Source organism: Malania oleifera, chromosome 6 (assembly GCF_029873635.1).
Source record: "Malania oleifera isolate guangnan ecotype guangnan chromosome 6, ASM2987363v1, whole genome shotgun sequence".
Taxonomy (NCBI): domain Eukaryota; kingdom Viridiplantae; phylum Streptophyta; class Magnoliopsida; order Santalales; family Ximeniaceae; genus Malania; species Malania oleifera.
Window position 1 is genome coordinate 85,796,995 of NC_080422.1, and position 144,179 is coordinate 85,941,173.

At 37.7% G+C, this 144,179-nt stretch overlaps 3 protein-coding genes and 1 long non-coding RNA gene across 6 annotated transcripts; all 4 read left to right on the forward strand.

The window, feature by feature from the left end:
* The first annotated feature begins 6,821 nt into the window (after window positions 1-6,821).
* LOC131158070 (protein EFFECTOR OF TRANSCRIPTION 2-like) lies at window positions 6,822-58,418 on the forward strand. 2 transcript variants are annotated; one of them, XM_058112633.1, is made up of 3 exons: window positions 6,822-7,196; window positions 31,358-31,678; window positions 56,510-58,418. In XM_058112633.1, the coding sequence occupies exons 1-3, from the start codon at window positions 7,005-7,007 to the stop codon at window positions 58,157-58,159; spliced, it is 2,163 nt and encodes a 720-aa protein (XP_057968616.1). In that variant the 5' UTR covers window positions 6,822-7,004; the 3' UTR covers window positions 58,160-58,418. The 2 variants fall into 2 exon arrangements, with proteins under 2 accessions (XP_057968616.1, XP_057968617.1); XM_058112634.1 differs by lacking the exon at window positions 31,358-31,678 and having other exon boundaries at window positions 6,905-7,196.
* On the forward strand, window positions 24,810-27,203 carry LOC131158071 (uncharacterized). 2 transcript variants are annotated; one of them, XR_009137402.1, is made up of 4 exons: window positions 24,810-24,913; window positions 25,316-25,504; window positions 26,594-26,665; window positions 26,796-27,203. It is a non-coding gene; the product is annotated as an uncharacterized LOC131158071 (long non-coding RNA). The 2 variants fall into 2 exon arrangements; XR_009137403.1 differs by having other exon boundaries at window positions 24,812-24,913; window positions 25,316-25,466.
* Window positions 58,419-60,899: 2,481 nt separating the features above from the next.
* Window positions 60,900-62,024, forward strand: LOC131158018 (serine acetyltransferase 5-like). The gene has a single exon (XM_058112564.1). The coding sequence runs from the start codon at window positions 61,019-61,021 to the stop codon at window positions 61,895-61,897; it is 879 nt and encodes a 292-aa protein (XP_057968547.1). The 5' UTR covers window positions 60,900-61,018; the 3' UTR covers window positions 61,898-62,024.
* Window positions 62,025-83,271: 21,247 nt separating this feature from the next.
* On the forward strand, window positions 83,272-85,813 carry LOC131158408 (pentatricopeptide repeat-containing protein At4g19191, mitochondrial). The gene has a single exon (XM_058113256.1). It carries the CDS (start codon window positions 83,287-83,289, stop codon window positions 85,267-85,269), a length of 1,983 nt encoding a protein of 660 aa, XP_057969239.1. The 5' UTR covers window positions 83,272-83,286; the 3' UTR covers window positions 85,270-85,813.
* The last annotated feature ends 58,366 nt before the right edge of the window (window positions 85,814-144,179 follow it).

The following is a 144,179-nucleotide window of genomic DNA, read 5'->3' on the forward strand; positions in this document are numbered from 1 at the left end:
GCTGATCATCTTTCTCTGAGTTATAGACTACTGAATCGCTGTGCTAGCTTTACTATGATCTCAAGAGGGGGGGTGAATTGGTATTTTAAAATTTATCCCCGAGTTATTCCTCCTAATAGCAGTATGTTCACAAACCTATGGTCAATCTAGTGCAAGTAATATAAATAGATCAAAAATTAAGTAAAGTAGTTTAATTAATCACACAAGTACTAAAAAGCAGTAAAGAGAGGGTGACACGTAGATATGTTATCGAGGTTCGACCAACTGCCTACGTCCCCACCTTGACTAACTAGCACAAGGATTATCACAATAATTTGCTCACTTAAACGGGTGGAGCGACACCTATACAAACCAGGTCAATTAGCACAGGACTGACCTCAACCTTTACACCAACCCTTACCGGGCTGGATTACCGCCCCCTCAGGCCACGCCTGGAATCACTTAGATATACAATCAAATGGTACAATATAAAAGTGCTTTCACGTAAAGAAAATTTGTACCCAAATGCGCTCAATCACATACACCACAGATGATTTAAAATGTAAGCTTAGTGTGGTCTAAATAGTTTAACTTTCAAATGTATTTTCTATCAGTGTAGTGAGTACGTGAGAGTGTCAACGACAATTTGTGTATCTGAAGATATTCAATCAAATGTGCTCACATAGAGTATCAAGCAAGCCTCAAAAGTATCAATCAGCAGAATATCTCAATCATATAAATATGTATATGCTTGGACTGCAAAATATATATAATCTTTGTTTTCAGCAAATAATATGTGAGTGAATAAATATTGCAACAAAGATGTTTCACCTCAAAAACAAATATCTCCTCAAATGGTTTTCAAGATAAAGAACAATATATATTTGTAAATGATTTTGAAAATATTTCGCAACCAAAAGAAAATACGAGCTTCTCAAGATGTTGCAACGAATATGCAATCTCAAAAGATCTAGTAAAGTTTGCTTAGGATGAACTTATTAGCAAAGTCTCTTAAGAATCCTTTTGGGTTTGGCTCTCAATAAAAATGAATCAATCTCACAGCAAAGAGAGAGAGCAAACCTTCCTATTTACACACTCAAAAACACTTACGAAGGATTTTTGTAACTTTGGAAGGTAATCTAGAGTGTTTGTAGAGAAGATATGAGCAATAGGAAATTTTTGGCTTGAGAGAATTTGATTTGCTAATCTTGTTTTAATTTTCCCAAATGAAGGGGTATATATAGACATCCCATGATTTTTTACCATTGGGAACCTATTAGAAATTGTTGGAAAAGTTTAATGACATTTTAAACATTTTAACCCTGTTTAAAAATATTAACTACGGTAAAAAAATCAGGGCAAGCCGAGAGGTCCGGTCGACCAGAAAGGTTTCAGTCGACCAGATCTCATATGGTTCGGTCGACTAGGGCATTTTTGAAATGAATGGTCAATCGACCGAAAGTGCCTTTCCAAAGGCGATTTCCTACTTTACCGAGGTTTGGTCGACTAGGCCATTTTGAATTGGCTGGTTCGATCGACCAGACCGTTTTGATTTTTCTCGAGGACCCTCGGTCGACTAGGTAGTTAGAGTATAAAATTGGCTCGGTCAACCAGATGGTCAAATTGTTGACCTCTGGGGGTTTTGGTTGACCGGGGGCTTTTGAACCGCATTGGTTCGGTCGACCAGGGCCTTGGTCAACTGTTGACCCAGGCTTGTTTCAGTCGACCAGGGTAAAATGAATTGCCTTGGTCGGTTGACCGAAAGTGCACAATGTGTACATTTTGGTCCTGTTTCAATACACATTCACCCTATTCAAGTGCCTAATGCATGCAAGTGCAAAGGTGAGTGCCCTAGGGTCATTTATGTCCAAAATCAAGACACCGAAAGAATCCGGTGTCGGTCGACCTAAACCCTAAGGTCTTTTTACGGTCACTTTTAGTTCGTTATTGGTTTGAGCTTACATAATAAATCATGCATGTGTTATGTGTGCTTATTACAAACCAAATGTCCTAATTACTATTACAGACCCTTGAATTAATATAAAATACAATACAATTAAAAAAAGGTCTTCAACTTCACTCTCTCTTTGTGCATTGTGATTTCCTAATATAGGTTCCTGCACAAAACCTCAAACACCCATTAGTTGCGATGAGTATTTGTCATAATCAAAACCGAGCGTGACCTATAAGGTCAACACGTTGATTCTCATCTAGAGAAGGAATTTGGTGAAATCACTATTGAGCTTCAATCTTATTTCTTTTGATATTTGATATTGAATTATATGGTGCTTTCAATTGTACTAATCTACTCTTTTGAGAGTGTTATTGTACATAGGAATTGTTTCTTGTCTCTTGTAGTTATTGACGATTCAAGGATTGTTTGGATCGTTTGACCATGTAAGAACCTGGAAAATAGAAAATGGATTCCTGCAGATTTCGTCGACGAAGGCAGTAGACTTTTCATCGACGAAATTCAAAGGTTCGTCGACGAAAAGAAGCCGAGAGGTCTGGAAAAGTTTAAATATCAGACTTCATCGACGAGGCTGCTGACATCCGCGACGAAATCCTTGACTTTTCGTCAATGAAGGTACTTTTCGTCGACGAAAATCGGGTGGGTCAAAGGCTTAAAGAAGGGGATATTTGTTTCTTCTTCACTAAATCACTCTCTCTCTCTCTCTCCCTAAACTCTCTCTACTCTCTCTCTCTCTAGATTTCCTCGCCGGTCGTTGATAGAATCAGAAATCTGAGGTTACCACGAGGATCGTGGAAGGATTCTCTACAACTTTTGTGGATCGGAATCTCGGTTCGAGCATTTTTGGGTTTCAGGCCAAAATCGAGGTAAGACTTGGTTTTCATTTCTGATTCAGTATATGTATAGTAGTATGGATTGTAAGCATGTTTAGTATTGTGGTTTGTAGATTTTAGAGTCTCGGTTCGTAGTTTTGAGGGCCGTAGAGTTCGTAATTTGGTTCGGGTTGAGGTAAGGGGATTCTGTTTATATCAGTTCATTTTCGAAATCAGGATCGGTAAGCCTGTAGGTTACGATCGTATGTATGTTTTGACTACTTATTTGGAAAAATCTATCGGGTAAAAATACGAGATTTTTGGGTTATAGTTTTCGGGAAAATTGGGGATTTTGGGTATCATCTCTAATTTGATTGGAAAACCGTTTATGTTATTTAAACTGTATGACCGTAATCCATATTTGCATAAACTGTATACTTGAAATTGTAAACGATATGATTTGCCGTAAACCAAATAAGTGTGGTACGTGTGTATATATGTAAATGTTCCAGGTATTTGTGAAAAACAGCTATGTGGCGGCTTATTACCGTACGCTGAAATGTATAGGGACGTGAGTTCCAAAGTGATTCCAGGTTTTGTAAAATCGCTAGGGGCGGCTAACTACTGTAAGTCGTAACAGCTAGGGGCGGCTAACTACCGTACGCTGTGCCCTGTAACGGCTAACTACTGTGGGCAAGAGTGGACGGCTCTATATCCGGGGTGCGAAATATCACCAGTATGATTCGGTTGGTCACTGAATGTAGCAACGGACCACAGTGGGCCTAGGTTGACGCAGCGTAGTTTGCACATGGTAACGTAATCAGGGTTAGACCAGGTGACCTTGTGTAGTTGCATATGTAGCAATGGATTCACTATTGGGCCTGAGTCGGAAACCTTCGCAGTTTAATGTGTTGGAACATAACCGCTGTGAGACTAGGTGACTTGTGAAGTTGTGAGTAGTGTGACGACACTGACCATATGTATGTATGTATGTATTTGAGTATCGTATGAACTGGAATGGATTTTGTGGGAATACTGGAACTGTATGGAATTGTATGGGAATGTATGGAACTTGTTTTGAAACTGTACGTATGTGTTTCAAATTGTATTCTATGTATGTGTTATGAAGTATGAAAATGACACTGGTATGCCACACACTGATATAACCTGTTTTCTCCCTTACTGAGAGGTGTCTTACCCCGAATATATACAAATATTTTTCAGGTCCTTCGGGTAGCCGAAACTAGCATCCTAGCATCCGGAAGCGGGGGGTGTGTTTAGCTACTATTAGTACCTGATAGGTACCAATTTTGTAACCGGGTTGTCCTGATGGATTTTGTAGACACCTGTGGTATGAATAGTATTTGTAGGTATGTTTAACCCTGTATGGTATAGACTCTAGTATGGTACAGTTTGATGTAAAGAAAGATCGTATTCCGCTGTGTATATTGATGAGTATGGACATGTATTATATGTATGTATATAGGGCATCCGTTACCCCATGGGGTCGGACCCTCTTGTATATGGTATCATGTATGTTTTATATTGATACAGAGACAGGTTAGGTTACTTAATTCACCCTTGGGTCCCATTTCAAGGTTCGGGGCGTGACAGACCAAACGTGGGGTATTGCTTGGAGAGGGGGTTCTACCTTTAAGGAGGGATTTGTAAAGGTTTGCTCCACCCGAAAAGGAGTGCTATAGTGGAATCCTTAGGTGGTATTGGCCTAAGGCGAGGACGTAGGTTGGGGATAAGCCGAACCTTGCAAAAATTTTGGTCATACTCTTACCCTTCTCTTTACTTTCAATATATATATATATATATATATATATATATACATTGTGTTGTGTGTATGCAAAGTGCAGGTTGCTGAAAATTAATAACCGAGATTAAGAAGACTCTTAACTTAAGAAAGTACGTTTGATTAAACTTTTGCGGAAACCCAAAAGGGAGTATGTTGTTTAATCGTTTGCGAAAATCTTAGTTAAGAGAGTGCAAACAATTTCATTCATTGCAGGGCTTGAAACAAACATTTATTCATAAGGCTACAAATGAACTCCACCTTGTGTTCTTGCTGAAATTGAAAAGTACTACATCTTGTATCTTGATTGAGTATTTTGTAGTTGATTGGTTTAGTTGTTGATTGGTTATTTGATTGATTGTATGTTGGTTTGTGGATTGATTATTCAATTAAGTTTTTGTTTTGTGATTGCTAAATTAACAAGAGGTTAAGAATACATAAAAAGAATTAAAATTTTAATAACCCAATTCATCCCTCCTCTTGGGGCTACACCTTGACTTTCAATTGGTTAGAGCCGTGTTATAACAAATCTTAAAAAGTAATTATATAAAGATCTACATGGCACATGTAGGAGTAGCTCCCTTTGGAGAGGGTCAATCTTCAACTAAGCCACCAATCTTTTGTAGACTCAATTACATATTTTGGAAACAACGAATGAGGATTTATCTTTAAACTATGAATTGGAAAGCTTGGAAGGTTGTCACACATGGTGACTTAATCCCTACAAAACTAGTAGATGGAAAAGAGGTTCCTAAGGAAGAAAAAGAAATGACCGAAATGGATTATGAAATGCTACAAGTCAACTGTAGTGTTATAAACGTCATATATTGTGCACTTGACATTAATGAATTTAATAGAGTTATGGTTTGTAAAACAGTAAAGGACATTTGGGATAAACTTGAAGTAACCTAGGAAGGTACCGTAGATGTTAGAGACAATAGAATCGATATGTTGACTAGTGATTACAAAGCCTTTAGGATGAATCATGATGAAACCATCATAAACATGTATACTAGGTTTACACATATCATAAACTCATTAAATGTTTTGAGGAAAACATATTCCACCTATGAGATGATATGCAAAATCCTTAGAGGACTTCTACACGTTTGGGAACCAAAAGTTACAGCCATAATAGAAAGTAGAAATCTCAAGACCACCTCACTAGATGAACTTATAAGTTTACTTCTCACTTATGAAATGACCATGAAAGAAAGGAACACTGAAAATAAAAATAAGAAATCTATAGCTCTTATTTCTCACGTAACAACTAATTTTTCAATTGAATATATTTTACGAAATAACTAATTTCAAATCAAATTACTGTTATTCCAAATTTCAATAAATATTAATTTATATTCAAAACAAATGCCTCAATAAAAAATTTTCAACAAATATGAACTTCTTTTCAAAACAAACACCTCAATAAAAATGTTTAACAAATATTAACTTCTATTGAAAACAAAAACCTCAATTAAATTTTTCAAAAAATATTAACTTTTGTTCGCTTTAAACCAACCTTCTTCCTAGCAAAATTTCAACAAAAAAAATAATTTTCAAGTCATTTAAAACTATTATTTTCACAATGACATATTATTAGAGTTGAAACAAATAATTTCACATGTAATTAAATAAAAGCAAACAATGCTTATTTTACATACATAAATCATAATAATGCCTCAATAACAAAGCAATAATTATCATTATGATTAAGTCACAATAATAGCAAACAACTCTTATTTCACATACATAAACCCTAATTTCAAAAAATATATCAACACAAATGCATCTTAATAATAAAATGCTTCAATAACAATGAAACATAGGCAAGAAATCAAAACTCAAATTCCAAATGCTTGTTACTAGTACACCACTAAATATAAAATCAGAGATAATTTCAACTTCAAATTGAGAGAGGAGAGGATTTTTTTGAGTAACTAATTTGAAGATAAAACATACTTTTATATTGATGATTTTTCTTCTTATAGTGAAAACATTCACTAACAATGCTCAGTGACGGTCAGAGGATTGTTGTTGGAGGAGAAAGGGAAGAGGCAACATCAAAAGGAGGGAGAGTAGGGGAGGACGAAGGAGGAAGGAGGGAGAGTGGGGAAGAAGAAGAAATCGATTTTCTATAAATCAATTCATTTATTTAAAACTGACTTATGAAAAGTTAATTTTCTCTAAGACAGCTTATTATAAGTGAATTACCAACTTATTTGTTGTATTTAAATATTAATACTTTCCTGAAAAACTCAACTCTTTTGGATGCTTCCATGGGATTGACGACTTTAAAGTTTCAATCCTACAATGAGTTCTGATCCTACCCAATCAGATCACAACATCTGCAGTCGCAGCGAAGCTCTCTACCCATTGGAGCCCCGTGAAGCAATAATATAGCTGCGTTTCCGAGGACCCTTCTGGTGTTTTGTTGTTTCATATGGGCAAGTTTGTCTTTCTAAAACTAAAATGCTCTTCAACCCATGAAAACGGCAAAAGAAGCAAACTTGTCGGGTTGCAGACACGGCAGGGCAATCCAATGAGGGCGAGTGACCTGTCTGTGATCGTCCGGCCGTTAAAGAGGGAAGACCACCTCCGAACCAAGCATGACTCTGTATTCTCCGAATGGAAGGTCTCTCTCTCTCTCTCTCTCCATGTGATTGGATTCCTGAACGGGTTTGTTCTTGACTTGCCCTAGAACTGACGAGAGTGTGTTTTGGTATGTGTATGTGTGCTCATTGTCAGTATAATGCTATAAATTTGACATTTCCACACCATATTTCGAGTACAGGCTTGGTGGGTTTCTGCTCAGTGTTGCAAAATATGACTCTGTCACCCCAGCACTGATGAAAAGCTTATGAATTGCTCCTCCTTCAGTTTTCCCTTTAATTTATGCCAAATTTTAAGTACAGGCTTAGTGGGTTTTTGCTCATTGTTGAAAAAAAGCATTTTGCCATTCTAGCGGTGGTATTAAAAGCTTATAATTTTTCCTCTTGCTCAGTTTTCAATGATTTTATGCTATATTTTACGTACATGCTTAGTGGATTTTAGCTCATTGTTGAAGAAGTAGCATTTTGCCACTCTAGCATTGGTGTAAAGCTTATGAATTTCGTTTTCCCAGTTTTCCCATAATTTTATGGCAAAGTTCAAGTTCAGACTTTATGGGATTTTGCTTATTGTTGAAAAAAAAAAGTCATTTTGTCACTTTAGAATCGGTGAATAGCTTATATATTGCTCCTTTTTCTCTGCTTTCCCCGTCCCTGTAAATTTCACTAGCAGTTCATGTTTGCTTGTGAAAAAACAAGGTTTCATTTCAGTGTTATGTTCAATTACATTGAGCATTAGATTCTAGAGAGTCATGTTGATAAGAGCGGCAATATATCTTGTGGCACTAGAGTATTTTTCAGCATGAGGAAGAAGAAAATTTCTACCATGATTATTGAGGGTGATGGTAATATTATTTCAATAGAATGACCTAGTAGTCTTGTAGATGTTAAAAGAACATCCCACAAAGCTGAAAGTCATATAGGAAGTAATGGCCTATTGTCACGGGCTGAACACTTCACATCGTGTGAAGGGCCATGCAACACTAGTTGTAGCCATGGTCCATGGTAACGATCATTGTGGGCATTACGTAAAGGGTAATGGTTGCCATTTTCCTGAATTCATTTTCTGCATTAGAAAACTTGTAGAAAACATGCATATTCACATGTATTGATCCATCTAAAATGAATTTTAGCAAATTTTAATCAACTTACTTGCAACATATGTTGCAATTTGAATGTCAACTTAGTTTTCAAGTTGCTATCGATGAGAAAATCCCTATATTGGCTAGTCTTACGATTATTTCTGATTATAAGGGTAAGAAATCATAAATATAATAAAAACAAACATCATAACAAGTTTATTGCTCATAATTCATAACTTTATACGACCCATATGAATTATGGTTCCTCTCACTCCTCTCACCATTGGTGCTATGAGAAGATGACTCCCTACTGCCAAAGTGAAGAACTTTGTCTTGACACCATGAGTGTCCTTGTATGCTCTATGTTCATGCATACTAATACTTCTTCTTTGACCACTACCATTTGCCACCGCTTCCACTTCCATTACCCCTACCCCCACAACCACTCCTAGATTGTGAAGAGCGAGGAAAACTTGGAGAAGTGGAGGCAAATCACCAATATCAAAGTCATTGGGTAAAGATGCTAATCCATAATCTCCTCCAAAAGCATGATTTGGCTTTCTTAGCTTCACCAAAACCACCACCACCATTGGCACCACCACTATGACCAGATTCTCCACTACTAGGAGTGTATTCATTACCACTAGGAAGAGTTAAACCACCATCACCACCTTCTCTTTGAGTTGTAGATGAACTAAAACTCTCTCTAAGTTGTGCGGCTTGAGGATAAGGCTGTTGTTAAATTTGAGATTGAGTACCACAAAGAGTAGTATATTTTTTTTTTTTCGGATAGAAAAAGAAATTCATTAACAAGAGATAGAAGAATTTAAAAGGGATGGAGGACAAAAGATCCTCCTAAGAAATCAAAGAAACAAAATAAATTACAAGAATGCTCCTCTCCAATTTCTATAAGGTTTGACAAAAGTAATCTTTAGAAAGAGCCAAAAAGAATAAGCCAAACAAGACTCAAGGAAAACCACTCTGTCCCATAGGATACAAAGTGGGTTGCTTCGCCATAAAAAATCCTTGCATTCCGTTCTGTCCAAACAATTCGAAAAAATAGAAAATATAACACATCTCCTAAGAACCATCCCTTCCTTCTCCCAAAGCCTCTATAATGCACTTTAAAGAAGGCTTCAATTGTTCGTGGAAAGACCACGTCCTCACCGAAGACTGAAAACAACCTAACCCAAATCTCCTTAGCCATCTGGCAATGAAGGAGCAAATGGTCGATAGTTTCATTAGAATCATAGTACATTAAACAAATATTTGGACTTGTAGCTTTGTGAGGCCTCCTTGTTTGCAGAAGATCATTGCTATTAAGCCGGTAAAGGACCAAGGTCCACTTGAAAGCCCTTATTTTTAGAGGAACCTTAGCCTTCCAGATGTGTTAGCTTTACCGTGATCCCAAGAGGGGGGTGAATTGGTATTTTTAAGATTTAAGCCCTAGGTCAATCTCCTAACACCAGTATATTTACAACTCTATGGTCAATCTCGTGCAAGTAATGTAAATATACTAGAAATTAAATAAAGTAATTTAATTAACAACACATGCACTGGAAAGTAGTAAGGTAAGAGTCACACATAAATGTTATAGCGGTTCGGCCAATTGCCTACATCCCCGCCTTGGCTAACAAGCACAAGGATTACTACTATAGTTGCTCACTTAAACGGGTGGAGCGGCACCTATAACAAATCAGGTTAACTAGCATAGGGCTGACCTCAACCTTTACAACCAATCCTTACCGGGCTGGATTACCGCCCCCTCAGGCCACGCTTGGAAATACTCTGATTTTACAATCAGATGGTACGGAAATAGTGCTTTCACGTAAAGCAGAAATGTACCCAAATACGCACATTCACATACACATCAATAGTATGGATATAGTGTAAGCTCAGTGATGCAAGGTTTGTTCAATCAATACTCAACACAGTATAATCAGTATGATGCTTAAGAGTATTCAACACAAGCAATATCTTGGAATCTAAACAAGGTATTTCAATAACAAATCAATATTCCAAGTATACAAGTCAGATAATCAAACTAGCTCAAGAAAGTTTTCTTCAATGTAATGTGCACAATGCTAGTTTGAAAATGTTTGCTTGTTTAAAAAAAATCTTTGCATACCAAAATAAAGCTATTGGACACTTGCAACAAGATGCAAATATCCTAAGCTTCCTTGGTTTAATCCCACACAAGATTTATAATAGAAAAATCCATGAGATAATCCTAAGCTAAGCTCCCAAAGAAATTATCTCAAACACACAAACAAGTGGGAGTATTAGCACAGAATAACAATCACACTAACACAAAAAGAACTCTCACAATCTCAGATTTTATCAAAAGGATGCAAGTTTGAGAGTATTTGGGCAAAGGGTGAATTTTCAAGAGAGAGGAATTTTTGACTAATCACTTTGCTAATCTTACCCTAATCTTGCAAATGAACTCATATTTATAGCCAGGGGTAAAAATATAACCGTTTGGGATATAGTGGGGATAATTAAAAAAGTCCCAAATGCTTAAAATTCAATTAGTCCGAGTTAACCCTGTTTTACCGCGGTTAAAATAATTTTAACTGGCTGAGGTTTGGGTGGCTGAACCTAAGTTCAGTTGGTCGACAAGACACATGCTAAAAAGATCTTTAAGCAAGTTCGGTCACCCGTATAGAGCTTCAGCAGCCTGAATCAAAGTCAGTAGCATTTGTTCGTGACTTCGGGTGCCTGTTCCAATGTTCGGTGGCCCGAACTCATGTGTTCGGTCGCCCGGGGTCCTTTTTGAACTAAAACTATCGGTTGCCCGAGTTAGTTAACTGTCCATTTCGAGGGGTTCGGGTGCTAGAAGAAGATATGTGTATTTAAGGGTTGGTCGCCCGAGAGCCTGGCCAACTGTTGACTCGACAATAGTTCGGGCGCCCGAGCTCTCTCAAGTTGTTTGGAAATGTTCAATTTATGCACAATTTCAACACACCAATATATTATATGCTATGTGTGTGAGTGTTGGGACCTAGGGTCTTACTATGGCCTTATTGAGCTTACCATATATCCAATATGTACGATGTGCAGGTAAGGTAAATTAAGACCACATCCTAAGTTACTATTACAGACTCATATTACATATATTGAATTTATAATTATAAATATGAAAGGTCTTCAGAGTCTTCTAGTTGCTTCAAGTGTCCTTCCTTGGGATGTTCATTTAAACCTGCACAGACATTTGACAATTATCAAATATTTGAGTATTTGTCGTTATCAAAACCGGGTGCGACCTATAAGGTCAACAAGATGAATTTATTCAAAGGGAAAGTGCAAGGACTCAAAGATTTCATAAGTTGGGAGGAAAAAAAATTTAGTGGAAAAAGAACTTAGAGGAATCCCCTACCCAAATCCTTGAGTCATCTCTCACCATGGGAGGAAAAAATTCCAACACTCACAATAAAATGGTTAAATCATCAATCTCGTTCTCATTAAGATTCTTGAAAAAGTAAAAATCCCAATAGAGAGAGCTCCCTTCCAAAGTGTAGAAATCAACAATCGGAGAATTATGTAACCTAGACAATCTAAAATGACAGGGGGACTAAAAACTCCAATGGAACCTCACCCATCCAAGTGTAAAAACGTATGCTATTTCCATTACTAACTTGGAAATGAGTGAGAGGGTAGATTAAATGGGCTATCTGGGAAATGAATTTCCAAGGACTTACATGAGAAGCACAATCACTTCCTCTAGTATCCTACTCATTTTGGTGTAAACATATTTACTTCTAATTACCATGTGCCAAAGGGAGTGAACCTCCTAGGGAAACCTCTAAAGCCATTTTCCGACTGGTGAGATGTTTTTAGACACGTTCGCAAGACCCAAACCCCCTTCAGACTTAGTTCTTCTATTCCTATCCCAACTAACCAGATGATCTCTGTTGCCCTCCTCAACTCCTGACCATAAAAACTCCCTCATAATCCTCTCCAAGGCCTCTGCCACCTGCCACCCCAATAGGAACTTTGAGAAGGGAAAGAAAATATGTAGGTATATTAGAAAGAACGACATTAATAAGAGTAATGCGGCCTCCTAATGTTAAGCAAGCCCTTTTGCACGCAACCTGCTAGGTCAGCCAAGCCATCCAACTTTGTCCAACCTAAGTTGATACTTGCTATCTCCTTCTTAAACATGTTAATTTTGAGGCCTAAAATATTCTTAAAGATGTTTAGAGAAGTAAGAGTCGTGTGAGAATTTAGAGTGCCATCCTCAAGGATAAGAAGGGTATCGTTGGCAAATTTGGAGATGGGACACTATGACCTCCTCCCTACATACTTAAGACCTCGAATGACATTAAGACCTTGGGAATGGTTTATAATCCTACATAGCACATATACAACTAAGGTAAAGAGAAATGGGGAGAGAGGATTCCCTTGCCTCAAGCCCCGTGAGGCTGAAAACCACTTCCTTAGTGGGCCATTCACAATAACTGACATTGTCATTGTAGAAAGGCATCCTTTAATCCACTTCCTCCTGTTAATTCAGGTGTAATCCCAAGAGGGGGGTGAATTGGGTATTTTTTTTAAAAAAACTTTAATATTATTTACTACTTAATCCCTATTTCTATATTTAACAAATTACTTGCAGGGGTTTGAGACCGATTCAAATTATTATATCAATGAATTCTTTTTACCCAATTAATTGTCAAGTGCGTGTGGGGTTATTCAACATACACACATGCAAGATAGATAATGCAATGTGTTGCGGAAATTAAAAGGAGTAAAGGAAGAGAGAAGGCAAACACAGTTTTTACGAGGTTCAGCCAACCCAGCCTACGTCCTCGCCTTGAGCAACCCACTCAAGGATTCCACTAAATTCCTGCTCCTTTAACTGGGACGGAGCTTCTCTTACATCCGCTACTTACAAGAGGCACAGCTTCCTCCTCACCCGGTTCACAACCTGAACCATGATTACAATATAGAATTTCAAATCTGCAAAACAACTCAATATTGCTTCTAACAAAGCTAGTGAGTACAATTGAAAACCTAACACATATCCATATGATGAAACTTGAAGCTCAGTATGTATGTAATGATATAATCATTATATGAATGAATATGCTTCACCAAATTTCCCTTTTATCAAATTTCCCAAAATAATTATATAAGTAAATGCTTTAGAGAACTAAGGGTTCTAGTTCAACTTTCTAGATGCACGAATACCAAATGTGATCTTATTAAAAATTTGTCTTGAATAGTATAAAGTTCTAGATCAATAAGTTTTCTTCCAAATATCCAAAACACAGTATGATCTTTGTAATATGTAAATATATATATATGATATGAGTTCCAAAGATTAAAAACCTAATATAATATTTTTCAGAAAATATCCCTCAATAATATATATAATTATGAACTCTAAGGATATTTAATCAAGGATTTTGTAATATCGAAAATATCGAGTCTTTAAATGAATACACACTTGAATCAAAAATATTTAACCAATGGCAAAACTTTTCTCAAGTAGTGATCTTGTCAAAAACAATCTAATATAAGCACACTTAAGATCAATCTCTCAAATAATATTCAATAATGGATTTTGAGATGAAAAACTCTTTGAGAATAAAGATTAACAAGCAAATCGATTTACCAAACCTCAATACCAAGTTGAATGCACAACAATTGCTAGAATGCCTTTTGAAGATCAAGATAGCCATAGCTCAGATTTGACGTATAAACTTTGAAATCCCAAGCAAAAATTTCAGCAGTGTGTTCAATGCTCTCCCAAGTTGTGCTAAACATTCAATACACTCAATCGTATGTCAAAAGTTGTTTGTCTTGGGGGCACTAGGGTTTAGATGTTGATTATATAGGTAACCTTGCCCTTAGGATGATTTCTAACTGTTGGATCAATTTGATGTAAAAATAACTCGCATGTTCTCTCATTAAAGATTAAATTTTTAATCTTCCTGCAGGTTTAGACGACTGAGGTGTAGGGCTCAGACGACTGAAGTTCCTTAGAGTTTCGAAAAAATTAACCTGGACACAGGGTCAGACGTCTGAAGTTTGGGTTCAGACTTCTGAAGTTACGGGTTCAGATGACTGAAGTCAAGATTCAGTCTTCTGGTGTGCTTCCGCCTGTTTCTGTGTTTCTCCAATAATTCTTCAGACGACTGAACTTAATCTTCGGTCTTCTGAAGAAATTCTTCAGACGACTGAGCTTAAGCTTCGGTCTTCTGAAGTTGAATCTTCAGACAACTAAGCGTATACTTCAGTCTTCTGAAGTTGACACTTTAGACTTCTAGGCAGGGAGTTCGGTTTTCTGAACAGAACATTTTCTGAATTTTTCTTTTTAGATTCAAAAATCTGTTTTGCTCTCTTTTTTCGCTCTTTTATAAAAATATTTTCCGGGGTTTTAAAAAATCTCTAAGTCCATAAATATTCCCTAAAGATGTTCATGAGATGCATGAGTCCTAAGGTTAGTGTAGGGTATATTTTGAGTTTCGAATTAAATCATATGAAATATGTAAATACATTCAGTTCTAAATACCCATTCCCATGACGATCTTGAACTTGCCGTTTGCATCTTCATTCTTCCACTCTTTAAGTTCCATGGATTGTGCTAAGATGTATATACTTTAATTTTCATGGCTTCCATGACTTTCTAGCCTTCCGTGCATGCTAAATATTGTTCCTGTTCACAATTTCAATGCACAGATAAAAAACCAAGTGATTTGTCATTATCAAAACAGGATTGAACTCATAGAGTCAACACCTCCAAACCCCACCGAACCCCTTCAAGGTCAACACCTAATCCAAGAAACTGAGGTTAACCATATCATAGGCTTTTTCAAAATCTAATTTGAGTAAAACACCCCTCCCTCCCCTTTTCCTAACATCCTCCACCACCACATTGGCCACTAAAGCAGCATCTAGAATCTATCTATCCTTAATAAAAGCAGATTGTTCTAGAGTAGCTGTTCTCCCTAATACTCTTGAAGAATTTTAGATAAGACTTTGGCGAGGATGTTCTAGAGTAGCTGTTCTCCCCAATACTCTTGAAGCCTTTTAGATAAAGACTTTGGCAAGGATTCTGTAAAGGCTAGTTATCAAGCTTCTCGGTCGAATGTCTCTCACCCTCTTAGGAAGCTCCTCAGGGACAAGAGCCATAAACTTAGCATTCGCTGTCTTACCCACCACCCCATTTTTTTGAAATTCACAAAAAAAATTCCATAAAAGCTTCTCGAATCACCTCCAAACTATCTTGTAAAAATGCCATGGTAAACCCATTGGGGCCTGGTTACCCCTATCCATCTCAAAAACTGCCCTCTTAATCTCCTCAATGTCAAAAGGCCTTTCGAGCAAAGAAATGGGGTTTCATTGATGGGCTCCAATTTATATCTTCAATCATGAAAGCCATTCTAGCACCCCTAGGTGTACAACCTCTTATAGAAATCTATTATCACTTCACCAATTTTTTAAAATCCCTCACTACGTCTTCCTCATTTGTTTCCTATTCCTTAATCAAATTCTTCCTCCTCCTCCCATTTGCCACTTTTTGGAATAATTTGGTACTAGAACCCCTTCTCTTGCGCACTTCATCCGAAATTTTGGTTTCCAACGTATACCATACCTAAAGAGGATAATCTCCAAATCATTGCCTAGTTGTCCCTTCTAATCCTTGTTCTCTTTCCTAGCCAAGCCACACTCTTCCATCTATTTGAACATTCAATCTCATTTGAAATTAAATTTCCTTTTTCCTTCTCAATTCACTAAAAAACTTCCTTATTCCAGATTTTCAATCTACTTTCACGTCCTTCAACGTTGCTCTCTCTCTCTCTCTCTCTCTCTCCCCTCCAAGATTTAATGCGCTCCCTAAAAGAAGGGTGCTTCAACCACATATGCTCAAAGCGGAAAGGAGTAGGGCCCAACAAATAGGGTTGGTATCCAAGAGGACTGGGCAGTGATGCGACATTGGTCTAACCAGAACCTCTTGGGAAACATTCGGGAAAACATCCTCTCATTCATTGTAAACAAAAAATGATCAATATGAGAGGAAGCAATCCTATCTCTTGAAGCTACCCAGGGAAAGTGTTACCATCACTCAATAGTAAATCTTTAAGCCCACACTCTCGGATAATGGATTCAAAAATTCTCATGCTACTACTCACCTTAGCCCCCCCTCCCCCCTAGCCTCTCCTTTGTAAGCCAGATGGTATTGTAATCCCCACCCACCACCCAATATGGGTTGAAGAGGCCAAATAGACTAGCCATCTCTCCAAAAAAAGAAATCTGCAAATGCGATGGTGTTGGTCCATAAATTAATGAAAACCACCAATCCCTAAAACCCTAAACATCCAATAGCATTGAAAGAGAGAATTCACCAACAAGACAATCCATGAAAGAAGTGATCCTAGTACCTAGACGAGGATTTGCCCCCCTGAAGCACCTGAAGGTGGAAAGAACACCGAATCTCTAAGCCTAGAGTCCCAAATACTTCTCACTATGAAAGCATCTATTGAAATAGGCTTAGAATCTTGGATGAACTAGTTATCTGGAGAAACACTACTGATTAACTCTTTCATTACCCCTCTTCTACTACTCCCTAATCCCCAAACATTCCATGTGAGAATCTTCATTGATAACTTCTATCATCCCATGTACTTGTTCTCTACTCAACTTAGAAGGATACTTTTTTCTCCCTCGTCACCCAATCACCAATCTTAACCACTTCCTTGTCATGATTAACAAGACTAAGATCTACTTCATCAAGTATGTTTTGGGCATCACAATTGCACCTCTCATCTCCTAGAAGGTCCATTATTTGTAAGTCCCCTTTTTGATTAACATCTTTTGGCACAAAAGTGTATTAGATTTACACCCTGATTGTCTTGATTAGGATCCTTTAATTTCAAATTCCGCCTTTATTTTGTTGGAATTTCCGAAGAAGAGATGATGGGGGAGAAAACACTTTGGCTAGGTTCCTCCAAGAACAAAGATTCACCTGGACCTTGAGTACCCTCATCATCTTATACACCCTGATTGCCTCGATAAGTATCCCCTATTTTCAAATTCTCCCCTTCCTTTTGTTGAGAAACAGTAAGAGCAATTTATACGAGGGACCGTTCTAATCATCATTAACTCCTATTTTTCTTAAATGTTCAATCAACAAGGCCTCATTTTTAGGGCTATATGAGGAAAGAGAACCAAATTCATCTTCATTAGGATCTGTGGATGTCAAAGTATTGTGTGAATGGCTGAATTGTCTGGCCTTGAGTTCTGTATATTATATATAGACTTTACAAGAATGCTATACATGGAAATCAAATAAGTTTCCGCATGATTCTAGCCCTATACATGTAAACTATAATCTGTCAAATAATGTATGCTAAGTGCTAATTGTACAGAATAATGAATGGAGAAATAAGGAAATAATTGTGGCCTGAAATAAGGAAAGAAGTGTGGGCAGCAAAGCTTTTTCTATTCATTGACAGCCCCCCTCAAATTGATGCGGGTTGAACAAGCAGCATCAATTTGCTACTTATGAAGCAATGTCGATGACGAGTGAGAGCCTTGGTGAAGATATCAACAATTTTTAATTCAGTGGAAATATGTGGAAGAGTGATAACACGAGCTTCAAATGCTCCACGGATAGAGTGACAATCGACTTTAATATGCTTCGTGCGCTCATGATAGACAGGATTGGCCGTGATCTGAATAGCACTCGTATTATCGACATGTAGAGGTGTAGGATCGATCTCAGAAAAATCTAGCTCAGCAAGCAAACCTTGAAGCCAAATAATTTCAGAACAAGCAAGAGATAAAGTCCAGTATTCAGGTTGCGTAGATGACTTAGAAACTCTGTCTTGCTTCTTACTCTTCCAAGAAATTAATGCATCACCTAAGAAACACACTAACTAGAGATAGAGCGACATGTATCCGCACAATCAGCCCAATTAGCATCGCTATAAGCAGCAAGGCGAGTAGAATTGCTTGCAGGGAAGAATAAACCAAGGGCAAAAGTGTCCTACACATAGCGTATGATCCTGCGGACAGCAGCCAAATGAAGATGATGAGGAGTCTGAAAAAACTGGCAGACTTGCTGTACAACAAAAGAAATGTCCGGTCTAGTAATGGTGAGATAAACAAGGCTACCCACCAAGTTCTGGTATAAGCTGGGATCAACAAGCAAGTTACCTTCCTTTTTGTGAAGCTTGACATTAATTCCATGGGAGGCATCAACAGAAGTAGCCTCCTGAAGGCTAGCTGTAGCCACCAAGTCACTAGCATACTTATGTTGATTGAGTGAAATACCAGAGGAACTATGATGCACCTCAAGACCAAGAAAATATATGAGAGACCCAAGATCTTTCATATGAAAGGACTTTGAGAGATGAGTCTTGAATTGACCAAGCAAAGCAGAATCAGAACCAGTAATCACAATATCATCAACATAAACCAAAAGAACAATAATACCCATGTTTGATTTCCAAAGAAACAATGAAGTGTCATACTTGCTCTGCTTGAATGAAAATTGGTATAAAGTGGTGCAGAATTGATCAAAATAGGCCCTCTGAGCTTGTTTGAGACCATAAGGAGAGCGATGAAGCTTACACACATGTGAAGTCGGAGAGGGAAACAAACCTAGGGGTGGCTTCATATAAATACACTCTTTAAGATCCCTGTGAAGAAAAACATTCTTGGCATCCATCTGATGTAGTGGACAATCACTGGAAGCAGCAAGAGCTAGAATCGTACGAACAGTAGTCATCTTAGCTAGTCTCTTCTGGTGGCTCACCTGATATCTGATCCTACCATGCTCTATATTCAGTCAGTTGTAGCACCTCTAGAGCCTTTGTGTCACGAGCTAAGCTTGTTCAGGGCATTATGCTTGTTTGTGACTGCATATCTTGTGTGCTTGGGACGGGTTTTCATCATGTAAATACTAGTGTAGGGTCATTTTCCGCTAGTAGTGTCTTTGTATGCCAAATAAGGCAGTATGACTCCTCGGTCACTTTGATGTTTCCTAGTGTCAGGATGATAATTACATAAAAACCTCTTTAGGGGAGGGTGAGTGTTCATCAGTCATTGTAAAAGTCACTAGCTATTGTCAACGTGTTTAGCCTACTTGCCTCCCTCGCTAAACATACCATGTCAACGGAGATGTTGTTAATGAATTGCGTTTGCTTTAATGTTTACTACTTGCCACAACTTTCATGAATTGATTACTGTTTCCGCTGCTACTTGAATGAATGCTAATGAAAGTGCTTTGTGGATGGATGTTGGTAAACGATAGGCTAGCTAGTTAAGTAAGATTGCTTTAGCTAGCGCCGCACGACCTATCACAAGAGTGTGAAAATAGTCGGACTGTGACACTTTGGTATGTCGCTCTCCTTGAGTGTCTGTACCCACGGATAGGTATGGGTTTCCCTTTTCTAGTTTTGGCAATTCTATTTCAGCTTTTACTGCTGCATTGTCCAATTTTGATATTCCCATATCCTACTCACACGCTACCAAGGATGGTTGTTGGTGACAAGCTATGCAGGAAGAAAATGCCACTCTAGAGGCCAATCACACTTGGGACATTGAGCCTTGTCCTGCCACCATTGTTCCTCTGGGTTGCAAATGGGTTTACTCAGTCAAGGTTCGATTTGATGGAAGTTTGGATTGTTACAAAGCTCGCCTTGTTGCACTTGGGAATAATTAGTGGTGTCAATTATGAAGAAACCTTTTCTTCTGTGGCTAAGATGACTACTGTTCGTACGATTCTAGCTCTTGCTGCTTCCAGTGATTGGCCACTACATCAGATGGATGTCAAGAATGCTTTTCTTCACGAGGATCTTAAAGAGTGTATTCATATGAAGCCACCCCCGGGTTTGTTTCCCTCTCCGACTTCACATGTGTGTAAGCTTCATCGCTCTCTTATGGTCTCAAACAAGCTCCGAGGGCCTGGTTTGATACATTTTGCACCACTTTATTATAATTTTCATTCAAGCAGAGCAAGTATGTCACTTCATTGTTTCTTTGAAAATCAGACATGGGTATTGTTGTTCTTTTGGTTTATGTTGATGATATTGTGATCACTGGTTCCGATTCTGCTTTACTTGGTCAACTTAAGACTCATCTCTCAGAGTCATGGTTTTAAATAAAGACTATGACTGTTATGTAACGCCGTTACGTAACGGTTTTTTGGGTTACTGATACAGTTACACACCACGAAATCGGTGGGAAGAAAAATCACGGCCGTAGCGGCCGTTACGAACCATGACCGTTGCGTAAAGGCTGCTATAGCTGTTACGTATCCACTACTGGACTGTTACACGAAAAAATTATTTTATTTTTTACTTTTTATTCTCACTTTGTCCCTCTCTTTCATATATCATTCGCAATATACCAAGTGACAAGAGGGGGAAAAGATTATAAAGAGGATGACAATGATACAAAATTTACTATTTCTTTAAATACTCACAATAGATGCATCAATTAACAATTTGAAAATACTAGTTAGGAAAATATTTTATTTTGATAATGTTAGTAATGTGATATTTATGTTTTATATTTTTCAACTTCAACCTTCTTTCTTTTCTAGCTATTTTATATTTGTATTATTCGTATGTCTTATGTGTCTAATAGATTAATGAAGTGTCTAATGTATTTTGTTTTATTAATTAATTTAGCACACATAAGAATTTATCATAGATAAGAACAATGAGAAGTATAAATATGCACACACACGTAATTTTTCTATCAATGGTTGTTTAAAACAAATGTAAACTTGGTGCCCTTACCAAATAACTTAGTTACTTGAACTAAAGGATCCAAAATACACTAAAACTCTTTCTAAGAAGGGCTAAAAGCTTAAAACATGCAAGTAAGCTAATATGCACAAGGTTGTGCATGCTTCAAAAAAATTCAGGGTTGTTACACCCGCTTCCCATTATGTAACATCCGCTACTCCTGCTTCTCGTTACACCCGTTACCGTTATGTTACCCTACCCGCTACTACGATTGAAAACCATGCTCAGAGTCCTTTCATATGAAAGATGTTGGCTCTCTTATATATTTTCTTAGTCTTGAGGTGCATCTTAGTCCCTTTGGTATTTCACTCAATTAACATAAGTATGCTAGTGACTTGGTGGCTACAGCTGGCCTCTAGGAGGCTACTTCTGTTAATGCCTCCCATGGAATTAAATGTCAAGCTTTGCAAAGAGGAAGGTGACTTACTTGCTGATCCTAGTTTATGCTGGAAGTTGGTGGGTAGCCTTGTTTATCTCACTATTACTAGATTGGACATTTCTTTTGGTATACAGCAAATCAGCTAGTTTCTTCAGATTCCTCGTCATCTTTATTTGGCTGCTGTCTGTAGGATCATACGCTATGTGCAGGGCAATTCTGCCCGTGGGTTATTCTTCTCTATAGGCAATTCTACTCGCCTTGCTGCTTATAGGGATGCTGATTGGGCTGGTTGTGCAGATACATGTCGCTCCGTCTCTGGTTGGTGTGTGTTCTTGGGTGATGCATTGATCTCTTGGAAGAGTAAGAAGCAAGACAGAGTTTCTAAGTCATCTACGCAATCTGAATACTGCGCGTTTGTCTCTTGCTTGTTCTGAAATTATTTGGCTTCGAGGTTTGCTTGTTGAGCTAGATTTTTCTGAGACCAATCCTACACCTCCATATGCCGATAATATAAGTGCTATTCAGATCACTGCCAATCCTGTCTATCATGAGCGCACAAAGCATATTGAAGTCAATTGTCACTCTATCTGTGAGGCATTTGAAGCTCGTGTTATAGCTCTTCCACATATTTCCATTGAATTACAAATTGCTGATATCTTCACCAAGGCTCTCCCTCGACATCGACATTGCTTCCTAAGTAGCAAATTGATGCTTGTTGATCAATCCGCATCAATTTGAGGGGGGCTGTCAACGGACAGCAAAAGCTTTGATAGATTATTTTTGTACAGTTATTTCCTTATTTCTCCATTCATTATTTTGTACAGTTAGCATACATTATTTGATAGATTATAGTTTACATGTATAGAGCTAGAATTATGCGGGAACTTATTTGCTTTCCATTGGCAAATTATAGTTTACATGTATAGGGCTAGAATCGTGTGGGAACTTATTTGCTTTCCATGTATAGCATTCTTGTAAAGTCTATATATAATATATAGAACTCAAGGTTAGACAATTCGGCCATTCACACAATATTTTGACATGGTATTAGAGCCAGGTTGCTAATTTTTTCTTTTCCCTCGAATATTTTTGTCTTCCCGATTTCGGAAGTGTCTCTCGTGCCTTTGGGTCAAGTCTGTGTTGACCATTGCTGCACCGAACAATTTTTTTTTGGGTATTTCTGTGGCTGTTGTGCGTATGTTCTCTTCTGGGATTTTTTTGGTTCTTTGGTTTTCAGTATTTTTGAGGCTCGGTGGCTGTCGGTGCAGCCTTAATCTTGATTTCTTGGCAACTCTGTGATTGATTGGCTGTCGAAACAACCTTCTGTTGTTGTTCCGGTGACTCTCCGTCCTTGTGATTCTCGGAATAGTAATCTGAGGGTATTGGAGGTGTTGTGCGACGTTCCTCTGCAGTTTTCTTGGTTCGCGATTTATATTTTTAAGTGCAGGCAGGTCGATCTCGATTTTGTTTGCACTTGTGTTGATTTATTTTTGAGCTTCTCAATTTTCTGGTATCGTTTGTCTTTCGGCACAATTTGTTTTTTAGTTATTTTGTTTTTGTCTTGGCCTTTTTTTTCCCCCTTTATTTAGCATGGACTTCGCACGTGTGTGTGTGCTAAGTTTATGGGCAACAATTATTCTACGTGGGATTTTCAATTTGAACTTTTCCTTAAGGAAAAAGATTTTTGGGGTCATACCGATGGCATGGATTAAGCACCCAATCTTGATAAATCTGAGGATTCAACGTCTTCTCCTTCATGGGTTGTGCTTGATGCTCGGATTATGTCTTGGATTCTTGACCCGGTTGAGCCACATATTGTCCCCAACTTGCGGCCTCATCGCACCGCTCAATCCATGTGGACTTAAAGAAAGTATACCATCAAGATAACAGTGCTCATTGTTTTCAGTTAGAGCATGCGATTGCTATGTTTCAACATGACAATCATTTCATCCCAGACTATTATTCGGCGTTTTTGACTCTTTGGAATGAATATTCTAATCTGGTTACCGCGGATGTTCCTGTTGCCTCTCTTTCCATTATTCAATGTCTTCACAAGACTAGTTGTTGTGATTAGTTTCTTATGAAACTCCGCCCCGAGTATGAATTCGTTCGCTCTTCTCTGTTGAATCGCTCTCTTGTTCCTTCTCTTGATGTTTGTTTTGGTGAGTTACTTCGTGAAGAACAACGACTTATTACTCAAGCTACTCTGGAGCAATCTCATGGTAGTTTAGGGTCCGTCCCTATGGCTTATGTTGCTTAGTGACGAGGACTGCTTGCGCATTCTAGCACCTTGCAATGTTGCAAGGAATTTGGGCATATCGCCTGCTAATTGTTCCAACAAATATTGCTCTTATTACAAGAAGAAGGGTCACATTATTAAAGACTGTCGTATCTGCCTTTAGAATCGTCAGGCCCAGGCATTTCAAGCTTGTATTATTTTACCCCCCACAGTGACTTCTGCGGCCCCTGATTCTTCTTTAGGTGACTCCTCTGTTCCTGCATCTCCTGCAGTGAGTTACTGCACACCTGAAATGGTGCAACAGATGCTAATTACGGCATTATCAGCAATGGGGTTCCAAGGTAACAATTCTAGTAAACTTTGGTATGTGGACTCGGGTGCCTCTAATCATATGACAAATAATCCCACTGCTCTGTGTCATGTTCGGCCCTACGTTGGTCAATCTGCTATTCAGACTGCCAATGACAGTTTTTTGCCAATAATTGCTATAGGAGATGCCTCTTCTAAGTTCACTGATGTGTTTCTTGCTCCTCGGCTTTCCACGAATCTTATTTCTATTGGTCAATTAGTTGATAACAATTGTGCTATTAATTTTTCTGATGATGGTTGTGTTGTGCAGGACTAGGTAATGGGGGAGCCGATTGCGAAGGGACCTAAAGTGGGGCGCTTGTTTCCACTACTTTTTCCTGTTCCAACACTTTCTTCAGTTTCTTCTATTAAGTCTTTTGCTTGTAATAATGTTTCAGATCTTAGTATGGTGTGACATCGTCGTTTAGGCCATCTCAATACTCACATCTTATCTCATGTATTGAATTCTGGTTTACTTGGTAATAAAGAACATTCTTCTTTATCTCTTGAGTGTGCTTCTTGCAAACTTGGTAAAAGCAAAACTCTTCCCTTCCCTTTGCATGCTAGTAGAGCCTCTTAGTGCTTTGATCTTATCCATAGTGATGTTTGGGGACCTTCCCCGGTTAGTTCACATGAAAAATTTAAATACTATGCGACTTTCATTGATGATCATAGCAAATTTACTTGGGTTTACTTTCTTCGCTTTAAATTTGAGGTTTTTTGTACCTTCACTGAGTTTTTAGCATATGTTGACAATCAATTTTCTACTTCTATTAAGACATTATGCGCAGATTCCGGTGGTGAATATTTGTCTATTGAGTTTTAGGCATATTTGGCTTCTAAAGGTATTATTCACCAACGTTCATGTCCCGCTACTCCCCAACAGAATCGAGTAGACGAACGCAAAAATCGTCATCTCCTAGATGTGGTACGCACTCTCTTTGCTAGAATCCTCTGTTCCATCCATGTTTTGGGTTGAGGCTCTGAAAACGGCTACTTGATTAATCGCTTACCTTCTCAAGTCCTACTCATGGACTCTCCCTATTTTCGCTTATTTGCTAAGCAACCTAGGTATGATAACCTCTGTACCTTTGGTTGTGTATGTTTTGTTCATTTACCTCCTTATGAGTGACATAAATTATCTGCTCAATCTGTTCGATGTGCATTCTTGGGATATAATGTGTGTCAAATGGGATTTGTTTGCTATGATCCTACATTACATCGTACACGCATTTCTAGGAGTGCTATTTTTTTTTTTGAAAATCAACATTTCTTTCTTGTGTCCTCTGTGCCCTCCTCTTCTACTGTGGTTCTCCCCTCCTTTGAGCAGCAGTTCTTGGATCTTCATCAATTTAGTTCTTGCTTTAAACCAGGCATTGTGTGTACGAGATGCTCTCGACCAATCATTTCCGGTGGTTCACCTGATTTTTGATCCTACCACGCTCCAGATTCAGTCAATTGCAGCACCTCCAGAGCCTTTGGTACGTCCCTCTCCTTGAGTGTCTGTACCCCCGGATAGGTATGGATTTCCCTCTTCCAGTTCTGGCAATTCTATTTCAGCTTTTACTGCTGCATTGTCCAATTTTGATATTCCCACATCCTACTCACACGCTACCAAGGATGATTGTTGGCAACAAGCTATGCAGGAAGAAATTGCTGCTCTAGAGGCCAATCACACTTGGGACATTGAGCCTTGTCCTCCCACCATTGTTCCTCTGGGTTGCAAATGGGTTTACTCAGTCAAGGTCCGATCTGATTGAAATTTGGATCGTTACAAAGCTCACCTTGTTGCACTTGGGAATAATCAGGAATATGGTGTCAATTATGAAGAGACCTTTGCTCTTGTGGTATTTAAAAAGTTATTGTGTGTATCTCTCCATGTGCTGTCGGGCTGCATGTGGGGGAGTGTTAAAGCTTGATATACATTGTTGGCCCACAACCTAACAGCTTAAACTATTAGGTTGTGGGCCAACAATGTATATCAAGCTTTGGATTCATAATCACAGCCACCAGCTTCAATTATCTGTTTTCCTTTGTTCCCCAAATCAGAATTCTTTTTTCCCATCTTTGTTTTAATCTCCTGGTATGCCTCTGAGAGTTTTTGTGAGTCTGGATGCTGTAATTCTTTCTTATTTTCGGTGCATAACCCCTTCTTCTTGTTTCCTAATATTTTCCTCATTTCCTTTGAAACAACTTGGGCCCAAGAAAGTTCTGCCCTAGCATCAGAAGCCATAAGCTCTGTATTATTCTGCATGGAGTCTTGATATCCCTCGATTTTAGGGTGACTTCCAGTAGGTCCTTTCTGCCCCCCTTTACTTTTGTTGCCAATATTTCCTTAGATTGACAGTGATGAAAAGCCCTCTTTGATCCAGACCAGGATTGGTTCTGAAACTGTTGGCTTTATTATTCTGGTTATGGCCCATTTCCTTAATATGTCCAGTGTCAGCATGGGAATTTAAAATTGGAAATGATTTTGAAAAGTTGGTAGATAGTGATATATCTTTCTACCTTTCTTATCTTTTCCATACCCCAAGTGGTCCTAGAACAAATATGGTATTTTCATGGTCACTTCTTACTTCAATCACCTCAACTCCGCTGTGCTTTGCAGCTTTAATTTCCCTTGGGTCCTCATCTGGCAAACGGCAGTCCCCTCAAAGGTCTCTTCTTTTTAACATGGGAGGTAACTCTTGGCTAGATCTTCACCCTTGATCACCTTCAGAAAAGGGGTCATTGCTTATGAATAAATGCTTTCTATGCATTGAGCAAGCTGAATCAGTTGAACTCATCTTTTTGCATTGTTCTTGGACCAGAAACCTCTGGAGCTTTGCCATTTCCATGGTCAGGAAGAGATGGGTTGCTGCGAATTCAGAGGGTGAATTATGGGCTTCGGCTGGATCCAAGCAAATACTGTCAGAAGGAAATCTCTTTCACTCATTCCCCTAGCTGATTTCTGAACTGTCTGGAGGGAAAGGAACAGAATAGCTTTTGAGGGAACATCTGCCCCTCTGCGTGTTGTTGTTGGTTAGCATAGCTATGATTTCTAATTGGCACAGTAAGATGCTGGGAGGGACATTTATGTATTCTTGATTTTCATTACACCTTACAGTGACGGTTGTTATGTTTTCATTTCTCTGTTGTACTTGGGTGGCATCCCCTTGATGCTTTTCCCCTCATTAATAAATGTCCCTTTGTGATAAAAAAATAAAAAAAATTATAAAGCCCTCATGTCTGTACTGGCAATCTATTTACAATTTAGTGAGGTAAATTGTATGAAATATTTCTTTTTCTAATTCCTGCTTTTATGTACTTAGTTTCCTTTAATTTTTTGGATACAATGTAATCATATGAAGTTGTTGAGCAACACTAGAAATTTAAGAAAAACACACCGATGCAAGAAAAGCTATTGGACCTAAAAAACAAGGAGGATTGAACAATAAATGAAACTTAGATACTATGCCATCTCTTTGGAGATTTATATACTGCAGTTACGAATTACCTTCATCTTAGGAGAGTGACTATTGAAGCAGGATATTTTGATGCTGTTCAGCAGCACTTTCTGTACAAGCTCATATCACTTAAAGAAGTGCTTTTGCAACAAAGTGCAGTTTGGCATGTTCTCAAAAAAGTGCTTTTCAAATGGTGCTGAAAAAGAACCACTTTTTTTAAGTGGATCTTGAGAAGCAGTCAAAAATAGATTTTTTCCATTTATAAGTGGCTAATACTCATGCATGGCAGCATTTGTGTAATAAAATGAAACTGTCCCTTCCTCCTCCCCCCCCCCCCCTGCCGCATTTCTGGCAAAGATGGAGCTCTTCCATTGCTCAGCTCCTTGCCAAAAATCTCCATCGACACCTAATTCTCCTTCCCTCTCCAACAAACTCAGCAAGCCCCTAACCCTTGTCACACCAAGTGCCATCTCTCCTCTCCTTCCTCTACAGCGAGTCTCTTGCTGATGCCGTTGTCCTGTTCCTTACCCTTCGTTGCAGCTCCAATCGCCTCCAGGATAGCTTGTGAAAATTTTTGAACATTTAGGCCTAATTTCTTGTGATTTCGCAAATGAGATAACTGCAAAAGGAAAAATTGATAAATTTTTAAAAATTATTTTTAACATTTTTTTTTTTACTTTTTTCCTTTTATTTTAGTTTATGAAAAAAATATTTCTTTTGATTTTTAAATCCCCAAATGATATATTTACAAAAATATGGTTACATTTATTGCGTGTCCAATTCTTCAAACTTTGTAATACCAATTTATTTAAATTTAATACTTATATGAATGTTGTGACAAATCAAAAACTAATTTTTATTTCATTATTATTTTTTCAATCAGTAACTATTTTCAGGATAACGTTTATAATGATGGTAAGTAGTTCCAAATATTACTCATTTTATAGGTACTTAAAATCATCACTTATTTTCTTGCACAAACAAACAATACTTCTTCTTTCCACACTTATTATCAATTTTTTTAATAAGGTCAGCACCTTTCAGTTGAGCACTTTCCCATAGGTGCTGCCAGATGATGTGCAGACATATGTGCAATCCACTAACAATCAATAATATTGTCTAGGCTCCGTTGTATCCTAAAGATGATTCATTTTACTGGACATCTTGTATATAGGGCTGCGCAAAATTTGGTTCAAACCAACCTAATCAACCAAATTGAACCTTGAACTTGAAATGATTCGTTCAGTTTGAAATTTTGAACTGAATAGTTTTCGTTGGGTTTTGGTTTTGGTTGCCATAAATCTAACTGAACCGAAAAGTCAATCTCTTGCATAAAAACAAGCAAAAAACAACTATGCTGCTATGCAGAATTGCAATTGCAAGCTGCTCCCACACATCCCTTTCAGTTCCAATCTTTCAGACTATAGAGTTAGGGCTTAGGGCTTAGAAGTTAGAAATTCTTCTTCCTTCACGTTGATGGTTTGACCCTTAGCCTTAGACATTAAGACTGTTCAATCCCTTGGCCTCGGTCCTGCTGGTCTCCTCCTCCTTCGATCCAATCCTCCTCACCTTAGACAGTTTCTCCAGTCTCCTTCCTTGGTTCAGTGACTTCAGTCTTTCCTTGGTTTCAGTCTGTCTTAGAATCTCCCTGGACGAATGGAGTCGTGGAGCCCTAGATCTTCAGTCTCTCTTGCTGTCCTACATTGCAGCTTCTCTCAAGTCGCAACTGCTCTGCTACTCCTTATGCTCACTGCTCAGCTGGTAAATAGTTTATACTGCATTACCACTGTCTTGATTTGAGTGTGGAGACTGGAGAGTGATGCTGTCTTACTCTGCCTGTGATAGTCTGATTCTGATAGATAATGAAGTGATGATGTCTTTTGGTTCATTTTGCCGAGGATTTCTGGTGAGGTGAATTTCATTGGGTGGGGGAGATGCCTTTGGCTAGTACTTTCCCTCGTATTTTTTTCGTTTATCAGATCTTCATGACCCCCCAATTTCTTCTTTTCATCTTTTACAAGAATGGGCATTCTTGGAATTTCCATTTTGGGAGAAATCTAAATAAGAGAGATATTAATGAGATGGTTCTTTTGACCAGGTGGCTTGATTCTTTTCATGTTCATTTGGGGAGTGATAAAAAGGTTTGGAGTTTAGATCCTTCTGGGGAGTTCTCTTGTAAATCTTTTTTCACCTACTTGACTTGTTATTCTACTGCGTATCCTTTTGCTTTGTATCCTTTGATTTGGAAAGCTAAAGCTCCCTAAAAAATAAAAGCTTTCATTTGGACTACGATACTTAAATGAATTAATCCCTATGATTTGCTTCAGAAGAGAAGACCTAATGAGGCCCTGTCCCCCGACATTTGTGCCCTTTGCATGAAGAGTGAAGAGACTTGTGGCTTGTGCACGTCTCTTTCTTCTTTGCCTTTTCATGTTGGCTATTTGGAATAAGTTATTTGGTATATTTGGTGAAAATTGGGTCTGCCCATACACTTTGAAGGCCTTTTATACCATAACTTTTAGGGGTTTTGGCAAAGGAAAGGATAGGAAAGGTCTATGCTGTTGCACTGTTATGGCTATTATTTGGTTGGGAAGGAACACTGGAATATTCAAAGGTTGTCTACCACTAACAATTTGCTTTGGAGTAGAAGTGGTAAACCTTGCATCACTGTGGGTGTCAGCAAATGGTGTTTTTTCATTATGTTTCGCTGGAAGACTTGCAGCGGAATTGGTTGGCCCTGTTACATTGAGTTTAGTTCTCTGTTTAGGTTGCATTCTTTGTAACTAGTTTTTATTGATGTAAAGGGAGGTTCTTATTCTCCCTGTTTTTTTTTTTTTCTTTTCTTTTCTTTTCTCTTTCGTATTTTCTGATGTACATTCTTTTCTTTTAATACAATTGTTTGTTTATCAAAAAAATATTTTTAGGAGAACATGATCCGGTGTGCCTTGGAGCATCTGAGCATCTCGTTTATGCATTTCCAGCAAAGAGATTCATCAAAGGAAAATTTGCATGGAAAAACATGTTTATCAAAATATCATTTTTTAAAATGAAAACATTATTTTATCTGAAAGTTAAAACCAATTTCATAAACTCATTCCTAGAAAAGGTAAATATTTTATTAAAATATTAGTTTAAAAAAGCCAATATAGATTTTTCACTACTATTAGCCAACCGTCGGTGAATTAAAATTGCTTGTCTGATTGCGATTCAGCGGCATATGTTATGGTGCATTGAAGTGGAATTAGTTCAATTGTTAAAGGATTTGATAAAACGTTAAAGCAAATCATATTTTAAGGTTTGGAAAGGGGGGTTAATTTTTAATATTTAATGCAAGAGAAAAAGATTTAAAAAAATATCTTGAACCTATTCATTAAGAAACTTCAATTATGCTCTTGCAATATGGTACCTTACAAGATTATTTGTCTCGTAAAACTGACAGAAATGGCCTGAAAGTTTGACCATGAGAGATTTTAAATTCAAAATGTGGGTTGGATTAGGAGGGGCTTGGAAAGGCAGATGTGTTACCTCACTTGTTTAGCATGATCGCAATGTCTAATGGACTTGAAAGGGAAAATATGGAGGGGACAATACAGTAATATTAGTGAGTAAATCTTGATATCGTAATAACATAGCAAGCGACTTTTGGGAGGGTAGAGGGCAGCTGCTCCCCACACCAACCCCTATACATGATCCTTCCGTTGCAGAAGCTAATTGCATCTGTTTAGTATTTGCCACTTTATTTTTGCATGTGAGAGTTTATTGTGAAGCTGTGTTTCTTTATGTATTTGTGTAAGGCATGCATGCAAGTTCACTGATAAATGTCAAATCAAATGAGGTAGTTTTGTTATTTTTTTTTATTTTCTAAAGTGCGTGTTGTTCTGCAATATGGTTTCATTTGGAGCGCTAAGTATATGTCTAATATTTAGATTCTCGTTGGGCCTTATGATTGGCAAGATCATTCACTGGGGAAGGAAGGTACAGAGAGATACAGGGTACACAACCTTCCAAAAGGTTGTTCTTTTCCTGGACTTTATGAGTTTGGAATAGCAGCAATGCCCAGAGGAGTGGGGCATAAGGCACGCAAACTTGATCCAGGCAACATAGTTGTTGTTTATGTTGGACAAGCTGACAATGTTAGGACAAGACTCCAGCAATATGGTCGTTCTGGTGCACATTTAGAGAATGGATCTGGATTGTTCAAGGAAATATTTTCAAAGGGATATACAATTTTGTTTCGATGGGCTCCTGTAAGTATATTTTTCTGAATCTTGAAGAGCATTTGATTATCTTGTTGTATATTGGTTGCTTGTTAATGCAAATTTCTTTCTTTTCATGGGCATAGGTGATGCAAATTCATCTCAAAGGAAATGCTTAAACTAGCGGATATGATTTCATGAAACTAGATAAAAAAACAGGCCTGCATTTTAAACTGAAAACAAAGAAAAGATCATGATTTCCCTAGAAATTTCAGAATGGATGAATGAATCTTTGGGATCAGTGACAAGTAATTAATGAGTACATAAACATGGCTGTCTTATCAATTTTTTTTTTCTTTTTTTTTTTTAAGCTTTTTTGAAGTTTTTTTTTTTTTTTAATAAATAATTTCATGTTCAATATTATGTTCAATATTTTGTGTCGAATGTCATGTCATATTTCTGCTTCTATTCTTGTGGTGCTGCCAATATTACTTGTGGTTTGTTTTATAAATATGAAGTTTGAGAAGATGCTGGCTGTACCATGGCCATGAAGTGCTCACATCTTATGCATAGATGCTGCTTCTATTCTTGTAATTTGCAAATATAAAGTGAGAGATGGCTGTGTGGTTCGGTTTTGGAAGGATCTTTGTTTAGGATATTTATGCTTTTTGATTGCCTTTCCTTCAATAGTCTTACTCTATGTCCTAATGTACATATTTCTTCTTTTTTCATTTTTCATGACACTTGGTTTTCTTGAGATTTTGTTGAAATTGAATGACAGGGAGACTGAGGAACTTCCCTTTCTTATAGGTTTACCGGATTCTTTTGAGAACTCTAGTTTGGTACTTGGATTACTCTGGTATTTTTTTTTTCTTGTAAATTATTTTTCTGTCATCTTTTTCAATCTTTCCATTCTTTTCCCATAGCCAATTGTTTGTTGAGAGCTAAAATTCCTTTCAAGGTAAAGGTTTCTTTATGGATTGCCATTCTGGATACAGTTTGCACCAACAGTCTTTTGCAGCTTCAAAGACCATACATGGCTCCCTTGCTGATGTTTGCGTTATGTGTTATGCTAGTTGTGAGGATTCATCCAAGGAGGACCTTGCACTAGAGAAATAAGGTGTCTTTTAAAAAAAAAGGTGACATTTCCACTAACATATTTTCTGCAAGTGAGTGAATCACAACATCTATAACCTTTCTAAGTTCTTGAGTTCCCAACAAAATACATTTAATAGCACGAGGAGAGAACTTGTCTTGTCTAGTATATGGAACATGAACAAAAAACATGTGCAACCAAAGACATGAGGCATTATAGAGAACATGGATGTTTCTCAATACATGATGAAGAAGGGTATTTGTCCTTTTAGAACATTGAGGACATCCTATTGAGCAAAAAACAAGGTATAAGAAGAGCATCAACCCAAAAAGTTTTTGGAACATGCATATGAAGGAGGAAAGATTGTGTTATGTTGAGTAAATGTCTATTTTTTCCTTCAGCTACTCCATTCTGCTAAGGGTTATGCATACATTATGTTTGATGAATAATCGCTTTGGCCAAGAAAAATGATTGAAGCTTATTTTGAACTAATTCTAGTGCATTATCAGATAAAAAATTTTGAATACCTAAGTCAAATTGAGTTTTTATTTCTTGGTAGAATTAAGTAAATGCATTCAAAAATTCAGACCTATCTTTTAACAAAAAGATCCATGTCAGATGCTAAAAGTCATCCACGAAGGACACAAAATATTGATGACCAATCAAACTCTTGACTCTACATGGGACCTAAATGTCTTAATGAATGAGAGAAAACAAAGATTTACTATGAAACTCAATTCTAGATGAACAGATATCCTAACATTCTTTCTAAACTGACACACAGTATGCTCAAAACAAGAAACAAACTTAAACATGAGAAAAACTTCTTGTAGTTTTTGAAGGGTGGATGACCCAAACAAGTGTGCCACTTATCAAGAGAAGCAACATGAGTAGGCCTGGCAAAACAGGTCATGACCTGTTGGGTCACTCGTAACCTGCCCATTTAAAATGGGTTCGGGTTTATAGAAATCAACCTGTTTATAAACGGGTCAATCCGTAACCTGCCAATTTATAAACGGGTCAAATCGGGTTCGGGTCGACGGGTGACCCGTTTATTTGGCATATATATATGAAAACCACCCACACACTAACTCACTAAGTCTAGCCCTATCCGACTGCTACCCAGATAAAAAATAAAACCTAAAAACCCTAATCCTATTTTTCTTGCAGGCTGCAGCTCTCCTCTAGCTGCCTTCTGCTGGTGCGCTGCTTGCTGAGAATCTACGGACTGCGATCCACTCCTCAAGCAGAGCTTGAGTCCTCGTCTCCTCCACAGACCACAGTCTCCACTCTCCACTTCTCTACTCCAGTTGCTCCACGGTCAGATCAAGCTCCCTCACGGATCAAGCTTCCTCACGATCTAGAGACGTAGATCTACCATTCTACCACACAAGGTTACGAACAAATGATTTAGCAGCATACGACGAGCTCAGCTGCTTGAAAAGCTTCCTCAATGTTCCCTCTATTATCTGGTGTTTCTGGTTCTACATTGGATGTTGTGAAAATGGCGGTCAATGTCTCAAATGAATTCATCCTATTCTTTATGGTTCATCCGAAACTGAAATATGGGGTGGCAGTTTTGGATGCCATTCTTGGGACATGTGACCCTTGGTGGGACTTGAAGGTGCCCAGTTTCCTATATAATAGCATTTGCATTTTTCCTCTCTTTAATGCAATTTTGTTTTATTTTGTTTTTGTTTCTGTGATGGACAGATTGGTTTTGAGTTTGTCATTTGAGTAACCATGTCTTCTAAAACCATGGTCAATCGATCTTCATCCTCTAGTTCTTCCCCACGAGTTTCGTCTTCAACCTTATTCCCTTCTGATCGTTATGATTCTATGTATGAAGTAGATTACCAACTAGAAAATCCAAAAAACCAGCCTTGTTCCCCAATCCAAAGATCCCAAAATCACAAACCCATACTCTCTGTCTATGACAAGACCAAGTATCCTTTGAATCTCCTGAAAAAGTTCACAACAAAGACTATAGTACCAAAGGGAGTGAAGGGGCTTATTGAAGCTTCAAAATTTGATTCTCACTAGTTGATGGCAGCGAAAGCAGAACAGTTTGTGACTCTGGAATTCCCTCATGACTTCCAATGAAAATATCTTAGCCAAGGATGTGCTCATATACACATGGGGGGCGTCTAGCTCTATTTAACCTTTCACGGGAGGAAAGGTCTTCCAATCAGTTCCAGAATTGCTTTACTGGATTCTAGGTTTTGCAAGTATGAGCATGCCTGCATCGCTACCATGGTCTTAAATTTCCACGAAATTGTCGAAATTTCTATCGAAATTTTCGATTTCCATCACCCTCGAAATCGAAATGGCAGTCGATTTTTGTCTAGCATAATTTTTCGTCGAAATCTTAATGAATCATCTGAAATTTTTTTGAAATCTTGAAATTTTAGTGAAACTTGTTGAAATTTTAACTATACGATGAAATTTCGTCAGAATTCAAATGAGAAATTTAGGAGTGAAGTGAAATTTCTATCTTAAATTATTTTATTTATTTTCGAAACAAAAGATTATTACAAGTATTTTTGAAATTATATGTAAAAATAAACTTATAGTAACATTTTATTTGACCATTCATGTCTAAATTATCATTATTTGTATAATAAATGATATTTAAATGATTTATGAATTTCATTTGTATTAACTGAATATGTTTAATGTACATTGTCTTACAAATACGTTTGATACACAGACTATTTTAACTTTTTCACCTTATACAAAACATAGATGTATTTAATTTGTAATATATTAGTCTTAAAACTTATATTATTATGTGTGTTAACCATTTCTAAAGTTTTGCAAAGAATTCCATGCTTTACTACTAATTTTCGTTATTTTTTCAAATCGAAATCGAAATTTTCGTCGAAATTTCTGTACTTTTGGAGCTTCGACATTTGAATTGAAATCGAAATTTAAGACCTTGATCGCTACTATGCAAACAACATTAAATGCAGGAACGGTGAGCTTCACGATCTTTCCAAACTACTGCATACCTCTGACTGATCCAAGTATGAGAACAACTCTCAAGGTCCAAATTCAAATTGTTGGAGCTCCGCAGATCTCTGACTCTTGTGCGGCCACTCTTCATCACTAGATGGTTTACAGACTACAAAACCATTCCTTTGACCTGGTTGCACCAAGAGAAAATTAGGATGCACTCCTGGTTAAATATGATACCAGTCTCGTTCCTAGTCATGTCCATATTCCGAGACAAATATCCAGAGAAGAGCTCATCAAACTCCTTCCAGAAGCCTGGATAACCAAATATGAACAACTCCATCATATCCCCAAACCAATCATCCTTCATGATCCAGTTTACAAAACCATGCCAAATGGAGATGTCCATATATCCTTTCCAAAAACTCATGAATCCACAACTAATTCCCAACTAGTTTTCCCTACCATGACTATTCAGCCATACCACAAACCTCCTATCCATCTAGAAGAGCAAAAGGTAGAAATCAAACCATCATCCCATAGTGTCAACTTGGCAAATCCAAAAGCATTGGGATCTAATATCCCAATTCCTTATTGCCAAAGAAATGGTGCTCCTGTGTATCGGCCATACACAAAGGACGGACATAAATGGTTCGATGTTGATTGCATATGCAATGGCTGCCTGACAAACCCCATTTATGATTCTGAAGATAATCAAAAAAGAAAAAATGGGAAAAGAAAACAAAAGAAAAAAAATTCTCGGCTCAAAGAAAGATATGAAGAAGGAGATCCAACAGTAGGCTTGTTGGGAGAACCATCCAGAAAGTTCGACTACTATGTCAACTACAGAGCTGGATTGCCATATGGATATCCAACAGAACAACAAGGCGATGATAGTAGGTATCCCTACAAAGGTGATGATGTTCCTCAGGTCAATATGATCAGGACCCCAAACTATGAAAATGATTTTCCACCATTGGAGTATGAAGACCCAAGACTCAAAACAAGACATTCGTGGAAGATTAAAGACCCTGGCATCATCAATCCAGACAAATCCTCTAAGCAAATTTCTACAGTTGAAGCCACCCTCAACTGGAAATTTGAAAATGCCCTTGCCCAGAACAAAATGCTCTAGCAGATTGTTGACAATCAAAGGGAATTGGCAAATAAAGTTGACAACAGATTTGACATCACAACCATTCTCATCGATAAGTGCCAAAGCCAGATCCAGAGAGTCCATGAAGAACTCATGCAGATAATTCAGCACACTTCATCCTTCTCACCCACTTTTAAGAAAAAAGAAGCAGAAATGCAACACCTCAAAGCTCAACTGAATTCTCTCAAGCAGAGTCAGCAACAACAACACAGACATACTAGGATTGACCCGTTATTCCCACCAATCAGCTTGGCATTCAGCTCTCCTCAACTAACGTTCCAGCCAATATCAATGCAAGCTTCATTCATAGGAAGTGATTCCTTTTTGCATCTAAAGAAGAGGCAGCATATGCAATAGCAACCAACCCAAACCGAAAGGGTTGAAACAACGCAAGCCTTATCCGCCAAGAAGAAAGACAAACAAAAGATTGGTGAAACCAGTAGTCATGAACCTAATGTGGGAATTCTGGAGAAAGACAACTCCATCTCCAAGCTTCTATCCAAGCTGGCGACACCTTCCCAAGACTGTCCAAAAGAAATCCTGAAAAAGGATGAAACGCTCTTAGCTCTCCAAATAATGGAGGATGATTCGTCCCAATGTTCATTTGAAGAGGAGGATTCATCCCCTAAAGCAGCAATGATGACTCAACCATCCACTTATAGATTTGGATACGAAAATCCCTCTGATGAAGAAAAAATCGAAGACAACATCAATCTCTCTGAAGGAACTTCGTTAGCCAATCCTCCCCAAAGCTCGAATGCATCAAGTGCAAATGGTCCATCTATCTTGCTCGAAGGACTTCCACCTAATCATAGTAGTTAAAAGCGTGCCTCAGGCGCGCCTAGGCGCAAGGCGCAGTGAAGCGAAGAGGCTTGCACCTCAAACCAGGTGAGGCGAGGCGACCTGCAAGAGGTGACGCTAGGCGAGACGAGGCGCACTGGAGCGACAGGCGCAGTGAGTCGCGCCTTGTGAATTTTTAATTATTTAAAGTAGAGAAATAGCCACAGCCAGACCCATAGCCCTCATTCGACTCGAACGAACATAGCCCTAGCCCCTCTTGGCCCTTCAAAGCCCTTCGTGAATTCGTTTTGCACATTCGAACCAGCAGGAGCCTTCGCGATCCTTCGAACTAGCAACGTGAGCTCGTCTGCGAGCCTTCGAACCAGCCGGAAGCCTTCGCTACTTCGTCTTCGAGCTTCGAACTAGGATCGTGAGTTCGTCTTCGACATTTTGAAGAAGTACGACCCTTTGCGACTTCGTTTCCAATCAGCAGGAGCCCTCGCGAGTTCTTCTTCTTCTTCTTCTTCCTGCTGCCTGCTTGCTGCGTGCTGCATGCTGCTGACTGCTGCGTGCTGCGTGCTGCTTCTCTTTTTCTTTTCTTTATATGTAAGCTCAGAAATTAAATATTTTCTTTTATTAATCTAAGCTTATAAATTATAACTAATACATAATATTTATTTTTTTTACTGAAATTTACCTACTGTTTTTAAATTTGTAATATTTAGTTTAATGTAAGTTTATAAATTATAACTAATACATAATATTTATTCTTTTTATTGAAATTTGGCTACTTTTTGTCCTCTTCTTCTTTATATGTAATTACTAATTAAATATTTAGTTTAATTACTGCAAGTTTATAAATTATAACTAATACATAATATTTATTCTTTTTATTGAAATTTAGCTACTATTTTTTAATTTGTAATATTTAGTTTAATTAATGTGAGTTTATAAATTATAATTAATACATAATATTTATTTATTTTATTGAAATTTAGCTACTATTTTTTGATTTGTACTCTTTTCTTTTGATGTTGAACTATGTTGAATTGTTGATCCTTTTGGGCTAAATTTTCAATTTTGTAATTGAATTTTTTGGCATTTTAAATTCTAATATTACTAGATATTCATATGTTCATATATCAATTACCCCAAATACACATTTTATACCATTTTAATAATTGTGCGCCTCACCTTCATGAGGCGCGCGCCTTCGCCTCGCGCCTCGGCTTCAAAGACCGTTTGCGCCTCGGCTCGCCTCGCGCCTCTAACTACTATGCACCTAATCAATGGCAAAATAAGATTCTAGAACTTCATGTCTAGTGTACGGCAGAAATTATGAAAGAAGGAATCACGTTAAGAGAAGTCATCACTCGAGCTGTCTCGAAGTTTGTCGGCAGATTGAGAATTTGGTGGATTAACCTTGGAGGATATAGACAGCTTCAACTTTCACAGGTTTCAAGCCTGGATGTGTTCATTCCTAAATCTTGGAAGAATTTTGTGGAGCATGGGAAGATCACATTACCCAAGCCCGAGAAGAGTACATGAAGATTAAATGCTGCTCCCTTAAAAGAAAAGATCTTGAGAAGTATTATAATCTTATCTCTAAAAGGTATTATACTTTGTGCGGATCTGACGACGTCAATCTGAAGCAAGCTTACCTGAATAGCCTGCCAGATCCACTTGGAGAAGAAGTGCTTTGAGAACTCTAGATGAGTGGAAAATACTAGAGAATACCTTTTTAGGTAAACTCTATCAAAGTGCTCTTATGAATCTGGATGCGCTATGCAGAAAATACGACATGTATAAGAGAGTCTAGAAAGCAGGCATAAAAATTACTAAAGAATGCAAGAGGAAGGATCTTCGTATCAAGTGCAAAGGAGATAAACATTGCTCCTGCTCAACAGGAGAACCCGTAGAAGTAGATTTCCGAACACATAGGAAATCTAGAAAGTCGAGACACAAGAAGAAAAAATGGAAGTATCTGAGAACAAGGAAGCATCGAAGAGACCCAAAAAGACAAAGATGCTACATCTGCAATCAAAAGGGGCATTATGCAAAAGATTGCCCAAAGAAGCAGAAACGAGTAAGACTTGTTCAGATGTTGCACAAAAACACTGACTGAGACTCTGAGGACGGCATTGAATCGGTATTCTCTCTCGATGATGATCAAAATGATGAGTCAATCCTTGCATTCCAGCAGACATATAAGACAGATGGATCAACTGATATTTCAGACGATGAAGATGACAAGCTCGAAAGTTTCCAAATCTATGAATGCTCCAACATTCGACCTATCAAAAATGATGATTGTCCCAACATAACAAAGGAGGATGAAATTCTCAACCTTTGTTCCATTCAAGAGACAATGACAACTGAGTTTAAAATAGAAAATCATATTACTCCAGTAGCTCCAATCTGGGTACTAGCTGAAAAGTACTCAAAGCCTATCAAGGTCATTGCTCTCTTTGATATAGGGTCAGCATGCAGCTTCTTAGATCCCAACTTCCTGCCCAAAGACAAATGGAAACCGTGTTCCCAAGGTTTCAAAACTACCAATGGAGGAAATTTTTGGTGTTCAGAGAAAAAGTGTTCCAATCTACATCAGACTCTATCTTGGTCACTTAATTAAAGCCACATTTTATGGATTCAATTTGCCTGACAAAGAAATGCTTATTGGGTTCGATATTATCCAACACATGGGCAAGATCCAGTGGAAAGAACGAGGACTCAAGTTTCGAAACTATTTGCTCCAGTGGACAAGGACTCCAGTAGTTTTCCATATCACTCAAACAATGGAAGAAATCAAGGCTTAGCTCATCCAATTTAACTGTGCAGATAATCACAGTAAATTCCTGAAGAAATGCCCAAAGCCGTTATGGAAGAACCTAGAATTCTTTGTCAACCTTCCTTTCAAGAAAAATGAAGACATTAACCCAACGAAGGCAAGTCACAAAGGAATGAACCCAGATCATTATGCATTTGCCCAAGTCGAACCGACCCAATACAAGATGAAGGGTTAATTGAGCCCACCAAATCACAATGGGCTTGGGAAGCCTTTTATGTCAATAAACAGGCTGAGCAGACGAGGAAAACTCAGGTTAGTCATCAACTACTAGCCACTCAACCACTTTCTTGCTGATGATAAATTCCCATTGCCAAATCGGGCTAGTCTCTTTTCACAACTTTCGGAGGCCCAAGTCTTCTCAAAGTTTGATCTCAAAGTTGGATTTTGGCAATTAGGCATTAGCCCAGAAGATAAGCCCAAAACAGCGTTCTGCATTCCAAACTACCACTACCAATGGACTGACATGCCATTTGGGCTTAAAGTTGCTCCATCTATCTTTCAGAAGGCAATGATCAGAATATCCCAGCCCATACTCCATCATGCCCTGGTTTACATTAATGATATCCTCTTATTCTCAAAAGATGAGGAGACACATGGCAAACCTTTGAATGATTTTAAGAAACTAATCACACAATATGGGATTATGCTGTCTGAAAAGAAGATGATCATTGAAGTTAATGCTGTGGATTTTCTTGGTATGAAAATTAGCCAAGGAAAGTACGAACTCCAACCACATATTGCAACACAACTCAGCACTTTTCCAGACAATTAGATGACGACAAAGCAACTGTAGCAATTTCTTGGTATTGTGAATTACATGGCAGACTTTGTTGTCCCAAAGCTGGCAACATACACAACACCTCTACACCAGCTTTTGAAAAAGAAGGATGCACCGTCATGGGAATCTAAGCATACCACAGTAGTTCACGCTTTAAAAGCAATGGCTATGAAGTTGCCACCACTCCAGATTCCTGACAAAGGAAAAAGTATCCTTCAGACTGATGCCAGTAACTACTATTGGATGCAGCTTTAATAGAAGAAAAGAAAGATGGGACTAGACATGTCTGTGGTTACAAGAGCAGTGTCTTCAAAAAATCGAAATTACATTATCACTCCACTTTCAAAGAGATTCTAGCAATAAAAAGAGGAATTGAAAAGTTTGAATTCCATCTAATTGACCATACTTTTACAGTCAAAATGGATATGTCATTTTTTCCAAAGATGATCTATTCAAGTAGAAGATCTTACCACAAGGCCAATTACTTAGGTGGGCAAATTGGTTCTCGCAGTATAAATTTGAAGTAAAGCACATCAAAGGAAAGCACAATGTTCTTAGTGACTTCCTCTCCAAACCAGCCAATCCTCAAGTCCTTTTCCTTATGGCATCTTCATCCAACCAATCTCTTTCTAGCCTTGTCTAGACTCTCCCAAAAGAAGTGCAAGATGACCTTCTTCGTCATACAATAGGGAAAAGTAACAAAAAAATGATCCAGAGTCTGCAGTCCATCCTCCTTTCTAAATATGGACTTGTTGATGCTCCAATCAAATGCATAGACTGGCATCCACTCTTCCAATACATCAACGATCTCTGGGTCCCAACGCTGTCCTACATCAATATTCCTAAAGAAGCCTTCCTTCTCCTCTGGTATCTCGCAAGATCTTACCGTGTTGGTATGATCCTCCACAAATCATGGACATTTGCCTTCCTCACCAACCATACACGAAGGCCTCAGCAGTAGAGCTATCTTAAAGACCGGCTTCTCTTTTTCATGACAGAACAACAATGAGTTGAACACCTAGACTTCATGACTGGATTCCTTTATCTTCTTGTCACATTCCACTTATAGGGTGAAATTCAAAATAACAAAGGGGACATGTTTGTTAACATTTTTCTAGTCTGTGAAAGGATCAGAAGTTTCAATGAAAATCCCTTTGCTGACCCACACTTGTCGGCACGTGATTGGATTAATACTAGAAAAAGCCTTTGTTATATTAACCATGTTAGTCTAGACAAGTTACCACAAGACCTGTTCAACCCAGTTCATTTCCAAGATGACGGAAGGGCCAAAAATACTCATTACCCCGCACTGTTCCCTCATTTTTATAGCATATATCTCATGAACAGGCTGACACTTTACTACGTGGAACAGACTAGCATCAATGGAGGCATTGTTGACTTGAAGGTCCTGGCAGTTTATCCTGAAGAAGAGGAAGAAGACTACAGAGCCAAACACAAGCCCTAATCCGACCCCTGACAAGATCACATGACCGTTTATCTTTAGCTTTTGCTTTATGTCCTTGTCAATGTGGAATCTTTTGCTTTATGTCTTTGTCGGTGTGTAAGCGTTTGCTTTATGTCTTTGTTAGTGTGTAAGCTTTTGCTTTATCCGGTTGTAAGCTTTACTTTAGAAAAAGCAAAAGGTATGTTGTATATAGTTTTGGCTTTTGTAAAGGAGATAAAGGAAAAAGAATATGCCAAGATGCCAAGACATATTCCCTCTCTCCTTATCTATATAAGGATATGGTTAGGAAGTTGAGAGGCAGAACCAGTCGGAGCTTCTAAGTTCGTTATAAGAAGTTCTCTAGTCTCCTCCTTTGTAATCTCTCTTTCTGGTAATGGAATATCTCTCAGTGTGTTTGTTCTAAAATACTCTCTCTCTCTTCCGCTCTATCTTGCTCACCATCCTACACTGAGTGCCCAATTGGTATCAGAACCATGGCAGCTTAGAGACTTCTTCGGAGCCTCTATCATTCCTGGAATGATGGATCTCTTTGTTCACCTACAAAGGTTCTAGTTCTACACTAAGTATGCTTTGTGGTTGCCACATTTATGTGGATCCTTCACACCAGAATGGTAATGAACAAAACACTAGACACTTTGCTTCTATCCTAATACCCTTGTCCTATTGATAATATATTAGGTAGAAAGTATTGATTCTGTATAAATGATTTTATTTTGTTGAAATTATTAGGGAGTAAGACCTAAGTTGCCCTTGACCTGTTGAAGGCCGTGAAGAGGCTATGTTTGGTCAGGTCTAATTGGCTTCTCTGGTAGTGAAAACAAAAGAAGAACACTTAGACGGATTCATTGCTTCATTTCTTGATGATAGATGCAAGACATAGTTATTAGGACTGAATATGTCCATCATATCTACACAAAGGTGAGCAGAAGGTCTATTATTCAAAGGTTGTGAGAAGGGGTTCTGAGTTTGTCATTTGAGTAACCATGTCTTCTAAAGTACCCTCTTCCCCCCAGTGTAGGATCGTGAACAAGATAGAGCGGAAGAGAGAGAGAGTATTTTAGAACAAACACACTGAGAGATATTCTATTACTAGAAAGAGAGATTACAAGGGAGGAGACTAGAGAACTACTTATAATAGACTTAGAAGCTCCTACTGGTTCTGCCTCTCAACTTCTTAACCATATCCTTATATAGATGAGGAGAGAGTAAATATGCCTTGGCATCTTGGCATATTCTCTTTTCTTTATCTCCTTTACAAAAGCCAAAACAATATACACCACACCTTTTGCTTTTTCTAAAGTAAAGCTTACAACCGGATAAAGCAAAAGCTTGCACACTGACAAAGACATAAAACAAAAGATTCCACGTTGACAAGGACATAAAGCAAAAGCTAAAGATAAACAGTCATGTGATCTTGTCAGGGGTCGAATTAGGGCTTGTGTTTGGCTCTGTAGTCTTCTTCCTCTTCTTCAGGATAAACTGCCGAGACCTCTAGGTCATCAATGCCTCCATTGGTGCCAGTCTGTTCCATATAGTAAAGTGCCAGGCTGTTCGTGAGATATATGCTATAAAAATGAGGGAACCATACGGGGTAATGAGTATTTTTGGCCCATCCGTCATCTTGGAAATGAACTGGGTTGAACAGATCTTGCGGTAACTTGTTTGGATTAACATGGTTAATATAACAAAGACTTTTCCTAGTATTAATCCAGTTACGTGCCGACAAGTGTGGGTCAGCAAAGGGATTTTCCTCGAAACTTCTGATCCTTTCATAGACTGGAAAAATGTTAACAAACCTGTCCCCTTTGTTATTTTGATTTTCACCTTGTAAGTGGAGTGTGACAAGAAGATAAGGGAATCCAGTCATGAAGTCGAGGTGTTCAACCCATTGCTGTTCTGTCATGAAAAAGAGAAGTTAGTCTTTAAGATAGCTGTACTGTTGAGGCCTTTGTGTATGGTTGGTAAGGAAGGCAAATGTCCATGGTTTGTGGAGGATCATACCAACACGGTAAGATCTTGCGAGATACCAAAGGAGAAGGAAGGCTTCTTTAGGAAAATTGATGTAGGACAACGTTGGGACCCAGAGACCGTTGATGTATGGAAAGAGTGGATGCCAGCCAATGCATTTGATTGGAGCATCAACAAGTCCATATTTAGAAAGGAGGATGGACTGCAGACTCTGGATCATTTTTTTGTTTTCTTTTCCCATTTTTTCTTTTTTGATTATCTTCAGAATCATAAATGGGGTTTGTCAGGCAGTCATTGCATGTGCAATCAACATCGACCCATTTATGTCCGTCCTTTGTGTAGGGCTGATACACAGGAGCGCCATTTCTTTGGAAATAAGGAATTGGGATATTAGATCCCAATGCTTTTGGATCTGCCAAGTTGACAATATGGGACGATGTTTTGATTTCTACCTTTTGCTCTTCTGGATGGATAGGAGGTTTGTGGTATGACTAAATCATCATAGTAGGGAAAACTGGTTGGTAATCAGTTGTGGATTCATGGGTTTTTGGAAAGGACATATGGACATCTCCATTTGGCTTGGTTTTGTAAACGGGATCATGAAGGATGATTGGTTTGGGAATATGATAGAGTTGTTCATATTTGGTTATCCAGGCTTTTGGAAGGAGTTTGATGAGCTCTTCTTTGGATATCTGTCTGGGAATATGGACATGACTAGGAACGAGACCGGTATCATAGTTAACCAGGAGGGCATCCTAATTTTCTCTTGGTGCAACTAGGTCAAAGGGATGGTTTTGTAGTCTGTAAACCATCTGGTGATGAAGAGTGGCAACACAAGAGTCAGAAATCTGCGGAGCTCCAACAATTTGAATTTCGACCTTGAGAGTTATTCTCATACTTGGATCAGTAAGAGGCATGCAGTAGTTTGGAAAGATCGTGAAGCTCACCGTTCCTGCATTTAATGTTGTTTGCATAGTAGCGATGCAGGCATGCTCATACTTGCAGAACTTGGAATCCAGTAAAGCAATTTTGGAACTGACTGGAAGACCTTTCCTCTCGTGAAAGGTTAAATAGAGTTTGACGGCCCCCATGTGTATATGAGTATATCCTTGGTTGAGATATTTTCGTTGGAAGTCATGAGGGAATTCCAGAGTCACAAACTGTTCTGCTTTCGTTGCCATCAGCTGGGGAGAATCAAAGTTTGAAGCTTCAATGAGCTCCTTCACTCCCTTTGGTACTGTAGTCTTTGTTGTGAACTTTTTCAGGAGATTCAAAGGATACTTGGTCTTGTCATAGACAAAGTATGGGTTTGTGATTTTGGGATTTTGGTTTGGGGAACAAGGTTGGTTTTGGATTTTCTGGTTAGTAATGTACTTCATACATAGAATCATAACGATTAGAAGGGAATAAGGTTGAAGACGAAAATCTTGGGGAAGAACTAGAGGATGGAGATCGACTAAGCTAGGACAGAGATCATTTCACACAAACGTCTATAAACTTGTAGCAAATGGGTTGTTTTTATTTAGATATTAATAAATAAAAGTGAGTGTTTTTTTTAAAATTATTTTATATGAAATTTGTTAAAAATTTAAAATAAATAAATTTTAATTTTTAAATGGGTGACCTGCGACCTGCCCATTTAATAAATGGGTGGGTTAGGGTTGGCATGTGTGCGACCCGTTTAACATCAATCTGTTTATGACCCGACTCGTTTATGATCCGATCCGATTATGACCCGCTCGGACCTGGCCCGTGAACTCTTTTTGCCACCCCTAACCATGAGTAGAAATTGAGGAAGCGGTATGACTAGAATTGGATTGATCACCACCACCATCAAAATAGTACAAGCTGTCCTTCTCAAGCCCTCCACCAATCCTCTTCTTTGTTTGGAGATCTTAAATAACATAATAAGAAGGAAAGAAGGTCACAAAATTGTAGTGAGATTTTGTTAGTTGACTAACCAATAATAGGTTCACGGGAAATTTTGACACATATAAGACGGAGGAAAGAGACATTCGAGTTTTTTCCTAATTTAATTTAATTTTAATTAAAAATATATAAGAAAAGTTCGGGTGGAACTTTATTTCCACAATTGATGCGTCTCAAAAAACGCTGGACCATCTAGCGTATTTTAGTTAAAAAACGCTGGATGGTCCAGTATTTTTTAATGTTCTAGGATAGCTCACCTGCTGATACGTGAAGACCAAAAACCGCTACTTGGAGTAGCGTTTTTTGCTCTAATATTTATTTTCTTCCTCCTTCCTCTCCCTATGCAATTCGCAGAGGAGCTTGAGCGCAGAACGAAGAGAGCGGAGAGGAGATCTGTGGACGCGATCTGACATTGCAGGTGAATGTTGGGTTCGGATTGTACAATCTGAACGTTCTGCCCCCAAATACAAAATTGAAATTTGAGAAGGTGGTATATAACGAAAGGAGATGAGGTATGTTTCCTACATTAAACCCTTTTCTTGTTTTGCCAAGATTGTGAAATATGAGTTGAAATTTGTGTTAGTTTGTAGTAAAAATTGGTATTTTATACGTTGAATTTGGTTATATTGAATTAAATTTGGTGATTTGAAGCATCCGTTTGGGAACCCCCAATTTGAGGTTATGGTTTTTTCATGTTTGAATTTTTGCATATTAAATTTATTTGAATAAATGATGAATGCATAGGAAATTTTGTGTTTGATAGCATGGATTGGTTTATGTTTGTGGCTAACTGTTGATGGATTAGATTCTAGCCCATTGTTAATTAGAATTTTTTACTTGGACAAAGAGGTTGGAATAAAACAAATAATCTAGTGTTCGATATTCATTTAAAGATTAATTGATGTGGATACAGTATTTGGTGAGCATGCATTCACATTTGTAAATTTAAAAAATGAATAAGTCAAATTACCAAATCATTCTTGGTGTATTATATATTCCACTTTGCTTAAAAAAATGTTGATTAACCTTTCAAAAAAATTTTGCATTAACTTTTTATGTTGGTTTATATAGCATTAGTAAGACAAAGGCTATCGTAGTCGAAGAGAGGAGCCAAGAGATATGTACCCACTGACAGCGGGGAGGGAATAGGTCATAGAAATGTGTAGGCCTAATTGGTTGTGTAATTTGGTAGCTTCTGTCGATACTTTGGATGGATTTTGTTGCTATGGTTCCAATCTTTTCTTTACACGCAGTTTGTCACGTGATAATATATATGTAATATGTTTCATTATTTTATTTTATTTGTATTTTATTTTCCAAATTTTCGGGAATTTTTTGTCCAATAATTATGTGATATCAATAGTTTGCTAACAAGATCCGTGACTAGATAGCTTAGCTAGCTAGTTAATATGACTTATCTTCCTTTATTTTCTCTTCCATTTGAACTTCCTTGCTTTTCCTTATATATTCTCATGATTTTAATTGTCACTTCTCACTAATAGAAAAATCTAACCTAAAAAGTTAAATTAATAAAGCAGATAAAACTTAGTATTGGAAAAGCGTACGTAGAGTTTGCATTCCAAATTCCTTTATATATCTTAGCTAAGATCCTAAGAATCTTACATAATCATGATGAAATCTAACCTTGTATTCAAGGGATTTCATGTGAAGATTGTAATAATCAGTGGAAGTTAAACAAAAGTGGCCATGTAGATCCCCTTAGCCTAAAATTGCATTAAATTCTCCTTCTTGTCTATGTCGTTCATGCTTAACCTTGTCCTTTTGATGCCCAATGAGGTGATTTGAGTCTAGAGCTTCAGCTTGAAGACAAAGAGGGAAGAGCTTCTTTCTACTAATTTCCTCTGTGTGGAAGTGTCTTTTTGTTGGAGAAAAAACCTTCTAATATAGAAAAATATTTGGAGGATCTCCTAAAATCTTGAAAGGATTTCTATTCTGCTTTGTTTGGCTGACTTCTATTTGGATTGTCGGTATCAGGTTTGAACGGCTTGAGACAGCTGACGTGAAACACAGGATGCACTACGTTGAAGTGTTGCGGTCTTCTCCCCTGATCTGCCCACTTTTTCATATGCTCAGAAGCTTTCTCTAGATAGGCTCGAGCAATCTTTGCATTCTGTTTCCATTCTTTGGTGAAGATGTACGCCCTAGGACTCTTTCCTCTGTATGGCTCACCCACTGTGTGAGGTAAAAGCGGCTGCTGGCCTGTAACAAGCTCAAAAGGGCTCTTGTTGGTTGTTGAGCTCCTTTGGGCCTTGAAACAAAACTGAGCCACATCAAGTGGTTGCACCCAATTCTTTTGGTTGTCGTTGACGAAATGGTGCAAGTACCCTTCTAGTAGCCCATTGAATCTCTCCGTTTGTCCGTTTGTCTGTCGGTGGTAACTCGAAGAGATGTCGAGACGTGAAACGAGGGTTCTGAAAAGCTCTGTTAAGAAGTTGTCGGTGAATATTATGTCTCGGTCACAAACAATGTCTTGGGGAATGCCCCAATATTTCACAACATTCGTAACAAATAATTGTGTCGTATCCTTTGCCAAACAGTACTTTGGGGCGGCTATGAACATACCATACTTCGAAAACCAGTCTATAACTACAAGTATAGACCTTGCATCTAGGTATGTTGGTGATGAAGTCCAGTGAGACACTTTCCCATGGTTTGGATGGTACTAGTAGGGGCTCTCGCAACCTTGCACTCTTCTTCCGCTCCACCTTGTCTTGTTGGCAAGTGAGACAAGTCCAGGTATAATTGACCACATCATCACGCATGTGCGGCCAATAATACCTTTGCTTCAGTAGTTTTGTCATTGGAGTCATTCTCTACGAATATCCCTCTACGAACTTGCTGTAATAGTTGGTAAGACCAAGAAAGGAATGCAACTCCTTCACTGTCGTGGGGATCTTCCATTCTTGAATCGCCTTTACCTTTTCCATATCCCTCCGGATACAACATTGCTCAACCACATGGCCAACGAGTTTGTTGCTCCGTTGAGTGAAAGAGCACTTCTCTTTCTTCACAATACATACTGTTTCTCCTCAGCTTGTCGAACACCTTTCGTAGATGCTCTTCATTTTTCCTCTTAAACAACACCGATGCTCCCAACAGTGCTTTGGAAGGGTGAACATATCCCGCTTCCAACAACTCAAGTTGTTTCCTCCGCTCTGTTAACTCTGGAGGCGCCATCCGATATAATCCTTTAGCAGGTGGTTTCACTCCTGACAACAACTCAATCTCATGTTCCATAGTCTGTCGTGGAGGCAAGTTGTGAGGTTGCTTATTTGGTATCATCTCCTTGTATTCATCCAACACCGCTTGGATGGTCGCAGGCACCGGCTCTTGGCCTACTTCTTCATCTACCACCACCGTGACTAGATATGTCTGTTCACCCTTTCTCAATCCTCTCTTGAGTTGCATGGCTGAAAAGGACTTCCCATCGTCTCTTTTCGTTGCAACGACTTACACCATGCAAGGGTAATCTCCCATTAGACATAGGGAACCAGTAGAAGGCATCAGCACCGCCTTCGTTCCCCTCGGAAATTCTATTCTTAGAATGATTGGAAAGTCATCTAATGACACCGCTGTGAAATTCGCATGACCTTCGTGCTATCCAAGCTTCACAGTCACTTGATTGGCTACTTAGAGTAGGCTGGACTACATAATTAACTCCTTTCATGCGTCCTGTATCCTTCTCCAAGGATAAGTTGAGTCTCCATGCTTCTAACTGTGAAACAAAATTATGAGTAGCCCCGGTATCTACCATAGCGCGGGTACTCTCCCCATTGATCCTCAAGTCCACAAACTTCAGTCCTTTTGCTTGTGTAACTTTCGGTCTTTCGCTTGCTTTTCCAATGCATTCACCTTCCGCATTGCACCCATCCTCGGGGTATCATCCTCTTCCCCATTGCTTTCCACCACTTGTCCCAAAGTGGAAGCTTGTAAGGCATTTAGTAATTCCTTGTGTGGGCACTCAGTAATTTTGTCAGGGTCTCGACACAAGAAACATGAAATTTTAGCCTTTCCATTGGGTGTGTTGAACCCTCGAGGCGATGAAACTTCCTTTGAAGTTGAGGCCTTGTAGTCAGGGCTCCTCCACTTTTGGGGTTGCCTTTCTTGAAAGACTTTCCACTGTTTCCCTCTCTGCCAAACTCTTTGGACGAAGCGGGGTTATCACCAACTTAGTCAGTCAAGCGTTCTGCAGCAACTTGTGCGGTAGACAAGTCTTGAACTCTTTGCCTATGAAGATCAGTTCTTGCCCACGGCTTCAACCCCTCAAGAAAATAGAACATCTTGTCCTTCTCCGACATGTCCTTGATATCCAATATCATAGCAGAAAATTGTTTCACGTATTCCCAGATTGACCCAGTATGCTTGAGGTCTCTCAGCTTTTTCCTAGCATTATACTCGACGTTCTCAAGAAAGAATTGGGCCTTGAGCTTTCTCTTCCAGTCCGCCCAATTATCCACTACACAACTTCCATTTTCAGTTTTATTGTACTTGGTACGCTACCACAGTTTGGCGTCACAACCAAGTACATGGTCGTAGTATCCACTTTTGCCTATTCTGAGGCCGCCCTTATAGCGCAAAGGTACTGCTCCATATCAAACAAGAAGTTCTCCAACTCCTTGGCATCACGGGCACCCCCCCATACGTTTTGGGTTCTGGTACCTTGGTCTTGCTAAATCCCGGAGTGTTAATAGTTTCCCATAGCAAGAACCATCAAATTCATCTTTGCATCTAGATTAGCTATCTGTGATTGCAAAGTTTCCACTGTATGGTAAAAGTCCTCTGACATCTCACCTAACAAACTTGCTTGATGCTTTTGTGATTCCATCACTTCATCAACAAGTTCCCTTAGTTGGGCCACCTCTGCGGCCACATTGTTGGCTGTTATCTTAGCCTGTGCTTCCAGCACGCTGATTCTCTTAGCATTGGTTGGTGCCATGGCGATAAGCATGTTTGTGTTTGAAAGATATTAAAAATAGAGGGAGAGATCTATCATAGTGATTATGTCTTTCATTTCTACTTCATTCTTCTACATGCTATTACAAAAAGATATGACCTAAACCCTACCACCAAACCAAACCCTAAGCACGATCGTCATATGCAAATCTACCATTATAGGAAGGATCTGTCGTACCATTAGCGATTAGAAACAAGTGTAGAGGTTGCCCGAAAGCACAAAAATTGTTGGAAACTACTTGGACAGCGTTGCCTTCTTAAAAAATCTCAAGAACCCTTCCATATTTTGCTAAATCAACACCATGCCTAGTCATAGAACCCTCTTATTTGTAGGTGGGTTAAATTTCATTGTCGGAGGAGCAGTCATGCATCCCCATGTGCTTGCCAATTGTTGGCAGGTCCGTCCCCATGCCCTGGTGCATGACACACTTTTCTGGCTAGTTTTGTCTCTGATTTCATCTAGAATGCTTTAAATTCTTCCATAAACCATAATATCAAGTCATTGGTCATGTATTTTGGGCAAAGATCCAAACTTTTTTAATTGTGTTCATGGCAATTCATCAATTGTTGTTTGGTACTATTACGGTGTTTGGTTAGTCTCTTGTGGCGATGATTGTGTGTAGGCTAATTTTTAGGGGATGTGGCAGTGCTATATCCGTTTATTGGTGACTTGTTTGTGGTTGAGCCAGTGGTTAACCTTATTTTTTGTTATTCTGGATGTTCCATAAGTTGACCTTGTTTGTCTTTGGTTTCATTTGTGAGTGTTGGCATGGATTTGAACCCAAAAGTATGTTCCTTCATCACTGTCACAGATAACAACTGAAAATTTGGACGGAAAGAATCATGTTTAGTGGTCTAAGGTTGTTAAGATCCATTTGACATGCTTAGGCAAACTTGGACACTTGCTCCAATTCAGGCCTTCTGATGATAAAAGAAAGAAGCATGGATTCTGGAAGATGAAGTTATTGTTTCCTTGTTGTGGAACTCAATAGAGCCCTAGATTGCACATATTTGTATGCATCTGGATGGATGCAAGGAATTTTGGGATTATGTGAAGCTCCTATATTTTTAGTAATGCACGTATATAAGATATATCCTTGGAGTATTTTTAGTTACAACATGGAGATAGGAGTGTCACAGAGTACTTTGCGGAGATGAGGTGAATCCATGAGGAGCTTAACATTATGCAACCCTTAATTGCCAATATTCATGAGATCCAAAAGTAGAGGGAGCATATGACAATTCTTCGGGTTCTAGTAAGTTTGAAACCCGAGTTTGAGGCAGTTTGGTCCCAGGTCTTGGTAGTGTAGAGCTGCCATCTTTTGCTGATGTTTACTCTTGTATACTTTGTGCTTACTCTAGCATACATTCCTTAGCCATTGCATTTGGTATTTCAACCCTTAGTTTGAGAGGGATTTCCTTGCAAAGGGTGATTCTTTTTCAACCAAGTAGCTACAAAAGTTCTTGAGGTGGTTCAAGTGGCCGTGGTGGAAGATATGGAAGAGGCAAAGGTCTTGCTCACAAGTGCACTCATTGTGGAAGAGGAGGTCATACTATTGAGCAATGTTGGGATTTCACGAAAAACCTTCTTGTGTCGCCAATGCAACCACCACAGATTTCACTCTTTTGGGCCCAAGTGGGATGTGGCATACTGTATCTATGTTAGAGGAAGAGATTTCCAAATTCCACTTGTATCAAGCATCCTAGCAAGCTTCTGTCCCCATCCCATCTCTTGCTCAGACAAGTAACCCTACAACATGCCTGTCATTTAGTACTTCTCGTTTATCATTGGGTTATAGATTCAGCTGCCAACGATCACATAATGAGTATACCTATTTTTTTCTACACACTCCGGTATCTTGAAAACTTACCTCATGTTATTCTTGCTAATGGGTCCACCACTGGCATTAAGGGAAGAGACTATAAGTCCCATGTCCTTTATTTCTCTTCCTTCAGTTTTGTATATCCCCAAGTTCCATTTCAATTTTATATTAGTTAGCTAGATTACTAAATCCATGAATTCTTCAATAATATTCTTCCCTGATTCTATGGTCATTCGAGATTTGAAGACGAAGTCTACACCTACAAATTAGAATGATCCACAATAGTCCTTCCTGCATGACGATCTTGAGGAAGAGGTCTATATGGAGCAAACATGTGGGCTTGTTGTTGAGGGGGAGTTAGGCATAGTGTGTTGGCTCAAAAATTCATTACATGGTTTAAAACAGGATCTGAGAGCATGGTTTGGTCGATTCAGTGCTTTAGTATTTGAAGTTTTGGATTTTGACAGTGTGCAATAGATCACTATGTATTTTATTGTCATACTTCATTGGGTAGTATTTTGCTTATTATGTATGTGGATAATATTGGGATTATCGGTGATGATGAGCATGTCATTCTCTGTCCAAAACATTTTTTACAAACTAAGTTTCAGACCAAAAATTTGCGATCAATGAAGTACTTCTTGGGTATAGAAGTATCTAGATCTTACATGGAATTTTTTTTTTCATAAAGGAAGCATGTTCATGGTCTTTTGGATGAGATTGAATTGTTGTGATTATCGGTGATGATGATCAAGGCATTCACCATCCAAAACATTTTTACAAACTAAGTTTCAAACCAAAAATTTGCCATCATTGAAGTACTTTTTGGGTCTAAAAGTATCTAGATCTTATATGGAAATTGTTTTTTCATAAAGGAAGCATGTTCATGGTCTTTTGGATGAGATTGAATTGTTGGGATCCAAACTTGTTCAACACCTATGGATTCTAACAGCAAGCTAGTGCCCGATATGAGTGATTTGTTGCTTGATTGAGGATGATACTAGATTCTCAGTCACTCAACCAGGTATATCTTTTGCAACAAGTGTTGCGAGTTAGTTTATGGATTTTCCGAGAACAAGTCAATGGGATGTGGTAATTTGCATCTTGAGATATCTCAAAGGTGTACCTACAAGAGGTCTCTTATATTGAGGTTAGGGTCACACTTACATTTAGAGATATACAGATGTAGATTGGGTTGGTTCAGCATCATATAGAAGATTCACAGCTGGGTATTGTATCTTTGTTGGTGGTAATTTGGTTTTTTGGAAGAGTAAGAAACATACTATAATGGCTAGGTCAAGTGCTGAGTCATAGAATAAGGCCCTGGCTTACACTGCATGTGAACTTGTTTGGCAGAAAAACATGTTGGAAGAATTGGATTAACCACTTTCTCAGTCTATGGAGTTGATGTGTGATAATCAAGCTGCTATTCATATTGCCTCCAACGTAAAGTCTTCTATAAGCATACAAAACAAATTGAAGTTGATTGCCATTTCATTTGAGAGAAACTTGTGCAAAAGCTCATTACAACTAATTATGTGAAGTCTGATCTGCAGCTTGCTGACTTGTTTACTAAAGCTTGTCAAATTCATTTATAACAAACTAGGAGTATATGATATCTATGCTCCAACTTGAGGGGTTGTGTGAATGGTAATTTTAGTCATTTAATATTTATTAAGGTGCTAGTGTCATGTTAAAAATTGTGGCTTAGTAAGGGTATTATGGTAATTGGTATGTACTGGACATATATTATAAATATAGGGAAAGACTTATCATCATGATTAGGTCTTTTGTTTCTACTCAATACTTCTATAGGTAGTATGGCCTTTGATATTCAACATGATTGGTTGGCCCTTTTAGTTTAGTGGCCATTTGGTATCACCGTCAAAATTAGAGAAATGAAAACTAGAAACGAAAACTAAAAGCCAGAAACTGAAACTAAAAAGTAGAAACCATCAACCTGTTTGGTTTACATTTATAAAATTAATACAAATTAAAAACTTAATTAAAAGAATACTCGTTTTCATCTTTAAATCAAAATATTGTAAGATAATAAAATTACAAACAATAGACATTAAAAAAATTACAATAATAAAAATGAAATTTATTATAATTATTTTTACTTAATTGTTCTACTTTCAAAATTTACTTTACAATAAATTTTATTGAACATGACAATTGAAAAATAGTAAAAGTATTTTGTAATTGACTTTATTATTATTTTTTGAAATTTATATATATTTAATTGTATTTAAATTCATATGATTATTTAATTTTGATTTTAATTTAAGTGTATAAAATGAATAATTTAATTAAAAAAAAACTTTTTTTGAATATTAAAATTTCTAACATCAGGTTAACAAAACGACTGGAAATCATAAAATTTGGTTTTCAGCTTTTTGGCAAACATCTGAAAATCAGCAACAAAAATAGAAAACTGATAATAGAAATAAACATGTTTTTATAATATATTTTTTCATTATAGAGAAACAAAAATAGAAAACAGAAAACAACGATACCAAACAAGCCTTAGTTTCTTGGTTTTGTTTTTGTGTTTGCTACCTTGTTCTTTTTTTTTTTTTTTTAAAGTGTTCTTTGAGGATGTCTCATCCTCTTTTGTAATTCTTTCTTTCTTAATGAATTTTTTCTGTCTATCAAAAAAATAAATATAAAATCCTGAAAAATGCTGCCTATACAATAAATTGAAAAATGTTCTTGTCAAATGCATAGTTGCACATAATATGTCCATATATATGTATGTATGTGTATATATGCACACACACACACCCACATATGGTGGATAGAGGTGCATGCCGACAAAAATAGACATGCATGTGCATGCATGCATAAATACATTCATACACCCTTTCCTTAAAAAAACCTTACATGTACACAAGCTTACTGAACACAACTAGGTGGATGATGCATTCATGATTCTGGGTTTCTGTTTTGTGCCTTTCTGGATTGGGTTTATGTCAGATTGAAGGATTCATAATTTGTCATCTTCATCTTTGTTCCTTTTTTCTCTTTATATTTCAGTATCCTATCATTTGTTTCTCTGATGCTTTTTTTTTAGCCTTTTCTCATTTCCTCTCCTGAATATTGAACAGATGAGAAACAAACTGGATGCAGAGAAAACAGAAGCTCAGCTGCTTAGGGAATTTGATTATGCATGGAACAAAGGTTGTAATGGTGTACGGCGCCCTGATGATGTCCTCCAAAAAGTTGAGAGAGTATCTGTAAGTGCTACTCCATTTCGCAATATTGTCAGGAAGCTGCAAACTCTCAATCAAAAAAAAGTTGGTATCAGAATTGAAGCAATTGGGCCATTTTTGCCCGAGTATGAATCTGGTATTTATACTGATAAGAATGGCTATGATTTCCTTGCTCGAGTTTTCAAATTTGGCAGATCATGGCCTAGGCCAGTTTTAGATAGAAATGGCATTAATGCAGAGAATACTAGTATTTGTGGAGTGGCATTGGGAGGTGGATCTATTTGTCAAAGGCCAGCAATTGAAGGTAGAAAGAGATGTGCTGAGCACAAAGGGATGAAAATTAAGGGGTCTATCTCAAAGTTGATTACTGAAGGGAAATCACACACTGGAAATGTGGGCTTAAAATCTGGCGTCATTAGTGAGCAAGAGTTTTGCAGCCATCATGGCAATAATTTCAACCACAACACATCTCAACAAGTAGCGGGTAAGTGTACTGATAGCAAGGACTTAGCTTCTATTTGTGGAGGTGTGTTGGGTAATGGCTCTCCTTGTAAAAGGCAACCAGCTGACAGGAGAGAAAGGTTTGAAGATGACAAAGAAATGGGCATCAATGGATCCTCATCTAATTCAATGACTGAAGGAAATTCTCACCATCTGAATGATGTGATTTCTGAATCCAGATGTAACAACTGGGATCGTGACCATGTTTCCTTTGGATCTATTAAACTTATCAAACAGGAGTTGGGTGTTATTTGTGGGGTGAATTTAGGTGAGGGCTTTGTCTGTGAAAGACAACCTGTTACAGGAAGACAAAGGTGTGAGGAGCATAAAGGGATGAGGGTTAAGGCCTTCCCCGTTGATAGGGACCCAGTATCCATTGCTTCAAATGGTTTGAACAATAATAATTCCACTTTACATGGGACTGCTGTTGGTGATTATTCTCCTTCTATGTGTGGTGCTACCACAAGCAGTGGTTCCTTTTGCAGAAATACCCCAATTGAAGGTAATAAAAGGTGTTGGCTGCACAGAGGCAAGAGGGCGGCCAGTTCCTTCACAACGTTTCATGCAGACAACCCGTTACGGGAAGAAACTTATGAACATGTCAGAAAGGAGCTCAATGTTGTTTGTGGGGTGAATTTGGGCGAGGGCTTTGTTTGTGAAAGACAACCTGATATAGGTAGAAAAAGGTGTGAGGAGCATAAAGGGATGAGGGTTAAGGCCCATGCAATCGATACGAGTTCAATATTCCGTACTTACTTTGAGCCGAAGAATAATAATAGAGCCTTGTATGGAGCTCCTGTGCCCACACAGTTATGTGGGGCAATGACAGTTGATGGTTCCTTTTGCAGAAATAGGCCAGTTGAAGGAAATAAAAGGTGTTGGCAGCACAAAGGCAGGAGGGCGGACAGTTCCTTCCCTGGATTTAATACACGAGGTGACTCGCTTGTTTGTGGTGTTCCCTTGTGGAATGGATCCATCTGTAGTAGAATTCCTGCCCATGGAAGGAAGAGGTGTGAGCAGCACAAGGGGATGAGAGTCACCTAGCAAGTACTATTTAGATATTTGGGAGTAGAACATGGCAAGACCAGAGGCTGTTGTTGCGTTGTGCTACAGTTTCTTCACATGCTCATTGAACAATATCGTGGCTTGTTCTGTATTAGAATTCTGTTGTAGGTTGTCATGCATTAAGGGAATTGATACATATATTTTTAGTTTTCCATGTATGTATATTTTTGTATTTATTCTGTACTGTAAGAACCTAAGAGCAATCTTAAGATACCAAGCAAGAGCAGCAATTTATGCATGTATCTTGATTTTCATTTACTTTACACCCCATTACCCCTGCATCTCCCTTATTGCCAATGAATGCAAGCTTTGACCAGGACAATATAGTTTGCCAACTTTAGCCTGTAGCATTGGTTTGCTTGAAGGTGTTTGCCTCCATTGAAGGAATTTGGGTGTTTTGTGGGCAATGGGTCTTCGATGTCCACTCATTTTTTTTTTCAGTGCTTAGCAAAAAGTAGAACTCCATACCCATCTTTAGGTAAAGGAATGTTGATCCATAGATTCATCTGTTGTGACAGAGAACAGTCTCTTGTTTCAATGCACAAACTAAGCCCCTAAACCAAATTGGAGTATTTCTTTATTTTTAAAACACAATTGAGGATTTTTTTTTTTTAGTGTTGCTCTATATTTTCTTGATGATATATATTTTCCAAATTGGAAATCCAAGGCCCACCTATTTAAATGAGAATGGGATGTCACTTGTCAGTGCATGAATATTGTAATGGGTATATATATATATATATATATATATAATACTACAACAACTAAGTTTCTTCTTTATTTTCATTTCCTTTTTTGTTCTAGAACAAAATTTTTGATTCAAATGGAGTCTAAAAGAGAGTTCATAAATGAACTATGCTAACATAGGGGACTTATTGGTTAATTTGTGTACAACATAGCAGAATTAATGTTATTTGTTAAATATCAAGGGAAATTATTACAATTTATGAGTGCAATTTTGTTGAGCTAAATAAAATAAAACAAAATATGATTTAGTCTAATGGATGCAGAAAAGATGCAACATAGTAGTTTTCTTTGGTCTGATGAAAATATTCTTTAACAAAATTTTAAAATTATTTTTCCAAGAAAAGGTAAATAATAGAAAGTGAACAACTTGAAGGTTTGAAGATGATTTTTAGCTTTTAAATGAAAGATAAAAGTTAAGTAGCCTTTAAAGAATAATTTTTTGTTCAAGTTATTTATTTTTTTTTGTGAAACCAAACAAGGGAAAAGTACCTATCAATTTTCTTTTTAAAAAATATCGTAGAACTTTTAAAAAATTTTATTTAGAAAATGAATTTATAATTTTTCTTGCATGTCTTGAATATGTATTAGGTACCAACAAGGTTCAAGTACAAGTTGATATTTCTTTTGTTATTAATTTACTCTATTTTAAAAAAATATTCAGTCGTAATTATGTTGTTACTATGAACATGATATCTTTCTCTTTATTACTGTAAAGGGGATTTCTCCTTTAGAATTTTCTTTTAAAAATATCAATTATATCCTTATAATTATCCCAAAATACCCATTTAAGTACCTATATCTATCTCAAAATATTCTCATTATTATGTAAAATTTATCCTTATTATTGACTTTTTGGTCAGATCCCTGTTTTGATTATAACAAATCATAGTATCTCATCTGTGTGCTTTGAGTATTTGAGCATGTTTATGTTTTAGTTAACACAAATGATGATACAATGTGGAAGCCGTAAGAACACCTAAACGAGCATATCCCGGTGTATTCCATGGAATTGCAAAGGAGTCGCGCATGAAGATCGATTTATATTTCAAGTTATATTATATGTTTATATTTATCATTTTAGGTCTGTAATCTTATATAATTTGTAATAATTAATGCATTTCATACATGATAGGACTGATAAGTTCAAATGACCATCGGGATCTGAATGATCTGAGGGCATTCAAAATATCACATGAAAAGTCCCCTATAACTTAGAAATGAGAATTATGTGAGAAGGAGCGACTTTATATAGAAATCAGAACTTAAATTTATAATTTTTGTATGTTCAGTCGACCGAACCAAAACACACATAGATCTTCAGTCGACCGAACCTCCTTGGGGTCAACAAGTTGACTCTTTGGTTGACTGTCCAGAAATGAGCTGTAATGCTCTGGTCGATCGAACCACCTCGGGGGAAACCCCAATGTCCTGGTCGACCGAACTTCATAGTTCAAAATGATCTGGTCGACCGAACCGTGCGGATTTAGAAAATCGCCTTTAAAACCCTCAAGATGGTTGACCATACTTTCAGTTCGATTTTTCCACGGTCGACCAAACTGATACTCTTGGTCAACCAAACCTCAAGTACGGTCGACCGACCCTCTCGGGTTGTTGAATTTTTTACCAAGAGTGAATTGGGTTAATATTAATTAAACTTACTTATTCTTTTTAAAAAATACCAGCATGTCCCCAACGACTATAATTTTTTCAAAATCTATATATAGTCATTCATTTGCAAAAAATAAGCATTGATTAGGGTTTTGAGATTAGGCAAAATTCTCTAAAAGTCTTTTTGGACTTGTATTAGTGTATTTACTATGAATAACTTTTAAAATTAAATTAGAATATTTAATTTTAAATATTGTAATTAATTTTCAATTATAAATTATTAAATCTCCAGGATGATAGGGTAGCAATTCCCCACGTGGCAGACAGGCAGTTGCAGTCCCAATTTTACTCATCTGTTGACTCATCTCCTAATTTTGCCCAAAACTAGGCACACTGCCTTCCCCTCCCAATTCCCAATTCCCAAACACCCAAACCCTACCACACTCCAATTTCCCATCCCTCCGGCGAATCCAAACTCACACGATGCCGGCCGGCGAGCTCTGTCCCGCACCCTCGTCGCCTCCGGTGTTGGAATTCTCTGAGGACGACGAGGCCTGGGTCTGGTCCCAGATCAAGGCGGAGGCCCGCCGCGACGCCGAGTCGGAACCCGCCCTCGCTAGCTACCTCTACTCCACAATCCTCTCCCACTCCTCTCTGGAGCGTTCTCTTTCATTCCACCTCGGCAACAAGCTCTGCTCCTCCACGCTTCTCTCCACCCTCCTCTACGACCTCTTCCTCGACGCCTTCTCCTCCTCCGCCGCCCTCCGCTCTGCCGCCGTCGCCGACCTCCGCGCCGCCCGCCTCCGCGACCCCGCCTGCCTCTCCTTCTCCCAGTGCCTCCTCAACTACAAGGGCTTCCTCGCCTGCCAGGCCCACCGCGTCGCCCACCGCCTCTGGGCCCACTCCCGCCGCCCCCTCGCCCTCGCCCTGCAGTCCCGCATCGCCGACGTATTCGCCGTCGACATCCACCCCGCGGCGACCATCGGGAAGGGGATCCTCTTCGACCACGCCACCGGCGTCGTCGTCGGCGAGACGGCCGTCATTGGGAACAACGTGTCAATCCTGCACCACGTGACGCTCGGCGGCACCGGGAAGACCGGCGGCGACCGCCACCCGAAGATCGGCGACGGGGTGCTGATCGGCGCGGGGGCCACAATATTGGGGAATGTGAAGATCGGGGAGGGGGCGAAGATAGGGGCGGGGTCGGTGGTGCTGATAGACGTGCCGCCGAGGACGACGGCAGTGGGGAATCCGGCGAGGCTGGTGGGAGGGAAGGAGCGGCCGGCGAAGCACGAGGACGTGCCCGGGGAGTCGATGGATCACACCTCGTTCATATCGGATTGGTCTGATTATATAATCTGATTTGATTACATATGTGACTGGAATTTGGAATGTATGTATTGTAATTTTATAATGTTGCGTTTGGGTTTTGTAAGAATGCATCAATGTTTAATGGTTTGTGGCTTGCTGGCTTTGGCTTTTCGTCTAACACTTGAGCAGCATGCAGAGGAGACCAATGTGGTTGTGTGCATGCCCGAACCAGAAAATAAAATAAGATATATGAGGTTTTTTTTTTTCCCCATCGACGCAGTGATCTTATGCAACTAGATTGGTCATATCCATCTAGAATGACATTTGCAAAAATGTTTTTAGGGCATGACCCTTAGATCCAAGTAGTTCTTGCGAAAATATTTTTCAAATACTGGGACATTAGTCCTCATATGCAAGTGGTTCTTGCTAAAGATGATTTTGTTTTTTATTTATTATTTTTCGAACACCAGACATTACACCTCCAAAATTCAAATAATCACTTTCAAGTTGTCGTGACTATCTCGTTCATCTGAGAGGTCTCTTTTAAGTTAACCTAACTATCTCGTTCATTCGAGTGGTATTATCCAAGTTGTCTTGACTATCTCGTTCATTTGAGTGGTTACATTCAAGTTGTCCTCATTCATTTGAATAGTTCACTCTAAGTTATTTTAACTACCTTAGAAAATCTGAATAGTCACATCCAAATTGTTTTGATTATCTCGATAATCCAAGTAATCGCATCCAAGTTGCTTTGGCCATCTTAGAGGCATGTGACATTGATAGTCCCCAAACATGAGTGGTCTCCTTCCAAGTTATCTTGACTACCTCAAAGACATATGACATTGATAGTTCTCAAATCCGAGTTGTCATCTTCAAAGTTGTTTTGGCCATCTCAAAGACATGCGACATTGATAGTTCCCAAATCTGAGTGATCCTCTTCCAAGTTATCTTGGCTACCTCAGAGGCATTTGACATTAATAGTTCTCAAATCTGAATAGTCACCTTCAAAGTTATTTTGGTCATCCTAGAGGCATATGACATTGATAATTCCCAAATCTGAGTGGTCTTCTTCCAAGTTATCTTGACTACCTCAGAGGCATGTGGTATTGATAGTTATTAAATCCGATTAGTCGCATTCAAAGTTGCGCTAACCACTAACATGCTAAGTTGTACTAGCCATTAACACTCCAAGTTGCCCTGACTATTTCTCCGAATAGTCACATTGTGGTTCACCCCTTCCTCGAACTCCGCATACGCGGGAGCTTTGTACAATGGGTTGCCTTTTTTTTTTTTAGTTGCATTCAAAGTTGTACTAATCACTAACACTTAAAGTTGTTGCATTCAAGTTGCCTTGACTATTTCATTAATTTGAGTGGTCACGTCCAAGTTGTTCTGATTTTCTCAAAGGCGTATGACTTTGGTCTACAGGCTTGAGCAATCATTGTTTTCACAACACTCAGTAGGTTAATCAAATTAACTTGAAATTCTATGCATTTTTGTAAGTTCAAACATTGGTTTCTCTTGTTATAGTAGGGTCAGTCCAAAATTTGTGTCTTTTGTCTTTATAGATTTGTTACTGAAAGATAACAAGAAGATTGTTTTTCTTGTCATCTTAAGCAACAAACCCATAAAGTGGGGCAACTGTAGACAACCTATTTTGTCCAAGGTCCAATATAAAAAATTTAGGCATTCTCATTATTTATAAAAATACTGAATTTGGGGGGGGGGGGGGGGGTTTAAAAATACTGAATTTTAGGGAAATACATCAAAGAAATACCATGGAATACAAGAAAAATACAAAAGGGAATATGCCGAAATTATCAATTAAATTAAATGCTTTATTTCTCAAAATTGAATGATTTGCAATAAAGAAGGATGATTTGTTTTCTAATTCAATTGACTTGCTTGAGATTTACATGGAAATAAATTAGTAGGAGACATCCATTTGGGCCTATGATGGAAACTCTCTGTGAATGGAAAGCACGCGCATGGAAAGAAAGGAAATTGTCTAAAATGGTTTGATTTACTTTTAATGATGAATGAAACCCTAACACTATAAGAAGGGGCATCTGTAAGGGGAGAGAGAGAGAGAGAGAGAGAGAGAGAGAGAGAGAGAGAGAGAGAGAGAGAGAGAGAGAGAGAGAGAGAGAGAGAGATTGAAAATTCAAGATTGGAGGTGCCTACGTATTCAACCTGATCTTGATTGTGATTTCTCATTTGATTGAGCTAAAATTTTGAAAAGTTGTTCGTGACTCATTCTTCTTCATTCGAATATGTTAGATTGTCATTTGGAGTTTTTAAAATTTTGTTTCATGGCTTGGACATCAATCCCATTGTGGAAGCAACTTTATTATTGGAGGTGCCTGTGCAGTCAGCTTGATATAGACGATCGGATTGTGATTTCCCATCCGATTGAGCTGAAATTTTGACAATTTGTTCGTTCTCATCCTTCTTCATTTTGGTCAGTTGAATTGTCATTTGGATCTTTGTAATGTCGGTTTCGTGACTTGGATAGCAGCCCTATTATAGCAGCAGCCTTGATGGCTAAGGCTTGAGGTATGTGATTGGGCTGAAGTTGTTTAGATTTATTTCTTACATGCTTCTAGATATTTACGTATGCTTAACTCCTATACCATGTATGATCCTTTGTACACCCTTGTGTTTCTATTAAACGCTCATGGAAATACGTTTTGAATGAATGAATCATATTTGTTCTATGCTCTAGTTGTTCTAATATGCTTTATATGCTAGTTATCCTTCCATGACTCCTTGAATGAATGAATGGTCAAGAGTGGTTGCAGCTTTTATAACTAATATGAGAACATACATAAGCGCAATGTGTTGATGTCACGCCCCAAACTGGGAAATGGGCCCCAGGGTGTGATTTAGTAACCTAACCTATCCCTATATCATACAACATCCATGATACTACACAATTTAAGGGTTCGACCCCGTAGGGTTCACGTATACCCTATCCATCATCACATACATAGTATATATACGCAACGAAAAAATTCAACCTAATACATTCATAAAACCATACAAGAGTCTATACAACATTAAGATCTAGTCCCATAATACAAAACATAATCCTCGGGTATCCATAAAACCCAAAATGACACCCCGACCACGGTTTAGTACTTACACAAGTACCTAGACAATGCTAACCAACACCCATGCTCTTGAAACGATAGAACGCTAGGGTCGGCTACTTAAAGGACCTGAAAAACATTTGTATGATAGGGATGAGACACCTCTCAATAAGGGAGAAACATGTTATATCAGTGTGTGGATACATGAGTGTTATTTCAATAGTAAAACATAAACATTTCACAATTCCATTATTTTCACAATACAATTCTAGTATACATCTCAAAAAACACTTCGGTCTAGTGTCGTCACACTCTTCAGCCTAAGCCGGCCGCACGACACGGCGCCCCCGGTAACTTGGAGTATCCTAAACCCTACAACGTTCAACCGGTGCAAACATGGTACAAACTCATACCCTTCGGTGACCAACCAAAATCATAGGTGGTATTTCACACCCTCAGCCTCAAGCCGGATATCTGAGCCTATGGTAGTTAATCGACTCGGCCGCCTACGGTATTATTTCGGCATACCTCATATCTCAGCCTTTGGTTGTTAACCGGCTCGATTCGATTGTCCTAGGCCTTCGGTTTTATCCTGACTTGGCATTTTCACAAAACTTGGAACAGTTTGGAACTCATGTTCCTATATCTCATTTCAATTACTCACAGTCTACGGTAGTTAATTGACATGCTTTTCCATAAAATACATCATTCAAAGCCTATGGTAGTCAATCGATATGCTTTTCCACATAACATATCATTCAATATATAAGCTCTTACACACTTATTTGGGTATACAAATAATCCCATACAAATAATTCGAAAATACAGTTTAACATAATCAAAGGTACGATCATCTCTATATTACCATTTATACCAATATATAATTTTTCAATAAAAACAAAGATGATACCTGAAACCCCAATTTTCCCAAAAACTGTAAACTCAAAAATCCTGTAATTTCACTCGATAGATTTTTCCAAATAAGTAACCAAAACATCCGTATAATTGTAAAACATAGTTTTACCGATTTAGATTACAAAAATAACTGATATAAACAGAAATCCCTTACCTTATCTCGAAAACCAAAACACGAAACTAATCGGTCCAAAACAATGACATGGGATCCTCAAAACCTAAAAATGAAGAACAATATGTCAATATAATCCTACCTACTGCAAATCTACCGAACTGAAAATGAAATCAAACTTTTACCTCGATTTTGGATCAAAACCTGAAAATCCTCGAAACGAAGATCCAATATTCTGTAACTGTAGAGATTCCTCCCCTGATCCACGTAGTAACGTCGGATCGTCGATTTGGGTAATAGGTAACCTGAATCTTAGAGAGAGAGAGAGAGAGAGAGAGAGAGAGAGAGAGAGAGAGAGAGAGATAATTTTGGTTTCTTCTCCATTAAGTATATGATTTAAATATTTATAACTTAGTTGACTCAGCTAGCCTCGTCGATGAGATGGCGTCTTCGTCGACGAGCATAAGAAGGGAGTTTGTCGACGATGGAGTTGACTCGTCAACGAGTCTGAGATTTCAGAATCTCCAAAATCTCTTAGCATTCACTTGTCGACAGACCTCTGAATTTTGTCGCCGAGTTGTAGAAGGGACTTCGTTGACGAGAGGAGGAGCCTCGTCAACGAGCCCTGCTGATTTTCCCTTTTTAATTTACCTTATATTTTCTTATTTATTTAATTCACATTTCTGGGGTCGGGTTCTTACAACCTCCCCTCCTTACAAAAATTTTGTCCTCGAAATTTGCAAACTCTCACTCAATAACTCAACAATATAACCAAAACGCATACTCGACTCTACGAAGAGCCGACGGCCACCCACATAACAGCCCCGTCCCAAATTTATAACATTCCCTCACTTATGGCAGAGGAATACCGTGGTTACATACACAGAGTCTCAGGAGTTTCACATATATCACAAAACCCTCCCAGAGACTAACCACCCATTAACACTCTAAACAACAGATACATCACATTCTTACCTAAACTGTACCTGTAAACATTACTCCTCAGAAAAAATGTGGATATTTCTGGCTTATTTCCATCTCCAATTCCCAAGAAGCCTCCTCAACCGCGTGATTCCGCCATAGTACTTTCACTAACAGTATCTCCTTGGTACGCAACTTTTGAACTTTTTGGTCCAGAATCTGAATGGGTATCTTCTCATACGCCAAAGAATTCCTAATCTCTAAGGATTTGTAACTAATCACATATGATGGATTCAACGTGTACCTTCTCAACATGGATACGTGGAATACATCGTGGATCCGAGAGAGCGCTGGGGGTAGTGCAATCTTGTAAGCTACCAGACCCACTAGCCCAAGTACCTTGAATGGTCCAATATATCTCGGGCTTAGTTTGCCCTTCTTCCCAAATCTCATCACTCCTTTCACCGATGCGATTCTTAGGAATATCTTACCCCCACCTCGAATTCCAACTCACGACGGTGCACATTAGCGTAATTTTCTGCCGACTCTAAGCTGATTTAATTCTATCCTTGATCAACCTGACCTTGTCAGAAGCCTGTTGTATGAGTTCGGGACCCAATATCTGCTGTGATATGAAATGTGCTCAGTAGAGTAAGAGTGTATTTCTCAAAATATTTTTGCAATCTTTGAACATAATATGTATGATGAAGACTTCAAAGATTTAAACCCTAAACCAAATATTTTTTCAAAGAATATTTTTAATAAGACATAGGAGAACCTAGGGTTATAGTTTCAAAAATTTTGCACAAAACAAAATAAATGCATTTGAAGATCTATCTTCAAATCAAAGCAAGTAAAAGCCCAAACAAAATACTCTCTTGTAAAAATGATTTACAATAACAAATGAAAGAGATTTTTAGAGAGTAAAAGATTTGCCCCAAGAAACAGTTTTTGCAATAAAAAATAAGTTCGGGGAACTTTGATTAACAAGAGGTTAAAAAAATTTGAAAGAAAATATTTGCTAATCAAAGTTGCTAATTAAACAAATGAAAGGGGAATTTATAGCTTTTCTAAAAAATATGACCGTTGGGGACCTATTGGGAATTTTAGAAAAGTTTAACTAAATTTTAACCCCAATTATCGCAGTTAATTTTTGGCAACCTGAGAGTTTCGGTTGCCCGGTCCTTAGGGTTGGTCACCCGAACAGACATAAAGAGAAAAGATGAATTTTTGAATTCGGATGCCCGAGGGTGAGTTTGGTTGGCTGGGCCGAGGCAATTTTCCAATCGTTCGAGGTTCGGTCACCCGAAAAATGGTTTAGTTTGCCAATCCTCACAATTCGGTGGCCCAAGGTGATTTTGAACTATAAGTTCGGGTGGCCGGGGAAGGTAAAAAAAGTCATCTTTAAGTTTCGATCGATCGTGGATAATACGTTCAAATACGGTTTGGTCGCCCGATCCTTAGTCAACAGTTCGACTTTAGGCTGGTTTGGTTGACCCAGGCATTTATAACGCCAATATTTAGTCACCCGAGGCTATTAAAAAATGTGCATTTAAGTCTTATTTAGCCCCTGTGCTTTTTCAACCCTGTGTGAATAAGCTTGCGGCAATTTAGTTAAAGGGTATAAAAACCCAAGGTCAGTTGCCCTAAGGTCTGTCTATGGCCTATCTGAGCATTAATTCATATCATGCAGGGTTTATGCATTTATTGCAAACCAAAATATAAAGACCTAAATGCATATACAAATTAAATGAAGTGTCTTCTTTTACTCTTTTGCGTGGAATACGCCTGAAATGCATAAACTTTAAGTCCAATAGGCTTCCATTTTCTCATATCTTATGTCCGTGCTAAAATGCAATAGGCTTCCATTTTCTCATATCTTATGTCTGTGCTAAAATGTAAACCTGTTGACACACTAAGTGCACACATAAGATACAGATGCTTTGTCAACCTCAAAACAGGGATCAGACTAAAAAAACCAACAATCTCCCACTTTTTTATGATGAAAAACGCAACAGAGCAAAATAGGTACAACTTGAAAAGGCTCCCCCTAATATAATAATTTTTATCATTTAAAACATACTTAGCGAAGAGAACTCTCCCTTTTGAAAATTTTTTAAAAATTTTTCTTAGAAAAACTCTCCACTTGTTTGGCACAAGATTTGGGCATTGGAAATTTGAACTTTTTTAAAGATATAGTCATTAAGCACGCAAAACAATTTAACTTGTCATTTAGAAGATTAAAATGACATGTTAACAAGATCAGACCAGAAATATCCACAAACCATGGAAATTTAAACATATCATAAGACTTGTGAAAGATTTGAGTTCAACACACATGACATATGATAACAAATGTGAGTTTGAGCATAAAATCTGTCTAACTAGTTCACATGCATTTCATGTAAGATCCATGAACCAATTATACAATACCTTTAAAAAAATTTATAAACAATATAATTTCATGACATAAAATTTCAATACGATACAAGCACAGTTATGAAAAACATTCAAGCACACAAGCAAGATATAAAAATATTCTATATAAGTTCAATTTTTGCTTTTATAAATGTATATATATCCCCTTATGATTTTCAAAGAACACATGGGGGCATATGCTTGCTGAAAAAGAAACTTTATTTCAAAACGCAAGCAAGCATTATTTTTCTGGTTAAACATTTGAGCATAATACATAATATAACCAAAAAAATGCAACCACATAGATCCAAAGATATTAAATAAATTTAAAATCAGTGAGCATATGGCAAAGAAAGAACTGTGGCAAGCAAAATATTTTCATTTATAATTTTCAATAAAAATAACATGTTTTAAAGTACACAAGCCATATAAAATTTCAAGAACAGATCTAAGCCTACAATGTTGGTGAGCAACATGAGATAGGATTTTATGTTTAGATGCTCCCCCTATCAATTTGAATATGTGCTTAGATACTATGGATAACACATGTACTAGAAAATGCAAACAATAAGTTTTGTGCAGTGTTCGTGCGTACCATGAACAATCCATATAACAGATGATTTAATAAAAACAAGATATGATGTTCAGGGTACCTGAAAAGGTTTCGGACTCAAAAAATAGAAATAATAAGAATGTGAGTCCATGGGTAAGGTGACTTAAATCCTTTTCTCAAGGATGGGGCTTAAATTCCCCGGTATAATCTCAAGCACGCATAAGTGCATTAAAGGGCAAGGATGAATTTTCATTTAAGCACATTTAACATATGGTCATCCTTTATGACAAAACTCAGTATGCAAGAGACTATTGACATTACGTACTTATTTATTTTTATTATGAGTGAGGCTTAAACTCCCCCTATATATTTGTGTGCACACATACTTGCATTATAGTTCAAGGATGATAGTCATTTAAAACCATTCCTTATATATTCATCCTATCAAAGGATTTTATTATGCAGCAAATAATAAGCATTTAGCAAATAACATGACATATTGCACTTTAATTTAAAACATGATATCCAATCAAGGCTATACTTAAAGGTAATGCAATAGGGGTTTAATATAAGAATAACACAACTCAAAGTACACAATGAGTGTGTCCAATATGTAAAACCCCCATAAGTCATGCAATTGTCCTAGTTTATGGACTATCATCAAAACATGTGATATTTGATTATAAGAATGATACTTTACCATTTGGGTCCGGAATGAAAGTACATAAATCAAAGTGTTTGACCAAATGGTGTCCATGAACTAAGTTCATCCTAAGACAAAAAAAAAAAAAAAATTTGTACATGTCTTCAAAATATCTAGCAGTTTGGATTTTACATGTACTAAACTATTTAGTTATTGTGCATCCTAGGAAGGGAAATGTGTTGCTTATATTGATCAAGAGTTAAATTTCATGTAGTACAAGCACTCCTTTTAACGCAACTATACTGGTTATCTATTAAGGCATTTTATCATTTGTTCAGTATAGTCTTCCCTATATGATCATGTGCATGCATCTTTAACTAAGGGTGAAAATTAATATTCTTTAATGATTCACTCATCATTTCAAAAATGTTTTAGCATGCATTAACTTATTATCAACTTAGTGCATGTTTTATAATCTTTAATTGTGTTGGGAAAGTCTACCGAAATTTCGGTAGTATGCTGTCTGTAAATAGGACATTTCCCTAAAATTCATGCACTTGAAACTTGATAAAATTCATACAAACAATTCAAAAATAATCTACATCATGCAGAAACGATTCAGTTCAAGCAAGTGAGAACCTATTTCCATTACCAGCATGCAATTCACATCACTGCATCAGTCAAGCAGGAGACATTTAAGACAGACATGCATTCCAGTAGACAATCAAAATAAACTATCCATAAAATAATATAATCATTTGCAAGCAATGGATAGTGACATTCAACTCAAATAAATTATCTATCAAATATAGTTGAATTTTAAGCGGAGGATGGATAAATGCATTTATTACTCAAGTCATCCAATAAACATGATAAGATAAGTATAATATAATTTATTACTTATTGGATGGATTTTAAAATTGTTGCTCCCCCTCAATTATGCAGCCAAAGAATTATATGTTCAATTAATAGTATTTGGCATCACAAATATTTTTAAATATGGAAATTTTTTTAAAAATTCCTTTAATTTATCATTTGAAAATGATTTATCGCTTAAGATCAATGACGAGTTCGGGAAAATAAAATATATAGAATATTAATTTCCTAAACCCCTAAATCTGTGTGATAGACAAATCATGCTATATTTAAGATATTTATACATTAACATACATATATATATATATATATATATAGCATTATTTCACAATTTAAAAATCATTGCCCATTTGTAGGGGATAGCCAATATGTCCATATATTTACCAATCATGAAAATGTGTATATATATTAAGCTTGGATTGATATTTCACTAAAATTCTCATATTGACATGCACTTCTATAAAACAATAGTGCATACTAAAATTTAAAATTTTAAGCAGAAAACACTATTTATGCATTTGAAGCATAACAACCCCTTTATATATATTTTGTCCTAACATCTTATGAGTATTAATAAAATTCCTTTTCAAGAAGTGCCGCATAAGATATTATGCTACAAAAAAATTATCATGATTCATAGAAAAATTTAAATATAGGATATAACACACAAATCATGACATGAAAGATGCAATAATGTAGAAGGAGGAGGATATACCATAACTTTGCTCCTTTTTAGTCATTTGAGCGCGAGTGGTATCTTTCTCTCTCTCGATTTTTCCATATTTCTTATGGTTCCCAATTTCCCTTAGTACTACTATAAAACATAAACTTTGCAAAAATATTAGTAGTTAAGGCATGATATAAAAGTATGCATAACACACAAATAATATGCATTAAAACCGTGTCATGCTTTTTCAAATCATTTTCACGTTTGGGAAACTTTACATTTTAAAAATATTTTTCTATGAGATATAACAACTTTGACAAATACTTTCTAAATCCTCCAATCAATTGATTTTACAAAAGCATTTTCAATAATCAACCGATAAAATCTATATAACATAAGCAATAGAAGATTTGCAAAGGGTTGACTCTCAAAACAAGAATACACTGAAAGGTTGAGCCGTTGCGATCTTTAACATAAGCGGTTAAGCATTTTGCAACCTGATTCTGATACCAATTATTGGAATTGGTGTGATCCCAAGAGGGGAGGGGGGGGGGGGGTGAATAGGACATTTAAAACTTTTTCGCTAATTTAAACAATTATGCCGATTCACCACATCTCATATCACATTCGAAATAAAACATGTATGTAAAGTAAGTGAGTAATGTGTGCATACATACATATGTGTTGCATATCTCATTTAAATTAATTCTGTATGCATGCAAGATGATTATGAAAAAACATGAACAAACATACACATACTGAAATTAAAGAAGGAAAGTAAATGTGTGTGTGAGAGAGAGAGAGAGAGAGAGAGAGAGATGATATTTGTTATCGAGGTTCAGCCAAACCAGCCTATGTCCTCACCTCGGCAGGCATACCCCCCGAGGATTACACTAAACCTGTTCACTTAAACGGGTGTAGCAGAAGCCGTTACAACCTCTCTTTATAGGGTAAGGTAAACCTTAGCTCAATTACAAGGTTAAGCCCAACTTTTCTCACTTATGGGGCTGAAACTTCCTAGTTTAATTTTCGGGCTGAACCGAACCGGTCTCACTTACGGGATTGAGACTCCCTAGTTCAATTTATGGGCTGAACCCAACCGGTCTAAAAAAAATATTTTTCGTACAAAAATATCCTATTGAATACAAGTAGGGATGTACAACGTTAAAGCTTTAAAACATAGTAAGAGTGTGTTTCTCAAAATATTTTTGCAATTTTTGAACATAATATGTATGATGAAGATCTATGTGCAAATCAAAGCAAGTAAAAGCCCAAATAAAATACTCTCTTGTAAAAATGATTTACAATAATAAATGAAAGAGAGTTTTAAAGAGTAAAAGATTTGCCCCAAGAAATAGTTTTTGCAATAAAAAATAAGTTAGGGGAACTTTAACTAACAAGAGGTTAAAAATATTTGAGAGAAAATATAATCTAATCAAAGTTTCTAATTAAACAAATGAAAGGGGTATTTATAGCTTTTCTAAAAAATATGACTGTTGGGGACCTTTTGGGAATTTTAGAAAAGTTTAACTAAATTTTAACCCCAATTACCGCAGTTAATTTTTGGCAACCTGAGAGTTTCGGTTGTGCAGTCCTTAAGGCCGGTCACCTGAACAGACACAGAGAAAAGATGAATTTTTGAGTTCAGGTGCCCAAGGGTGAGTCCGGTTAGCTGGGCCAAGGCGATTTTCCAATCATTTGAGGTTCGATTGCCCGAAAAGTTGTTGGGTTTGCTGAACCTCACAATTCAGTCGTAGTGATTTTGAACTAAAAGTTTGGGTAGCTGGGGAAGGTAGAAAAAGTCATCTTTAAGTTTTGGTCAATCGTGGATAGTACGTTCAAATACGATTCGGTTGCCCGACCCTTAGTCAACAATTTGACTTTAGGTTGGTTCGGTTGACTAAGGCATTTATAATGCCAAGGTTCGGTCGCCCGAATAATCCAAGGTCCGTTGCCCTAAGGTCTGTCTATGGCCTATCTAAACATTAAGTCATATCATGCAGGGTTTATGCATTTATTACATACCAAAATATAAAGACCTAAATGCATATACAAATTAAATGAAGTGTCTTCTCCTTTTACTCTTTTGCATGGAATACGCCTAAAATGCATAAAATTTAAGTCCAATAGGCTTCCATTTTCTCCTATCTTATGTGAGTGCTAAAATGTAAACCTGTTGACACACTAAGTGCACACATAAGATATAAATGCTTTGTCAACATCAAAATAGGGATTGGACTCAAAAAGCCAACAGGTACCGTGCTCTTAACATAATTGGTCCATCAGGGTTCTTATATCATATAATACCATTTATAACATAAAACAGTAACATGATCTTATTTCACAATTTAGTATAAAACATGCCTTATTCACAAGTTCGTATAAATCCTGTTATAACCGTCATTTCATAACTTAGAATAAAGTTGTCATATCATAATCGGTATAAAACCGTCATATCATAACTGTCATATCGTGTTTCAAAATAAAACTGTCGTATCATAATTATTCCCCATGCCACACAATTTGAGTGATAATTTATAATGTAATTAACTGGTTAAGAAAAATATATTTCGCTAAAAACAAGGGTATGATCACCTCCATAATTTTATATAACTCAAAATACATGTTTAATAAGAAAAGAGAGATGATTCCCTACTCACTTTAGTTTTTCCCAAATACATATATAATAATCCAAATCACCATATTCATATGCTTGAATATTCAGAAAAATCATATATAATGTTCATGTAATCACATACTCATTTTTAATGAGTTAAATTTCTAAAAATAACTGACATAATGTATTCCCTTACTTTATCCTTGGAGTGGTGCCTAGGATACCCAAACAACGAATCCGTTCCCATTAAAATGCTGAGGATCAGAGCTAGGATCCTGAAGTGGTGTTTGTTTTTCAACTTGGCCTAAAAATGGAGAGAAATTGAGGAGAGAGAGTGAGAAACCGAACCTTGGAGAGAGAGGGAGGGAATTTTTCTAAAAAAAAAATGAACCAAAGTCCTATTTATAAGCTGCTGTCCTAGACAAAACCGTCGACAGTTTCCCTGAAACCGTCAACGGTTTGGTCTTTAACCAAACCCTTTTTACCGTATTTTTACTTTAATGGCTCTCGGTAATTTAAAGTCGTCGATGGTTTTTCCTGAGCTTGCCAAACCGTCGATGGTTTGGTCCTACACCAAACCAATTTTCCCTTTTATTATTATTATTATTATTATTATTATTATTTTTCCAGGTCTCCACATCTTGTGTTCGTAGAAAATAACATGACGTGACACTTTGAGACATCTGGAGTGAGGATTCCAACATCTCTAGCCTTTGTGTTCAACACCGTACCCTAAGAAACAACATAAGCGAGATCTAGGTTCAAATTTCTTAGAGTGTTATAGTCAAGAGGGCAACCATAGAGATGCTCAAAGGGGGATTGACTCCCAATGATGGGAGAAGGCACACGGTTCTTGGTGCAAACAACTGTAAGAGCAGCTTCACCCCAAAAACATTCAGGACACGAATCAGATATAAGAAGAGCACATATGGTATTGAGAATGTCTCCAGGTTTGCACTCAGCATGCCCATTTTGTTGAGAGGTGTCAGGACATGAACGCTAAGAAAGGGAACCATGATGGAGAAGAAAATTAAGGAAACAAGAGTCTGTGTATTCAGCCACATTATCTGCATGAAATACTTTAATATTGCAAGAAAATTGTGATTTGACCATTGTAGCAAAATCAAAGTATAACTGGGGTAATTCAGATCGGTTATGCATAAGAAATATCTAGGTGTAATGGGAGTAATCATCAATAAAAATGACAAAAAATCCAGAGCCTCCCATAGTAACAGTGGGAAATGGGCCCCCAACATCCGAGTGAATTAAGTCGAATAGTGCAAAAGAAAAAAGAGTAACTTTTGTAAAATGACAGTGTCGATTGTTTTGCAAGTTGACAAGGAAGACAATCAAATTGTTCTTGATTAACAAGCCCCAAATTTCCACTCGACACTAAAGTTTGGAGGCGACCAACAGACACATGACCAAGGCGAGAATGCTAAAGATTGCTGGATGGTGTGGATGATATTGGAGTTTCCTTCTAAACTGATGAAGAGAAATGAGATGGAACGTGAAGATTAATGAGCTCAAAAAGTCATCCAACCTTACGAAGATTAATGAGCTCAAAGAGTCGTCCAACCTTATGGCCTATCCCAAGAGTTTGTCCCATTTGTGGATCCTGCATGTAAAAACTAGAAGTGGAAAAAATAACAGTTAGATCGAAATCACATAATTAACCAACAAATATAAGATAGAGAGTGAGTTGAGGAATACAATAAGTATCAAGAAGAGAAGTGTTTAATGTTGAAATTTTTCTGATATGACTCGTGTTCATGGGAGAACCATTAGCAGTTTGAATGACCGAAGTACGATTAGCAAGACATTTGGTGGAAAAGAGGGTGGAATCAGGTGTCATGTGATTACAACATGCAGAGTCAAAGAATCAAGATGAATTATCTGATGTGACTGACATAGCTTTGAGAATGGATTATTAGAATGAGTAGGGGCTTGTTGGACAACTTGCTCTATGTTGGAAGCAGAAAGCATTTCAATGGAAGTAGTGGAGGATGAACATTCAGCAGTAGTAGAGGTGGATCTACAAAGAGTACCGTGAGATGGGTATTGCTCGGAATGTTTGTTGGGGTTTTGAAAACAATCACATTAAAGATGACTAGGGGCTTGTTTTTGACAAAAATGGCAAACTTGAACCAGACATTCCAAGAGAATGTGTTTCGATTTTCTACAATAATTGCAGTAGAATTTCTTTGAAGATCTAAATGGAGGCAAGCTAATCCCAAACATAGTGCATCTCAGATAGGAAATTATTGATGGATTGCCCAATTTGTTGTTGCATGCGGTGTAGGGTGCCCAAAAGTTGATATTGACGAGACAAATCCTCAGTGGTGTAATGTTTCTCCAGAAAGTGCCAAAGTGATTTGACAGTTTTGAATCTCCCAAACTAGAGACTAATGGAGTGTATGCATGTGTTGTGAATCCAAGTAATGATCTGGTGGTTTTTGCTATCTCACTCCTCAAGATGGTCTATGAATTTGATATTGGCTTCAGCATCAATTTTCTCCAGTTCGATGATATCGACAGTGATATATCGCCAAAGCTTTCGGCCCTTAAGAAAGCTAGACATAGCCTAAACTCATACAATGTAATTGGGGCCTTCCATAATAATGACAATGAGTTTTGAAACCTCAAGATGCTCCATAGTTTACTATTATTCAGGTGAATAGAGAATGAATTATTGTATTAAATCACACCAAGTAAATTTTCAGGGAAGTGGGGGGTCACAATGGATAGCTTAAGTTCCACTTTCCTAGATAGAATTTTCCTTAGATACGAATTAGCTGTATAACTATAACTATACTTGACAATAGCTAGCTATTAAGAAACGGATGGTTGCAGTCGGAGGTGGTGACCGAAGACGGGTGGTCGGAGGTGGTGACTGGAGATGGGCGGTCAAAGGATAATAGTTACAATCACAAAGCATACTTAACTTTTGATATACCAAGGCTGCATAAGAAATACTTCTAATATGAAATATCCACTTATAGTGACAATCATTGAGCATACTCAACTCTTGATAGGTCAAGGACCACTAAAGAAATAGTAGCTCTCATACCATATTGAGAGAGAGAGAGAGAGAATATTAGAGAAGAAAATTATATTGAATGATGTAATTTGTGTATAAAAGGAGTATCTTATTTATAATCTATTCTTTAAGGGAGATGTTTGTTTATCCACTCAATCTGGGACAAGTGTTATATACATTTAACAGATATAATCATATTGCAGATGGAATCGACTTATTAAGGACCTTTCTGGAAAATCATGGATCTTCGTATCAACTTTAATATATTGTAGTTTCATAATTCTTGTGTAAAGATTCTACGCCTGATCCTTGTAAAATTCCAGCTTCACTCTGTGTTAAAGCTCTGAAATCTACTAGTTGTCTGTGTTTCTGTTAAGAACCAGGGTGCAACGAAGGAAATGGCAAACTGGAAATATACTGAATGTAATTAATGAATGATCTACATTTACATCAGTCTTAATATTTATTTATAATACAACAAAACAACAAAATTAACTAATCAAGACTCTGCTAACTAATTCTTTTCTTCCTTATTTCTTTCTGTTTTAATTCTTTCTTCTTTTCTTTTTAATTCCATACTCTCAATATGAGATGGAATACTCCAACACCCCCCCTCAAGATGGACATGGATGTTAAGAATGTTCATCTTGCGAAGATTATGATGAAAAGATAGAGATCCGAGAGGCTTTGTAAATATGTCTGCTAGCTGTAACCGTGATGGAATATGAAAAAGTTTAATGACATGTTGTTGCAATTTTTCTCTAATGAGATGGCAGTCAATCTGGATATGCTTCGTTCTCTCATGTTGAATAGGATTTGTAGCTATAGACATTGCTGATTTACTGTCAGTATATAATAAAACAGACTGAGAATGATTGATATCCAGATCTTGTAAGGCATACAAAAGCCATTGGACTTCACATGTTGTAGTAGCAAGAGCTCGGTACTCTGCCTCTGCAGACGAACAACTAATAGTAACTTGTTTCTTTGATTTCCATGAAACCAGTGAGTTGCCAAGAAAAATTGCATAACCAGTAACACTCCTTCGAGAATCTACACAGCCTGCCCAATCACTATCCGAAAAACCTTTTAATTGAAAATCTGAAGAAGATGGAAAGAAAAGACCTTGTCCCGGAGTAGCCTTAAGATACCTCAATACCCGAATGGCTGCTTGATAGTGGCTGACAGCAGGTTTAGCTAAAAACTGACTGAGCACTTGCACAGAGAAAGCTAAGTCAGGCCTGGTAAGGGTTAAGTAAAGTAAGCGACCAATAAGTCTTCGATAGCCTGATGGATCTTCATATAAATTGATATCATTTGCAGATAACTTTAGAGTAGACTCCATAGGGAAGGCAGCAGGTTTTGAACCAGATAAACCAGTGTCAACAAGTAAATCAAGTATGTACTTTCGTTGGCATAAAGATATACCAGCTTTAGACCTTGCAACCTCTAAGCCAAGAAAATATTTCAGCTGGCCTAAGTCTTTAATGGTAAATTTTGCATCTAAAAAAGACTTCAACCTTTCAATTTCTTGAATACTATTACTTGCCAAGAGGACATCATCCACATAAACTAATAATGCTATAAAGGAAGTGGTAGATTTCTTAATAAACAGAGAACAATCAGAATTTCCTTGAACAAAACCATAAGAAATGAGAGCATCAGATAGCTTGGCAAACCATTGCCTCGAAGCCTGCTTTAAGCCATAAAGACTCTTTAAAAGACGACAAACTTTTTGTTCTCCATGGACAATCAAACCAGGAGGCAAGTCCATGTATACCTCTTCATGTAAATCACCATGTAAAAATGCATTATTGACATCTAATTGATGGAGATGCCATTGTTTGGCTGCAGCTACAGCAAGGAATAATCGAATGGAAGTAATTTTGGCCACAGGAGAGAAGGTATCAAAAAAATCTAGACCTTCTTGCTGAGTATATCCTTTGGCAACCAATCTAGCTTTATATCTTTCTATAGATCCATCAGCTTTATATTTTACTTTGAATACCCATTTACAACCAATAGGCCTTTTATTGTTAGGAAGAGTAACAAGCTCCCAAGTTTTATTTAACTCCAAAGCATCAAGTTCATTTTTCATGGCAGCTTGCCATTCAGGAAGTTTAGAAGCTTGGTTATAAGTTTTGGGTTCTGGAGAGTTATTGATAGAAGTTAAAAAAGCTTTATATGATGTGGATAATCTGCTAGTAGAAAGAAAAGGATGAAGAGAGTAAAAATTACCAGTGAAATCATTTGAAGTAGATGCCTGAGATGCACTTAGAGACGAAGAAATATTACCACAATAATAATCCTGCAGATAAGAAGGTTTCTGTTTAATTCTAGTTGATTTTCTGGGCTGAAGAACTTCTTGAGTAGGGGAAGCAGATATTGGAGTCATATGAGAAGGAGATGGTAAGGTAGATGAATCTGGAACCATATGTGTATGAGGTGCAGAGGAAAAAGGGGAATTATTATGTGATGATGCAGATTCTATATTCTGATGTGAATGAAAAAAAGAGCTGTCAGAAGAGAAGTCTGAAATAGGTTGTGAAATAGGAAACATAAAAGAATTATGGTCAGGATTTGATGGTAACATTTGAAAAGGAAAAATTGTTTCATGAAATATAACATTTCGAGAAACAATTATTTTATTGGTGCTTAGATCCATGAGTTTATAACCTTTAATATCAGAAGGATAGCCAAGAAATATGCATTTTAGAGCTCTTGAATCAAATTTCTGTCTGTGACTTTGTAAAGTTGATGCAAAACAAAGGCAACCAAAAACTCTTAAATGAGAAAGATTAGGTGTTTTGTTAAAAAGTCTTTCAAAAGGGGATTTATTTTGAAGTAAAGGAGTGGGAATTCTATTAATTATATGTGCTGCAGTAAGGACACAGTCACTCCAAAAAATTAATGGTAGGTTGGCTTGAAACATTAAAGCTCGTGCAGTGTTTAGAAGATGTTGATGTTTTCTTTCCACAATACCATTTTGTTGTGGAGTTTCTACACAGCTTTTCTGATGTAAAATACCATATTTATGATAAAATTTTGTAAGTAAAAATTCTGGACCATTGTCAGACCGTATAACCTTGACAGAAGAAGAAAACTGATTTGCTATCATTTTACAGAAAGCTTTGATTAAAGATGGCACTTCTGATTTGGCTTTAAACATATATACCCAAGTACACCTTGTAAAGTCATCAACTATGGTTAAAAAATATCGAAAACCAGAGTAAGAAGTGGTGCCAAAAGGACCCCATATATCACAATGAATCAAATCGAAACTTTTATTAGAATTACTCTGTGATACAGGAAAAGAAAGCCTTCTTTGCTTTGCTAAAGGGCATATGTCACAAACATTTGTACAACTAAAAGTGATAGAAGAATCAATTTGTTTGAGAGTGTGTAATCTTGAACTAGATACATGTCCTAGTCTACAATGCCATATATCTAATGGCTTGTGAATAGAAGATAAAGCAAAAGGTGTAGAATTAAACTGAAAAGAATTGCAGGATTCAGCTTTTGAAGAAGCTGGAATGAGATGGTAAAGTCCTTCTTTCTCAAGAGCAATCCCAATCATCTTCTTCATTGACTGGTCCTGCAAAAAGCAATGAGAAGCAGTAAAAGTAAGAAAAAGATTGGATTGTTTAGTAAGTTTAGAAACAGAAAGTAGATTGAAAGAAAAATGAGGAACACACAAGACATTATGTAAAAATAAGGAATCTGAGAGACATACAGTACCAATATGTGTAGCTGGAACTGTAGTACCATTAGGAAGATTTATAGATGCATTAATTGGTTTAGGTATGGAATGATATAAAAGTGGTGAGCAGATCATATGATCTGTTGCACCTGTGTCAAGAATCCAAGATAGACTGAAATTTGTATTAGAAGTAACAGAATTACAGGAAAAGAATTTACCAGAAAATTGAGAAGTGGTGACAAGATTAACAGTTGGTTGGGTAGTAATTTGATTGGAAGAATTGAGCTGTGCTGAATTTAGCTGTGCTGAATTTGCAAGTGCCATTAGCTTATTAAATTCCTCTGGAGTGAAGCAAAACTTTTGTGGCTCATTACTATTTTGATTGTAAACTTCTGGAGTCATAATGGCAGCATGAGCAGAAACCTCATTTCTTCTTCCCTTCTGTCTATTCCAGCCAGGAGGATAACCATGAAGCTGAAAACATTTATCCACTGTGTGACCATTATAACCACAATGAGTACAGTGTAGAGTAGAATTCTTTGGTTTGCCTTTGAAAGATTTTGGCTGGTAATTCTGTTGATTAAATTGCTTTGCCATCAAAGCATGAGTCTCATTGTATGTAGAAGAATTTGTAAGCTGCCTCTGACTCTCTTCTTGAAGTAGTAGAGAAAAAACTTTGGACATGCTTGGTAAAGGAACCATGAGCAGCAATTGGCTTCTTACAGCAGCAAAAGAATCATTTAGCCCCACCAAGAATTTAAGTACATAATCAGATTGTTGTCTGATTTGCAGAAAATTAAAAAGTTCGCAAGTACATGTTGCCATTTGTCCACATGTGCAAGTTGGAAATGGCCTATAGTTAATGTATTCATCCCAAAGAGTATTCCATCTCATATTGAGAGTATGGAATTAAAAAGAAAAGAAGAAAGAATTAAAACAGAAAGAAATAAGGAAGAAAAGAATTAGTTAGCAGAGTCTTGAAGGTACTGAAATACTCAGTAACAGAGAGAGTACCCTGATTTATACAACTCAAAGATTTTTCAAGATGAAAAACTCTTGGTCCATCACTTCTGAGATATCTAACTTTGAGTTCATTCCAAAGATCAACAGCAGAAACCACAAATAACAAACTATTTCTTATTTCTTTTGAAATAGAATTCATTAACCAAGAAAGAACCAGATTATTTGCCCTTAACCATGCTGTGTGTTTGACAAATTGATCAGAAGGAGGAGAAACAATCGAACCATCTATGAACTGTACCTTATTCTTGACTGTCAATGCAATGATTATTGAACGACTCCATGCAACATAATTTTCTCCATTGAATATTTCTGATACAAGCAGAGCACCAGGATTGTCACTTGGGTGCAGATAATAAGGGCTTGATGAATCATCTGAAGGATTGACAAGAGAATTTCCAGAACTTATATTTCAAGAATTTAAGAACATGTTACTGCTGCTGTTGTTTCTTGTGTAATTAATTTGATATTCTATTCTACTGCTGCTGCTGCTCAACCAAGATTCAGAGCAATTCAGAGAAATTTCAAAAGCTCTGATACCATGTTAAGAACCAGGGTGCAACGAAGGAAATGGCAAACTGGAAATATACTGAATGTAATTAATGAATGATCTACATTTACATCAGTCTTAATATTTATTTATAATACAACAAAACAACAAAATTAACTAATCAAGACTCTGCTAACTAATTCTTTTCTTCCTTATTTCTTTCTGTTTTAATTCTTTCTTCTTTTCTTTTTAATTCCATACTCTCAATATGAGATGGAATACTCCAACAGTTTCGATGGATTCTCCATTTTGTATCTTATGAAGCCTCAAGAATAGAAGAAAAATAAAATAATACAAACATTTTTTATGGAAATACATGCACAAGCAATGGGACATGCTCACATCTTCCGCTCGTCAAGGTTTCAGCCGTTTTTCAAATTTCTCTGCCGTTGGCCTGTGGAATTTCAACATAAGAGAAGCTGTAAACCAGGGACAGGCCCAAAAAGCCCTTCTTCTGTTCCGCCGAATGAAACAAATGGGGTTAGAACCCAACAATTTGACATTCCCCTTCGTTGCCAAAGCTTGCGGTAAGCTCTCAAGCCTTAAATACTCCCAAATCATTCATACCCATGTCGTGAAATCTCCGTTTTGGTCTGATATGTACGTTCAAACGGCTATAGTTGACATGTACATCAAGTGCAATCATTTGAACTTTGCATGTGTTGCGTTCGAAAAAATGCCTCAACGGGACATTGCTTCTTGGAACGCAATGCTAGTGGGATACGCTCAAATGGGTCTATTTGACAGAGCTTCAATTTTTTTACATGAGATGAGACTTGAGGGTGTACGGCCCGACGCGGTCACGCTTATAGCATTGACCCAGTTGATTACTCACAAAGAGAATTTAGTTTCTGTAAAAGCTGTCCATTGCTTTGGTGTTCATGCTGGGATAGAAACTGATGTTTCTGTTGCTAACACTTGGATTTCTACCTATGCGAAATGCGGCGACTTGTATTCAGCTGAAATGGTATTTGATGGGATTGTTGGGGGTTTGAAGACCGTTGTCTCATGGAATTCTATGATTTTAGGATACGCCTGTTTTCAGAAATTTATTAATGCGGTTAATGCCTACAAAATGATGCTTCATGATGGATTTAGACCTGATGCAAGCACTGCTCTTGGCTTGCTTGGCTCATTTGTGCAGCCAGAGGCACTTTTTCAAGGCAAGCTGATCCATTGTCATGGGATAAAAATGGGATGGGACATGGATATTTCTGTAGTTAATACCCTTATCTCTATGTATTGCAAGTGTGGAGATATCTATTTTGCACGATATTTATTTGATAGCATGTCAGAAAGAACTTGCATCTCATGTACTGCCATGATTGGGGGATACGCTGAGAAAGGGGATATAGATGAGGCATTGGCTTTGTTCCATGCTATGGAATCGGCTGGCAAGAAACCTGATTTGGTTACTGTGGTGTCTCTAATTTCAGGCTGTGGCCAAACGGGGGCGCTAGAGCTTGGAAAATGGATTGAAAATTATGCTGCTTCAAACGGGCTAAAACCTGACGTAATGGTGTGCAATGCATTGATAGATATGTATGCAAAATGCGGCAGTATTAATGATGCTAAAGAGATTTTTGACACCATGCCAGAGAGGACTGTCGTCTCTTGGACAACCGTCATCACTGGATGTGCTTTGAATGGAGAATTCAGAGAAGCCTTGGATCTTTTCTTTTTGATGGTAGAACTAGGATTGAAACCGAACCATATAACATTCCTTTCTGTTCTTCAGGCTTGCGTTCATGCAGGTTTTCTGGAAAAGGGATGGGAATGCTTTGATTTGATGACCAAAGTCTATAAAGTAAATCCTGGATTAGACCATTACTCATGCATGGTTGATCTTCTTGGTCGTAGAGGACAGCTGAAAGAAGCACTTGAATTTATTCAAAAAATGCCTGTCAAACCTGATGCTGCCATATGGGGTGCATTGCTTGGTGCTTGCAAAATTCACCGTGACCTGGAGATGGGTGAATACGTAGCTCGTCATCTTTTGGAATTGGAGCCCCAGACTGCAGTTTCTTATGTGGAAATGGCCAATATATATGCATCCGCAGGAAGGTGGGATGGAGTTTCAAAATTAAGAAAAATGATGAAGTCCAACAGGGTAAGAAAATCTCCTGGGCGAAGCCTGGTGCGGCTGAATGGGAAGTCTCATCCATTTACGGTTGAAGATAGATGTCATCCTGAAGGACTTCTAATTTTGGGTGTCCTAGATTGTTTGGCTCTGCAGCTAAAAGTAGAGGAAGGATTTGCATCATTTTTAGAGGGAATACTGGAGTTTGATTTTGGTTAAAAATTCATTAGCTGGGCCTATTGGTTCGGTGACAGAAGGATACTTCGCAAAAAACTTGACACCTTTAGGGCTCTGCATCTGCACAGGAACTTCAAGCATCTTATATTGGGAAATGTACATCAAACCACAAAATTCTTACGGGAATCCTCCATAAATTTCTGACTATATTTTCAGATTTTTGGGGTGGACCAATATTCAACTTCATAAAGCGGTGAAGAGATAACCTCATGTCTTCAACCACCAAATTATCTCCGACAAAAGGAAAAATCAAGTGTTGGAATTCGATATTAGAATTAAAAAGAGGGGAATGAACTGTATCTGACACTTTAATTTATTCTGCATTAGATGCCTGTAACCTCTAATTATACTGCACTTTGAGCTAAGGCTCTGGGTTTCTTGGAAGCATGAAACCAACAAAACTTTATTTTCTTTCCCACCAGGGAGAGAATTTGGGGAAAGGGGTTTGTTGGGGGCTTAACATGTAAGTTTCATGATGGGAGATGTTTGGAATATGTTGTTGTAATTATTTTTCCTCTTCCATCTATCATTAGTGTTCTTATACAAAAGAGGCAAAACCATTCTACAAATGATAAATGTAATTTGCAATCTCACATCTGTCAATATACAATCTAGCTAGCTTGTATGTTTTTCCGTTGCTCGTTCTTTACTCGTGCTTGGACAGCAGAGACCTAGTTATGAACTACAATAATGAATTCATATTACTATATCAGTCATGCACGACACAAGGGAAATCCAAAACAAGCATAAGAAAAATGATCCACCCTCAAACAATTTCGCCTACATTTTAAATTAGTTTCTTTTCCATAATCAGTGATTTTCGGTACCCCAACTAATTCATGGGTTACTAGAGTCTTTCCTTAAACCCACCTTGCTCCAAGCATTGGTGATTTGAACCTCTAACAACAAACATTGTTCATGCCTTTATCGATGGGGGACTTGTGTGTTTTTTTTTTAGAGAATAAGTGGCAAATGCAATAGGTAATTTTATTTGGCAATATTTCCTTTATTGTGTTTGTGTGGCTCTTATACTTGGTGGGGTTCATAAACAAAAGGAGAAAAACATATGGGTGTGCTATGCAGCAAGCACTCGTTGACGAGTGTGTCTCACTTGTCGACGAGTAGATATCGAGAGGCAGAAAATCTCAGGAGAACAGGGCATTCGTCGTGTGTTTGTGTGACTCTTATACTTGGTGGGGTTCATAAACAAAAGGAGAAAAGCATATGGGTGTGTTGTGCTGCAAGCACTCGTCGACGAGTAGATATCGAGAGCCAAAAAAATCTCAGGAATTCAGGGACTTGTCGATGAGTGGGCCATACTAGTCGACGAGTGGCCTTCTCTGTCTCAACGATGAGTGTCCTATTCTCGTCGACGAGTGCATCTGGGTTGTGAGGAAAAATGTAAATTTTGAATTGCAATGTTGGGGCGGTTAGAGATTCAGAGGGAAGCCTTTAAGGGGTTGTTATATATGTTCTTCTGGGCATATTTTGACATGTAAGAGAAAGAGAGAGTGTGAGAGAAAGAGAGAAGATCATTGTATACCATTGTAGTGTGTATTCTTGATTTTCATAGTGAAACTCTCGTTGATTGCTCCCGTGGATGTAGGCTTTGCCTAATCACGTAATTCCTAGTGTCGTTGCTTTTATTTTTCTTTTCTTTATATTGCTATAGTTGTGGAAGTATTCTATATTTACCATTTAGATTGTTGCAAGTATGTTTGATTCTTTACAACACTATTATTATTCCGCTATGCATTGTTTGAAGAGGCGTTAATTACACAATAAATGGTATCAGAGCGTTGTTGTTATGGCCTCTGCGTTGAAGGATCTCTTGATGCAACAAGGTTTGGTGAAAGTTTTATATAGAATTCAACCGGATAGCATGGATGTAGCGACTTGGAATGAATTGGAAGCAATCATTTGTTTTTGTTTGGCTAATGATGTGTTGTATCATGTCATGGATGAGAATACTACGACATTAGTATGACGAAAATGCAGGGAATTCTATCATGAGTCAACAGTATTACGGTATAAATGGGCATGTGATGCAAGTGGAGCAACAAACTTAGGGCATTGATGACATAGTTCATATTGCAGGGAGTTTCAGTTCGGGAGACCAGTAGAATCACGATGAGCCCATGTGCACTATCAGACCACCACTCAGGTATAAATTTTGGATTCTGGTGTTTCAAGTATCCATTACTACCAGCAGCAAGATTTTTACTATTTTTCAAGTTGCAATGCATGACAAAAGGAAAAATAGGTGGATGAGTGCTATGATGGAGGAAATGGAGGTATTGCATATGTACCAGATGTGTGTGTTGGTGAGACTTCTAGTATGGAAGAGGGTGATAGGATGCAATAGAGTGATGTATTTGTTATGTGTAAATGACATGTTATTGGCTAGAAAGGCTTTGATTGAGACTAATCAGTTGGGAACTTTGTTGAAAGGTTTGACATGAATATGTTGGGTACGATCAAGATGGGTCTTGGTTTGCTGATTCGCATGGACAAAACTGTAGGGATATTGGTATTATCTCAGGGTGGTTTTGTTGACAGGGCTACAGGAAGATTGGTGTTATCTTAGGGTGGCGTCATGGATGGAATCGCAGGGAGACTTTGTTTGACGTCTCGAGAGGGTTCTGTAATCATTATGGAATGTCTACCGCTTGGTCCCCAAGGATGGGCTATGATGTCTGGGATATATCATAGGTTCCCCATGATTATGCAATGGGGTGTTTTAGTAGGCAATAGAGTAAACCGTCAGTTGTTAGTTTTGTCGAAGACTATGCAGGGGGCTTTGGTGATATAAGGCTTGCAGCAGTTTTTGTGTTTACTGTTGTGGGAAGGTCTTGTTGGAAGCCTAGGGTGAATTATTTGGGTGTTGCATCTACAATTGTATCGAGGTTGATAATAGAAGCTGAAGCTGCCATCGACAAGTTCAAGCGGCGTTGCTTGGATTTGGTGCATGTCTCCAAGTGCTAGAAAGGAGACAGTCCTAACCGAATGTTCTAAGGTCAAGGTGGAGCAATCATATATGCTTTTTTTAGGTTCTCCTAAGGGGCATATAATCGCCAAGGTGAAGATTGTTGTGTTTGTGTGGCTCTTATACTTGGTGGGGTTCATAAGAAAAAGGAGAAAAGCGTATGGGTTTGCTGTGCAGCAGGCACTCATCAACAAGTGTGCCTTACTCGTCGACGAGTAGATACCGAGTGTAACGACCTAAAAATTCATACCATTTTTTTCCTAATAATATATATGATATACTGATAATCATTTTACTCTGATACCTCTGTAATATATACTGAAAACACCTATGTAGCGGAAACTTAAGACTGTACGACCATATACACAATACCAGAATTCAGTATCTCCCAAAATATACATACATAATTACACACCATCCCAGCATCTTCTACCCAAAAACTCCTGAATACTACTCAAAAATACAATCCCCTGATAACACTTACCCTACAGACAGGGTAGTGTGTACGATCTCTCTACCTGCGAGCCTGATTTGCTCATCTAACTGGATCACATGAAAAATGTTAATTTACTGGGATGAGACTACGCTCAGTAAAAAGAAATATGCTATTACTAGTGTGTGACAACTAAGTTTACATAAATAATTTACTGATAAATAACTGAACTGAGATATCATGAAAATACTGTATAACTCACACCTATATAGCATAAAATACAACTGTATTATCTAAGTTTTCTATGTATTCATACTGCTAGGAATATAATATATCTGTTGTTATTATGTAAATCTGTATATATATATATATATATATATATATATAAATAACTGAGTAATATCCCTGGAAATCTATATGTCATGATTTAACCCCTCATGACAAGGTTGTGCGGCCTGTAGGCTAGACTTAACTCTAGTTGGCCTACATGGATAAGTCACCTGAATACTTTACCAATCCTCAGTTTGGCTCTTACTGCAATCTCTCCAAAGGCACGGTACTAGTATCTACCTTGTCAAACCAACCTTCTCAACCTAGAAATCTGGGGAGCCTGTAATCCCTCCATAGGCACGGTTTATGGAATCCACACACTATCTGAGATATATGGTTGCACTCTGATATGAAATAGAAACGGTACTGTGCTCTGCTAACTAAATCTGTCTGAAATAATTAATCTAACTGAAACAATTCATCAGGGATCTGATACTGTATAACACTAATATATGTAATTATCTTATAGTTTCATCATGATTCCAAAATAACCATAACATTATAAATCTGATTTGAAATTCTATAATATCTGACCAAATGATCTATAATATCTAACTAAAATAATCTATAATATCTAACTGAATAATCTGTAATATCTGAGTATTATGTTTTTGGAAATCGTGGAAATCATGGTATTCTGTAAATATTATAAAATATCTATCTGTAAGATATTTGTCTGTAAAATACATTTGTCTGTAAAATATATTTGTATTTATAATATTTGTCTGTAAAATATATCTGTATGTATAATATCTGAATTTCATAATTCTATAAAATCCAGTAAAACATATTTTTTTGCAAAAATACTGTAAATCATGATATTTTGAAAAATTGTATAAACTCTCTATTGAACAAATATCTACTCAGGCCACACAATTAATAAAACTCATGTTCTGAAATTTGTAAAACTGTATAACTTATACTCTGTATCTTAATAAACAAATACTATAATTTACTAATAAAATCTCTGAATGTACTAGCATAGCATATTTCCCTTACCTTGGCTAATCTGAACTCGTCTATTGATTCTAACTCACACTCACGACGTCGATAATATCAAAATCTTGAAATTACACACGCATGCACACACACACACACGCGCGCGCGCGCATATATATATCCTTGTCAATCAACTGTATTTACAAGAATAATTCCATTCTCATATTTCCTGAATTATAAACTATTTATCATCTTACTTGGATTCTTGGGAACACCCACTAGGTTCCCTAACCTGCTTGCAGTACAAAGCTCCAAAACCCTGAATTCACAAGAACCACAAAAATCATCCCAAACACTAGTATAACAACATCTACTATTAAATCTAGGTTCAGAAAAACCTATAAACCAAATAACCCTTAAATAACCTACTCACCCTGATTTTGGAATGGTTCCCAAACTTTTCAAATCAAAATTGAAAGTTGTAGAGAATCTCTCCAGGATCATCGTGGTAGCTTCTAATCGTCGAACTAGGGAGAAATGAAGCCGAAAATATAGAGAGAAGTGAGAGAAACTAAAACCTAGTGACAGAGAGAGAGAGAGAGAGAGAGAGAGAGAGAGAGAGAGAGAGAGAGAGAGAGAGAGAGAGAGAGAGAGAGAGAGAGAGAGAGAGTATACTTGAATTTTAAAGTGTATAAGCAATAATAGCACAAAGAGTTTTTGAGAGAATTCTTGCTAATAAAATTACTAATTATGCTTACAAATGGGCTATTTATAAACTTCACAAGATTTTTGACCATTGGGGACACCGAGGGAATTTTAGAAATTGTTTTTTATTAGCATAGTAAAAATTTGGGAGCCCGAGAGGTTCAGTTGACCCACAGCTTTGCCGATCGGCTGAACCGTTGAAATTTAAAGCAAACCTGAGAAAGTCGGTTAACTGAGAACAAGGCCGGTCGGTTGGCTTCTCAGTAATTTTCAAAAATAATTCAAGGCTCAGTCTGTTGAGGACAGAGTTGATCAGCTAATCCAGAGGCGAAATCCTAACTTATGTAGGTTCGGTCGGCCGAGGTATCTTTAGGTCATTAAGATCAGTCGGCAGAGTCTTCTAAAGGGGTCGTGTGCAATGGTCGGGCGACCAAGGACGATATGTTCATTTTTGGTCGGTTGGGCGGAGGCTCTTTAAAAAATGCTAGATAATAAACTTTTTCAACCCTGTGTGAATAAGTTATGACATTTTAATTTAAAGGGTTTCAAATCCTATGGTTAGTCTATGGTCTTTGAGCATTAGATCCTATCATGCATGCAAAGCATTATTACAGACCATATAATTACATGCTAAACTGAAATGCAATTTACAATACATAATAGAATGTCTTCAATTTTTGCTCTTCAAATTGCCATGTTATATGCCAGGTGATGTAATCTTTCCGTTCCTTATGGCTTTCATTTGTACCTTACCATCCATGTGTGCTAAATGATGATCCTATTCAAATGCTCAATGCACAGGTAAGATACTTTGTATTTTTCATAATCAAAATGAGATAGGATTCAAAAAGTCAACAAACTCCCCCTTTTTGATGATGACAAATACAAATGTAAAAGTGGGTATAGCCTAAGAAGACTCCCCCTAAAAATATGCACAATTTCAAAATTTCAATGCAGATCAAGCATATCTATAAAAGAAGACATTTCAAACATAGAACACATTCAAGTTTTTCATTTAAGCTCAAGTATCAAGAGGAATGCTCAAATACCAAATATACACCTATACCCCCAATTTTGTAAGTATATTTCTCCTCCTTTTGACATCAGTAAAAAGGGTTAAAAAAATTTCCCTTTAAGTAAGATGATCATTGACGACTATTAGAGCCCTTAAGTGTTTGACTTAAAAGATCTTAAATAATAGCATAGGTTATGAATTTTGATTTTCAAGAACCAAGTCAAACGTGTGGGTGAGCGTAGAAAATATGACTTTGATTTTGGAAGCTCCCCCTCTCAATTTGAACTATATGCCTGGTTAAAAAAATTTTACTAGATGTTAATAATGGCATTTAAAAAAAAATTCCATGGAATATACATGCACTGGAGAATTCATAGTTAGATCCTGCAAGGTGTTCTTAAGGCCCAAGAACAATCCATATAAATAATATGCAATAAAAATAGAATATGATGTTCTAGGTGCACAAGGCAACCTTAGTATTCAAAAATGGAAGCAATGATATGCATGTAGATCCATAGGGTTTGTATTTTCTAAAACTAGAGAATTTATATTCTTTTTAGAAAAATTTTGGCAGCATTTCATCTATGACTAGGGCATTTTCCATGAAGACATGCTTCAAACCTAGTTGTGTATAATTAAGCAGTCATAATAATCCAACCAGAAAAGACATAAGTTACAGATACTAAGCATTGAATCAAGCAATGTGTTTAAGCATCCCATCAACAATCTGTATTAGAATATAGTTAATAGAATGGGGTGTGATGTTCATGGATCACAAGGCTTCCTAAGGACTCAAAAGCAATGATAATAACCAAATAATGAAAATGAGTCTATAATTGATAGAAAGCACTCATATCATATGCAAAAATGAATTTAGAAAAGAAATTCAAATTTCATTTGAAGTTCACTCATCCTTTAAAAAAAAAAAAAAAAAAAAAATTTAACATTCAGCATAGTATAACCATCTTAGCATATGGTGTGTGAGTTTGTGTATGGTATATCTAACAAAAATTCAACAGCATGCCATCTATAATTTGGACATTTCCCAAACTTGCAAATCACAAATCAAAAAGAAATTCACAAGATATTTGCATCTCATAGATGCCAATCATTAGTAATGTGATACCCCGTGGAAGAAATATTTAAAAGGATTAGATGTTACTACCCATATCAACAAGGTGCACCTTTCTTTTCGGGAGCCTTCCTATAAGAACTCCACAGTTAAGCATGCTTGACTTGGAGTAATCTTGGGATGGGTGACCTTTTGGGAAGTTTTCTCAGGAAGTGTGTGGTGAGTGAGGACAAAACATGCTGAAAAGGACACGTGTTGGTCTGTGGGGTCAATCATTAGTCCGATAAAGCCTGCCCCCTTATTGTCGCCTCTAAGTGGAGGAGGAGAGATGCAGTGCTTCCTGGCAGACCCAGGTTGGGGCGTTACAAAATGGTACCAGAGTCATTACCCAGCCAGAAGTGTGATGAGATTCACATCGTCTATGTTTGAAAATGTGGGATCGCAACGAGGACATTGCGTTCTATAAGTGGGGGAGAATGTGATACCCCATGGAAGAAAGACTTAAAAGGATTAGATGTTACTACCCATATTAATAAGGTGCACATTTCTTTTCAAGAGCCTCCACTTCTAGGAAGCACCCTCGATGTCTCTCCATATTCTCCACCAAGAGAGCCTTCCTCCCCTTTACTGACATCCATCTTATCCTCTTTTTCATTATCATTTTTCAGTTCTCGAAGGTGGTCATCGAGCAAATGAAAGTTTGCCTTCATAAAGGATTCAAGCTCAATGTATTTATCATGAAGGTCAGTGTGCCTATCTTGTGCCAATACTTTATAAAATCTGAATTTTTTCTGAATTATTGTGTACCTGGTATCTGACGAGGCAGCTAGCTCACTTAATTCTCTCTGTATAGATTCTGTGGTTTGGATTTGGGATCCCTTGAATTCAGCGAAGGAAGCAGCAATACCTGTGATAGCCGTCATGATCTTTGAATTTGTCGGCTGAGGAGGCTGCTCCTGTGGATCTTCTGGTAGGGCTCTAGCTCTCTCTGGGATTGTCGGCAACCACATATTTCCCATTAACTCATATCCCATTAGCTTCAAAGTAGTGGAGGAGAATGAGTCAGAGTTCTTTCTTTTCTTCAGTAATGAATAGTGAGATTTGGTGACTCCTATTCTTAAGAAAACCCTATTTAGAATGCCCCTATATGGCAAGATTATCCATTTTCCCATGGTTTTCATAAACATCCACTTGATAATAAGAGAGGGTAGATCTAGTGTACAGACCCCAGGAAAATATAATAATAATAATAATAATAATAATAATTGGGAAAAAGAGGAATTCGGTTTGGTGAAGACCAAACCGTTAACAATTTGGTGAGGAGCGCAGAAAACAATTGACAGTTTTCTTTTTACCATAGGCCGGTAATCGGTAAAACAGTAAAAAGGGGCGGGTTAAAGCCCAAACTGCCAATGGTTTTGTGAGAGGTACAGAAAATTGCCGGTAATCAGTAAAATAGTAAAAACGGGCGGGTTAAAGCCCAAACCGCCAACAGTTTTGTGAGAGGTACAGAAAACTGTCGACGATTTTCTCTGCATTGAGAATTATAAAGGGAACCCGCGAGCTTCATTCTATTATTAAATCAAATCTCTCTCTCTCTCTCTCTCTCTCTCTCTTTTTCCCAAACCCTACGACTCTCTCTCCCTTCTTTCTACGATTTCGCTCCAACCGTAACTCGATTTGATGATCCGCAACCACCACAAGGTTCGTGGGAGAATTCTTTACACCTTAGGTGGAGCAAATTTTCAATTTGGGGTTCTGGGGCACCTGTAATGACCTAGAAAAATTTAACTATTTAAAATAATAACAAAGAAAATAAAAGGAAAAAGGGGGAAATAGAAGATAAGGGGAAAAATTTTTAAAAAGGAAACAAGCAGGCACTCATAAACAAACTTGATTTTCTCGTTGACGAGCTTTCTTCTGAGCCTCGTCGCCGAGTATACATGTCTCATTGACAAGGATTAACCAAGAGAGGTTCTTATATTTCTGAATTTTGTCGACGAGCTCCCGGTTTAGTCCGCGAACGATGATCTTGGGCTCGTTGACAAATCTGGGCCTATAAATAGCAATTCTTTTCATTTTTCAGCGAGAAAATGTTGCATTTACTCTCTCTCTCTCTCTCTCTCTAGAAAACAGCCCTCTCACATTCTCTCTAGGTTTGTGGCCCCGTTTCTCCTCGGTTCGACGATCAGAAGCTACCACAAGACTCCTGTGAAGATTCTTTGCAACATAGAGGGAGCAGATTTTTTGTTTAGAGTATTTGGGAATCACTCCAAAATCAGGGTAAATGCTATATTTTAGGATTTTATTATTATCTTTGAATATATGGAACCTAAGAAGTATTGAATGAGTGTTTTTCTAAGATTTGAGTAAGTTGAGATTTTTGGAATATAGAGTCTTTTTTTTTTTCCCGTACGGTTTAGGCAGAAACTCGAGGAGCAGGTAAGGGAAAATACTTTATAATAGATTTTTTTTAGTTTTAAACTAGTTAATTTTTGGGTATAAAATTCTATATATATTTAGGTAAATTATTCTGAATGGTGCATGCATTGAAAATATTATTTTTGATTATATATTATATTGGAAAAAATCATGTGGCATGAAAACAACTTTGATAATTAAATGGTTGCGAGTACTGCATAATTATGATTTATTGTGTGATTGTGAATACTGTTTAGGCTGTGAATTCTTCTTGGTTGGAAATACTGGTTGGTTGTGGATATTATCTGATTGTGTGTATTGTGGTAGATGCGTGATGTGCTTGAGTGGTTGGTGTTGTTATTGATTTGTGTTTTGGTTCATGTAAATTACGATATAGCGTTGGCAGTGGTATGAGGAGGTCGTTATATCGTACTTGATATAACTGTCATAGAACGTTGGCAGTGGTGTGAGGAGGTCATTATATGGGCGTTTATATTGGGGGGATAAAACATTGACAGTGGTGTGAGGAGTTTGTTTTACCTATTTACCATGAATAGGGTGGTTTGTGTTGTAATCTGTGTGATGATTAGTCTTGTATGGACTAGTCCTGTGTGGACATGTATGTTGTATGTATTATAGTCCTATATGGACTAGTTCTGTGTGGATATGTATGTTGTATGTATGAGAGTCCTCTGTGGACGTTGCATTCTGTGTGGATATGGACCCTAAGTGGGTGAGAATAAAGAATGTGTATATTCTGTGTAGATTGATTGTGGTATGCGTATATGTGTGGAACTTTGTGAAATGATTGGCATTGGTTGCGTGTAACTTTAATTACTTAAGTATTGATGGTAAAGTAGAATACTCCGCCCGAGAGCTTGCTGAGGAAGGTGAGTGCTCTTGTAATTATCTATGGATACTAGAGCAAAGGGAAGCCACTTGTATGGGCGAGTGACCTTCCCTATTCCCGAAGACTTTACCTGGATACATAACCCGAGGGCTTACTGAAAAAGGTGAGTGCCCTGATGTTAGCACTAGAGCAAAGGGAATCTACTTGTATAGGTGGGTAGACTTCCCTATTCTCGAGAATTATCAGTAAAAATAATTATATATGTGTATGTGATTAGGTGATAGAGAAGTCGATAATGATGTGATTATGAATGCGTTTTCTTGGCTTCTATTGGTAGTGAAATATAACAATATGTATATTTTGTAATTGTATATTAAACACTTCATCCACACACTATTGTAACTTATTTCTTCCTTACTGAGAGGTGTCTCACCCTGATGGTTTATTAATCTTTTTAGGTCTTCCATGTGATTGAGCTCAGAAAGCTCCAGCGCGGGGTAGTTTTGTGAGTAAATAAAAAGAAAGGATGTGTGTATAGACGGTATTTAATATTTTGTTTTGATTATGTAATATGGAGAATGTGGTTATACTTTTTATGGGTTTGCATATGCAAATATAGAACTCTGGTATTTTACTAGAGGTTATTTAATTAGTTCTGCTGCGTGAATGGTATCAAAAACGTATGATTGGTCTCATAACACTCCGAGCCCCATATGGCGGGTCTAGGGTGTTACAGTTGGTATCAGAGAATAACAGTCTTGTAGACTTTAGGAGGATTAATACCAGAGTATAGATTTGAATTGAATAAGGGTAGGAATGGGTAGATTATGGTGTCGATAGGAGTTTGAGTTTGTTTTGTAGCCTAGAGGTAGAAATCCTTTTACAAACTTCTGTGATTTTTTGAATCAGTCGACGGTTTTAGAAAGCCACAATAAATCCATCGACGGTGATGTTTCCAAGTGGAGAAACTAAATTTTTGAATTCAAATTTGAAGGTTAAGATGATTGTGGATAATTCAATATCGGATGTTTAATTGAGGATCTGGATATTAAATTGGTTTCTTGTTTTATGATTTTGTCAGATATATTAAGATGTAGAGATATTAAACTTGCCTCTGTTTTATATATATTCAGGGAAGGATTCTTGAGGCAAAGGAGTGGATGAAGGAGGAGGAAGCGAATTGGGAGCTTCTTGCGGGGATGAAATTGACACCTCCCAACTGTTGCGAGGAATAGCTCGTCAGGTTAGGGAAGAGATGAGATGAGATTTTGGGGGATCAAGCTACCCACCAGTACACCAGGGTTGCACGATTGATCAATTCACCCGTCTGAAACCCTCATCTTTTGAGGGTGGTACAGACCCGATTATGGCTGAGACGTGGATACAAGAGATGGAGAAGATATTGATAGTGTTGAATTGCACTGAGGAGCAAAAAGTTATTTTTGCCACCTTCAAGATGGAAAGAGAAGTTGAACGGCAATGGCATGCCATGAAGCTATTGGAGGAACAGTGAGCAGTACCTATAGGTATGACCTGGGGTCGTTTCAAGCAGGTCTTCTATGATTGATATTTTCCTGCCACCACCAAAAATGCAAAAACGGAAGAATTTTTCAACCTAACTCAGGGGCATCTCACTATTTAGTAGTACGCTACTAAATTTCTGGAACTTTCTCGCTTTGCACCTTCCATGGTTCCACATGAATACCAAAAGGTAAGGTGGTTTGAAAGGGGCCTGAATTAGAGGATTCATGAGCATATGACATATTTGCAGATTCAAGATTTTGCATAACTAGTAGAAAAAGCCACTGTTGTAGAGTCAAGTCTGCAGAAAGGTGTAGAGGCATCAAAATGAAGGAAAAGGCCTGTGTCTCCTCGCTCCCAAGAAAATGTCAGACAAGGGTCGTGGAGGGGAGACAAATATGTTGTAGGTCAAGGGTCGTAAAGAAATGATCGGGGATGACCGGGAAATTCCTCATGCCCCCACCGCCCTAGATGTAACTAGCAGCATTAGGGAGAATGCTGGAGTAGGGGTGTCGTGTGATATAGATGCGGAAAATATGGTCATATAGCCTGGGAATGTCAAGAATCTCCAAACAATGCACTAGCTCCAAATCAGAATGAGAGGAACAACCCGGTGCCACGCGGCTGCAGTGCCTCGACACATGTTTATATGTTGGGTAGACCTGAGGAGGATAACGCCAAAGGCGCATGTAATATGTTTTCGTTAGCATGAGTGTTAATTTTGTTTGACTTTGCATGATTTAGTGTTGCATATATTTTATTTGATTGAAATGTATGAATGTGTTTAGTTAGTTTTTTAGTTGTGAAAATGGGTGATTAATGAATTTCGAGGACGAAATTTTCTAAAATAAGGGAGAATGTAACGACTTGGAAAATTTTAACTATTTAAAATAATAAGGAAGATAATAAAAGGAAAGAGGGGGAAATCGAATAAAAGGGAAAAGAAATTTTAAAAAGGAAAGAAGCAAGCACTCGTCGATGAACTTGATTTTCTCATCGACGAGCTATCTTCTATGCCTCGTCGCCGAGTATGCATGTCTCATCGATGAGGATAAACTCAGAGAAGTTCTTATATTTTTGAATTTCTTCGATGAGCTCCTGGTTTCATCCACGAACGATGTTCTTGGGCTCGTTGACGAGTCCACGTGTCTCGTCGATGAATCCCTACCTATAAATAACAATTATTTTCATTTTTTAGCGAGAAAACATTGCATGTACTCTCTCTCTCTCTCTCTCTCTCTCTAGAAAATGGCCCTCTCACCTTCTCTCTAGGTTTTTGGCCCCATTTCTTCTCGGTTCGACGATCGGAAGCTATCATGAGACTCCTGGGAAGATTCTCTACAACATAGGCGGAGCAGATTTTTGGTTTGGAGTATTTGGGAATCATTCCAAAATCAGGGTAAACGAGATATTTTAGGATTTTATTATTATCTTGGAATATATGGAACCTATGAAGTATTGAATGAGTGTTTTTATGAGATTTAAGTAAATTGGGATTTTAGGAATACATGGTCTTTTTTTCCCGTACGGTTTAGGCAGAAACTCGAGGAGCATGTAAGGGGAAATACTTTATAATAGATTTTTATTAATTTTAAACTGGTTAATTTTTGGGTATAAAATTCTATACATTTTTAGCTAAATTATTCTGAATGGTGCAGACATTGAAAATATTGTTTTTGATTATATATTTATTGGGAAAAATAGTGTGGCATGAAAACAACTTTAATAATTTAATGGTTGCGAGTATTGTAGAATTATGATTTATTGCGTGATTGTGAATAATGTTTGGGCTACGAATTTTGCTTGGTTGAAAATACTGGTTGGTTGTGGATATTGTCTGATTGTGTGTACTGTGGTAGATACGTGATGTGGTTAAGTGGTTGGTGTTGTTATTGATTTGTGTTATGGTTCATGTAAATTGCGATATAGCATTGACAGTGGTATGAGGAGGTCGTTATATCATACCTGATATAACCACCATATAACGTTGGTAGTGGTATGAGGAGGTCGTTATATGGACGTTTATATTAGGGGGTAAAACATTGGTAGTGGTATAAGGAGTTTGTTTTACCTATTTACCATGAATAGGGTGGTTTGTGTTGTAATCTGTGTGATGATTAGTCATGTGTGGACCAGTCCTGTGTGGACATGTATGTTGTATGTATGAGATTCCTGTGTGGACATTGCATTCTATGTGGACATAGACCCTGTGTGGGTGAGAATGAAGAATGTGCATATCCTGTGTGGATTGATTGTGGTATGCATATATGTGTGAAACTCTGTGAAATGATTGACATTGGTTGCGTGTATTTATGGTAAAGTAGAATACTCCGGCTGAGATCTTGCTAAAGAAGGTGAGTGCTCTAGTAATTATTTGTGGATATTAGAGCAGAGGGAAGCCACTTATATAGGCGGGTGACCTTCCCTATTCTCGAAGACTTTACCAGGATACATAACCCGAGGGCTTACTTGTATGGGAGGGTAGACTTCCCTATTCTCAGGAATTATCAGTAAAAATAATTATGTATGTGTGTATGTGATTGGGTGATAGAGAAGTCGACAATGATGTAATTATGAATGCATTTTCTTGGCTGCTATTGGTAGTGAAATACAATAGTATGTATATTTTGTAATTGTATAATAAACACTTCAGCCACACACTATTGTAACTTATTTCTTTCTTACTGAGAGGTGTCACACCTTGATGGTTTAATAATCTTTTCAGGTCTTTAAGGTGATCGAGCTTAGAAAGCTCTAGGGCAGGATAATTTTGTAAGTAAATAAAAAGAACGGATGTGTGTATAGACGGTATTTAATATTTTCTCCTGATTATGTAATATGGAGAATATGGTTGGATTGTCTATGGGTTTGCATATGTAAATATAAAATTATGGTATTTTGTTAGAGGTTATTTAATTAATTTTGCTGCGTGAATGGTTTCAGAGATGTATCATTGGTCTCATAACACTCCGGGCCCCACCTCGCGGGTCCGGCAGCGCCATTCCAAAATCAATGTAAGTGGGGTATTTTAGAGTTTTAATGTTAAATTGGAGTAATTGGGGGTCTAGGGAATACTAAATAGTAATATTTTTAAGGTTGCGTTGAATAGTTTGGGGAAAAATGAATTTCAAGATTTTGAGCTACGAACATCGTGGAGCATAGGAATTTGGGTATTGTAACGAGATCTCAGTAAGCTAGGTAAAGGGAATAAATTATAGCAGTCTTTTTTGAAAATTATTGGTTGGGAAATATGAGGAATTGGAATATGATATTTTACTTAAAATTATTATGATATGAATATCAGATGAAAATTGTGTGACATATGATTTATATTGAAATGTATTTGAAATTGGGTTAAATGATTTACATTGAGAATAATGAGGTTATGAAATGTATACTAAAATATGAGATTTGAAATGTGAAAAATGATGAAAAGTGATAAGTCAATGAGTACTTTCTGAGAAATGATGAAAAATTGAGCATAGATATGTATGCTGGCTGGAAAATGGAAGAAATATGAAATGATGATAATGCTTTACTGAGAAATGTTGAATAACGTGGAATGATATATATATATATATATGAGATGAAATGCAAATTAAAATGATGAAAATATCATTGATAAGATGAGATATGAATATTGAAAAGGTGAATATGGATACATGAATGTGGAAATGTGAAAACTGGAATAGAAATGTTAAAATGTGAATATTGCAATGTGTATGCTACAATATGAATACTAAATTGTGAAATCTGAAATGAGAATACTGAAATGTGAACATTGCAATGTGAATAATGCAATGTGAATGAAGAATTGTGAATTTGAATAATGCTGTATAAATAAGAAATTATGAATACTGATATGTGAAAGTGGAAAGGTGGAAACAAAAACCTTGATGGATGGATTGTGATAATGAGCACGGTACCGTTGCTAGTGATGATTACGTGTAACCACACGGACTCGTCGAGCGTGTGGTGTGACAATTGAATGAGCGAGTGTGGAGGGTAGTTTTTCCCCCCAAAGTCTAGACCAGGGTTAGGCAGGCCACTCGTACTACAGACGAGTATATGGTATGCTTATTTTGATCTAACCGGGGTAGGCCAGCCATAGTTAGATCCAGCCTTCGGGCCGCACAACCTCAACCATGGGGGGAAGCATGACGTGGAGAATATCTTAAGAGTAGCACAACCTCGACCATGAGGTGAAGCATGGCGTGGAAAATATCCTTAGGGCAGCCATGAGTTACAGACGCACATGTATTGGTTACCGAGGACACTCATGGGCTGGATTGTGAAATATGAAAATGAGAAAGAAAAGTTGATGAAAGCTATTGAAATATGAAAATGAGAAAGAAAAGCTTATGAAAGCTATTGAAATATGAAAATAAGAAAGAAAAGCTTTACAAAACTATTGAAAAATGAATATAAGAAATTAAAAGAGTGTGAGTTTAATAATATAAATAAATAGGGCGAAGTAAAACTCTCTGCATGAGGGATTACTGAGTAAGGTGAGTACCCTGATAAGTTTCAGTAGTAGTCGTACCTGAATTATTCGGGCAGGGTTACAAATGATATCAGAGCATAGGGGAGCTACATGTATGACATGTAATCTCCTTTATCCTCGGGAACCTTTGCTGATAAATATGGGTTGCATGTGAATGAGATTGAAAAAGGGAATTAAAGCTTTTAAAAGCTTGTGTTGTATATTTATATGATTATAAATGCGAAATTGGTATATTGTTTATCAGAATGTATTATCACTAAAATGAATATATGTTATGATATAATGAAACTCATACTATCACACACTGCAAATAATTTATTCCGTCTTACTGAGATGTGTCTCACCCAAATATCTAAATATTTCAGGGAACCGTGATAGGTCAAGAGATAAAGCTTCGAGATAGAGGGGAGCTGATACCCTGATTAGACAGGGTGAGTGTTTTGAGCTAGGGATGGATGATTCTCCTAGAGTTTTTGATTGATTTTTGGGAATGTGTTAGATATGTATATGTGTATGGATGTTTAGTACTCTGGTTATTTGTATTTTGGATTGTATGTATATATTGACTTCCACTGTTTGGTTTGTAATTATATGATGGACCAATTACCCAGTATCCCACTTCGGGTCGGGTTATGTTTAAATGGTATTAGGGTTTTGACGTGGCCGATGTTGATGAATATTTATTATTTATTAAAAAATGGTATGAAAATCAGGGCGTCACATCCAGCTTCTTACTCATGAAAAGGCACCACATGATGAAGAAATCTAGAAAGGATACGTGGTCCTTAGAGCCAGCTTTTGGTAGAATATTATAAGAAATTAGGTGATGGACAATCTTGGCTTTGAGATTGAATGTCTTATAGTCTGGGATGTGATGGTGGTTAACCACTAGAACAATAGTCATCACAAGATTTGCAAACCTCTCTATTGAGAATTCCTATTCATTAATCCATGTGGACCCAGGATCAAGACATATTACATCACCTCGTTGGATCCCAAATGTCTCTACTAGATAGTCAGCATTAAGTCTAATGGGTGTATCAAGAACTCTGGAGTAGGATCCCTAGTCATCTTGCCCTAAGTTGGCATAGAATAATTTAACGAGGGTAGGATACATTCCCTTAGGCTGGTCAGAGACAAATAGGTACCACCCTTTATATTTAAACATTTCCAATATGTTATTGAAGTGACGCTGCATAAACTGAATATCAAGGATCTTACCCAAGATTGGATCCTTTGGTTAGAAGTCCCTTTCATAACTAATCTTCTTATCTCAAGAGATAAACCATTCTTTAGGAGCAACACCAGATTCCACGCGTCTCTCGACTCTTGACATTGTGAATGATGGATTTGGATATGATTTTAGGCTAGCAAGGTGTGAGGAAAAGGAGGAGAGCAGACACATAGGAGAGTTCACAATCTGCTCTCAATAAAGGTTAAAAAATGAAGCTGTCCAGTGCGTGAATATATATACATATAGTGGGTTCGGTCGCCCATTGGCGTCTTTGGTTGACCAGTTCGCATTAATTATAAAATGGTTTGTTCTTGCTCGGTCGAATAACTCAGAGCGTTGATCAACTGGCCTTTGTTGACTTTACAAGATTCGAAGGCCGATCGGCTGAAGAAGATAGTTCATAGCGAGGCCGGTCGGCTAATCTTTGGTGATGTTTCAAATTTCATATGTCGATCAGCTGTTGATCAAGTCCGGTCTACCGGACTAGGAGATTGGTTGGCTAAGCTCTTTTAATCTAGGATGGTCGGGCACCCGAGGCTACTAAATAGTTCAAATAAAGTTGGTCGATTGACTGAGGATTTTAAGTCAATAAAGAGATGGTCGACCGAGGCCAATGAAATTCTTAAGTTATCCCTATTTTGACATTTTCTTATTTTAAATATTTAGCCAAGGTGATTTAGGTTATCAATATTTGATGTTTGGCTTAATCTTTGAGCACAACTATTTGACATAACACTTTTCCATAGCTTCACATGCTTATTAAAATAGATGAAGGTTTCATCCAGGTCTAAGGAGGAAAATATGGGATTTGTTGTGGTACCCATTTTTCTTAGTGTTCAGGTGGGATGAATCCTGGTGTTTCTTTAACTCTCCATGTTTTATTTTAAACTTTATATGACCCTTCTTTTTACACTGAAAGCAGGTTATGTGATCATATGGACTAGAGGAAGAGATAGCAAAGAATTTTGATTCGTTAACAAAGTATCCCATGTACAGGTTCTTTCTCTTCTTGTTTTCAATGCCATTGTAACCTATGCCTTCCTTGTCTAAGGACATCTTTTTTGAGCCTAATAGTTTATCAAAGTTCTCTTGGCCCTTAGTGAATTTTAGGATGATCTTAGCTTGGTTCTTTAATTTTCTCTATAGACCTTGAATTTTCAAATCCTTTAATCCTTTGCAAACATCTTGTAATTTTACAAATTCTTTAGTCATACTATTTGCTTGACTTTATAGTTCAAAAATTTTAAGATCCTTTGTACTTTCAATGGACAACTAGGATCTTAAGCCTTTCGGCTCTTTTCCATCATTGCATTTTTATTATCTAATCTCATGATTTTTAAATCCTTTTATTTTTTAGAAAGAATTTTAGATTCTAATTCTTTTAATGCTACCTCATTATTGCTTTTCATATTAGAACAACGTTTGCTCATTTTAACAAGAAACTTATGAGTTTTAATGTATTCTAATTTCAATTCCTCATAAGTGGACATGCATTCACTAGCAGATTCAGAACGTAATTCACTAATAGATCTATCACATGAAATAGCACATGAATCAGTAAATGAATCAACTACATATATAGAAAGTGATAAATGTACCTCCTCATCGATTAAGGCAACTAGGCTTTGATTTTCACATTCTTTAACATTTGAGCCCGATACCTCTAGAGTAGTAAACTCATTTTTCTCGGTCACTCCATATTTCAAATCAAGTGTTTCCCAGATCTCTTTTGCATTTTGACACGCTATAATTTCGTCATAGATATCCCTATATAGAGCACAATATAGCATGTTCATAGCACTTGAGTTAATTTGCATTAAATTTAAATCGTGCCATTCATTTCATCTAAAGATTTGGGAAACCCAACATTTTGAATAAATTTCATTGGGGCATGGTTCCCTTGTTCGATCACATTCCAAGCCCTCCAATCACTAGTTTGAATAAAAATAGTCATTCTTTGTTTCCAGGCAATGTAATCTACACCAAAAAACAATGGAGGTCTTGAAAATGATTTACCCTCTCTAAACTGAGATACACCAAATTGAGCCATTGATCTTTATGTAGCTACTCGTTAGGATATGCTACAACTCGGCTCTGATACCAATTGATGTAATTTATGTAATCCCAAAAGGGGGGAGGTGAATTTGAGATTTAAAAATTTCTAGATCAAGTCTCCTATTTTAAATCCACATTCAGTGTAACAAAACCTATGGTCAGTCTAACCAAAAATTAATCTAGCAGATATATGAATACTTAAATAATCAACACGAGTATCACAATTCCATTATTTCCAAGCAATCAAAAATTGATATTTGAATGTAAGTGCAATAGTTCCAACAGATAAATGTAAACAAGCAAGTACTGGAATGTAAAGAGAGTATAGTAAGAATGACATAGGATATGTTATCGAGGTTCGGAAACTGTGCCTACGTCCCCGCCTCAAGCTAACCAACCTGAAGATTCCACTAATGCTCACTTAACATGTGGAGCAACACCGATTACATTAAAAAAATGTATAGAATTTTTCTAAGTGTTTAAATAATATTTTCAAAATCTACTGGGAGGTTTGGAAACCATTTTATATTTTTTTTGGATGAAAAAGTGTGCAAAAATAATTTTTTGACCTCAAAATATTTTTCAGAATTTTTCCAGAATGTTTTTGATTTTTTTTAATGGTTTTCCACATTTTTCTCGAATTTTAACTCAAATAAATCATATAATACAAAAATAAATTATTAAAATAAAAGAAACCGGTTCAGAACCAGTTCACATAGAACCAGACTTGGTCAAGGGCTAACCACGTGTGACCTTCCGAGTGAGACCATATGTCCCTGCATTTATATAGACATATATGTAATAAGTACTCCCTTAAGTGTGACATCATGAAAACATTAGTAGCCACGTATTGATTACTGAATGGGACAGTCCCATGCAACCTAGATTGTCGACGTGGCAAGATCTTGAGCATTGTAGAGAAGCAAAGATTGGACGGTGGTCAAGAGGCCGCATAGCACTCTGCATGTGTGGAGATGGGGGAGCCACGTGCTAGCCAGCAAGAGGGGAGAGGGAAAATGACACGGATAAATGGCGTGGTATGATCCTAACCGTTATGAAGAAACACAAATCGAACGGCTTAGAAGGAGCCATGTACGCCCTAAATGCACAGAGGATAGTGTGCCACATGTTGCAAACTCATGGTCCCGAAGTCGGACATATAAAAGCCCCCATTTTTTCTTTCATTCATTTTTTCCATTCCATTTTTGTTTTTTGTTTTTTTTTTATCTTGAGAGGCTCTCTCTCTTCTCCCTCTCTTTTCTCTCTTAGAAACCCTCAAGTGGTCTGAAACTCTAGGGTTTCAGACCTTCATCTCTAAAAACCCTAACACTCTTGCCTCAAGCTCTCTTTGAGGCTCTTTGTTCTCTCTCTTAGAGGCTCCCTCCTCTATCTGCGACTCTATTTCCCTTCTCTGAAACTCTCTCAAGCGATCTGAGACCCTAGGGTTTCAGATCTTCATCGTGCTCCTCTCCAAAGTCCTAGCTAGTTCTAACCTACTAAAACTCCACCCTCTCTCTCTCTCTCTCTCTCTTATGATATGAACCCAGCTTTATATATTCACTCCTTGAAACTCTAATCCTTCAGACCTATCACTTCTCTCTCAGTTAAACTGAGAACCTCAGTTTTGTTTGCCTTAGCAATGGTGAACAAAATAGCACCCAAGGGTGTTCGAATGGTGGATTCTAGTACTAGAACGAGAAAGTATCACTTCCCTTACAAAAAAAAAAAAGTTTTCTGCATGACTGTGTGCATGCTACATAACTGTGTGTGGATCGAGTGCTGGTTATTGGTGTCTTGTTTGGGTGAGGTTAGGGTTTCTGCTTCAAAAGGTTAGGGTTTCAGGTCTGTTAGGGTTCAGGGACAAGCTTAACTCGTCCGAACCTTAACTCATTGAGTTGGTAACCCGAAGAATAATATTATTTTAATAATAAAGAAGGAGGAAAATGGAAATAGGAACAAAAGGAGGCAGTAGACTTCGTCGACGAACGCAGATTTTGGAGATAATAATAATAATAATAATAATAATAATAATAATAATAATAATAATAATAATAATAATTTTCATAAATTTCCAGGCCTCGTTGACGAATACAGGGGTTCGCCAACGAGTGCATAAGGAAATTCGTCGACGAATATAGGGTTTCATCGACGAAGGTCTTCAGGACCTCGTCGACGAAGGCAAGATTTCGTCGACGAGAAAATACTGAGCGCAGGATTTGGGCTACTCTAAATTTCACCGATGAAGGGTAAGGTTCATCGACGAATTTATTGAAGGATTCGTCAATGAAGTGATGTGGCTCGTCGACGAATCCTGCAGTATAAATAGTGCTAAAACCCATTTTTCACATAATTTTAGCGCCGTTTTTCTTCTCTCTCACTCTCTCCTACGGCCCCTCCTTCTTCTCTCTTTGATTCTAGCCTCATTAGTCTACGGATCGATGATCTGAAGCCACCACGACGCTCCTGGCAAAGTTCTCTGCAAGTCTACCAGAGCGGATCGTTGGTGAAACGAAGTTGGATTTCATCCCAAATTCAGGGTAAGACCTTTTAGTTCGTTTTTGGTCTTATGACAGTTATAGGAAATGATATAGGTAAAGAAATACTGATTTTGTTCTGGAAAACGTTGTTTTCAGGGTGTTATGTAGGAGGCTTTACGGGTGTTAGGCCAGTATACCATAGGGGCTTTCCAGTACTCAGGTAAGGGAAATATGCTATGTTAGGAAATTTTGAAATATTATACAGTTTATTAAATTATGAAAATTATGTATTAAAGTATAGTGTGACTTGAGAATATGAATATAGTATGGAGATATGATTTATGAATTTTAGTACTATGATTTTATGAATTTCAGTACCATGATTATACAAATTATAGTACCATGATTATACGAATCTCAGTACCATGATTATACGAATTTTAGTATTATGATTATGCAGTTCTCAGTGTTATGAATATACAGTTCTCAGTACTATGACATATGAATTACAGTTATAGTTTATTCTGTATCATGGTAATTACAATTATTTTAGAATCATGATAAATCAGATAGCTGTATATAGAAATATATTATATAGTATCAGACCTTGTTGGACTATGCAGTTACAGAGCACGGTACCGTTGCTATAGATATCATGTTATGTTACGAGTACAACCACCTATTTAGATAATACGTGGTTGTAGGTCGATCACTTAGGCCCTTGACGTGGACAGACTCCCCATTAGATATGGGTTGAGGTGGGTAGATCAGACCGATGGAGTATAGTGATTTACCCTGGTCAGCCAGCCAGTGTAGATCCCGCCTACGGGCTGCACAACCCTGTCATGAGGGGTTAAATCATGACACACAGTTATGCACAAGGAAAGTTTTCAGTTACTATTATGTATGTACAGATTTACAGAAATAGGGAACATACTTATGTATAATAGAAATATTTTGAATAGTAACCTACAATACTATTATGTTAAGCAACATGGAAAAGAGGGTGAATTTTATTACTTATACTGTATTTACATATTCAGTTATACATGTTTATATGAAAACAGATTTTCATAATATTGTAACTCATTTGCCACACACTAGTAATAGCATATTTCGTCTTACTGAGCGTTGGCTCATCCCAGTGTTGAATCATTTTTCAGGTGATCTAGGTAGGCGAGCAAACCAAGCTCGCAGATAGAGGGGCTTCAGTAGTGCCCTGTCAGTGAAGTGAGTATTGTGGAGGATTTTTGTATATCCCAGTATAGTTGAGGGTATTTTGGGGAACAAATATATGTGTATATTTTGGGGAAACATGTTAGTACTCTGGTATTGGTATTGTATATATATTTTCATATGGTTATGTCTATGTGATTTCTGCTTCTCGCTGCTTAGGCTAATGATTGGGTTTACTCCCAAAATGGTATCAGAGCATGTTATATGTCATAGTATAAAAAAAAAAAAATGGAAATTAAGCAGATCGTTATAGTATAGGGTTGACTCATGCGAGTCAACCCATGGTGTTGCGTGGACTCGGTTAGGCCCGAGTGGGCTTAGTGGGCTCAGAGCTTTAAAACTTTATTAGGCTAGTTTTTTTTTTTTTAAAAAGAAGTGGGCTTTTAGGTTTTTAAAACATTGGGCCTCGGGAGTTTTCTTTTTAAAAAATGGGTTTGGTCTTTAAAAGCAAATGGGCCCCCCCGGGGGGTTTGGTTTTTTAGAAGGGATTTGGGTTTTTAAAAGGGATTTGGGCCTCTATTTTAAAATAAACAAAAGTGGGCTTGGTTTTTTTAAAGGGGTTTAGGTTTTTAAAAAGGAGTTGGGATTTTGTTTTAAAATAAACAGAAGTGGGTGTGGGCTTTTAAAAGGGGTTTTAGGCTTCAGGGAGGTTCAAAACAGGTTTAGGGGTTTTTTTTTTTTTTTTTTAAAATTGAGTTTGGGTTTGTGTATTTAGAAGGGTTTGGACCTATGGAGGTTTAAAATAGGGTTTGCTTGGGGGACTTGGCTGGGTCATTTCAGTGCTGGGTTCGAAGGAACCTAGTTTGGGTTAGGTTTAGCCGAGGTCCTGTTTAGAGGGGCCTGGTTCTACTCTAGGTTTAGTTTAGACTAGGATTCGAGTCCGGGTTCCTACATTGTTTAGAAGAAGTAATCTGAACACAGTTGCGCCTACAAATTAATATTGTAGACTTAGAATAGGGAAAGAAAACCAAAGTTAACCACAATCTTCCCCTCCTCTGGTCTTCTTTTCCTACCTTTGAGTCTGTTGGGTGTCTGTCTGGAGTAGTCCTTTATTGTCCTTCTAGGTCCTGAATGTGGTTCTTCGGCTCTGAGTGATTAGCTCCAACTTTCTGGAGTCTCGCAGAGCTTCTGTAGCTCTGTGGATCGCTTTTGAAACTCCTTTCCTTCTATCTGTGCTTCCTCACTGTCAGTCTGCAATTCTTCTTTAAGCCTCTCAATTTCCTCTCTCAATTTCTCAATTTTTTTAAATGCTCCCCTTTTTTTTTTTGCCTTCTACCTGCGCGAGACTCCCTATTTATAGGGAGTCTAGGCAGGGTCCAATTGGCGCTAATTGCTTTCCCTCTTTCCCAGCAGAAATCTGTTCCTCTATTCCCATGAGTTGGTTAATTGAGAAAAGAGCAGTGAGGAGGGGAGGGAATATATTTGCCATTTCTTTACTATGCACATGTTTATTTCTTTTGAATTTTATTTAACTGCTCTAGCTTTCCTAATATTTGTTTCTGAATTGGTAAACAGGACCTCAGATGATATGCTGCACGCGACCCTTGAAGATTTTGCATTGATTTTTATTTCACTTGCATTTCTCTATAAATTTGTGTATTATTTTCCTATATTTTTGTATTTATTGTGCAGTATTTCCCTATATTCTAGTATTTCATGTCTTTATATTGCATTCTAGTTTCTCTAGTCTTGTACTGTGTTTCTCCTGTACTTCATGATTTGGGCACATAGGTCCACTTAATAAAACATGTATATTCGGGATTTATTCACACCAGTTACAAATTTGAAAAAGCACAATTGAATTTACCAATTAACTTGATGAAAATAGCTTTATCGAAATCCCAACAAAATATGCATTAACAAAGACTATCCAAAAACTTATGAACATGGCTCATTACAATTCTATCAACTTGGAATCTTAATAACAATTAATTAATGATGAACAATTCTGAATTTGGATTACTTTGATTTAGTGCTTCAGTTCCATAATTAAAATTACCTAGTAAAAATTAGGATGTCTACAACTACCCCTCTTTATAGGCATTGTTGCTTGAAATTGATAGTGGAGATTATTCCTCTGTTATTTTGTAGCAATATGACTATAAATATAAAAGACACCTATTTTAACCAGGTTAGAGCACATGCTTTCAAATGTCTAGGCTTTTGATCATCAAGATGAAACACCTTTCCTTAACAAACTTTGTGATTTGTTAGTGGTTAGTGGAGGTTAGTGGTTAGTAGGGATCTTCAAGGGGTTGAAGATGACTTGCATCAGATGTAAGAATCTGAGCCAAAATATACAAAAGTGACTTGCATTGGATGTAAGAACTCGAGCCAAAGTATACAAGAGTAACTTGCATCGAATGTAAGAATCCAAGCTAGAGTCCATAGGGGTGACTTGCATCGAATGTAAGAATCCAAGCTAGAGTCCAAAGGGGTGACTTGCATCGAATGTAAGAATTCGAGTTAGAGTCCACGGGGTTGAATTGCATTGAATATAAGAATCGGAGCTAGAGTCTACGAGGGTGATTTGCATCAAATGTAAGAATCTGAGCTAGAGTCTATAGGGGTGACTTGCATTGAATGTAAGAATCCGAGCTAGAGTCCACAAAGGGACTGGCATCAAATGTAAGAATCCGAGATAGAGTCCACAGAGGTGATTTGCGTAGAATGTAAGAATCTGAGCTAAAGTCCATAGGGGTGACTTGCATTGAATGTAAGAATCCAAGCTAGAGTCCACAGGGTGAGTAGCATCAAATGTAAGAATCCAAGCCAAAGTACACAGGTGAGTGGCATGAAATGTAAGAATACGAGCCAAAGTGCACGGGGGTAAGTGGCATCGAATGTAAGAATCTGAGACAAAGTGCACGAGGGTGAGTGGCATCAAATGTAAGAATCCGAGACAAAGTACACGGGTGAGTGGCATCGAATGTACGAATCTGAGCCAAAGTAAAAGAAGGTGAGTGGCGTCGAATGTGAGAATCTGGGCCAAAGTGCAGAGGGTGAGTAGCATCGAATGTAAGAATCCAAGCCAAAGTGCATGGGCCTGAGTGGCATCGAATGTAAGAATCTGATCCAAAGTACACAGAGGTGAGTGGCGTTGAATGTGAGAATCCGAGCCAAAGTGTGACGCCCCAATTTTTCATACCATTTTTTAAAATAAATCATCAATAATGATTAAATCATACACATCAAACATCACATCGGCCACGTCAACAACTCTAATACCACTCATATGACCCGACCCGCATTGGGTACCGGGTAAACAGGAATTTCATTTATAGTAACCAAAGAACGAAAGACATAAAGTACATACCATCCATAATACAATACTCAGAGTGTTAATATACATATACACATATTTCTATCATACCCAAAAACAACACAACCCTAGGGTAATTACACCTCCCTAGTCCAAACTCACCATGTATATTAGGGTATTCGCTCCACACTATCTCAGAGCTCTATCCCCTGATCTATCTCTGTTTCCTGAAAAATTTAGATAATTTAGGTGAGACACATCTCAGTAAGATGGAATAAATTATTTACAGTATGGGGCAATATGGGTTTAGTCATAACACATTTTACTTTTCAAATCATCACTTTATCTGAGAAAAATACACCGATATATATACACTCATAATCATATAGATATAAAACACAAGATTTTATAAGCTTTTAATTCCATTTCCAATCTCATTCGCATGCAATCCATGTTTATCAGCGAAGTTTCCGAGAATAGGGAAGTCTACCCGCCTATACAAGTAGCCTCCCTCTGCTCTAATATGTTATGTAGCCAGATATTGGCTACATTTGATACCTATTAGGGCACTCACTTTACTCAATAAGCCCTCAGACGAAGAGTTTTACTTTGCTTAATTATTTAGATTATTAAACTCACACTCTTTTATTTTCCATTTTCATCACTCTTTCCTTTTCCATTTCCATTTCAAAATCCAGCCCATGAGTGTCCTTTATACCCAGTACTAACATCGCGTTTGTAACTCATGCCTGCCCAAAGGATTTTTCTCCACATCATGTTTCCCCCCATAAATAGGGTTGTGCGGCCCGAAGGTTGGATCTAACCACGATTGGCCTACCTAATTAGATCAAAATGGAAATCCATCCATGCGTCTGTAGTACAACAAGTCGGACAATAGCCCTAATCCAGACTTAGGGGGCACAACAACTCTACTAAACGGCTCAGTTGACTGCCCACACCACACTCTCCACGAGACCGTGTGGTTGCACTAACACCTCACTAGCAATGGTACCATGCTTAAATATCACAACCCGTCATTAGGATTTCCATATCCATCCATTAGGGTCATAACTACCACATACCCGCAATCATTATGTGGTATTGTCATTTTATCAATCATATTTCAATGATCCCATTGTAGCTTTCGTACTTTGCAATGTTCACATTTCCCCAATATTCACAATTAGCATTCTCATTTCAATCATCACATTTCAATTTCCATATTGCATTATTCACGTTGCAATATTCTCATTTTCTCATTCTCAACTCAACAATTATTTTGCCATATTCACATTTCAGTATACTCATTTAAATATTTACATTTCAATATTCATATTTCAATTCCCACATTTCAATGTTCATATTACAGAGTTTACATTGCAATATTCCTATTTTCATATTCATTTTCAAATATGAAAACGCCCTTATCCTAATTTTGGGGCTATGCTTACGACGAACCCACGAGAAATCCGCTCTACTAGACTTATAGAGAATCATCCCTAGATTCTCATGGTGGTGTCCGATCGTCCATTTGACTTAGGATTTAAGACAAATTTAGGTAAAAGTGAGAATTTACCTTACCACAGGGGATATGCCTGCGCCGTTCCTATGATAAATCCGCTCTGCTAGAAATGTCAGTGGCGGAGAATGGAATCCAGCGGTATTTTCTGATTTTCGATCGAACAAATATTATTCGAGAAATTGAGGAGAGTGGGAGAGAGAACGAAGGAGAGACAGAGACGCTGAAGAAGGGGGGGGGGCGTAGCTTCTTTCTTGAAACTGAATTTCAGGATGCTTCTGTGAAGCATCCTCATATAAGACTTTAATATATATATATATATATATATATATATATATATATATTATATTATATTATATTATACTAATATATGATATTATTTAATCAATAATAATTGTTTATTTAAATTAATTAATTAATTTTATTTTTTATTCTTTTTCCTTTTTCTTTTTCTTTTTGAAATCACTACATCCTTCTATAATAATTATTTTTGGGGCGTTACATTATCTCCTTATAAAAATTTTGTCCTCGAAATTTCTATTCATCTGCTTCTCATTCTTAGAGAAAATACTTTCAGTTTTATTAATTACTCTCACTTATGGAAAAGGAACATCGTGGTTACAAAAAGGGTTTTGGGAGATTACAACTATTCAAAATTCTCCCAAAGCCATTCACATCCCAAAACCAAAAATTCTATCTATCTTACAATATACTATACAAATCAAAATACATACATCATTATTTACTTTTTCTCTAACTAGCTCAGTTTGAACTCCACTGAATAAATATGGATATCTCTAGCGCATATGATCCTCTAATTCCCAGGAAGTCTCCTTAATGGCATAATTGCGCCATAAAACTTTTACCAGTGGAATCTTCTTCGTGCGTAGTGCCTGTTCCTTCTAGTCTAAAATCTGTACTGACACCTCTTCATATGTCAACGTATCACCCAGCTCCAGTGCTTCAAAACTGATCATATGGGAGGGGTCTGATACGTATTTCCTCAGCATAGAAACGTGGAATACGTCATGGATCCTAGATAGGACCGGTGGTAATGCCAACCTATAGACAACTGGACCCACTTGTTCAAGAATCTTGAATGGTCCAATGTACCTAGGGCTCAACTCACCCTTCCTTCCGAACATCATAACTCCCTTCAACGGTGCCACTTTCAGAAATATGTGATCTCTTGCATCAAACTCCAACTCTCGCCAACGAGTATCTGCATAACTCTTCTGCCAGTTCCGTGCTGTTCTGACCCTGTCTCTGATGAGTCTAACTTTATCCTGTGTTTACTATATCAGTTCTGGCCCCAAAATCTATCTTTCACCAATATCCTCCCAGTATAACGAGGATCGGCACCTCCTGCCATATAATGCCCCATACGGTGCCATCCCAATGCTGGCCTAGTAGCTGTTGTTATACGCAAAATTGACCAATGGCAAATACTGCATCTAATGTCCTCCAAATTCCAGCACACATGCTCGCAGCATATCCTCTAGAATCTGTATCATCCTCTCCATCTACCCATCTATATGAGGATGAAAAGTTATGCTGAACGACAACTGAGAACCCATGGCCCTTTGCAAACTCCTCCAAAAATGATATGTGAACCGTGGGTCTCTGCCTGAAGCTATGGACACTAGGATGCCATGGAGTCTAACTATCTCCTGAATATATAACTCAGCTAATCTACCCATGAAGTAGTTAACTTTGATCGGCAAAAAGTGGGTAGTCTTCATCAGTCGATCCACAACTACCCAAGTAGCATCCTGTCCATGCAACACCAGTGGTAATCCTGTAACAAAATCTATCACTATATGCTCCCACTTCCATTTAGGAATGTGGAGCGACTGCAATGATCCCACCCGTCTCTGATGCTCATCTTTCACCTACTGGAATGTCAAACACTGATCCATATACTGGGCTATCTCCTTCTTCATATTGCTCCACCAAAAAGATTCCCAAAGATTCCTGTACATTTTAGTGCTACCCGGATGTATACAAGGACCGATGTGCTTCCTCCAGAATAACCCTCTTGATCTCAGGGTTGGCAGGAACGCATAATTTGGTATGGAACCCCAAAGCTCCATCATTTGAGATGCTGAATTATGTCTCCTGACCATCTTGTACCTTCTCCATAAGCTCTATTAATTCTACCTCATTCCTCTGAGCTGCTTTAATTCTCTCTTACAGAGTTGGCTGCAAAACCAGGTTAGCATTGCTAAATTTCTGGTGATCGCCCTGTATCAGATCCACACCGAGCTTCTCTAGATCCATTTAGATCGGATAATGAATCTCCACTGCAAGTATAGATTAATCCACTGATTTTTGGCTTAAAGAATTAGCGACCATATTAGCCTTTCCCAAGTGGTAGCTGACAGTGCAGTCGTAATCCTTTATCAGCTCCAGCCATCTCCTTTGCCTCATATTTAACTTTTTCTGTGTGAAAAAGTATTTTAAATTCTTATGGTCAGTGAACATCTCACACCTATACCTATAAAGATAGTGTCTCCAAATCTTCAATACATAGACCACTACTTCTAACTCCAAATCGTGTGTAGGGGAGTTCTTCTCATATTCTTTGAGCTGTCATGAGGCATAGGCTATCACTCTCCCCCACTGCATCAACACGCATCCGAACCCTTTATAGGACGCATCATTGTAAATTATGAAACCCTTTTCTCCTAAAGGAATCGTCAGCATAGGTGCAGTGATGAGTCACTGCTTCAACTCCAAAAAGCTCCATTCACACTCATCAGACCACTCAAATTTCACGCATTTCCTGGTCAATCTGGTCAATGGACCTCATAGTTTTGAGAAGCCCTCAACAAACCTACAATAGTACCCAGCCAATCCTAGGAAACTCCTAATCTCTTGAACATTCTTCGGCCGTACCTAGTCTACTACCGTCTCAATCTTACTTGGATCAATAAAAATACCACCCTTGGATATAACGTGTCCAAGAAAGGTAACCTGCTCCAGCCATAACTTGCACTTTTTGAGCTTCGCGTACATATTCCTTTCTCTCAGCACCTGAAGCACTATCCTCATATGTTCCTCATGCTCCTTTGGACTCTTCAAATACACCAGTATATCATCAATAAATACTACTACAAACTGGTCCAAACACTGGTGGAAAACCTTATTCATCAAAACCGAATGTTGTAAGAGCATTTGTCAAACCAAAAGGCATAACCAGAAATTCATAGTGGCCATACCATGTTCTAAATGTTGTCTTCAGAGCATCTTCCACCTTGACTTTCACCTGATGGTACCCGGAGCGTAAGTCTATCTTTGAGAATATTTGCGTCCCCTGTAACTGATCAAACAAATCATCGATACGAGGGAGCAGATATTTATTCTTGATAGTTACATTATTTATCTCCCTGTAGTAGATGTACATCCTCATTAACCCATCCTTCTTTCTCACAAATAATACTGGCGCTTCCCAGGGCAACACACTAGGCCGAATAAACCCCTTATCTAATAGCTCCTGCAACTATTCCTTCAATTCTTTCAGCTCTGTTGGTGCCATTCTGTATGGTGCCTTCGAAATCAACCCTGTCCCCAAAACCATATCAATAACGAACTCTACCTCAAAATCAGGAGGTAGTATATTGACCTCATTGATCACACCCAGTTTTGAATATGACAAATACTCTTGGTACTGATGGTTGTACTGAGAATTGCATGCATGTTCACCTTGTGCGTGCTTTAGGACTGAAAGATATATCATGATGGCATGCGGTGTTCGTGCCGAAGAATAAAGATCTATGTGTTGTATTTTGTATTCATTTGATTATTTCTTCATTCTGAGATGTAATTTATTATGAACTGTGCGCGTGTATGGCTTGTAATAATTTGCATCATGCATGGTAGGTAGGTATGCTCAAAACGACCATAGCTGGACTTTAGGTACCTATACAGACCTTAGGGATCACCCTTCGGTCGACCGACACCAAATTTTTTCCGATAGGATAGAAAGTCCTTAGGTCTCTAAACAAATGCACAAACAGTCCCCATTATCATCTTCATATCAGGGGAATAATAATTGGCTAAAATTGGACTAAAAAATTAAAAAGGTTGAGAGGGTTTGGGCGACCGAACCTATGCCGTGTAAAGCGGCTCGGGTGACCGAACTGCCTAGTTCGGTTAACCAAACTCAGCTTCAAACACCCGAACCTCGGACATTTGGCTATTCACTTTGGTTCAGCCAATCGGTCCTTTACTCGGGCACCCAAACCTCTTAAAGTTGAATTTTTGACTGTGTCTATTCGAGCACTCAAAACTCAAGTCGGACACCCGAACCTTGCGGGTTAAAATAATTTCTACTGATTTTTTAAATGGGGTAAACTGGGTTAATTTTCTTAAGGAATTTTGAAATAATTTTAATTATACCCATTAGTCCCCAACGGTCATAATTTTGCCCTTGCCTATATATATCGTCTCATTTGCAAAATTAAGAACAGATTAGCAAGATCATTAAGCAAAAAATTCTCTCAACTCTTAAAACCTTAAAAACCCTATATTAGCCAAATTCTTCTTGAAAACACTCACATACTCCTCATTCTCTTTCTCTAAGCATTGTGAGTATTTCTTTAAGGCTATTGTGCTTAAATTTCTCTAGCTAATACTCTCTCTTGGTATATTGATTGATTGATAGATTTTACTTGAGAGTATAACCTAAAGTTCTTCCACCGATTTCATTTGATAAATCTAGTGTGGAAAGACTTTGAGGGTTTTTGGTTCTTGCATTATTGTTGCAAGTCACCTAAACCTAGATTTTGTGTGCGAAAATCCTTTTATAAAAAGCTAGTTTTTCAAACAACTTCATTGTGCTTTATACATTGAAATATCCTATTGAGTTTATTTGATTTATCTTAGTTAGCATATTTGAAACTTTGATCTGTTTTTATGATATTCAAAAAGTGTGTTTCAAATATTGCGTAGATATACACCCTAGATATGAACTAAAAATATATACGTGATTGAGTGTTTAGCACACATTAGAGCACTGAGCATATTTACATATCATTCGTACTTGCATTATTGACTGAGCTATATTAGTGCACACATCTACTTGTGTTGAAGCGCATTTCCATGTACAAACAATTTATACACATAGGTTGTATTCTAGGCACGAGCCTAAAGAGGGAGAGTAGCCCTATGGAATAGTCCCGAATTGGCTTAGACCCGGTTAGGAAAGTCAGGTGTGTCATCCTGTTAAGGCGTGTCGGTTGAGGTCAGCCCATTGAATTGACCTGGTTGTATTAGGTGCCACTCCACCCGTTTAAGTGAGCATTATTCTGGTAATCCTTATGCTGGTGTGGCCAAGGCAGCAACGTAGGCACAGTTGGTCGAACCTCGACAACATATCGTGCGTGTTCTTTACATTTCCACAATTTACATTTACTACACGTGTATGTTTGTTTGATGATTGCATAGACTGACCCTAGGCTAAATTATATTGTTGTTAAAATTTGTAGACCTAGGTAACAATTTTTTAAATACCTAATTCACCCCCCCCTCTTAAGGTTGCACCATAACTATCATAGTCCCAGCAAATCCTTGGGGAACACATCAAGAAAATCCCTCACTACTGGGATATCCTCTATCCTTAACTGTCCTTCTGATACCACCTTCGCATAGGCCAAAAATCCCTGACAGCATTCTAGCAGCAATCTCCTTACCTGAATGGTGGATAGTAACTAAGGTGGGGTGCGCACACATGATCCCATGAATCTATACTCCTATCCCTCTGGAGGTCTGAACACTACCTCTCTCTGATGGTAGTCAATGCTGGCATAGTGGGTAGTTAGCCAGTCCATCCCTAAGATTACCTCAAACCTATGCATCTCTAAAACCACCAGATTAGCTAACAAAGACCTCCCCTGAATACCCACTGGACAGTCTCTGAGTACCTTTCTGCATATCCCTACAGCCTCAGTCGGCGTAGTGACAAACAAGCTAATATCTAATTGCTGAGGTTCAAACCCACACAACTTAACATATTCTCGGGTGATAAAAGAATGAGTCGCCCCAAAATCAAATAAGGTAGTAGCTTTAAATGACAGTATTCAAATAATACCTATCACCACATCTCCTGCCGCCTCAGCATCTCCCGGCGTCAGCACAGAAAACTAACACCGAAGCAGTATTCCTCTGCTGTCTGCCTCGAGGTGTCTGATAGCCTCCTTTATATGTTCGAGGAGCAATTGCTATCACTAGTGGTGCCTAGAAGTTTCTCGCTATAGGTCCAGGCTGATGACATCGGTAACAAACAATCTCCCTATGACAACCTGCTTATTTTTCACATATTTTTTTTCCTTCCTTTTTCCATAATGCAAATACAATATCACAAAAACTCAGCAGATCATAGTCCACATGGACCCGTGGGTACCAAGGATATATCAGAACATATCATGGAAGCCTATGTAGCAGGAAACATACAATCACATACATCTCATTATACCGTACATCACAATACCAGCGTTACTACAACCACTGTATTTATATACACACAGTACACAACCCAAAAGATATCTTAGGGACATCCCAAAAAATACATCTGACCCTATCAAAACACTTACCCTTCTGGAGGGGAAGATCAACCGTACTAGAACAGCAGGGCTTTACTCGCTCTCCTATCAGGGGCACCTAAAATGTTTATGAAATTTGGGGCGAGACACCTCTCAGTAAGGGAAATAAACTAATATTAGTGTGTGGCAACATGAGTATACCGTGTTATACATATATCATAGAAACATATTTAGTAAATTGTCATGTCATATCTAGGAAAACGTATATATCATCATAACATGGCAGAGCATTTTCATACTCATATTTCATCTCATAAAATATAATACAAAAACATTCCTAGTAGGTTAGCTGACTGTTATCATGTATTACCCCCACGTGATAGGGTTGTGGCCCGAAGGCGGGACCTGGCAATGGTTAGCCGACCACTACCAAGTCAAGAGTACAGTCTGCCAGTCTGATGGGTCTGCCAGACTTGGTCTGTACACCAAGGGTGCTCACACACTTCTTAAAAACCACATCGACCATCCAATCTCACACCACTCTGTACAGCGGCGTTAAAACAAATATCATGATCATGATGACCATGGACACATAGCAACGGTACCGTGTAAGTGCTAGCCTAGACCAAGCCAATCAGGTTCTGATAACATATAGCATATACTGAAACTGTGATACATGGATATTTCATAACATTACTTATCAAATCAATCATATCATTTTGCATATATACGTATATCATGAAAACCATCGGCCTGTACGCCGATATTTCACATTTTACCATAGCTCGGCCCGTACGCTGGCAAATCATATCCATAGCACAGCCCGTACGTTGGAAAATCATTTCCATAGCTCGTCTCGTACGCTAAAAAATCATATACATAGCACAGCTCGTACGCTGGCAAATCATTTCCATAGCTCGGCCTATACGCCGGCAATTCATATACATAACTCGGCCTGTACGCCGGAGAACATATAAAAATCTCTGCCCGTACGCCAGTTTTTCATTATAAAAATCCATATCTTTATCAATTCCCAGAAAACAGTGTTACATAATAATTTTCTGCTCATGCCACACGAAACAGGTTTTTCATATATCTAACATACCATCATTTTCAGCAGTACTTCCCAAATATAAATCATATATAAATATATTTACTTTCTTGAAATTAAATGCTGTAACAATATACATACTTTTCATAAAATTACTAGCTTAGTTTATCTCCTTACCTGATTCCTGAAAGGCCCCTAAGAGAAATAGCCCCGCACCCGCAGGATTCCCCGTACAACACTCTGGAAACGACATTTCCCAAAACTAAAGTTCAGTATTCCTACACGTACTACGCTTTCTACAGCTGTCAAATAACCAAATACTGAGTAGAAAGTCTTACTCTAGATTTGGGATGGTTTCCAACTCAACCCCACCAACGATCTGCTCTGATAGACTTGCATAGAACTTTCACAGGAGCGTCGTGGTGGCTTCAGATCGTCGAACCGACAGAAAATCGGCCCAAGATCTTAGAGAGAAGGGCAGGGAACCGAAGGATGAGAGAGAGAGAGAGAGAGAGAGGTTCTGCGCAGAAAATGAACTGAAAAATCACATTTAACCCTATTTATACTGCGGGATTCGTCGACGGGCCATGTCACCTCATCGACGAACTTCAACCCTCATCAACAAATTTTTGGCTTCCAAAAATCCTCTCTCGGTATCTTCTCGTTGACGAGATGGAACTTCGTCGACGAGATCCTAAAGAACCCTCGTCGATGAAGCCCCTATGTTCGTCGACGGAGTCGACTGCCTCCATCTCTTCCTGTTTCTATTTCCCTTTCTTTTATTATTCAAATACCATTATTCTTCAGTTTGTTACACTCCCTCACCCGACACTCTCCCAGGTGTCTCCTGAAACATATGAGACAAGAAGAAGGCATGTATCTGCCTTGTACTACTCGTTCTCCTCCTCACTGTCATCATCCCCCTATGCTATCATGTCTCATCCACGGCTCTCGACTAGACCCTGCCTGAAACTCTGAAGGCATGGGCCTCTTTCCCTAGTTCTGTGTTGCAGTGCCTCTCTGCAAGCCACTCTTAATCACTGCAACTCTATCAACTATCTCTAAGAAGGTCTGAGCTCGGAAGCCTACCACCTGCTCATATAAATTTTGTCTTAAGCCCTCCTCAAACTTCTTTGCCTTCCTCTCCTCATCTGACACTAGATACGGGGCAAACCAGGACAACTCAATGAATCTCATTGCATACTGCTGCACCATCATAGGCCCTTGTGTCAGATGCAGAAAATCTGTTGCCTTTGCACTCCTGACAGTAGCAGGAAAGTATTGCTCAAATAAAATCTCCATGAAGCGACTCCACTTCATGGCCACAGGATCAAGTCTTTGCTTCTCCAATAATCTCACCAACCTCCACCATCACTATGCTTCCCTAGTCAATTTAAATGTGGCAAATAACACCCTTTGCTCATCTGTACACGAGAGGACTGCCAGTATGTCCTCGACCCAGTTCTCTACTACTAGTGGGTCCGCTACTCCATCAAATGATGGGGGTCGCATGCGCATGAATTGCTCAATCGTGTAGCTCCACTCTCTCGAGCTCCTAGCCATCTCAACCATCACCTATTGGGTGACGTTACGCAATACTACGTCAGGGTCTCTGCCACCCATATTGGAAGTTCCTGCTCCATCACCTCCCGCACTCGTGTTATTGTTCCCCAAATCCCTTTTGCAAAGAGAGCAACTAGTATCAGCATACAATTACTATCAAACAACCAATACACTACAATAAATCATAAATTAATCTCATACGACCATTTATCTCCACATCCTCCATCCCCATTTAAGATTCAGTCCTACCACTCAGAAACAAGACCTAACGATAGTATCCATGATTTTCCTAAACTTGTCACCCCAAGATAAATACAAAAACAACCCCGATACCCCTATCTCTAGGTCGCAAGAAAGAACTCTAAATTCTTATCTCATCCTCTAACAATAACTAACTCGTTTCCAATATACCCGTCTCCTATTTTCCTCAAAATTCATTCCTATACTCTGGTACTGTATTCCGCTATTTACAAGTCTGCAGAACCTAGAAACCTAGGCTCTGATACCAAATTGTCATGCCCCGATTTTTCATTCCATTTTTTAAAAATAAATCATCAATAATGATTAAATCATACACATCAAACATTACATCGGCTACGTCAACAACTCTGATACCACTCACATAATCCAACCCGCATTGGGTACAGGGTAAACAGGCATTTCATTTATATTAACCTAACAGGGGAAGACATAAAGTACATACCATCCAGAATATAATACCCAGAGTGTCAATATACATATACAAATATTTCTATCATACCCAAAAACAACACAACCCTAGGGGAATTACACCTCCCTAATCCAAACTCACCATGTATATTAGGGTATTAGCTCCACACTATCTCGAAGCTCTATCCCCTGGTCTAGCTCTATTTCCTAAAAAGTTTAGATAATTTAGGTGAGACACATCTTAGTAAGACGAAATAAGTTATTTACAGTTTGTGGCAATATGAGTTCAGTTATAACACATTTTACTTTTCAAATCATCAATTCATCTGAGAAAAATACACTGATATATATACTCATAATCATACAGATATAAAACACAAGCTTTTATAAGCTTTTAATTCCATTTCCAATCTTATTCGCATGAAATCCATGTTTATCAGCAAAGTTCCCAAGAATAGGGAAGTCTACCCGCCCATACAAGTAGCTTCCCTTTGCCCTAATACGTTATGCAGCCATATATGGCTACATCTAATACCTATTAGGGTACTCACCTTACTCAGTAAGCCCTTAGGTGGAGAGTTTTACTTTGCTTAATGATTCAGATTATTAAACTCACACTCTTTTATTTTCCATTTTCATCATTCTTTCCTTTTCCATTTCCATTTCACAATCCAGCCCATGAGTGTGCTTGATACCCAGTACCAATATCGCGTCTGTAACTCATGGCTTCCCAAAGGATTTTTCTCCACGTCATGCTTCCCCCCATGAATAAGGTTGTGCGGCCCGAAGACTGAATCTAACCATGGTTGGCCTACCCAATTTGATCAAAATGGAAATCCATCTATGCGTCTATAGTACAACTGGCCGGCCAATAGCCTTGATCTGGACTCAGGGGGCACAACAACTCAACTAAATTGCTTAGTCGATTGCCCACACCACACTCTCCAAGAGACTATGTAACTGCACTAAAACCTCACTAGCAACGGTACTATGCTCAATATCACAACCCATCATTAGGGCTTCCATATCCATCCATCAGGATTATCACTACTACACACCCGCAATCATTATGCAGTATTGACATTTCATTAATCATATTTCAATGATCCCATTACAGCTTTCGTATTTTGCAATGTTCACATTTCCCAAGTATTCACAATCAACATTCTCATTTCAATCATCACATTTCAATTTCCATATTGCATTATTCACGTTGCAATATTCTCATTTTCTCGTTCTCAACTCAATATTTATTTTCCCATATTCACATTTCAGTATACTCATTTCAATATTTACATTTCAATATTTACATTTCAATTCCCATATTTCAATGTTCATATTGTAGAGTTTACATTGCAATATTCCTATTTTCATATTCATTTTCTAATATAAATATTTCAGAATTCACATGTCAAAATTCATTTCATAATAATACATATATATCTCATTTCACATTCATTTCATTCTCATGCTAGCATATAACTCATTTCACGTTTTTCAATGCTTCTCAACATACTCAAATTAATATTTATACTGCTTATTTTCATAAAAATCATTTCTATACACGTATTTATATATCATTTTCATCATTTCCAGCAAACATATCGATAATTCTCATTTCATCATTTTTTTAGAAATTACTCATTATCATATTTCACATTTTTCAGTATACATCATATGTCACACAATTTTTATCTTATATTCATAATATACTAATTTCACAGGGGAAAATATCATAGTTTCATTTTTCACATATTCATTCAATCAATAATATAAAAAATATTGCTATAATTTATTCCCCTTACTTGGTTTCCTGAACTACGTCAGCAGGGATCCGGAAATTATACTTGCGGTGCTCACTCGACCCCTGAATTCAATAACCCTAGTTCAATCTCAAAATTCCCAATATTCTAACATTTCCAAATCTACATTAATTAAATAATAATTAATCCCTAATAAACCCCTTATCCTAATTTTGGGGCTATGCCTACGATGACCCCAAGAGAAATCCATTCTGCTAGGCTTGTAGAGAATCATCCCTAGATTCTCGTGGTGGTGTCCGATTGTCCATTTGGCTTAGGATATAGGAAAAAATGAGGTAAGAGTGAGAATTTACCTTACCCCAGGGTATATGCTTACGCCGCTCCTACGAAAAATCTACTCCAGTAGAAATGTCGATGGCGGAGAATGGAGTTTAGTGGTATTTTCTGATTTTTGATCGGACGAATATCAGCTAAGAAATTGAGGAGAGTGGGAGAGAGAACGAAGGAGAGACGGAGATGCTGAAGTGGTGGGGGGGGGGGGGGCAGCTTCTTTCTCGAAATTGAATTTCAGGATGCTTTTGTAAAGCATCCTGATATAAGACTTATATATCTATGTATATGATATTATATTATTTTATTAATAATAATAATTTATTTAAATTAATTATTTAATTAAATTAACTAATTAATTTATTTTTTTTCTTTCTTTTTGAAATCACTACATCCTCCTGTAATTATTTTTGGGACGTTACACAAAGTACACGAGGGTGAATGGCATCGAATGTAAGAATCCGAGCCAAAGTACACGGAGGCGAGTGGTGTTGAATGTAAGGATCCGAGAGCCTCTAGAGGATTGTAGATGACTTAATTTGGACTTGGGTCAGGTGCCCCAATTTCAGAGTAGACAACAAAATTTGGACCCGAGAGTCAATGCCCCAGTTTCAAAGTAGATGGTTCAATTTTTTTCCCGGGTCAATAGCCCCAGTTTCAGCATAAATGACTCAAATTGAACCTGGGTCAATTGCCCCAGTTTCAAAGTAAACAACGCAATTTGGACCTGGGTCAGTTGCCCTAGTTTTCAAACATTAACAAGGCAAGTTTTGCTTGTACAAAGGTGAAAATAGATGTTCAAAATGTTATACAACAAGATAAGTGTGAATGAATGATGTTATGTGATGTATGCATGTTGTTGTTCATGATGCTAGAATGCGGGGATGCATGTGGGTTACTATATATACATATGCATATGGCATGACAATGGTGCATGTATGCACGTTCTTCCTACCTCAAACATGTTTCAGATCCTTTCTTCATCTTCCAACCATTTCCTAACTGAGCCTTATGGGATACCTCTTTGACTATCCATTCTTCTTCTAAAGCTTTTGAAAAGTGAAAATGGGGGTTTTTTTTAGCGATGAATGATCACGCATTTACGACATCAATTTGCTAAATCAACAGATCATATGCTCAAAATATATGTTTTACTATGTTTAAATGCTATTCCAAAGGAAAAAAATTACATCAGTATCCAAGAGTCATATGACATTGATGTTAATTTATCAGGCTAAATCCTTATATAGTTGACCTTTCCCCTTTTTACAGACTGCCCTAGTTTTATCTAAAGAAACCTATCCTCTTATTCTACTGTGAAACTAAAGGAACTCTCTTGTTTTAACTGTTGTCCCTAATTTTAGTTGAGTTTAGCCTATGTTTTGATCTTAAGATGGTCTTTAGGACTTGACACGAGATGTAGGCTTAGGGATTTAGATTTCAACAAGAACAAGGAAACTAAGGCTCAGCAACCCCTTCCCTAAATGACATTTTCTGCCCCAGTTTGTGGTGAGGCGCTTGTAAGATATTGACCAAACTTGTCAATTTGAACAAGCTGCCTACGTACCTTTTCAGGATCAGGTCATTATGTAGTTCAGACTCAACATTAAGTCTAACAAATCTTTAAATACAACATTGTATATACCAATCTGGTCAGGACTTTCATTTGGACCATAATGTAGGCTGAGGGAAAATAGGTTAAAAAGAAAAGGGTTTAGTAAAGCTCAAAATTGACAATTTTATCAAGGGTAACATTGGTCAAAGATCACATATGAAGGAATGCCCCTTATTTTTCTTCATTCTTCTTCCTTTTTTCCTCATTTTTTTTTTTTTTTTTTTGCTATACCTTTTGTTTTTGCTTTTCATGAAGGAATTTTAGCTTCATTCTTATTTGAACTCCATTTGGAACTGATCTTTTTAAAACTGCCCTAATGTGGGGTGTGACCCTTTGATGACTTAATTAATAATTGAATTTTTTTCAAGCTCAATAGGGCTCAAAAGGGCTCAAAAACGGCCTGCTGTCCTTTCGAAAATTAATTTTTGTCTCATAAAATTTGTTAAATGCTTAAAATCCCAAACCTGGTCAAACTTTAGGAAAATGACTTTGGAAGAAAATGGCTTATGATTTAGGCTCACAGAGTTTAACGAATGATAATTCAATGTTTAGTTATTTTATGGAAAAACCTGTCGACCAAAGATGATCATTTGATCAAAACATGAGTAGCGAACAGGTATGAGATTCATGGAACAAGCACAAATATTTTACTAAATTCCTTCGCGAGTCTACATGGTTTCTAAGCAAAATACTTCTTCACAACATCTAAATTCATAGGGTGAGGAACATTGTTTCATCTTCCTCTACTTTCGCCTCTTGGATTAAGTTTTCAAAGTTAACATCTGTTTTTAGCTCATGAATACTGGCATTGTTATTTTCCCTATCCCCACATGAAGCAAAAGCAAACAACTTTTTGATAACTGAACTCATGATTCAAGTGATGTACGTAAGGAAATGCATAATTCATTCTATTGATAAAATGAAAAATTGTCCGAGACAACAATGTCAACGGATTATAAAAAGAGGGAAGTCAAAATAAAGAAAACAAAATCATTACATGAAGTGAACAGGATAATCAAAAGCTTCCTAATTGTGTATCTTCGATCCTGTGGTCAAAGGATAAACCCATTCATTTAGGCTATTTGTGGAATCTCCCATACCCATAACTGATATACCTCTCTGTCTAATCTCGGCTTTCAGATCTTCTTCCAACATACTAACGTTGCCTTACCCCTGATTGGGTAGAAGATCGTCTTGAATCCCTGACTGTTTATCATCAAAAGCCAACCATCCTGCATCCCTTAGTGTTTGTACTTTATGTTTAAATGTCTAGTAGTGCTCAATGGTGTGACTGGGGGAATTGGCATGATATGTGCATCGAGCATCTGGGTCATACCAATGCGGGAAAGGGGCTATAACAGTAATCCCTAGAATGGCTGAAATTAGGTTTCTTTCTGTCAATTGAGGAAATAACTCTGAATACGACATCAGAATAGGATCTACTTTTTATGATATTCCTCTGGACACCTCTATCTCGTGTCCAAACATTCAGTTGGGCGGGTGTAGACCTGGAAGAAACGATCTGGGGCCTTGTGCCTGCATGTGCTATTTGATCAATAAGGGGTTCAAAGACAAAATTTTTCCTAGGCCCCTAGTTTCAACCTCTCTGATAATAACTTCCCTAAATCATCTAGGCTTCTTCATCTTTCTTTTTATTAGTACACTTCTTGCTTGGAACTAAGTCTGAATCTATGCCTTTGGCTTTGCCTGTCTTGATGGTTGTTTCAATCCTCTCCCCCGTGGATACCATGTGTATGAAGTTTTGGGAGGTAGCTCCTAGAAGATGCCCAAAGTAGGGATTTTAAGTGTGTTAACAATTATGGATATTGCCTCCTTGTCATCCACAGGAGGACTTACTTGGATCTCTGTATCTCTCCACCTATATGCATATTCTCTGAAAGTCTTAGTGGGTCTCTTCTCCATACCTTGCAAGGTTAGATAGTCAGGCACCATCTCCATCACATGGCGATATTAGGCCATAAAAGCATTGGCCAAAACCTTCCAGGTATGGACCCAGGCTCTATCTTGCTGTATATACCAACAAATGGATGCGGTGGTTAGACTATCTTGGAAGCAATGCATCATTAGTTTCTCATTATCTGAGTAGGCTGCCTTTTTCTAGCAGTATAGGTGAAGATGAGTAAAAGGGAATCGGGTCTTGTCAAATTTCTCAAAATCTGGGACCTTGAACTTCAGGGGTAAGGTTACCCTCGATACTAAGCATAAATCAATAGGATCGATGGACCCAAATGCATTGGTTCCCTCCATTGCTTTTAAGCATTCCTCAAGCACATCATACCAGCGTTCGGTCTTGTATATGTTCCTCCCCATATCAGAAATTACTATCGGAGGCGTTCTTGCCACTGGGAATCCTTTTTCGACATAGTAGGGATGAATAGGGAGATGTTTGGCATTGGGCCCTCCATGACAACAAGTGGCGGAGTTGATGTTTGTTCATGAACTATGGTGAATTCTGAAGCGTGTGTGGGGTCCGAATCTATCTCAGAATCAACCTGCACTGCTTTTCCTTTGTTCATTAGAAGCTCTAAAATCTTGCTCATTTTATCGTTTTTCTCCTCATGTCCCTGTTTCAGACCTATGACTCTGCTTTCCAACTGTTCACTCATGGCTTTAGCTTTCCTCCGAGTGTTGTATGGATGAGTAGAGGCCTCAATGTTTGCAATCTGACTTCCCTCTTTGCTTCTGTATGGAAATCGCTTCTTTAGAACAATGATGCATGAGTATGCTATGCAATGAATGTTTGACTCATAAATGCAAATGAGGAAGGATTGCGTGTGAATGCTAAATGAGTGTATTTCCAAAATTATTAAGATAGGCTTTATTAATTCAAAAAGTGGATACATAGATAAGTTCTCTATCCCTTAACCCCATTACAACCATACCCCTCTATTTGCATCCATAGTCTGTTTTTTGAGACTCATTTTGAAGCTTCTTTCTTAATGCCATCATCTCTTATTCTGCTTGTATGCACTGATCCTTTTTTTGCTTTACATTTTTCTAGCACCAAAGGATTAGTTGGTGTTCCCTATCATTTGCTCTCTTGGCAACAAGCTCTGCCTCCATGAGTCTTTCTTCTAGCCTAGTTTGAGTTGAGAGTGTTCTTAGTGGAATTCTTGCAACTTGATGATTAACTCGGTTGGTAACCCAACTGTTGTAATTTCCCTATACGTCCATCAAACGCTTGCATGAACTAATGATGTAGACCGTCTTCCATGCGGCTGTGAATTCTCTAATGGAATTGTGGGCTTCGTCTTGCTCGTAAGCAAACTCTGATCTACTTAACCCATGAGTCATTGGTATGAGCTGGATGAAACCCAATTGTCTTCTAAAAATAAGAGGAGCATACGCAGTCCCTCCCCATGGGCCTAGTAAGGGGAACCATGGAAACTTGCCGCACCTATAAACCATATCGAAACTTCCCATCCATGGTGCCATGCATGAGAATCCTTTAGTTTCCCAATTATGCATTCTTTTAGCCCATTCTTTTTTACTCGGATGTTCTTCCCATGAAGCCTTCTCAAAGTCTGTTAGTGGAACAGGAGTCTTGAGTATACAAGATGAAAATAGCTCTCCTTGCATGGTACATGACTCATGAACCATACATAAAGCAATGGAACACAACATTTCAATCGGCTTTTTCCCTTAGTTCGGTAATAATCCAGAGATTGGATTATTTCTGCTAGAATGCTTGACACTGGGTTGACCCCTTTTTGGTCTTTGGCCACAAAAGAAACAACTCCATGATCAATGACCCCTATTTCTTTCGGAAAAACTACCAACCCATATATAGCGAGGGCCAGCATACTCATGTGACTTTCTTCTGATTCTTCTGATTTCACTAGGGTTTTCAATACTTCCCAGGAGATGGCTTTTGCTTCTTTGCTGACTTTATGATTTACTCTCTGGGCCTTAACCCCAATAACCCTACCTAGCTCTTTTATGAATAAAGTAGCGGGATTAGGCACATAGGCTTTGTAAATATTTGGCAGTTTCAATTGAGATACATACTCTTCCATGGTAGGAGCCTTGTCTACTCCTTCTATAGTGAAGCAATGATAGGGAGGATTCCAAAACTCCATTAGGATGTTTATTACATCATGGTTAATCGCTACAAGCAGCAGGAAGCCTATGTGACCATACAACTTTAAAAATCGCAGATGTCTCTCAGTTGTCCAACTGATCCAAATTGTCTTTATCTCCTTCAGGACGTTGGTTCTTATATCCAGCTTGACCCAGGCTAGCAACACCTTTTCTGAACTATGATTCAAACTATCTCCATGACAGTTCTGCTGGGCTTTAGAATACAATTGGACTGCGATCTCTTCTTCTTTACAAATCGCCATTGGACCTGTCATGAAATAACTTCAGGCTATCTTAGAATTTTGGCAACACAATGATGAGCCTATCATGCATGAAAATGAATGGATGATGCAAGTTAATCAATTAATAACAACATAAGACAAGATTATATCATGGAGAAGAATGCAGATCCCATCCCTTGCCCTGGGTAGGTGTCTTACTACAGGCTTTATTCAGTTGAAAGCTCTAACCTACTGGAGTGAACCTTGTGGTCAAGTACATGGGGTTAAGCTCTAGTCCCCACTAACAATAGGCTCCCAACATGCCCTCTATGTTCACCCAATGGGCTGGGACAAAGTTCAAGTTAAGCGGAGTGGTTCGCGCCCCTCCCTAAGGACCATGTCTCATGAGGGCTAACGGTACTATGCCCCTTTCTATTCCTAAAGGGTGAAGCCCAGGTAGAAGGATCATGAAAGTATGTGAATTCAAAAGTTTAGCCTAATCCCATTACCCCATATGCAATATTTAGACAAAATTTAGAAAATTTAAAATACGAGCTATCATATAAACTATACTACATTATTCACAGTATGTTAAAAGAAGCATTCAAATATTCACGAGTATGCAATATTCCCAACATGGAAGGGAGTCATTAAAGGGCTATTAAATTTAAATTTGGGATAATTAGCAATTAATTACAGGCTCGACTCTCAAAGGTCCCCAGCAGAGTTGCCAAGCTGTCGCGGCGTTCCAAGAGTGAGGGTGCCCCGAGGTGTGCAAAATGAAAATGATAAGTTTAATTTTGTGAAAAATAGATGCAGGAGTCACCACTAACCTTTTGGAGTGTGGTTAGAACACGTGATTACTACCCAATTAAGGGTAGAATAGGTCTATGTATACCAAAGTAGGTCTCAGGAGTTCAGTTACGTGAGGGGAAGGTACTAGCACCCTTTACACGCCCATTCTACGAACAGAACCTAATTAATTGAAGATTATCCCTAAATCAAATTTAATAACCTTTTATTTTACTCCCTTTTAAAAGTTACAAAACACCAATAAATCACACAAGTATTCACAGTTTTTCCCTTTTTACATTGTATACTTATCATAATATATCCCTCAGAATTAGGGCATGTGATGTTTAAAAAGCTCGTGCCCCTTTTTTGAAATCATAGGGATTGAAAATCGACAAAATAATTTTTGAAAATAGCTCTCAGATTTATTTCAAAAATTTTATATAATTTTTATAAGTATTTAAAAAATATTTTCAAAATTTTCTGGGAGGTTCGGGAACCATTTTCTACTTTTATGGATGAAATATTATGCAAAAATAATTTTCTAACCACAAAATATTTTTCAGAATTTTTCCAGAATTTTTATGATTTTTTAATAATTTTTCCCATATTTTTCCTAAATTTTTAACTCAAATAAATCATATAATACAAAAATAAACTATGAAAATAAAAGACACAAGTTCAGAACCGGTTTAGAGAGGCCAATCGGTTCACATACAACCATACTAGGTCAAGGGCTAGCCACGTGCAACCTTCCAAGTGAGGCCATGTGTCCCTACAATTATATGTACATATATGTGTAAGTACTCCCCTAAGTGTGGCATCATGATGATATCAGTAGCCACGTAATGATCACCAATTGGGACAGTCCGTGCGACCTAGATTTTCGACGTGGCAAGATCTTGAGCGTCGCAGAGAAGCATAGATCGGACGGTGGTCAAGAGGCCGCATAGCACTTTACGTGTGTGGACGTGGGAGAGCCACGTGCTGGCTAGTGAGAGGGGAGAGGGAAAATGACATGGATCAGCGATGTGGCATGATCCTAATTGTCATGAAGAAACAAAAATTGAATGGCTTAGAGAGAGCCATGTACGCCCTAAACACACGGAGGAGAGTGTGCCATGTGTCGTATACTCATGGTCCCAAAGACAGACATATAAAAGCCCCTATTTTTTCTTTCATTCATTTTTTCCATTAAATTTTTGTTTTTTGTTTTTTGTTTTTTTTTTGTTTTATTTGCAGAGGCTCTCTCTCTTCTCCCTCTCTTTTCTCTCTTAGAGACCCTCGAGTGGGGTTTCAGACCTTCATCTCTGAAAACCTAACCTCTCTTGCCTCAAGCTCTCTGTTCTCTCTCTCAAAGGCTCCCTCCTCTATTTGTGACTCTTTTTCCCTTCTCTGAAACTCTCTCAAGCGATCTGAAACCCTAGGGTTCATGCTCCTCTCCAAAGTCCTAGCTAGTTCTAAGCTACTGAAACCCCACCCCTTCTCTCTCTCTCTCTCTCTCTCTCTCTCCATCTCTGAGGCTCGATCCTCTCTCTCTCGAACAATCTGAACCCAAGTTTAGATCTTCACTTCCTAAAACCCTAATCCTTCAGACCTATCACTTGTCTCTTAGTTAAACTAAGAACCTCAGTTTTGTTCGTCTTAGCAATGGTGAATGGAATATCACGCAAGGGTGTTTGAATGGTGGAATCCAGTGCTAGATCCAGAAAGAGGGTCTATTCGACTTAATGGTGCACCAGATAAGTGTCACTTCCCTTACTAAAAAAAAAATGTATTTTCTGTGTGATTGTTTGCATGTTGCATAATTATGTGTGGATCGAGTATTGGTTATTAGTGTCTTGTTTGGCTGATGTTAGGGTTTCTTCTTCAAAAGGTTAGGGTTTCAGATCCGTTAGGGTTCAAGGACAAGCTTGACTCATCCGAACCCTAACTCATTGAGTGGGTACAGGGTTGACTCATGTGAGTCAACCCATGGTGTTGTGTGGACTCGGTTAGGCCCAAGTGGGCTTAGTGGGCTCAAAGTTTTAAAACTTTATTGGTCTGGTTTTTTTATATAAAAAAAAAAAAAAAAGGTGGGATTTTGGGTTTTCAAAACATTGGGCCTCGGGGGTTTTCTTTTAAAAAATTGGGTTTGGTCTTTAAAAGCAATTGGACCCCCAGGGGGTTTGGTTTTTTAAAAGGGGTTAGGGTTTTTGAATTGGATTTGGGCCTCAATTTTAAAATAAACGAAAGTGGGCTTGGTATTTTTAAAAGGGGTTTGGGTTTTTAAAAAGGATTTGGGCCTTTGTTTTAAAATAAATGGAAGTGGGCTTGGGCTTTTAAAAGGGGTTTTGGGCTTCAGGGAGGTTTAAAACAAGTTTCAGGGGGGATTTTTAAAAAAAAAAAAAATTGAGTTTGGCCTTGTGTATTTAAAAGGGTTTATGCCTATGGAGGTTCAAAAACAAGGTTTGGTTGGGAGACTTGGCCGGACCCAGTTCAATGCTGGGTTTGAAAGGACCTAGTTCGGGTACCGGTTTAGGTTGGGTTTAGCTAAGGTATGGTTTAGAGGAGTCTGGTTCAACTCTAGGTTCAGTTCAGACTAGGATTCGAGTCCAGGTTCCTACATTCTTTAGAAGAAGTAATATGAACACAATTGCACCCACAAATTAATATTGCAAACTTAGAATAGGGAAAGAAAACCAAAGTTACCCACAATCTTCCACTCCTCTGGTCTTCTTTTCTTTCCTTTAAGTTTGTTAGGTTTCTTTCCTGAGTAGTCCTCTGTTGTCCTTTTAGGTCCTGAATGTGGTTCTTGGGCTCTAAGTGATCAACTCCAATTTTTTGGAGTCTTGTAGAGTTGCTACAACTCTGTGGATCACTTTTGACACTCCTTTCCTTCTATCTATGCTTCCTCATTATTAGTCTGCAATTCTCCTCTCAGCCTCTCTATTTCCATTCTTAATTGCTCAATTGTTTCAATTGGTCCCCCCTTTTCTTCGTCTTCTTCCTGCGCAAGACTCCCTATTTATAGGGAGTCTAGGCAGGGTCCAATTGGCGCTGATTGCTTTCCCTCTTTCCCAGCAGAAATTTGTTCCTCTATTCCTGCGAGTTGGTTAATTGAGATTCGAGCAGCGAGGAGAGGAGGGAATATTTTCACAACATGCCATCTCTTTACTGGGCACATGTTTATTTCTTTTGAATTTTATTTAACTGCTCTGGCTTTCTTGATATTTGTTTCTGAATTGGTGAATAAGACCCCAAAGGATATGCTGCACGTGAGCCCTGAATATTTTGCATTGATTTTTATTTCACTTTTATTTCTCTATAAATTTGTATATTATTTTCCTGTATTTTTTTATTTATTGTGCAGTATTTCCCTATATTCCAGTATTTCCAGTCTTTGTACTACATTCCATTATTTCCAGTCTTGTACTATGTTTCTCCTGTACTTCATGATTTGGGCATAGGGGTCCACTTAATAAAACATGTATATTTAGGATTTATTCACACCAGTTACAAATTCAAAAGACCACAATTGAAATTTCCAATTAACTTGATGAAAATGCCTTAACCGAAATCCCAACAAAAAATGCATTAACAAAGATTGTCCAAGATTGGTAGATTTTTCCATTCGATCGGTGCTCCCATTATCTCACATCTTCTTTATGCAAATGATTTATTGATTTTTTCTAATGGGGATGCAAGGTCCTTCCGAAATTTGTTGAAGACTCTTGAGGTGTATGAGAAATGGTCGGGCCAACAACGTATTAGTAAGGAGAAATCTGCTGTGTATTTTTCTAAGCTCCTTAATATATCAAGGCGTCGTGAGATTTTGAGGACCTCAGGTTTTCTTGAAGGATCCTTTCCTACAACATACATGGGCATTCCGCTGGTGTTTGGTTGGCTCAAAGCAAGAGTTTTGGAACCTTTGGTTAATAAAATTCAATCAAAGGTGGCGGGTTGGAAGCTTAAGTTTTTGTCGCAATGTGGTCGGTTAATTCTATTGAAACATGTCCTGTCTTCTATGCCATCTCATTTGCTGGTTGACCTTGACGTATCTCGTTCTATCTTGAAGAAGGTAAACTCTATTTTATCCTCTTTCTTTTGGGAAGAGGAAAATGGAAAGTTTAAGCATAAATGGCAGGCTTGGAAGAAACTATGCATTCCCCAGTTGGAAGGAGGTTTGGGAATTAGAGACTTTGTGGAGGTGTAGAGATCTCTTCATATGAAGTTCGTTTGGCGTTTGTTGAAAATGGATAATTTATGGACGCGATTTTTTAAGGGTAAATATGTCAAAAAAGGTCATCTTGCTCTTGCTAGCAATTACTCAGGTTGTTCGAAGTTTTGGAAGTCCTTAATGCATGTTTTGTCGAATGTTTGTGAGAACACCTTTTGAAGAGTTCGGGATGGATAGGTCTCCTTTTGGTTTGATTGCTGGCTGAATTCCAAGCCTCTTTGTTTAAGGGTAGAGGACATCTCTTGTCCTTTTATCCAAGTGAGGGATTGCAGGGATGATAATGGGTGGAATTTTGAGCGAATGAAAGATCTTATTTGTAGAGACCCGGAAAATATAAATAACAAGAAAAAACAAATAAAAGAGGAATTTGGCCTCCCACCAAAACCATTGACGGTTTGGTCATTACCAAACCAAATTCCCCTTTTCTATGTTTTTTCTTTTTATTTATATTTTCTGGGTCTCTACAAAAGCACTTAATTAAAACAACCTTTCTACTACACATAACCTAAACCCTAGCACATTTAACTTAGTTGGGTGGATCATCATTGTGGTTTCTTAAAATGTTTGGAGTCATCATCCATTCTTCCATGACAATACTATACAACCTTTCATCATCTTCTTCTACACACATCCAATAAAGAGTATCCTCTTCCACAAGAAGGAACAAAGAGAGAAACCCTTGAACTTTGCCTCTGTCTTTTTTGTTGATAGAGGTTGGTTTTTATTGACTTATTGAGTCCGATCCTTGTTTTGATGCTAACAAAGCACAAGGATCTTATATGTGTTTAAGTGCTTGAACAAGTTTATATCTTGACACACACATAAGACTAAGGATTATGGAATCCAAGAGGAACTTGAAGACTATACAATCTTGCGCACTCCTTAGAAAACTGAAGAGCAAAGAAGATTGAAGACATTTAACTATTTCAATTGTAATTGCATTTTTCGTTTTGGTCTATAATAATGCATAACATGCATAATGTGGATGATAGCTTAGTGATGACCATAGGCTGACCATAGGGGACCCAACACTTGCACCAAAAATCTTTTTCTAAAAGGCTAAAATCATATAAGGGTTTTTGGAATAGCTTTGAGGTCAAAAATAGGGCCAAAATAAAATTTACAAAGACCTCGGTCGACCGACGTTGCATTTTTAGGCTTAATTAAAAAGCCTCGGTCGACCGAACCATTTCATTCAAAATACCTCAATTGACCGACGTGCTAGAAGTCAATATTTGACTAAGGCTTAGTCGATTAACCCAATTTTGAACGTAGTGTCCACAGTCGACCAGCCTCTGAAAATTTGACCTTCCACCGTCTTAGGTCTACCGGGCTCTTAGCTCAAAATTTGTCATAGTCAACCAAACCATATGAGTAGCCAACCAGCTTTTTTCCTTGGTCGACCGAACCCACGAAGGGTTCGGTGTCGCCTTCTGTCAGCTAACTGAATTGTCCCTTGGTTAACCAAGCTTAGCCTGAAAAGTTAAATCTTTGGCTTGAATGGTCGACCAGTGAACCCCTTGGTCAACTAAACCTCTTGGGTTCCGGCATTTTTCAGTGCTTAAACGCAATTACTTTTTAATTAAACAAATTCAAAAATTCCTAATATGTCCCTAATGGTCAAAATTTTCCCAGAGTCTATATATACCCCTCCATTACTCATTTTTTAAGCAAGAGATTAGAGAGAAAATCCTCCCTAAATATTTTTTTTATTCTTATTCATTTTTACACTTTCCTACACTTATTATTTTGAAAATTTTCTTTTGGAGAGCATATATTTTAGGGCATATATTTCTAATCAAAACTTATTTACTTTCATTGTTATTCATTTTTCAAATCATCTTTTAGAGAGTAAATCAAAGCTTTTCTCCACTTATTTCTTGCTTGTGAATATTGCACATTCATTGCAAGATTCAAAAGTTCATATTGTTCTTCATTGTAAAAATCATTTTGAGCTATAACCCTTGATTCCCTTAAACTATATTTTTTTGAAATCTTTGTTGGGAATATTTCTTAGGGGTTAAGGTCTTTGAAGCCTTTATTGCATACTCATTTTTATCAAAGATTATATATAATTTTATCTTTGCATAAATCTCTTAGAAAGCAAAACCCTAGCTTCCTTTAAACCATATTTTTAATGTCTTGTTGGAAGAAATTACTTGGGGTTAAACCTTTGAAGCACTCATTATATACACGTCTTTCAAAGGTTGCATTATATTGTTGAGAAAATTCACATACTCACTGAGCTTTAAATTCATATCATACGTGAGTGCATATAGAGCTTTATTGTTGTACACATCTACTTGTTTGAGAAGTACTTTGTTTGTACAAAAATATTATTTATATCTCTTGTATTTTCGACATGTGATTGTCGGAAGAGGATTGCATTGGCCTATAATGCGCACCGAATAGACTTAAACTCGATTAAGAAAGTCCCAAATTGGTTCAGACCCAGTTAGGAGAACTATGAGCATCGTCCTATAAGGTGTAGTTGTAGGTTGGGGCCAGCCCTATAATCTGACCTGGGGTATTCTTCACCCAATAAGGAGAGGAGGTTGTAATCGGTGATGCTCCACCCGTAAGCGAGCACTTAGTGGAATCCTCTTACTTGTGTGTTTGAGGCGGGGATGTAGGCAGTATTGGCCGAACGCTGATAACATATCTTGTGTCACTCTCTTCCCTATGATCTTTAATTTCTGCACTTGAATGTGATATTTTATCTGATTTGTACGATTTATAAAATTGCATATTTTAGCTATCGTGAATAATTGGAAAATACTGAGATTGTTTTAATTGCCATAATATCTACTCAGTTATTTAATTGTGGTATTTCTATTTGATTAGAAAGGCCCTAGGTTATGAGTTACTGATTGTTGATTTGAATTGAACCTTGGAGAAAATTTTTAAATACCCAATTCACCCCCCTGTTAATAATACACAAATTCCAACAGTTTCTTACCATAATAGGAGTTGGTTGAGGCATATGTTCACAAGTATCCCTTATTGGGGGGTTGGGGGTTAGGGAGGAGTGGCATCAACCTCAGTGGGATCCATGTTGCCACACATGCAAAAGGAACTTCTATGTGAGCAATTCTAATGGAGGAGCATTTTTCCCTAGATGAAATAAGGAATGTCGCAACACTTTATGAAGCTTAGTGATCTAATTAAAATAATTGGAAGTTTAGAGTGACCTTTTAGATTTTGATAATCTACAGTGATGCATCACATAAAGGACTCAGTTGTGTACTGATGCAGTAAGGGAAAGTTGTGGCTTATGCTTCACGGTAGCTTAAAAGAATATGAGAAGAATTACCCTACCCATGATCTGGAGTTAGCAACGGTGATTTATGTGTTAAAAATTTGGAGACATTATTTGTATAGGGGTAGCTGTGAAATTTTTACTGATCATAAGAGCCTGAAATACTTTTTCACACAGAAGGAATTAAATATGAGGCAGATGAGATGGTTGGAGTTAATTAAAGATTATGACTGCACCATTAGTTCCCACCCAGGGAAGGCTAATGTGGTAGCTGATGCTTTGAGTCGGAAATCGGGGAATGCCTTAGTGTCAGCAATAGTGACTCAGCATCCGATCCAGATGGATTTAGAAAGGCTTGGTGTGGAGCTAGTACAAGGAAATTACCAGGCACTCATTGCTAATCTGGTATTTCAGTCCACTTTTGTAGAAAAGAATTAAAGCTGCTCAGATGAAAGATGTGGAGTTAATGAAGATTATGGATAAAGTGTGGAGTGGTCAGGGAGCAGAATTCAGTATTTTAGATGATGGAGCTTTGAGATTTCGTACTAGACTTTGTGTACCTACAAATGTTAAGATTAAAAGAACTATCCTGGAAAAGGCGCATCGATCCCTTTATACACTACACCTAGGAAGCACTAATATGTACAAGGATCTTTGGAAATATTTTTGGTGAACAATATAAAGAAGGAGATTGCTGAATATGTAGAGCAATGTTTGACATGCCAGCAGGTGAAAGCCGAGCATCAGAGACCGACGAGGTTATTGCAGCCACATTATATCCCCGAATGGAAGTGGGAGCACATTTTGATGGACTTTGTCCCAGGGTTACCACCAGCATTGCATGGTCAGGATGCCATCTGGGTAATCGTTGACAGATTGACGAAGACTGCTCATTTTCTACAAATCGAAGTTAACTACTCCATTAGTAGATTGGTGGAGTTATACATACAAGAGATAGTTAGACTGCATAGCGTGCCAGTGTCCATTGTATCGGATCGAGACCCACTGTTCACATCTCAGTTCTATAGGAGTTTGCAAAGAGTCATGGGTTCTCAGCTGAAGTTCAACACAACATTTCATCCTCAAACTAATGGGCAGATAGAGAGGACTATATAGATACTGGAGGATATGTTGTGAGCTTGTGTGCTGGACTTTGGAGGTAGTTGGATACATTTTATGCCATTAATTAAATTTTCTTATAATAACAGCTACCGGGTCAGCATTGGGATGACACCATATAAAGTATTGTATGGTTGGAGGTGTTGATCCCCATTATATTGGGATGAAACTAGTGAAAGACAGGCTTTGGGGCTGGAGATGGTTTAGCAGACTTCAGAGAAGATCAGACTCATTCGAGACAGAATCAAGATGGCTCAGAGTCAGCAGAAAAGTTATGTTGACACCTGCCAATAAGAGCTGGAGTTTGATGTAGAGGATCACGTGTTCTTGAAAGTTACACCGATGAAAGGAATTATGAGATTTGGGAAAAAAGGGAAGCTGAACCCCTAGGTATATTGGACCATTTGAGATATTGAAAAAAGTGAGCCCAGTTATCTATAAGTTAGCATTACCACCGGTGTTATCCAGAATCTATGACATATTCCACGTATCTATGTTGAGGAAGTACGTTCCAGATCCCTCTCACGTGATCAGTTATGAATCACTGGATCTTAAAGATACTCTGACATACGAAGAAGTGTCAGTACAAATTTTAGACCGAAAGGAAAAGGAGTTACATACAAAAAAAATCCCATTAGTAAAAGTACTTTGGCGCAACCACGTAGTAGAAGAGGCTTCATGGGAATTGGAGGATAAGATGCACCATAAATATCCACACCTGTTTGGCGGGACCCAAAGTTAAGTTATATGGTTTTTTTTATTTGTAACGACCCAAAGAATAATGGTATTTAAATAATAAAAGGAAGGGAAATGAAAATCGGAAACAGAAGAAGGCAGTTGACGACATTGTATTTTGGAAAGGATAAAACCCCGTGGAATTTTTCAACTTCTCATCGACGAATATAGGGGACTCTTCGACGAGGGTATAACAGGAGCTTGTCGACGAGGAAATACCGAGAGGATGATTTTGGGGTTTCTGAATTTCGTCGACGAAGGAGAGAATTCGTCGACAAATTTTGTATTGACCTCGTCGACAAGGTGACGTGGCTCATTGATGAAGGCCATAGTTTAAATAGGCCTAAAATTCATTTTCAACTAAAATTTTCTGCGCAAATCATTTCTCTCTCCTACCCTTCAGTCCCTCCTCCTTCTCTCTTCGATTTCGGGTCGAATTTCCATCGGTTCAACGATCTAAAGCCACCACGACGCTCCTAAGAAAGTTCTCTGCAAGTTTGCCGAAGTAAATCGTCGGTGGGGCTGAGTTGGAAACCATCCCAAATCCAGGGTAAGGCTTTCTACTTAGTATTTGGTTAATTGACAGTTGTATAAAGTGATATACGCGTAGAAATACTAAACTTTAGTTCTGGGAAATGTTGTTTTCAGGGTGTTAAGTAGGGAATCCTGCGGATGCAGGATAGATTTTCTTAGGGGCTTTTTAGGAATCAGGTAAAGGAATAAATTAAGCTAGTTCTTTTTAAGAAAATGTATGTATATATATAGCATTTGATTTTAGGAAAGTAAATATGTTCATATATATGATTTATATTTGAGAAAATACTGTTGAAAATGATGGTATGTTGAATATATGAAAGACCTATTTAGTGTGGCATGAGTAAAAATAGTTATGAAATACTGTTTTCTGGGAATGTGTGAATGATACAGATTTTTGTAATAGAAAATTGCCGTACAGGCCGAGATTTTTATATGTTTTGCCGACGTACGGGTCGTGCTATGTGTATGACTTGCCAGCATACAAGTTGAGTTATGGATATATTTTGTCAACATACGGGCCGTGCTATAGATGTGATTTGCCAACGTACGGATTGTTCTATGATATGATTTGTCGGTGTACGGGCCGAGCTATGAATGTAATTTGCTCGCGTACGGGCTGTGCTATGATTTGCTAGTGTACGAGCCGAGCTATGATAAAATGTGTAATACCGGCGTACGGGCCGATGATTTTCATGATATATGTATATATGCAAAATGATATGATTAATTTGATAATTAATGATATGAAATATCCATGTATCACAGTTTCAGTATATGTTATATGATATCAGAACCTGGTTGGCTTGGTTTAGGCTAACACTTGCACGGTACCGTTGCTATGTGTCCATGGTCTTCGTGATCATGATATCTATGTTAACGCCGTTGTACGAAGTGGTGTGAGATTGGATGGTCGATGTGATTTTTAAGAAGTGTGTGAGCTTACGACCAGGTCTGGCAAACCTATCAAACTTACAGACTGTAATTTTGACTTGACAATGGTCGGCCAACCATTGTCAGGTACCGCCTTCGGGCCACACAACCCAGTCATGTGGGGGTAATACATGACAACAGCTTGCTAACCTACCAGGAATGTTTTTGTATTATATTCTATGAGATGAAATATGATTATGAAAATGCAGTATGTTCTACCATGTTATGATGATATATATATGTTTTCCCAGATATGACATAACAGTTGTTAAATATGTTTCTATACGATATATGTAAAACACAGAATAGTCATGTTGCCACACACTAGTATTAATTTATTTCCCTTACTGAGAGGTGTCTCACCCCAAATTTCATAAATATTTCAGGAGCCCCTGATAAGAGAGCGGGGTAAAGCCCCGCTGATCTAGTACGGTAGATCTGCCCTTCTAGAAGGGTAAGTATTTTGATAGGGTCGGTTGCATTTTGTGGAAATGGCCCTAAGATATCTTTTTGAGTTGAGTGTTGTGTATATATATACAGTGATTGTAGTAACTCTGGTATTGTGATGTATGGTATAATGAGATGTATATGATTGTTTGTTTCCTGCTGCTTAGGCTTCCGTTTTGTGTACTGATGTATCCCTGGTACCCACGGGTCCAAGTGGATTATGATCTGCTGAGTTGGGATTTGTGATATTGATTTTATTATTGTTATAAAAAAATGTGGAAAATAAGCAAATCGTCACATTATTGGCTTGTATAGTGTAGAGTAGTTAGTGTTTTTGGTTTTAGGTTATAAATAGGTTTGGGAGATTTTTCTTTTATGTGAATGATTGTAATCTCCCAGGACCCTATTGTAATCACGGTATTCCTCCGGCATAAGTGAGG

Excerpts from the sequence above, each read along its gene's own strand:
- LOC131158070 (XM_058112633.1), top strand. The coding sequence starts at position 7,005 with ATGGGCAAGTTTGTCTTTCTAAAACTAAAATGCTCTTCAACCCATGAA. Across the intron at positions 7,197-31,357 it reads CTGTATTCTCCGAATGGAAG|ATTCTCGTTGGGCCTTATGA; the intron begins GTCTCTCTCTCT and ends TCTAATATTTAG. Across the intron at positions 31,679-56,509 it reads TTTTGTTTCGATGGGCTCCT|ATGAGAAACAAACTGGATGC; the intron begins GTAAGTATATTT and ends AATATTGAACAG.
- LOC131158018 (XM_058112564.1), top strand. The coding sequence starts at position 61,019 with ATGCCGGCCGGCGAGCTCTGTCCCGCACCCTCGTCGCCTCCGGTGTTG.
- LOC131158408 (XM_058113256.1), top strand. The coding sequence starts at position 83,287 with ATGCACAAGCAATGGGACATGCTCACATCTTCCGCTCGTCAAGGTTTC.